General features: G+C 42.9%; 3 protein-coding genes across 3 annotated transcripts; all 3 read right to left on the bottom strand.

The window, feature by feature from the left end:
* Window positions 1–10,237: 10,237 nt before the first annotated feature.
* On the bottom strand, window positions 10,238–30,813 carry sytl3 (synaptotagmin-like 3). Its single transcript, XM_083790109.1, has 16 exons — window positions 30,801–30,813; window positions 26,341–26,589; window positions 25,834–26,049; window positions 24,426–24,493; window positions 22,304–22,355; window positions 22,006–22,069; window positions 21,628–21,703; window positions 19,899–20,026; window positions 19,333–19,446; window positions 17,323–17,495; window positions 16,726–16,828; window positions 15,142–15,312; window positions 12,574–12,682; window positions 12,194–12,299; window positions 11,663–11,877; window positions 10,238–10,504 (listed from the first exon to the last, which is right to left on the bottom strand). Exons 2-16 carry the CDS (start codon window positions 26,436–26,438, stop codon window positions 10,416–10,418), a joined length of 1,782 nt encoding a protein of 593 aa, XP_083646235.1. The 5' UTR covers window positions 26,439–26,589; window positions 30,801–30,813; the 3' UTR covers window positions 10,238–10,415.
* Window positions 30,814–36,219: 5,406 nt separating this feature from the next.
* enpp1 (ectonucleotide pyrophosphatase/phosphodiesterase 1) lies at window positions 36,220–110,645 on the bottom strand. The gene is made up of 25 exons (XM_083789912.1): window positions 110,408–110,645; window positions 103,130–103,202; window positions 102,542–102,667; window positions 92,579–92,704; window positions 90,794–90,857; window positions 83,576–83,673; window positions 82,525–82,604; window positions 80,801–80,920; window positions 75,660–75,769; window positions 75,286–75,351; window positions 73,759–73,831; window positions 72,173–72,281; window positions 63,655–63,786; window positions 63,286–63,317; window positions 63,015–63,142; window positions 60,823–60,892; window positions 53,724–53,811; window positions 52,041–52,222; window positions 50,590–50,626; window positions 49,948–50,108; window positions 42,559–42,694; window positions 42,285–42,359; window positions 39,351–39,483; window positions 38,924–39,068; window positions 36,220–37,078 (listed from the first exon to the last, which is right to left on the bottom strand). The coding sequence occupies exons 1-25, from the start codon at window positions 110,531–110,533 to the stop codon at window positions 36,926–36,928; spliced, it is 2,643 nt and encodes an 880-aa protein (XP_083646038.1). The 5' UTR covers window positions 110,534–110,645; the 3' UTR covers window positions 36,220–36,925.
* An 8,095-nt stretch (window positions 110,646–118,740) lies between these two features.
* LOC310876779 (tetratricopeptide repeat protein 27-like) lies at window positions 118,741–121,293 on the bottom strand (the record flags this gene model as incomplete). Its single annotated transcript, XM_083790433.1, has 1 exon — window positions 118,741–121,293. The coding sequence occupies one exon, from the start codon at window positions 121,291–121,293 to the stop codon at window positions 118,741–118,743; it is 2,553 nt and encodes an 850-aa protein (XP_083646559.1).
* Window positions 121,294–129,478: the final 8,185 nt, after the last annotated feature.

Here is a 129,478-nt window from a genome sequence, read left to right on the forward strand (position 1 = left end):
CATTTCTTGACAGCAAGTAGCTCATAACATGTCTATGGTGGATTTTTATGAAACAAACACTTTGCAGAGAGAAAGGATAATTCAAGCTTTCCGTACAGCTGCAATGCTGGCGAGTTTGATGTTGTTTAATACGATCAGAGGACTTTTCTGGATGTTCTGTCTATGGGAAGTTGCACCTAGGTAGCACCTTGCTGGGAAGATGGCCGCGGTCTGAACAAGGTCAATTGAGACACTTCACCCCTTTTGCAACCAGCTCTTATTTTGATGCTGTTGGGGAGACAAGAAGCACTTTCCTGGGGTTTATGTCTTTAGATATTTTAGTATAGCCAAGTGTCACACACACACTATGGGAATTGTAGTCTGGGAAGGAAGAGAGCCCAGTGTCCATGACATCATGGGCACATTACCCACATAAAACCCCCAGGAAACATCATTCAAATCTGGTTGCAAAAGGGGTGAAGTGTCCCTTTAATTTATTTTTGGGAAATCATATAAACATACTATAATTCAGTCAATGTCTGAATGTGTCTGTCAGAAACACCGCCGTATCTCCTCACCAATCGCTCCCACTTGTCACACAGGCATTGACCATAATAATATGGAGGTCTTAACGAAGCCCTTTTCAATTTAACAGTGTATATAATTAGTCATATCTGACTCATGCAAAAAAAATGTATGAAGCCTAAAAGCCATGCATGTATTCATATGTTCAACGTCAAACACAATCATGTTGTAATGGTGACACAGCCCTAGTTTCTACTATAGCCACATGTAATCCAGGTACGTACCGTGGGGGGCCTTCCGTCGCTCGGTTGAAGATAGCCGGTATTAATAGAGCCGCGTAGGTTGTATGGCACAATACGTCCCGAGCACCGTACGCCTCGTAATCTCAGGGAGCGTTCGTTGACACCGTTATACGTTTCAGCTCAGCCGAGTAGACACTCTATTACCAATACCAGCCATCTCCTGATGACCCCATCCAAGTTCACCACATGACACCACGGTCACATGGTTAACCTGCAAGACACATACATAAAAACATTACTCTTTATCCAGAATTCATAGAATATTAAAGCAATATTTCACTTAAAAATAATCATTTTATCATCTACTCAGGCTTATGTGAACACTGCAGACTTTATTCAGTATTTTCATATACAAACCATTGTAACTTCAAACTCCATTTTAACCATGATAGACTCACCGAAAATACCCAACTTTTTTTCTGATGACTGATGGTGCCCTTCAAATACGTGAGGGGGGTGTGCCTTTCATTTAGGCTACCGTTCTCATTTATGTCTGATGCTTTAGTCTGTTTCGACCTCCTCCTGGAGGAGGTTATTTTCCAAAATGATTTAAAAAAAGAAATAACAGTAAATTGACCACTGACCCTCACGTATTGGAAGGACACAATCAGTCACCAGAAACGGGAAAAGGAAGTTGGGTGTTTGATGAATCTATCATGGTTAAAATGGCGTTAGAAGTTACAATGCGTTTGTATAGGAAAGGGGTGGGGCAGCTAAAATAAATATCAAATATCTAAATACTGAATAGAGCAATTAAAAAACTGTCTGGGGTGTTCACATAAGCCTGAGTAGATGATAAAGTTGGTTTTATGTGAAATATCCCTTTAAAGCGCAAATAACATGCATTTTAAAACCGCTTTTAATATCATATTGTCTGTCCCTCAAACTTATTTCTAATGGTTTGAGCCTCAATCACTACTCTGATATAACCAGTCCTTGTCAATTATTTCTGGACTTTGAAAGCAGTTTTAGCTGCAGTACCACAATGTCCTGAGGTGGTGGGGTACTGATATGCAGATTATTTAATATTTGAGTCATTATAATACTGATGCTAGATAAACCCAGGCTTGTTTCCATTGCATGCGAGCTTGGAAAATCAACAATGGTGGACATTGTAAACAAAATGGAAATGCAAATTTGGAACTGAAGACTGAAGAAGAGGAATTATATAAGTAGGGTGACATTGATGACATCACGATGAGGCCAAAATTAGTTGAGCTGTTCCTGAGAGCAATTTCCATTGGTTATTTGTGGGGATAGAAAACACATATGGGAGCCCCATATATGGGGGAGGGGGGGTACTAGGTACTAGGTATCTACAAAGTAAATAGTTGTTAAGTTTTCAAATAGTAGAGTATATTTTCTACACTATACTTCAGAAAATGTAATGATTTACTTTCCATCATTGTTGTTTGTTTGTGTTAGTTTCCTTCTCTAAGGCTTCGTACACAGACAGAACAACTGTTCTGTGTTCTGCCTGTGTTTGATGGCCGCCTCAATGCTTTTCCAATGGAAGTCACATGGTTTGACCAAACATTTGTTTGATGGCTGTGTTCTGTCCCCCTCCCCTCCATCAAACACAAATGTTGGTCAAACCATGTGACTTGCATTGGAAATGCATTGGGGCGGCCATTAAACAGACAAGACAAATGTTTGTTTAGGTGTGATCGAGGCCTAAGGCCTCATTCACACAAAGAACATGTTCTGTGCTCTGCCTGTGTTTAATGGCCGCCTCAATGCTTTTCCAATGGAAGTCAAACGGTTTAACCAAACATTTGTGTTTGATGGAGGGGAGGGGGACAGAACACAGCCATCAAACACAAGTTTGGTCAAACCATGTGCCTACCATTGGAAAAGCATTGAGGCGGCCAGCAAACACAGGCAGGGCACAGAACATGTTCTTTATGTGTGAATTAGGCAGAAAAGGACAACCAGTCCTGACATTGTTGTCCATTTAGTGTCACAATAAACAGTCCAATAAATTCACTAATGTTTAAACAATCAACAGTCCAATAAATCCACTAATGTTTAAACTCAAACAAACGCTTCTTACCTTGGAACAAACAGCCTGGCTCCCAAACAGCATGCTGTGAAACAGCCTGGCTCCCAAACCAAACAGCATGCTGGTAAACAACATGGCCGCTCCTATTTAAATCCAAAGCCCCGCCCACTGAATCCGGTCACCTGTTCAACTAGTCCGTCCGTCATTGGTCCGTTGCGCAGAGTGATAAGTGATTGGATCATCCACTGCAGCTGTGTGCACCACACACACGCACACGCACACACTCACTCACTTGCGCACGCACGCGCGCACGCACGCACGCACGCACACGCACACACACACACACACACACACACACACACACACACACACACACACACACACACACACACACACACACACACACACACACACACACACACACACACACTAAACACACACACACACACACTAAACACTAAACACTTATATTAATAAACACAGTGTCTGTAACAGCCATATAGGTTTGTTTATTCCGCCATCTTGGATCTCATCCATCAACTCAACTCCCGTCCCAAAGTCTCGCGGGACTATATGATCTGCACAGTGTGGAGTGTAACAGGTGGTCTGTTGTTGCTACAGCGCCATCGTGTGGTGGTTTATATACATGCAGTGTGTTACATCTCCCTTCTTAAAAGGACCCCTGGCTAATGAGAAATGTACAAATGTACAAAAGAAATGTACAAAATGTACAAAAATGTACAAAAAAAATGTACAAATGTAACTGGCCGCCAACCCGCATCTCAAAAATATTTAGTTCCAGTCGACCTCCAGAAGCAACAATATGAGAATGTACAAAATGTACAAAAATGAACAAAAATGTACAAAAATGTACAATATTTTTACAAATGCACAAATTTTTTACAAAATGTACAAAAATGTACAAACTCAAAAATGTACAAAACAATGTACAAATGTACAAAAATGTACAAAAATGTACAAAAATGTACAAATGTACAATTTTGTTTTACAAATGTAACTGACCGCCAACCCGCATCTCAAAAATATTTAGTTCCAGTCGACCTCCAGAAGCAACGATATGAGAATGTACAAAATGTACAAAATGTACAAAAATGTACAAAAATGTACAATATGTTTTTACAAATGCACAAAAGATTTTACAAAATGTACAAAAATGTACAAACTAAAAAATTTACAAATGTACAATAAATGTACAAAATGTACAAAAATTTACAAACATTTAAATTTTTTACAAATGTACAAAAAATTTACAAAAATGTACAAAAATGTACAATTTCTTTTACAAATGTAACTGGCCGCCAACCCGCATCTCAAAAATATTTAGTTCCAGTCGACCTCCAAAAGCAACAATATGAGAATGTACAAAATGTACAAAAATTTACAAAATGGTCCTAAATGATGAAAAACAAAGATAATATTTTTTTTAGAAAAAACGATGGGCTATAACCCATCGTTTTTTTCATTTTTTTCAAATCCTCAAAAATGATGAAAAACGGCGTGCTATAGTATGCCGTACGATATGGGCTAGAGCCCATATCGACTGTGGCTCAAGAGGTAGAGCAAGAGCAGGTCGTCCAATGATCCATGGGTCGGCGGTTCGAATCCCGGCTCCTCCTGTCTACATGTCGAAGTGTCCTTGGGCAAGACACTGAACCCCAAATTGCTCCCGATGTGCTGGTTGGTACCTTGCATGGCTTCTGCCGCAATCGGTGTATGAATGTGTGTGTGAATGGGTGAATGTAATGCACAATCTATGTAAAGCGCTTTGGATAAAGGCGCTATATAAATGCAGCATTTGCATTTACCATGGTAAAAAAAAAAAAAAAACGAGGATAAAAAAATATATAAAAAAAACGATGGGCTATAACCCATCGTTTTTTTCATTTTTTTCAAGTCCTCAAAAATGATGAAAAACGGCGTGCTATAGTATGCCGTACGATAAGGGCTATAGCCCATACTCAAAAATGATGAAAAACGAGGATTAAAAAAAAAAAAATTAAATTAAAAAACGATGGGCTATAACCCATGTTGTTTTAATTTTTGAAATTTTTTCAAATCCTCAAAAATGATGAAAAACTGCGTGCTATAGTTTGCCGTACGATATGGGCTATAGCCCATACTCAAAAATGATGAAAAACGAGGATAAAGAAAAAAGAAAAAAATAGTTTTAGAAATATAGTTCTTTCAAATTTACAATGGGGCTCAATGGCAGACATTGGCACGTCAAAAATTACTTTCACCTAGAAACTCCATTCACACTTTTTATTATTCAGCTTACTATGGAGACACATGCTGGAACGTTTTACTTTGAAATGTTTTGTAGTTTCTGAGTTATTCAACTATGGCAATAGCACAAACTTTGGCATGCTACTAGTCCTACATACTTAAACCTACCAACCCCATTCTAGCCTACTTAGGTTCAACTTACGGTGGACATGTTTGCCTGAAAAGGAATCTTTGAAAGGTGTCATAGTTTTAGAAATATAGTGCTTTCAAATTTGAGACTTTTAACATAGGGCTCAATGGCAGACATTGGCACGTCAAAAATTACTTTCACCTAGAAACTCCATTCACACTTTTTATTATTCAGCTTACTATGGAGACACATGCTGGAACGTTTTACTTTGAAATGTTTTGTAGTTTCTGAGTTATTTAACTTAAATGCCCGATGCATTCTCTATGGCAATAGCACAAACTTTGGCATGCTACTAGTCCTACATACTTATACCTAGCAACCCCATTCTAGCCTAATTAGGTTCATCTTACGGTGGACATGTTTGCCTGAAAAGGAATCTTTGAAATGTTTCATAGTTTTAGAAATATAGTTCTTTCAAATTTGTGGAATTTACAATGGGGCTCAATGGCAGACATTGGCACGTCAAAAAAGCACTTTCACCTAGAAACTCCATTCACACTTTTTATTATTCAGTTTCCTGTGGAGACATAGAGAAATGTTTTGTAGTTCCTGAGTTATTTTCATCTGTTTTCAAATCCTCAAAAATGATGAAAAATGGCATGCTATAAGTATGCTGTCCGAGGTCATGGACTATGGGCTGAACTTAAACCCACAACCTGTGGCACACATAGACAGTAGCTTATCAGAGAGATAAGAAAGCCACCATGCCCTCTGAGCATTTCCTCAGCTTTGCATCTCTTTCCAGTGTTCTTCTGGATGTTATTCTCCAAAATATGCCCCAGAGTGAAAGTAGGAAGAACTCAGCTGGATGTGAACTCACAACCTCTGGCTCACATGGACATCATCTTAACAAGGGTGCCACTGAGCTCTTTGCAATTTTAAGTTTTAAGCTGTTTTTCTTGGTGTCACTTTTCAAATGGGGCCTTGGGATCATGTATAGACAAATCCACAGAGGGTTGCCTGGGTGCGGCCATTACTGAGGTGTACCATTAAAGGGACACTTCACCCTTTTTGCAAAAAAATATATGTTAATGACGTTTAGAAGCTTTAGAACACTTTCCTGGGGGTCTTTATGTATGTAATATGTGGTTTTAGATATTTTAGATTGTAGCAGTGGGCCTGTTGTCTCTGATGTCATGGACAATGGGCTCAATTCCTTCCTGGACTACATGTTGTCTCGGTAAGACAGCTCTCCCCTATCCGCAAGGAGGAGCAGTGCACCAAATAATTATGGGAATTGTAGTCCAGGAAGGTAGTGAGACCAGTGTCCATGACATCAGAGACAACAGGCTCACTGCTACAATCTAAAATAACTAAAACCACATATTACACACATAAATACCCCCAGGAAAGTGATCTAAAGCTGCTAAACGTCATTAACATATATCTTTTTGCAAAAAGGGTGAAGTGTCCCTTTAAGCACAGCAGCACTGATTAGCCACACCTGGCCTACGGAGCACCTGCTCCATGGATTACACCTCAGTAATGGCCGCGCCCAGGGCACCCCTCTGTGGATTTGTCTATAGAGAATTTTAATGGTGTTTACTGTGCACCAAATGTGTCTTCTGTGCATTTAAGTGTTATCATGGATGGTAATCAGATACAGTAATACAGAGGAGAAACCATGACAGAACAGACAGCCTGTAGCTCAATGTGTTAAGTGGCTGTCCACATGATCCTGATGTTGTGGGTTCAAATCCCACTATGTTCTTTACTTTGAAGAAAGAAGAAGATAAAAGTGTGCAGAGGTAGTGCAGTTGGTAAAGAAAAGGACCTTGAAGTAAAAAAAAAACACTTTCACCTATAAACTCCATTCACACATTTTATAATTCAGCTTACTGTGGGCACACATGGTGAAACGTTTTACTTTGAAATGTTTTGTAGAGTTATTTAACTTAAACACACAATGTATTCTCAATGGCAATAGCACAAACTTTGGCATGCTACTATAGTACTTACACCTAGAAACCCCATTCAAACCTATTTAGGTTCATCTTACGGTGGCCTGTATGCCGTCCGACAGTCCAAGGCTGAGCTTGAACCCATGACCTGTGGCTCACATAGACAGCAGCTTATCACAGAGAGCCACAATGCTCTCTAAGAATCTCCTCAGCTTTCCATTGTTCTTCTGGGTGTTATTCTCTGAAATGTGGTCCACAGTGAAGAGTAGAAGGAACTCAGCTAGACTTGAACCCACAACCTGTGGCTCACATAGACAGCAGCTTAACACAGAGTGCCACCATGAGAATCTCCTTGGCTTTCCATCTCTTTCCAGTGATGTCATTCTCCAAAACATGCTGCAGAGTGAAAGGAGGAACTCAGCTGGATTTGAACTCAAAACCTCTGGCTCACATCGATGTCAACTTAACAAGGGTGCCACTGAGCTCTCTGTGATTTTAAGTTTTAAGTTGTTCTTCTTGGTGTCACTTTTCATGGGGCCTTGGGATCATGTACAGAGCATTTTAATTGTTTTTTCTGTGCATCAAAGTTGTCTTTGGTGCTTTTAAGTGTTATCATGGATGGTACTCAGATAAGAAAGACGAGAAACCATGACAGAACAGACAGTCTGGTAGCTCAATGTGTCAAGTGGCTTTCCACATTACATTATCCAGATGTTGTGGGTTCAAATCCCACCCTGGTCTTTACTCTGAAACTTTACTTTGAAGAAAGAAGAAGATAAAAGCTCTCATTTCTGTAGTGTGACGGCCCCTGTACCTTTAAGGAGTCTGCATGCTGTTCTGTGTCAGGCGCTTAACCCAATCCTTTTGCAGTGCCGGATTGGGAGGGCGGAGCTTGCAATCTGCAGAAGGGGAGACACCTGGCCAGTGTCCTCCCCAAACACTATTAAAGCACCTGCTGTGTTCATGTTCTGGTCTCTCCATTCCTCCTCAGGCAGGCTGCAGAGCAGCCACACCAGGGCAACTGCCAACTGTCGTTTTTGGTTACCTTTTGTTAATTGGGCAGTTATTTGTTTACCTTTATTAATTAATTATTGAATAAACACTTTTTTGCTGCTTTAACTCCCCTCTCCCCTCTTTGTTAAGGCCCAAGAGCCAGCCTTAACAGTAGTAAAAAAAATCACTTTCACCTAAACTCCATTCACACTTTTCAGCTTACTGAGGGAACACATGCTGGAACTTTTTAATTTGAAATGTTTTGGAGTAATTTAACTTAAACACCCAATGCATTCTCAATGGCAGTAGCACAAACTTTGGCATGCTAGCGATTTATTTTTGTATAATTTACTATAGTCCTACTAGACCCCAGGACCCCATCTGGCCACAAAAGATCACAGGATCTACTGAATGTGAAGGGGGGGGGGGGGGGGGTACTATAGGGGGATGCCATACTGTGTTGTATGGCTCAACATGTCAGTTTGTCACCCCCTGCACATTCAGTAGAATATGTGATCTTTTATGGCCAGATGTAATAGAGCACCGAAGTATGACGTCACTTGCAGTAGAGGGCGTCAGTCCCCAGGTTCATGTATTTGTTTAGTTGCATTGAAATCCCCATTGAGGCGATTTTAGATCGCCTCATATAACAACTGTGTTTGAAAAATAAACCTGTCACCCCGGCCGCTTCACTCATATGGATATGAAGAATCAACTGACTGAGAGAAAACGCTAATGTTACTGCTGCTGAATTAGTTACATTTTCGCTAGAAGCAGACTATCATATATGAGTGACTGACTGTTGCAAACGATACAGAGACACATCCCTAACAATAACGCCGAGACAGCTTGTTTATTTTTGGACCACAACGCTTATAGTAGACGATATTAAGATCACCCCACCCCATGTTATTCTCCATAGAGAAATTACTTCCGCGAACCAAGGGAATCGTCGGGATGAGCGAGTTACGTCAGGACTTAGGTGCTCTATTTCCTGGGGTCTAGTAGAACTATAGTAAATAATAAAAGAAGAAATCGCCATAAAAATATATATTTAGCCCCATGTTCGAATGCCCCCGCCCCGTTGTAAAAAATGGCTAAAATCGAAAACGAAAGAAAGCAGCAAATGAAAAAAATCATCTTTTACTTTCTCTAATAACAACCTAAAACATGAATCTTGGTTGAAAAAAAAAATAAAGTTGTCCTTTAAAGGACCACTTCACCACTTTTCAACCTATCTTCATATAATAGGTCCTCACTAATAATAATGAAAAGATGGCGCAATTTGTTTTCTACTCTGTGTCTCATAGGAGGGCTGTAGGCAGTTCAGAAACCGTCTTCCAGTGACCTCATCGATGGGGAATACAACCTAATAGAAACTGCAGGATTTCTAGTCCTGAAAAGTTGCAATGCGAAAATGGAAGCTATCGTTCTCACGATAATGAAAATCTAAAAGAAATTGCAAAAAAATCTTGTTTAAAAAAAGATCTGCCTAATGATGATATCACTGGAAGACGGTTTCATTTAAAACAAAAGTTACATAATACAGCTATGTAAAGTAAAAAAAAAAAAACATTAATAAACAAATCACACACTAAACATAATACCGTTTAATAATAGAAAATAAATAAAATAATTACAGAGACAATAATTATCCCAACAGGATACCGGTATGCAAATACATCAGTCTTACCATATAATTGCCCCCCAAATAGTCATAGGCCTACTGTACTGTCTTCAAAATCAAGAAACACTGTGCTGTGCCGTATACAAAACTGTCATTACCTCATCGTAAAACAAAGTTAAACTACTGTAGGCCTACACAAGTATATCATACAAAAATGTCAAAGAAGAGTGTAACTTTTAGGTCTGCAGTAATGCATTCACACACAAATATTATAGTTGTTGACGGATTGGAAAACTATTCTGGGAGTGATTTCCTTGCCTTACTGGCAGCATGCACAAAAAGACTGGCACTCATTCGTCGAGTGGTCAAGCAAGATCAGGTCGAGAATCACGCAATAATACACACACAATAGAAAAATATCGTAATGTACTTAAAATACATACTTGCAAATAAAATAAAGATTACAACTTGATGACATAAATCTGGCAAAACTTAAATTATTTCAATTAGAACTATAAATAGCGAAAAGCTGGGCTGTAGGTTGAGCAATAGCCTGTCAGCCAGTGTAAACAGAGCGTGGTAAAGTGCCGAGTCCTGTGTGTTGTCCAGATCTTATCTGTTCAGGGCAGGCAGGTGCCATCAGAGCAGCCTAGCTGGTGTTGACATTGGAATGGATTGGCAGACTGAGGTCATGCCACTTGTTTGGCAGATGCAGCACTGTATGCCATGGTGAACCAGCTGTGTGGAGTAGAGAAGAGTGTTGATCATCAATCTTTTGAATTTCAAAGAGTAATATGCATTACTCCACGGACCCCCATTTGATACGGATTTGTATCACTGGGACCGGACACCGGAGTGTCAGTGTTATCGAACTCTGAGAGTGTACAAGTGAAACCAAATGGTCCCCCTCGTACACTCTCAGAGTTACAGCCGTATAAGGGTCCATTTGGGCTCCTGGTGAACCACAGCGTGGGAGAGCAGAGGGGTTGACAGATAATGCCAGTTTGACTGACATCACCTCTCCTTTCCTCACAAACATTTTTTTTTTCATAATGGCAGTGAAACCGGAGACTGAGCATGTCTTTCACACGCTACTTAAGACACGCAAGACAAGAGAGGCTTTATTGTGAAAGAGGGGGAATGCACTGAGCGAATGATGAGTGCCCCTAACTTACTGTGATGGGCGTGGCCCAGTGTAATGGGAGCAATCCAGGACTCTTCTTTTGATACACACACACTCACCCCTTCTGGTCATTCATTTTTATATCTTTTATCCCTGCCTCTCGGCTGACTGAATTCAACACGTGTATATCCTTTTTGGGGAATGTAGACTGTAGATGTTTGTTTGTTTGTTTGTAACAATTTAACCCTTTAAATTAAAGGTTTTACATCTACTGTAACTATAAATGCACCAAGTTTCTGTGTGTGTGTGTTTGTGTGTGTGTGTAATCCACTCAAATCCACTCCACTCGAGAACCGTTCGCCCCACCGACTTCATATTCGACACACTCGTTCCACACCACCGCAGGGGTGTATGTGCCAGCTGTCGAGTCGGTCGGACCCACGGTTATCCAGAACCACCAACAAAAAGACCTCTGCCCGGGCTCTAAGGAGAGGACGATTATCGTGGTAACAAAAATCCCATACCGCCCCAGCCCTTAGCATCCAGTCCAGCCCTGGGTCCACACCCAGGGTTCTGTGAAATTCACCCTGTGAATTTCATCAGGGTGTTATGAACCACTCATCTTCTGACCATAATTGGATTTGCCGGCAGGTCTGAGGCAGGCACACTTCCAAGGAACTTACAGACTGTAAGCAAGGAAGTTCTATTCCTAATTCCAAGTGTCAAACGTAAACCATTACATAAGCAGAGGAAAGGGAAGTAGCCGGTCTTACCCGTGGCCATATGGACCCCTCCCAGGCACTGGTGGTCCGAGTGGCCAGAGGAGGAAGAGGCGTGGCCCCACAGGTCCAGAGCTAGAGAACAGTCCAGGAGCTCTGCGCCACAGACGCTGTCAAACACTAGCTGTTGGGACCAGTCAGAAACGGCCTTCCCTTTCAGAGTAGGGGTCTTCTGTACCACCTCTCTGCCCCCTGAGAGAGTCAGACACCTAAACACAAAACAAAAAAACAAGTCAAGTCAAATCAAATGCATTTTATTAGTATCATGGTCAGTGTCATATAAGTATCATGGTCAATATCATGGTCATCATGTCATGGTTAGTATCATGGTCAGTGTCATATAAGTATCATGGTCATCATGTCAGTGTCATGGTCAGTGTCATATCAGTATCATCAGCTTGTACTGTAGGCCGGGTATTTTGGCAAGTATATAAGGTTGAAAGTTGTTAAATACTCACTAGAAATGCATTAACACACACACTAACACACACACACACACACACACACGCACACACGCGCACGTACCCTTTCACGTAGATGCCCTGTCTAGTGTTTGCTTTAAAGGGAAGGTGTTTGGCTCCTTTGATAAGGACCGTCAGTTGACCGCCATCACGAGGCCCAGTGTCAACCCCTGTAAACAGTAAGACAAGGTTATTGTTCTATTTTACACAGACAAAGAGTTCTTATGACTTCTGGTGATGTGATCAAATAACAATGCCAAGTTGACCTACTTTGAACATATTTGTCTGTCTTCTTATAAAATATTGTTTTTGATGCATGCTTTTATCTGATTATATCACTCTAATGTTCTTTGTACAAGGACTAGTGAGATGATGTATTTTTTAAATCAAATGTTGTTATTATTGTTATTATCATCATCAGTGGTAGGCCTACTAAGTTCTAACCATGGCTTCGAGAGACAGAGGAGATCTGTCCCAAGATACTGAACTTGATCCTGAGCAGCATTTCTCCTCTGTTGTGCTCTACAGCTCCATCTTCTGGACATTCAGGCTGCTGACAGACACAGGAACACCAGCAGTATTTACCACACTTACCACATTGAAGTAAAAGTCCTGCATTCAAAATGTTATTCGACTGATTGGAGTACAAGTAAACAACTATTGGCATACAAATATAATTGCAGTACCACTATACAACTACCCAATATGCAGATCTCATAACCTATTGTATTGTAATTAGTGATGCATTAATGTGTTAATCATTAGGGCTGGTAAAGGAGGGGTTGATTTGAATTACTTTATGCTGCTGCCAGGTAACCCATACTGTACATAATGACACATCATCATATAAGAGTTTATGTATACTAATAATCAAAATCTGAAAAGACAAATTGTAAAACTACAACATTTTCTTCTGAGATTAGAAGTAGGCCTAGAAAGAAGGGAAAGATGGAAATAGTAATAGAAGTAATACAGAATACAGAATTATAATGTCACATTTTCCTACATTTTTAGTATGTTATATAGTCGAGCACACCAAACTAGTGCTGCGCCATTCTTGCTCAAATGTGAATCTCAAGTATTTGTGCAGCAATACACCCAACATAATCAGAATCCATTGACAAATCTCGTCTATCAATTATTCTGGGTTTCAACCAAACCTATTGACACTTTTCCCCGCCAACGCACTGGGGACAGAGTCGTGTGTGCGGCCCATCCGGTGGGATGCTACCACGGATGTAGCGTCACACTGTTTACACTTTACACGCTTGCATGGCCATGACTGTCGCCTCCCACTGTCCCACCCACATTCACAATAACAAATAGTAAACAACACTGACATTCATTGCTTGATTGATTTAGGTACATTTCACATGAAACCTAGGGTGGCCAGACACTCAGCGCATAACGATAAGACGTACAGGTCTGACCACCTCTTAAATGCAAAAAGCACTGTTTGATTTTACACTTGAGCGGCTCTGGGAGGCTGCTGGTGTGTTGCCATGTCTGTTCTTTTTCGTTAAAGTTGCTTGTAAATATTGGTAGTTGTACTTATAGTTGTGGTTGCTTTTCTTGTTTCTAAAGTGGTTATTTGGGCTTTTCTCCTAATGTTGTTTAAACCAGTGATCCTCACACAGCACATTGTCAAGGATCCCCAGATGAATGCATTTGCCCAACTAAGGACGGCTAATCCAAAAAATGTATTACATTTTTCCAAGATTACTTTTGAAAATAGCAGATCTACCAGCTCACAATGCATCACATTCATTCATTAAAACTATGACCTCTGACTGCAGGGGGGATATATAATGATCATTATAACAATAATGATTAATTAAAAAGAAGGAAGAACTTTGTGGACAATCAAAATATGTTTTTTTATTTTATTGTGGTGTCATTAAAATGAATCTGGATATGGCAGACTCACTATCTAGAAAATAAAAACATGGCACTTTATTTAAAATAGGTTACAGACCCCTGTTATATGCACTTCTTTTGGGATTAACTTATATACATATTTACTTGTTTCTATGAGACATGGCAACAGCGCTCTTCACGGTTGCTTTCTTAATAAAATGTTGAGATTAGAAACGGCCATAATTCTTTCATTTCTCAACCTTTAAAAAAAAAAAAACATCTCCATAATCCTTGGGAAATTTGCTTTCATACGCTGTATCACACCCGATTCAAGTCTTCTTCAATAAAATGCTACGAGCGAAGACAATATACCATCGGGGCCACAGCATTTGCAGCACGCATTCAACTCATTCCTTCATCATGACTTGAATGAATGAAATAAAATATAATAAACGTTATTTTCCCATGTGCTTGTGCAGAGATAGATTAAAAAAACAAATATGCCGAAAAGAAAGACTTCATTTAATGAGGAATGGATCAATGAACTAGAGTTCATAAAGAAAAGGGATTGACAGTTTCCATGCATTTTGCACTTTGTGTAGAACGGATATTGATCAGCAGCAAAAGTAAAGGCTCCATTGAACGGCATGCACTGACAGATAAACACAAGGCAAATGTGAAGAGTGCAGGAGCATCAAGCCTTTCAGTATTTTACCACTCTGTTGGAACACCGTCCTAATACCTATTGAGAACAGACTAACAGCAGCCGCCGGGAATGTGGGATGGGACGGGAGGGAAGCCTCTCCCCCGTGGGGGCGAGGCTTCCCTCCTCGTCACCTCCCGCGACCCCTCCCCGTGTGCAACCGGAACTGCCGCACACACAATCGCAATGCATTATGGGCTGTATGAAAAGTGTGAATAACCATCTAGTATTGGAGTCAGTTCATGCAGACCACTAGGGGGCGAGCCCAACTAATTTGGGCCATATACCCAAGTAACAACATCATACCAAAAAAATCATACCAAAGTACATTTTGAATTCTGTATTTTTAACTGTAACAGTGTGTTTCTATATTGCAGTATTGATACTTTTTCTCAAGTAAAACATTGAGTACACTGCTCTCTATAGATTAGAGCAGTGTTCACATGGCATACCTCTGGACACAGCGGGTACCACACGGAACCCTGTGGAGCCGCTTCCTCCGACCTCCAGTGCTCCAACGTGATCAGGACTTGTCCCAGAAGCACCTTCCTTTTCAGAGTGCCCGAGTGCCACACGGAGGCCTGCAGGGTCCTCTCATGCAGCAGGGGGCGCTCTATGTGATACTGTTGAAAGCCACATGGGGGGGAATGAAATGGAGAGCTGATGAGTGGTGGTAACTTTCGTTCTTTTCAGTGAACAGATCGGTCGTTCGTTCGTTCACTAAAATGATTAGTTAATTTCGTTAATTTCGGTCCTGTAAACTATAGGATCTCCCGCACGGACCATACTCTATGGCACGGACCATAGGGCACGGACCCACCAGTCACTCGAACGAGTCGTTCAATCATTGGCCGAGCCAGGCCGATCGTCCTTCCAGGCTATGGGATTTTCTCTGGGAGGGATGGGGTCTAATCTCCTCTTGTGCGGCTGAGAGTAGCCATTTTTTCCCCTACAGTCTATGGTAGTAGCAGAGTAGCACTGTCAATTAGCATCGAACATTTGCGCTCGTTATAGCTAAATACGGTATTAAAAAATTATGAATTACTAGTCCTTACCCGTTCTGAATATATGAACAGCAAATCATGTTCAGTGTGCGATGTAATAGATCACATTACTGATAGGGGGGGAATTGTTTACAGATGGTCTTGGGAAGTTGGGTTGGGCACTAAAGTATAGGCTAATTAAATGCTGTAGTACAATCATAAGTACACCATTGATGTGTGATGTAAATATGGTGGTGATATTCTGCCTATAAATGGAAGTTATTGAATATTTTCAAGTTCGGTGTTGGACTTTGTAGACGGTCCCTAACCGCTCACCGTCTGCTGCCCATGGAGATATAATAGTAGTACATTTAAACAGAAGAGAGCTAATTTACTCTTTGATGAATTGAACAAGGTGGTCCACCTTGTTCAATTCATCAAAGAGTGACAATCAATAAAGCAAGCATTAAAAGTCCACAGACTTGGCTGCCATGACGTCACAGGGGAGCATGAATAAAGCAAGCATTAAAAGTCTGGCTGCCGACATGACGTCACAGGGGAGCATGAATAAAGCAAGCATTAAAAGTCCACAGACTTGGCTGCCGACATGACGTCACGGGGGAGCATGAATAAAGCAAGCATTAAAAGTCCACAGACTTGGCTGCCGACATGACGTCACGGGGGAGCATGAATAAAGCAAGCATTAAAAGTCCACAGACTTGGCTGCCACATGACGTCACGGGGGAGCATGAATAAGTCCACCGTGGACCCTCTTGTAAACAAGTAATTCTGCAAACTGTTAATACATATTTCAATCAATCAATCAAAGTTTAATGTTTCTATGTTGATCATCATGACGTTGTTTGTTGCACTTGCAAGTAGTATTTGTATTTGCAACCAGAGGGCTACAAATACAGTAGCCCTCATCACCCTCATATTTGTAGCCCTCATCACTCAGCGATGAAAGACAGACATGAGACATTCCTGCTGTGCGTATCATGTTGTGGCTCAAATCAATATTTGCCGATTGAGTGAAAGCAGTGCTTGCGTTACCTGTAATGTTTCATTATAAACCGGGTCAGTAGTGTTCCTCTTGACGCTGGTCTTCATCTTGCCACTCTGAGCCTTATCTGGCAGCAAGTAAATCTTGACATATCTACACAATGAATCAGAGATTGAGGAAGTTACACTGAATTGAATACACAGAGACCACAATGGAAACAAGCCCTTGAGGTGTTTCCTTTTAGCATTATATTATTGCATTGTACGTTTTTGACAACCTAATGTATGAAATATTTGTTTTTGATGACAATATATTTTGACATTTGATGACATAGTCATACAGTACACTTGTATTGCCTACCAGACTTATTATGTGCAAAAGGTTAGCCGTCCGTCCGTGCGTGTGTGTGGCCAATCTCACAAACTGCTGGACTGATCATTGCCAAACTGTCTGCATGCTGCCAGTAGGCCAACTTTTCTTTTTAATAAATCAGTGCAGCTGAACACTCTTTTGTGTGTGTATTTTACAATGAAAAGTATTAAAAAGCGCTTCCGACTAAACCTCCTATTGGATCGTCAAACTGTCGGTGAAAACCACCTAACTCTAAATGTGGAGGTAATTTGACAAAGTACTACAACACTACTCACGGGTGACACTTCGTCCTCTTGACGTCTCCATGGGAGAGGTTCCTACAGCCGCCCACCGTCACCTCCAGACAGGAGCTGTTGGAGTTGTAGAGCAGCAGTAGCTGCAGGTCTCCTGTCACACGGTGAGTCTCTGTGTGCAGACCACATTCTGTACTGATGCTGCTGGTGCTGCCCTGCAGAGCAACAACACACAGACACCATGCTTCACAGCTCTCGTGTTTTAAAACACAGTGCTTCACATAATCTCCTGGTTTAATATCCGCTAGAACAAAACACACTACGTCTCTATTGTCATGTACTAGAATTGATTATAAAAAACATGATATGACATGATACTGACTGTTATGTTATAATCATGAGTTGCCCATGTCTGTGTAGCCTACTTGAACTTGAGATACAGTGTACTTGATATGTATTGTGTACTGCCTGAACTGTAGCATACTTTATAGATAGGCTACGAGAGACATCTCAGCGGCAGAAAGGTCAGCCTTGCTGGAGTAGGCACGTTATGTCTCATATCTTGTTGTCACGTCATTATGATCCAGCACTATATATGTTCCTGTTTGTGTAATAAACTTTGTGAACCTTTAGCGTGATACTGTCTCGTGTCGCGTTATTGTTCTCGCCGCCGCAGTCGCCGTACCGAAGGAATACTTCAACCGGATCTTCACACACCACCCAGCTTGCACACACTACCCGACCATGATACTGATGATACTAACATGATACTGTGCTACTGAATGATACTGACACTAATGTAAGAATCACAATTCTTATTATCTACGATTCAGAAACGATTCACAATGTTCTCTCCATTTTTATATATAATATAATAAAACTCACTGCTTCTCATCTGCTTCTCATCTATTGTTTTAAATTCAACAAATGGCATATGTACAGTATACTATTTATAGAGAGAGTGGGGATTTTGAACAAATGGTCATCTAGAATACCGCTATGTCTTTGAGCCAGTGGTGTTTGAACAGATGACCTTGATGGAGCTTGAACAGCATGCTGAGCCACTGCATGCTGTTCCATCACAGTGTGAAAGAGGCTGTGTAAACGTCTCTTCCACTACTAATATTTGGTAGAATACACATGTATACAGTATGTGTATGTCATCATCATGGTATATACTATTTTGATGACCACACATGAGCCTTTAATTATTCAAGTGATGAACACACTAGGTATTAAAGTCATGCTATAGTAGGCTGTCCCCAACGTTCCCTGAGAAGTTGGCTTTCTAAATACATTTTAAGTTCAAGTACAGAGGAACTGAAAGCGAGGGAAGCGTTTCAAGCTTCCGTGTGTAGTACTTTAGATTTCTAAATGTACTGTAGTTAATGTCAGAGTAATGAGGCTTGAACTTGCAATCTTAGCATTGGCCAAGTGCTAAACACAGCTGCCAGCTACATCTCTACACCATCGTTCCTCTGGGAACTGGCTCTGATCTCACATTTATCGTGGGAGGGTTTGAACTCACAGCCTGAAAGTCTTGAGCCACTGATCTCTGAAAACAACATCTGCTTGTTCTCTAAGAAGTTTTCACTTTCAAGGAGCAATTAACTGACGCAACAAATGGGGACTGTCTGCAACAGACCAGCATTTTTGAGTGGTCCAACCACTCCTATAGACAGCTATGTGTGTGGCTGTGTCACTGCCCCTGGGTCCCTGGGTCCGAGCACGTGATAGCGTGTTCATGCTATAACGTCACTGGTGTCACTGTTGCACAGCCTAACACACAGACATCCCTATTCTGGGGAGAACATTAGCTGAAAATAGCAGATCTACAAGCTCACAACGCCTCACTCACAACACAGACGCATTGTGAGCTTGTACAGTAGATCGTCTATTTTCAGCCAAGAGGTTTCGTGTACAGGGAAAAATGTGTATGCGTAGATATAGTGTTTTCTATCATCATTGGAATCAATCACAGGATGCTGCTTGTACACAGGTGTTTCCTTTCATGTTTCTGTGTTCATCAGATGAGAGAATGAATGTACTCACTCTCTTCCCTCCGGAGTAAACTTCAACTTCATCTTCCATCCCGGTAGAGGAGCCTGACTGGTCACTGTCCTTGTTTCTCCTGAACAGATTGGGGAGACTGGGGACTTTGGTTAGCTGACGAGAGAGAGAGAGGGAAAGAAGTGAACCCTCAATTAGTAGAAAACTCTAGATTAACCACTTGAACTCCAGCATCCATATTCTGGGGGGGAACATCTCCAAATGATCCAGAAAGCCTTGGTCTTCAACCAGCTCAAAATGTCACATGTCTCCCTCCTTCTCCGCTCCCTCCAGTCAATTGGCTCCCGGTTACTTCCCACACAGTAATAAAGTATAAAACACTGATGTTGGCCTACAAAGCATGTCTTCAAAGTTTGATCCAACACTACACATCCTTGCTTACTGCAACATGCCTAAATTGTAAATGGTACATTGATACATTTGTTAAAGAAGAGGTCATCAAATTATTGGCTTAATGGAAAATGAATCTCCATTAATTGATAGAAAATGTGTCATTCTTTGGGTGAACTACTCCTTTAATATCACGTATCAGGGATGTGTGTGCATACTTTGGTAGATTTGATGATGTCACTGTCTGAGCGGCTCTGACGGCCGGCACGGTTGGATTCTGTCCAGGTGCCGTCCACCGTCAGCAGACCCAGGTCTCCTCTCACGTCGTTCTGGGACTTGGAAACCTCTGCATTTAGAAACGATAAAGAACACTTTATCCCAGAGCTTGGAGATCCGCTAATTTTACTTATTTGTTTTTATTAAAAAACAATTAAATCCTGAAATGTAAAGATTTTGGACATTATATGATGTTTCCACCCGACAGAGACAATTTGTATGCCCTAATAAGATGAGCAATTGAAACAATTATAAGGGGGATGTTTACTGGAGCTTTTAGAACGTACTAGGGATGTGTAAATGTGTCCAAAATGAAAATCGATTTGTATAATTCAATATTAACGATTAATCGATTAATCGTTTTGGGGGGGGGGGATTTTTTTTTTTTAATGAACCCTACAAATAAAAAAAATCTTCCCCCCAAGGGGTACCTAAGTCAAAAAAGTTTGGGAGCCCCTGATGTAGTTGATTAACAATAATTGTAACTCTTGAGAGTTAATAAGGGTCCATTTGGTTACTAACTCCATCTTTTAAATGGGACCACTGGTGGTCCCTGGACCACTGTTGATCCAATTGATCACCATAGCAACCCCAGCCTAGGCCTGATTAGGTAAATTCCCAACACCTGCTAAATCCTCCAAACCTGTATATTGATTGGAATCAATCTCCACTCACACTCCTCTCATGCAGCTACACAGACACATCCCAGGCACACTTTGGTAGGCCTATAGCCCTGTCCTGTTTGGATGACAATATTGCCTTTCCAACAGATTTTCATTAAAAAAAAAAAAAAAAAAAAAAAACGATTATCGATTATTAATTTTCATAATCGATTTCGGGTCCTATCAACGATAATCGATTAATCGATTAATCGGACCCATCCCTAGAACGTACAAGTTCTAAGTACAGTCGGTAACTACTTGTAAAGCACAACATGATGTGTGCTGATGACTCCTCACAGATTGTCATTGATGATCAGTCTGTTAACGTCATTTCCTTTGCGTGTCTGAGAGAGCTTATCGATCATATTATGACTGATAGCATCCAGAGGAAATGCAGCGCTGTGCTTCCACTGTGATGCGTTCACTCCTATCTGTCCATCAGATTAACCTACAACCCTAGCAAGATCCTGAGTGTCCATTTCACCCAGTGGTTTAATTTCAACCCTTTTCATATCACCGTCAATTCATTATTCAGCATTTGAGCTACGGACCACCAGATGACATTTAGCCTCTCAGACCCAAAACTTTGAATATTTCGTTGGATATGATTTTGTCCACAATTGCATGCTATATTGATGTGGTACCATAGGAGAGATAACAGGCAAACATTGAAAATTACAATTCTTCTGCATTCTCTAATTGTGTATGTAGACTTCTTGTCAATTAAACATACTAGCCCTTACCCGTTGTAAGATATTGTAGGCCTATACTACTAAAGAGCAGGAGAGGTAGGGAGACCTCTGTTATTAAGAGTCTATACCAAGGATTACTATCAGAATACAGAGCCTCAACATTTGAACCAAACACCTTTTTTCGTACAAAAACATATGACTTACAGCCCCTTTAACTCATAGTGTTTATATGTAACCAAATGGACCCATGAGGGGCCATTTGGTTACATATTAGAGTTAAATGAGTAAGTACTCAGTCCTTCATCTGTCACACTTACTTTTAATATGACTAGTGATGAATGACACCATCACGTCCTCCATAGACTTGGTAAAAGGTTTTGAGTTTTTTAAGTCCTCCATAGACTTGGTAAAAGGTTTTGAGTTTTTTAAGTCCTGTAAATAAAGACATGGTGTTTAAGGCAACAGCATGCAAGTTGTTGTTGAATAAGGCCCAGTTTACTGTAGCCTAAGTCTTAGGACGGAGTCGCATGCACACAGAAAACAGACAAGGTTGTGGATTGGCTGTTTTAGCTGTGCTACTCCGCCAAGCATAAATCCGGCAAAATGGTAGAATTGATTCCAAGTAAAATATGAATTAATAAAGTTTACTACTAATAAATAAAGTTTACTACTACTACTACTAAGTAAAATATTACCCAAGATCTGCCGAAGGTTGTGCAGTCAAAAGGAGGAGTTGGTGGAACAACAGATATTTTTTGGCTGTAAAATAGGGAAAGAATATGTATTTATAAATGGGTCATTTTATGATTGAATCCACTACAAAATAACCAATGAAAGATATACAGTATATATCATGTATTCATTATTAGTTATATCTTGATTAATTATTGAATACTTAAAAAATGTAAACAGCACAGGTACATTAAACACAAAAATGTCCTGGGGACCACAATCCATGGTGGTCCTAAAAACTAAATTATTCGATGATCTTACCTGGGCTTCGGGTATGACTTTAATATTGTCTCTCCAACTGTCTCGTGTCTGTCTGTAAACAATATAAATATGATGACTCAGCAAACATTGCACTTGTTTTTTTTGTTTTAGGGGATTTTATAACAAGTACATTTAGGTCCAAAACTATGCCAGGCAGCATCCATTTTTGGCAATGGCAACAGCCCCTAATTTTCAATTTCAAAACAATTTGGGGACAGATTCAACAGTTTAAACATATCCACCTAGTTTGATGATATTTTGGCAAAAAGTGGTGGAATAATAATAATCTTTATTGTCCCGAAGGATATTTGTCTTCACAATCTGTTCAACACCCATATCAAAAACAACACAGAGCACATAACACCAAGACAATACAAAAAACTAAAACAAAACATGAGGTCCCCACTGTGTACAGAACCATCCTATCGGCGGGGCAGTTTGTTTAATGCCGCGATGGCTGAGGGGACAAAACTCCTACTAAAACGGACCTTTTTCCATGGCAAGGTTCTGTATCTTTGTCCAGATGGCATGAGGTTAAAGAAGCGATACAGAGGATGGTCAGTGTCATTTGATATCGAGAGTGCTAGTCGTGTGATGGCCTTATTGTTCATATCAGAAAGTGTGGGTGTAGGAAGTCCGATGATTTTGGAAGCAATACGGGTGATACTGAAAAGTTTGTTCCCATTAGGCATGGACAGTATGGTGTAGAAACATGCAGAACAGTACAACAGAACAGGTAGAATATTGCTTTTGTACAATAATAGCAGAAGATGAGGAGCAACAGATAATGGTCTTAATTTACGGATTACATGGAGTCTTTGCTGAAAGCGTGACTGGATAGATGTAATGTGTTGATCAAACGTAAGTCTATTGTCCAGTGTGAGTCCAAGATATGTGAAGCTGTCAACCTGTTCTACTGTTTTACCATTAATGAGGAGTGGGTTAAGTCCAGTGTGGGGGGTTGTTTCAATGACCAGTTCTTTTGTTTTGACCACATTCAACTCTAGATAGTTGTCAGTGCAAGTGAAAGTGAGGAAGGCACTTGCATGGAGGGCCCTGAATGGCATGACCAGTGTATGGAACTCCAATCTCCCCCGACAAATCAAACTCAGCTTCTTCTACGCAACAGTGGAGTCTGTTCTCCTATACGGCAGTGAATGCTGGACCCTGAAGACAACCCTGCAGAAGTCCCTTGACGGGTGCTACACCAGAATGCTGCGTGCAGTACTTAACATCAGCATGACTGTACATGTCACTAACAAGACTCTGTATGAGGGATTACCAAGGGTGAGCCAGAAAATAGCAGCCAGGAGAATGAGACTAGCAGGACACTGCCAAAGGCATCAAGAACTGCCAGCCAGCAAACTGGTGCTCTGGGAACCAACACACGGGCATCGATCACGAGGACGCCCCACGCTAACATACGTGGATGTACTCAAGAGCGATGCAGGAGTGCAAAGTACCAACGAACTGGCCGGATGTATGGAGAATCGGGATGACTGGAAACGACGATGGAGGGCTCGTCTGAGGACGACCTAGAGTGCACCACTGTGTGGAATGAGAAATGGTATTCTGATAGACCGTAATAGAGTTATTGTCATGGAGCAGTCCGAGAATGGCAGTGTCATCAGGGTATTTAAAGTATGTGATGTTAGTGGGTGAGGGGCTAATACAGTCATTTGTGTATAGAGTATAGAGGAAGGGGCTGAGGACACAGCCTTGAGGGGCCCCTGTGTTGGTGATAGCAGTTGATGATGTACCTACTTTAACTGTTTGTGGTCTATTGCTCAGGAAGCTGTGAGTCCAGTGTATGAGAAGTGGGGGGATGTTGAGCTGATGCAATAGGCATTGACCGCATAAATGTAAGGCATTAGGCCTACTTGGTAGCTTGCACTGCCTTCAAGACTTTGCTATCCGCTGGCAATGATGTATAATTCAATTAAAGTAGTGTACACTACATAACCCTATACTGTACATACACTACAATCAAATAGACAAAAGATATATAGGGGAATCATACATTATTCAACAATCTATGTACCGGTAGATGTAATGTTACTCTATCTAGGGAATATGAATAATGACTGGTTTATGCATGCAGCCACAACAGTAAACTACTAACCTGTGCCAGCTGGAAATTTCTTAGCTTGTTCGTCTAGAAACCACTGTCCAGACCTGATCTTAACTTCCCTAGAAGAGACAAGCATGATGTCAACCATGAGGCAGCCAGAAACCAGTGGTTTTGTTAAAACTAAACAAATAGCCTATTAGACAGACACAGAATATGCAGCAATAATAGTGTTTGCATGGCCATGTAATCAGCAGATCTGTAAAGTAATATGTTACTCTAGTTACAGCATTAGAAATGGTTATTTTCTTCCTATAAAAGCAAGTCTCTAGTAGTAGGACAACGCTCCACACGTCCCAAACTCTTCTCCCTTCTGGCTCCAAAACTGTGGAATGCACTTCCCATTGCAGTCAGAACTGCAGCATCACTCCCAATCTTCCGCCGTAGCCTGAAAACCCACCTTTTCAGACTCCATCATGGCCCATAGCACTTACCCTAACCCCTTAGATAGCATTTATGTTGGCTTAGATAGCATTTTATACAGACTTATAGCATGTTATGTAGACAGCACTATAATTGTATTGTATTTAGTCATAGCACGCCATAGTACATATGTATAGCATAGTAGTAAATATGTATAGTTTATATGTATAGTGTATGTATAGTTTCATTATATAGATATTCCACTGTTACTTTCTTAGCTTACGCATGTTTCATGATAAATACTTTTATGTGATGTATTCCCATGCTTTTGTTCTTGCTTAAATGTAAGTCGCTCTGGATTAAGAGCGTCTGCTAAATGCCTAAATTGTAAATTGTAAATTGTAGTCTCCTTCGTGCATGATTTATGAATCCCACCACAGAGATGATTGGCTCCTGGTCAAGTATAGTTTTACTGATGTTATAACCTAACCCTAGGGTTAGGGTTAAGATTAGATTTAGGTATAGTTTTACTGATGTTAGGGTTAGGGTTAAGATAGCTCTGATCCATAGCTCTAATGCGTTTCATTTAGAGCTATGTTACTCTCAACTTCCGCCGCTTGCATGAATGCAGACCAGCCTCTCCTCTTTAGCGTAAATAAAAAGAACGTTTTTGCTACTCACCAAAACAAGGCGAGTTGTGTCATTAGAAAGCCTACTCACCTTAGTGGACGCACTGAGCCCCCCACCACACGTATAAACTGTACTTTTTGGCCAAAAGGGGATTTTGTTTCCACCGGGAAAAAGATACTTTTAGTTACTCCACTGCGCCTTCTACCGATATTGCCCAGAGAATTGCCTCATAGAGAATATTTTTCCTCCGGTGTTAGGGTTAGGGTTAAGATTCGATTTAGGTATAGTTTTTTAGGTATTTACTGAGGTTAGGTTTAGGTGCTCAAGTAAAGTACAAATACCTCAAAGTTGCACTCAAGTACAGTACTTGAGTAAATGTACTTAGTTGCTTTCCAAACATATCTCTTACCTGTAGGCGTGGCAGACGGTGCACTCCCAGTCCACGGTGGACGCGCCCACGCGACACCTGCTGCAGATGCGGTGGCTGCAGCCGCGACACACCGCGCCACAGTTCCACAGCTTCCCCAGCGGCCTCTGGCAGCGAGCGCACGTCCTCTCACTGTACTGTCTGCTGAAGCTCTTGGCTCCTTTCCTCCTGATCTCCATCAGCTCATATCTGAGTCTCCTGGGATGAGGGTGGAAGAGGGAATAGCACTATTACTACGCCTCACTCAGCACGCACGCACTTTCAGTTCACGCATGTTGCATTATCAGTGTGGATAAATTCTTAGATATCGCTGCACATGCGGCACTATACCTATACAGTACAGTACAGTACAGTACAGTACAGTACAGTACAGTACAGTACAGTACAGTACAGTACAGTACAGTACAGTACAGTACAGTACAGTACAGTACAGTACAGTACAGTACACACCACTTCACGCCAGGGTATTGGTCAATAATAATTTCTCACCGTATCCTCTCCTCTTCAGCGGTGCGCAACAGTCGGTCTCTGTGAAGAACTTCCAGCACACTCTCTCTCTCACGAGCCTGGAGGAGACTCAGATCCATCCTTAACGCTCTCTGTCTCTCTCTCTCTCTCTCTGATCTTCCACTAATTGTCGTCCAACCTCTCTCCGTTTCGATGTTCCTCCCTCTTATGCTGACTGACTGACTGGATGATCAAAGGACAGTGCTCAGTCTTTAGATGTGTGGATCCATGCTTTGTAGCCTGAGAACAAAGTGAAACAAAACAACAGAATTGGGTTATCTTTCAGAGGCATAGAGCTATAGTTGTCTGTGAGGCATCCCAGAAGACCGCTGTACTCCCTGCGCTGCTGCTCTCGGACAGTCAGTCAGCATCACCTCTCTAACCCAAACATAAAGGCTGTGGTAAAGGCAGGGCAGTCTGGTCAACACTAACCTATTCTCAATAGCAACTGAAAAGGTTGACTGCTGCAAGAAGTGTCAGAAACGGCAGCCAACCAGACAGATAAACCATGAGCCAGTCAGTGTTGCCCTCACAGTAAACACAGTAGCTATAGACCCATTGCAGCAGATAATCCACTGACCTTTGGAGCAAGCATGCAGCCACATTGCACTGTGGAGAGAGATCACCCAACCAGTTTGATGGACTATTGAGCAGGACTTGCTCTATGGTGAGCAGTCTTATAAGGTTTTCACAAGCCCCCCCCCCCCCCCCCTCCCCACCACACACACACACACACACACACACACACACACACCCTGCACACATCCTCTCCTATGCTACCGACACAGTGCTTTGTTCAGGGTTCTTAGTCATGCTTGGCCTGACCACAGGCAGCCCACATGGGGAGATCACCTCGCGTCGAGGGTCCGCCACATGCAGTTGTGATGATTCAGCAGGCAGGCCTGCTCTATAGTGCAGGCCTTCCATTATTATTCCATTAAAAACGACTGGTGTGTCTTTTTGTATTTTGAGCTAGGACCATTTTTTTATCCATTTGGAAATAAATAAAATCATGACTTGAAGAGCCATTGAAATGGATAATCTGATCTTTAAAATTTGACAACTTGTTTTAAATGCGCGTGCGTGGGGGGGGGGGGGACGGACGACGACTGGTACAGTAGGCTACATATCATGAGAGAGAGATTATAATGGATGGCTGGTTGTCAGCCTGTTAGGAGATAACATACAGTCCCTGCTATTATCCAGAGTTACCAGCCGGCCATTAAATACAATCAGTGTCACTTATGAGAAGGTCTGTGGCTCGCAGCGGGAACTGGGCCTCGTCTCGTTTCTCTTCTTTCCAGCAGACATCATGCCACAAGTCAAACATACAGTACCTATAACCACTTGAACCCCATCTTCCAGATTCTGGGATTCGAACGTTCAGCGAAAATAGCTCACAGCCGATCTACACACTCGCATTGCAATGTTTTGTGAGCTTGCAAATCTGGTATTTTCAGCACAGAGATTTAGTGTAGAGGGGAAAAACTCAGAGGGTATAACAGTATACAACTGACACACACACACACACACACACCCCCCCCCCCCCCCCCATCTGGGAACAATTTACATGCATTATAAGATGCATACTGTAGGTATTAATGCTGTGACTAAGAACTAAACTGATGTCACACACCCCTTTGCGACTCAGGTAGTGTGTGGGTAGTATCATTTTATCATAATGAGCTTATATACAAGAAGTGACACAGCGAGTCACACCAGTGCTATAGCAGTAAAGGATGACGTGCCTGGGTTAACATGTGAAATCAAAAAAATCAGTGTGACCAGCGTGAGAAATGACAATGTGTAATTTCCCACCCAGCAGTTCCAGGAAGAGCGACACTATATAGACCCACAGATATGGTTTGGCAACATGACACAATTTAAGCCAACACTTTAACCATAGCCTAAATTCAAAACCGAAACACCAGTTGTCATGGTGGAAGATTGACTGTAGTTAAAACAAGAATTGATCAATTATCAATTAATTACCAGCTGCCTTATTATAACTGCAGAATTGTGCTATGAAATGTAAATATCTGTGTCTATGTGTATTTGTGTGAGTGGAAACAAATTAAAGCACTACACAAAGCCAAAGGTCCTGCTAAAAGCATATAGTAAACCAGTCCAAAAGCAAATTAATGTAATCTGTCTCATATAGGTCTTTATATTTCCCATCTCCTCACTAGAATCAACATCTTCTATAAACACACAAAACAGTGCATCGCCATTTGGACACACACACACACACACACACACACACACACTGCAACGAGGAGCCATGCTGATCTGCAAACGCAGAACATGTCGCCTGACTCCCCTCCGCAACCCGTTGTGAGCTTGTAGATCGATCGGCTATTTTCAGCACACACGGAAATATTCAGACACACACACACACACACACACACGTGTCTGCTTCGCAGTACTTTACCTGGGTTAGCTTGCGTGTTGTACATGAAAGTTGACATAAGAATCCCTTAGTGAAATACACGCCCCCCCTCATCTAGACTGAGTGGCAAAACATTGAGCAGCATGGAGTGTTGGAAGCGCTCGTTGGAAGTGCATGATTTCTTTCTACGCCTGCCTCTGATTGGCCTACCGACGACACTGCCCGTCTTCCGAGATGCAAGGGTACTCTGTGGTGGGAAATAATACAAGTACAAGAGAGTGGCAACACGCGACAGTAACTTGTAACTTTAAGTTTTGTAGAAGAGCTCCCGACCGGATCATACAGACTTTTGAAACAGATACAAGGCTTTCCTCCGAAGTGGTGGAAAGCCTGGTGAGGCGAGGTTACATGCTGGATAGCCTGCAGCAAGGTTCTTTTTGCAGATAAGTAAGCATGGGATGGGACCGAGGCTACGAGGTTACTCCGTTGTGTGAAATAAATAAATATCTTTTTAGTATTAGTTTACTATAATTAGATTAATACACGATAATCAACACTAACACTTTAATGCGTACCACCCGTTTCTAAATGTCACATAATGCAGGAGGCAGCAAAATGTTGTGTTATTGAAAACAAGCACTTCCAAACTCTATTAAAAACATATATAATCAAATGCAGGACATTTCTTAGCTCATAACGTTTCTATGGTAGATCTTTATGAAACAAAAACTTTGCAGATAGAAAGAGGATAATTCAAGCTTTTCGTACAGCTGCAATGTTGGAGAGTTTAACATTGTTTAATGCAATCAGACAGGACTTTTCTGTTTGGATGAATGGGCTGGCAAGGCCAGAAAGTCATTTTTTTGCCACTCTGTGAGCGTTCCCGCATAACTTCCAGGTACGATGATGTCTCGCGCATACCCTCTAGTCTATAGGCAGAGAGATGGGCTAGACTAGAAGCTAAAAGTGTCTGGTTGCCTAGCCTCGGTACCAGGCTTTCATTTTTGTTGGTGCAAAAATTTAAAGCCTGGAGGAACGCATTGGACGCTCTGATCTAAAAGTGGGAGACAACCCTTCCGGGTGGGCGTCGCTCCAAATGATGTGACGTAGCGCTGCACTAGGGGGGAGAGGAGGGGCCGGGGGTGACGGACAGATCGATGAGATCCAATCAGGGCGTGCGCAAATCTGAGCCGCGACCCGCCCCTCTAGACCAGAAACCTAACACGTTAGCTCAGGCTACTGGTTGCCTAACTTGCTGGCTGCAATACTATCCCATTGGCTGAGAGGTCGCCAATCAGAAAGATAGGAGACTACGGCAGCCAATGAAATGATAAGTTGCCACTACTAAAATAGCCCAGCCTGCTTCCAACAGCTGGTAAAAAAGTGAAATGATCCTGATTCCCTTGTTAATGTCATAGCACCCATACATTTTTGGAATTATATGATGGCTTTATGAAGTTTCAATTTCAAGTCATTTCAATGGATGTTTTTTAAATCCCTCTCAATGCTCAATATTAGCACATGCCTTCAAAAATAATAGAACATTCATAAACACAATTACTACATGGATTCCTGATTCACGGCATAATGAAAGATATGATATAAGCTACAGCCTAATATAATAAATCAGTTCAGTCTATTGTCTGCTCCATGCATGAAATGATAGACTAAAGTCACTAGATTTATAGTAGAGTGACATAAGAATCCAGACAGTATGTGTTTAGTTGTGTCAACTTAGCCTGGCATGACCAGACTAATGTAGGGATTTATTTTTTTCCCTGTGGCAACAATTCTCTGAAGCTACTTGTATGCTCCAAGTCTTAGGACAAAAAACAAACAAGGTGCATCCATTTTCAATTATGAAAATTAACTTTGAGTATAGTGAAAAGAGAGAAAATAAGTAACTAAGAGTATAGTGGCAGACTGGCAGTCCAATAGCAGTGTTACAGAAATAAACAACAAAATCCTGAATGCAATCTGTACATTATGACCTGCATGTCAACAGCTCAGGAAACCAAGTGAAAGTCAAAAAGGTTGCATGCAAAGATCTTACCTCTGCAGGGCTCCTCACAGCTCTGAGTGCATGGTCAACCTGTCTGAGGATGTGGCATATTCTACATACCCTGTATAGTGTATATCTACAGGAAAACACAGAAAACATGTTCCTTCCTGCCACACACCCAAATTTGTGTGTGAGGAGGTGCTTGCAGCTCCGCTGTATGATGGTGACTGTTGGTGAAATAGGTTTATAAGAAATAAGTCACAACTGGCATTTCTAGAACTGTAAAAACATCGATGCACCAGGTTTACTTGACTTGGGAAGGCCTATTTTGTTCCCCTAGTCAGTGGCAGACTAGTTTCTGTTTACACACCTGCTCTTTAATTGGAACCAATCACCTGCAATATAGTCATGCCCTAATGAAGGCTGCTGCTGTGTAGGCCTAGGCTATGCCATATAATACATAACAGCATTTTATTATTTTTAAGTTCCTTGAATCTTTCTTTTTCTTTTACATTTTTATCCCACGATTTTGTAACCCAGTTTTCTTTCCACCCAGTGCCAATTATCTAATGTAATCCTGGGCGCTACACTTCCTCTGCTAACCTGGGGGGGCAGCGGACTGACCTCAAGCCTCCTTCTATGCATGAGGAGTCCAAGCTGCTTCTTTTCACCTGACAGAGGGGAATTTCCCCGGCCGGACGTAGCGCGTGGAAGGAACACGTTATTCCGACCAGTTCCTTTCCCCTCCATCAGGCGCCCCGGCTGGCCAGGGGGAGGTCCTTGAATCTTTCTTTAAACAATCAATTAACCCTATGTATTCAGTGACCAGGGTCTCTACTTGGTCCTTTTTCCGTACATAAAATCTCAAAATCTTCGCCATAGATAGCCGACCTACAAGCTACAAGTTGAAGATAGCTGACCTACAACTCCTTCACAATGCAATGTAAGCTTGTAGATCTGCTATTTTCACTGATGATTGGCCAACACACATCGTGTGTCACATATGACTTCTGAGGGCCGACTTATGTCGCCGTTTCCGCCTCTAGCCTCTAAGGCATGTTTAGAGATTCTGGGGTTCACAGACCATTTTCAAAGAACAACTTCAACATTAACTGGCTGTAAGTCACAGCGCTCACAAGTATGCAGCCTTTATCCACATTTCGGGAAATATATCATATTTGACCTTAACACAGTTGTAGGAGTGTAAACTCACACACACCCTGGAAGATGATGTGTACAATGCACTTGCACACCCACGCACACTGGAAGAAGATGTGTACAATGTCGCAAACCGTTTACCCGAAACACTGGGAAATAAGCAGTCATGTGTGGGGGTTTCAGTTTTACTACATTTGCATGCCATTATAAAAGTCTCTCACACACACACACACACACACACACACACACACACACACACACACACACACACACACACACAGTGTCAAAACTTTATTTTACTTAATTACAGGTATTTACACCAAGACCAGATCAATAAAAAATATAAAACACTAAATTTATGACATTGGTGCACTATAAACAAAATACAAAAAACAATCAAGAAATACATACCCTGCAGAAAATGTGCCATCTCAAAACGGAACTTTTACTTTTTCCATTGGCTAAAACGTTTGATTTTGGGGCCTACTGTAGTTTCAACTAAGTCTATAGATTATTAACATCCATAAATGTACTGCATGGCAAGATTATTATAACATCTGTTTCTACAGTAAGTGTATTGGCAAGGGTCATGCTCATAAAATGACAAACATCTATAGAATGTCTTGAGGTTTCCTCTATTACTTGTTATATGAATAGATTTTCTTTTTTACACGAAGAAAAGGTTTGTCTGAGATGTTTGCGTTTCCTACTGTATATTCCCACAATCCTCTCACCTGAAGCGGAGCTTTGGCTTATGCAGTGCCATTCAACAGGAGCAATGCAAGTCTTTGGTATGGCGCTCTGGGAGCGTGCTAATAACTCTGACTTAAGAACATAATTATTAAAACTGAGTTAAATATTATTAAAACTGAGTTAAATACTCATCAATGGCATTGCATAAGTTGCATTTAATTGCTCTTTTCCACTTAAAATAAAACAATTATTATAAACCATTGGTACTAAAAACCTTTCATTTCAAGGACCTTCATTACTCTGAGAGTGTAACAAATGGAACTAAATGGATCTGTAAGGTTCCATTTGTTACACTCTGAGTTACAGACAAGTAAGGATCCATTTTGAACCCCCTCAAGGAACCCTGAGGGTCCCTATAAACCCCACATTGAGAACCAATGAATTAAGCCAACCGTGTCATGAAACTTTTTTCACAGGTTCTAGGTTTGTTTCCATGTTGCAGAACAACTGGAACTCGAACAAGAGCAACACCGACATTTTTCTTTTAACTCACTTGAGCCCAAACATAAAAACTGATAATGGACAAAACAGTTGTTCTATGACGTACCTCCTCCTTTTGGGGTCTTTGTGGTTATAATTGAAACGTACAAATTAAAAAATTAAACAAATATTACAGTACTTCAAGGGTTCACGGAAGGTTCTGGGCTGGGTTACCCTTCATCCTATTAAAATTGACAAATGGGAGGACCGACCGGCCGGCCGGCCAGCGGACAGCGGCCACATCACTATGACTCAGAGATAACCATAAACAGATACCTCCATATAATGGGCATAAAAGGGACACGGGTAAACAGACAGAGGTACATATGGGCACAAAAGGGACACAGACAGGTACAACAGGCACTCTGACAAGGCTTCCGACACCATTTTCTCGTGTAGCCAGACAACTATTCTACAATCTCCAAATGCAATATAGAGTCTGGAACTACACCTCAGCAAGGAAGCTGGCATTTACGTTAACGAAAAAAAGAAAGTTAATATCCATTTCTGCTAAGAAGCAAGCTGTATATCTCAGCTGTCGGGAACAAACCCCCTCACTCCAAAATGTTCATTTTTCAGGAAATGAAAAATATATTGACCTGTTTCGGCGGGAAGGTACCCGGGCTCCTCCTTGGTAGTAGCTGGTTGTGGTTTTTTAGGCTTGTTTCTAAAGTCTACAGTAGTTGCTTATTTGGGCTTCGTTTAAACCAGTGGTTCCCACATTTCTTCACGTCAAGGAACCCCAGATTAATATCATAATGTAATTGTCCACGTCCACGGACATCCACCTGAAAATGTTGTGCCAAAAATGTGCCATTTTTGCTAAAATGTTTAAAACATATTCAAAATATTTCAATTTATTCTCAATATTTTTTTTAAATAGATCTGCCATTTTCATTTGTGATTGTTTTCATAGACCTGGCCACTTCTCTTGTTTATCTGGCAACACAGCAAGAGGAAGTTATGCACACACAAAAGGCCATAAGACTTATGGGGCATAGGAAACAAGTCAATATATTTTCAGGAAATTAAGAAAACCTTATATTATTAAAAGAAAGCAATACTGCCTCATCAAAGTTGGTATTGTTAGTAACTTTATATATTTTCAATTACTTACATGAGAGAGGGAGAGGTGGTGGAGTTAGTTGGTTTAGCAGACAGTTTGAGGGTCCAATCAAATAGGTTTAATCAAATACACAGGCGTAAAGGGTGTTCATTGTTCAATAGCATTGATTTATGAAAACAAAATCAAAAACCTCAAAAATGGAGTTGGGTGGTTTCTCCTCGACGGCAACGAATTATGTTTAGATTATTTAGATTTATATTAGGATAAATTTCTGCGACTGGAACGACGGGACGGAAGTGGGCAGGAGGCTCCACTTCCCGCTTTATCGCTTGCTCATGCTCAGAGCTTCCGCACTCCAGACTTGCAGGAGGCAACAGTCTGGCCACGCGAGACTACCAACACTATGACCAGCGGTGTGACGTAGGTGGGAGGGGCCGTGTAGCGCCCCGGACCTCTAACAGAAGAAAAGAGCCATTAGACGATTGTTAACTTACATTCAACTGTACATTGAAGAACATTGCAGAGAATCATGCAACCGCTTTTTCATTATTAGAACATTGGTTACAGCAGAACCGGGTCAACCCGTTGTGCTGTCCTACAGAACCAAAGTGCAGTAACTACATTTTTTGGACTTATTTATCCATCTCAAGTCCATATAGGCCTTCGTGATTTTAGACTAGGATAAACAATTACCTCACGAAGAGACACATACAATTAGTGCAATATCACTTATATACTGAATCTGATGACCCGTTTGGCCGCCATCAGGTTGATTCTTTGCGTAGTCACTGTACTAAAATTTTTTTGAATCACAAGATGTCTAGCACTCACTTCAAAATCTTCTGGTTTTGTGCTGTTGCTGGCTTAGTGATACTGAACACAACAAATAGTTCCATGTGACAGAGGGGTCACAATTGAACGGAAGTTAAACTACAGTATTGTAGGTTGAAATACACCACAAATTACGCTAGTTTTGTGGATTCATTTATTTGACCGGAATGACCGGAAACGTAGCTTGCAGAGTAAATTCAGTCAGGTATACTAGAGCGGCTTCATGCTGTGCTCAAGGCCGCATACATATACTCGAGGGGTTAATATGCTCCATTACTACATGTGGGTGTATTCAGTTTCAGTGTATTCAGGTCTTTGCAAGACCCACATGTCATACGCTGATGCGGCAGTCAGCTGAGCAATTGGGCAGGGTATTTAAGCTCTCCTAGACTGCATGCTCTTCCTGCCTTCCTTCTGCATATGGTTCCTGGTTGTTATGTGATGTTGCTCCCGCTCCCACCACCACCACCGCTGGGCTGTTATTTCTGTTCCCCATGGGGGGTTATTATTGTATATTTATCTCCCTGCTCTTAATGTTTAATGATGGTGTCTAATTGTGCCGAGCAGGGAGAAAAATGTAGCAGAGCCGATTGCCAAGATAAAATATTATATACACACGTATTCTCATTCTATAATAAATATTGGTTAAATCCATTTGTGAGTTATCTGACTGAACTACATAATATTCACCAAAACCAGACCAGAACTCCCACTACGGGACTCCGACAATCAATAAATTCCTTTGCAACCACTATATTACTGGCAAAAATCTGTAACTAACCCTTTAACAGTTTGACTGTTTTTTACGATTAACCCGCATTTTAATCAACCCCCCTTCACTGCCGAGATTGTTGTATTACCTTTAGAGCATACGCTGAATTATTTGGGCTTTTAATCCGCGAAAATCCATCAAAAAAAGCTCCCGTGGTTTGTTATGATCTGTGTGTAGCATCCACCATCTTGGTGCACGCGGAAGACGCACACAAGATTGGTTTCAATGAGGCGTTGCACCCAATGCATTTCCATTGGCCTCAATTTCCCAGAAGCCCTAGCAGCCCACAGCATGTGACGATTTCCGGTTTTGTCATCTCAGCGAAGGCATCCAGTCTCATACTCCGCTACGAAGACGGATTTTCTTTTGATTCATTACATTACGGCGGATTAAACACATAAAACAAAAGGCGGGTATGTCCGATACGGCAGCGACATTAACCTGGAGTAATCCATTCAAGGCACGGAAACTGTTAATGAATCCCTCATAATGGTCCGATTCATTAACGGTTCCCTTAACGATTCCTAGTATAGGCTACGCCAGTTTGAAATGGACCCATACAGGTCTGTAACTTCAACCAAATGGGTCCACTTGTACACCGTCAGAGTTATGATGAAGTTGCAATTAAAACGTTTGAGAACCATGTAATTGTAAAGCAGATGTAAAGTGCACATGTATACCAACTCAGACAGTGTGATAAAGCCGCTTCCGGAAACGGTTCCAAGAGTGATGGAACCGATTCTGGTTCTTCAATGTTGGTTCTGATCTGTGCTGCTACTCGTGCCTTGTTGTAATAAATCAGAAGATTTTGAAGTGAGTGCTGGTCATCTTGTGAACTTTTAAAATCATACTTGATTTGAACCGTGCACCCACGGTAAAAATACGTTGCTTTGATGAGTGCTCACGTCTACTTTGCAGTTACTGTACTTTAGCTTCCGTAGGACAGGGTAGCACACACAGACGTGTGTAAGAAGCCTTTTTTACAAAACGACGCTCTCCATGGCAATAGAGTCACTGTGCGTCTACAGCGGACAAAGGTCCTTTGGAACCGGCCAATATGGCTTCTTCTTTCAGAACCGACGACAGCCTCGGCGTGTGTCTAAAAGTTCTGTGAGGTCAAACGGTGTACAGGGACGTCTTGAGCTGCAGCGTCTCCTCCACAGACAGCCTGTCGTGGTAGAAGCTGAGCCCCGTCAGCAGCTCGATGTCTCTGGGCCGTGCCACGTGCAGCTGAGCCCAGTCCTCCACCCACGCCATGTCCGACCCATTCTGCAGGCGCAGGGGTGCAAAGGTTAATCCAACTAATCAATAGAATTAATCGACGATAAAAAATAAAAAAACAATTTGCGTCCTTACGTTTGTCATCAATGTTTGTGTTTACACTGGCCTAATGTTCACACACACTCAAAAATAGTCCTAGGAAACGGTAACGCTACGTGCGCTATAGTGAGACAGGATGTTAAATCTTGATTTTCATTAAATAACTATGTCTCTCTCCGTATCGCACACACACTCAAACGCATACACAGTGTACAAGGTCCACAAATTTGCTCTGCACTGTTGATTCCGATGCGGTTTTATCAACATTATTCAAGTGAAATGTGTTGGTTTTATATACTATTTAACAGCAACAATGCGCTAACCAATATGTACGACACAGGGATTTACCCAAGGAATAAAGGTTATATATTATCATCTGATCATCTATCGATACAGTCTACAGACAGACAGTGTCAGTGAGTGAGCACAGCTGTCCTGTGCTCTCATTGGCTGTAATATGGCCTTCTCGGTGTGCGGTCGCAACACAGTTCATACTGTATGATGTCCATTGGCAAGAGAGCCAAATATCAGAGGTGCACACGCAGATCCGACACACCAAAGGTCCGAAGCGTGGGGACATGCGATGGTCCGACATGCGCTGCTCCCGTGCTTGCGTTTATGGTTAGGTTAGGGATTGAGGTTTCGGATCAATAGTATGTCGGAACTAAAGCCTGTATCCAAATATCAAACCTGCTAGGTACTCAGAAACGGTCGGGAAGGCGTCGGCGAGCGCCATTAATCGGCGCTATATCTTCTCGCAGGGCCTTTCACACACAGCAAGCAAAAGCTCTGCGATCAAAGCCCGATCTGGCGTCAGATCGGGGGTTTTGTCGGCGAGCGCCAAAAATGGTCCCAGACAGCATAATCGGAGCAAATATTGTGCAGTGCACGAGCCATTAGACTCATAGCACAGCTCTCAGTGTGTGAATGCATGATGTGTCAGTGCAGTGGTTCAGTGGTGTTCTACTCACAGCACAGCTCAGTGTGTGAATGCATGGTGTGTCAGTGCAGTGGATCAGTGGTGTTCCACTCACAGCACAGCTCAGTGTGTGAATGCATGGTGTGTCAGTGCAGTGGTTCAGTGGTGTTCCACTCACAGCACAGCTCTCAGTGTGTGAATGCATGGTGTGTCAGTGCAGTGGTTCAGTGGTGTTCTACTCACAGCACAGCTCAGTGTGTGAATGCATGGTGTGTCAGTGCAGTGGTTCAGTGGTGTTCTACTCACAGCACAGCTCAGTGTGTGAATGCATGGTGTGTCAGTGCAGTGGTTCAGTGGTGTTCTACTCACAGCACAGCTCAGTGTGTGAATGCATGGTGTGTCAGTGCAGTGGTTCAGTGGTGTTCTACTCACAGCACAGCTCAGTGTGTGAATGCATGGTGTGTCAGTGCAGTGGTTCAGTGGTGTTCCACTCACAGCACAGCTCAGTGTGTGAATGCATAGTGTGTCAGTGCAGTGGTTCAGTGGTGTTCCACTCACAGCACAGCTCAGTGTGTGAATGCATGGTGTGTCAGTGCAGTGGTTCAGTGGTGTTCTACTCACAGCACAGCTCAGTGTGTGAATGCATGGTGTGTCAGTGCAGTGGTTCAGTGGTGTTCTACTCACAGCACAGCTCTCAGTGTGTGAATGCATGGTGTGTCAGTGCAGTGGTTCAGTGGTGTTCTACTCACAGCACAGCTCAGTGTGTGAATGCATGGTGTGTCAGTGCAGTGGTTCAGTGGTGTTCCACTCACAGCACAGCTCTGTGTGTGAATGCATGGTGTGTCAGTGCAGTGGTTCAGTGGTGTTCTACTCACAGCACAGCTCTCAGTGTGGTCTGCTCTGTGGGGCAGGATGTAGGACTGGACCTGTAGGGGACCCTCACAGTCCATAGGGCTGAAGCTAGAGTTCGCACAGCTGGACAGCATTACGAAGAAATGGGTGGGGATTGGAGCCTCGTTCCTGCAGCAAGAAACACACCGAGTCATAAACCTTGTATCTTCATATTTGTATTTTATTTTATCGTTTTTTTCCCATAAATTAATGAGCTATTTTATACGTTGTGAAATGACAGTGTCGTGCTAAAGTAGGACTGCATCCGACACGGTGTGATGAAACATATTTTTGAGTTTGTAAAGTGTCAATTACAAACAGACTGTAAAGAGATCTGAATATACCGATTGGATGACTAGACTAGACACTAAACATCACATGTGCTTACTGTGATGCTGTTTGTCTACTTACGGTCTGTTTACTTTGGGGGCATCAACCTTTCCATCATAATCTGCATCGAATATGGGCCCACTCATCACGTTGACTCCATTCAGCTGCTGGGACAATTTCGGGATCAGAAAGTCATGGAAATGAGTCCAAGTGTCTGTAGTTTGGCAAGAAAACACAATAAAACATAATAAATAATAAAAATCACATAGTTACAGTTATTAAAATCTTGTTAGGGCCGATTCATACTCCTATTTTAGAGCCGAATAAAAGTCGGTTTGGCGCTGTAGAGCCTACAATGTGACGTCATTTGAGGATCGGGGGGGGGGGGGGGGGGGTACCGTCCTAAAGTCGGCTCTTCGGTGCAACTGAAAATTTCTGACGAGCCATAATCATTTCGGCACTACAGCGCCGAAACAGCGGTAAAATAGGAGTATGAATCGGCCCTAAGTCTCATCAAATATGAACAAAATAACATTGTGACAGTTTAAAGGTGATATTTCCAACACTGAACATCAAATTTCATCAAATTTCTTTAGCCTGTGAGACAGTGTTATGCCACCAGAGGGCAGCATTTGCACAGCAATTAATGTTCTGCTACATTTGCATCCACCTTACAGTGTCATGAGAGCACACTTTTCTTTTTTACCCAGATGACACCAGAGGAAATCACCTCTCACTTTACGTCCCTATTATGGGAAATAAAATAAAATAAAATAAAATAAAGCTTCAAATATCAAAATCTTCAAGATATTAAATAAAAAAAATAAAAAAATGAGATACGAAGGAGATACGAGGTTTCTAACCAACAGCAACAGTATAAGTCAGTGGTTCTCAACCAGTGGTCCTTGAGGGGGTTCCAGGTGGTCCCCAGCTAAATTATGGAGAGTTAACCAAATTGACCCTTATAGATTTTTAACTCTGTAAAATGGACCATTTGGTTAAGTTAATTTACAAGTCTACACAATTAGAGAATGTACAAGAATTATCAACATTTGCTTGTTATTTCTTCTAATGGTACCACATCAATACAGCATGTATACTGTACATATCCTTTAGTTTTGGGTCCGCAAGGCTAAATCTCATCAAATTGTGGTCCGTGGCTCAAATGCAGAATAAATAATGGGCCTCGATATGAAAACCACTACTAGTATAAGTGCTGAAAGAAACCAGATTTTGGCAGCAGTAACACCTCATTTTCCACGGAGAGCACGTGTCACAGGATTAACACTCTCACCACACGCATGCTTTCACACAATTTCAGAAATACCCTTTTGTTGATACACTGTGGGCTGGCTCCTCTCACCGACATTATGTAACTCTGGGATTTTAAACGGAGGATTATACTTCAAGTGACCAGGGACAAATTAGCCATTGGGCCAGTGGGGCTGTGGCCCAGGGGCCCTTGGCTCTCAGGGGCCCTTCTGGGAAATTGGACCGCGCAGCACTAGGTTTGACGCCCTGAAAAGGGCTCCTGGGGCCCTTCATTGGCCATTGATTTAGTTAAATTTAGGTCAAAAACATGATAAAAACACGGAAAAACACAAAATGTTGCGCTATGGGGGCCCTGCAAAAATGACCGGCCCAGGGGCCCTCATGTGGGCTAATCCGTCCCTGCAAGTGACAGGTGGCTCAGATCCATTCCAAATTGTAGGAATTTTGCCAAACATCACACACACTCCTATCCTCCTGGTGGAGACCTGTGCCCAGAAGGGCACTTTTTCTAGTTTATAATTATTTTGGAAAAGAACCTCCTCCAGGAGGAGGCCGGAGACTAAAAATATAATTATATAAATTAGCCATACATTTCGGCCATTTGAAAATAGCTGATCTACAAGCTCACAATGCATCGCGATGCGAAGCTTGTAGATCTGCTATTTTCAAAATATGTTTAAACATTTGAAAACTTGAAATGGGACATTCTGCACAATGAGTACTTTCTACTTTTGGTACTTTAAGTACATTTGGATACCAATACCTTTGTACTTTCACTCAAGTGAACTTTGAATACCGGACTTCTATTTTTTACTTTTACAGAGTAGTTCTACATTGCAGTATTGATACTTTTACTTAAGTAAAACACGCGAGTACTTTTTCCACCACTGCCAATTACACTGATCTAACACTTTGCAAGTTGCATCTAGATAAGAGTTTGTAGTCTGTTAAATGCCTAAATTATGAAAATCTCTCACGTTGGCAAGACATTATTCCACAGCTTGGGAAATGGTACTGTTCATTCCACTAACTAAACACTGGCCTGTATTGTTCAGAGAAAGGTTAGGTCCCTTGAAGTACAGTCCCATGTTAGCAATGTGGTTAGATCCTGCACTCCAATTATACATATTTCAGTCAGTCGGGGCTAAGTGAAGCCCATTTTGGGTTGGGTTTTGGATGCAGCATAATGTTCCGTATGGAGAATATAAGGCTGCTGGCAATTGTCATACATTTTTCTGGAAAACCATCCCCACCCCCGACACAGTTTAGCAAAATACAAGACGACATAATGTCTAGTCATGACATAACCCAGAATCTTCAGTTCAAAGGTTCCGTGAATCACAGCTCTCATTCAGTGAGTTAGGTAGCAGCCACTGGGAAAAATGAATAAGAAAGAAAAATACTGCTGGTATATATAATAATTTCTACCAAGACTATATGCACATGTAAATTTTATTTTGATATATTTACATATATTTATTTATTTTATCACTATTCTAATGTTATTGTCTATCCTGCTGCATTGCCTGAAGGAAGCCAAACCAAAATAGGTTTTACTGTTAGTATGTACCTCTCCTGTACATCCACACAGAGCGACTTTTATCATGGTGGAAACTTGTAATGCAATACCAAACTCACACAGTAAAATAAATGCCAGCCTCATACTCATACCACTAACTTGGGATGGAACTTGAAAAACCATTAACTCCTGTGTCCCTTTGTAAACATGCCGGAACAGCTCACCTTTGAACGCAGAGAACATGGGTGCCATGTTGCTTGTGACGAGTGAATCTGTTTCTGATCCGTTGCCGCTTAAATCTACAAAAAGAAACAAGTCAATGAACAGATTGAAAGAGACAGCACTGCCTGAATACTGTTATATCTCATTATTTACACGTGTGTAACACACACACACACACATACGTACACACACACGCTTACTGCGTTCACACGGGCAGATGCAAAGCTACGTACAGTCTACCATTCATTGTCACAGTCTACACACACACACACTCACTGGGGGGATGCAGGAGACCATAGGACAGATCGGGGTCGTCTCTGTATCTCTGGCACATCTGGCTGGCGTGCGCTGGGACACGCACGTCCGCACGCACGCACACCTCCAGGCTCGCGCTCAGCGGCTGGACGTCGCTCTGAGGGGGAGAGAGAGAGAGAGAGAGAGAGAGAGAGAGAGAGAGAGAGAGAGAGAGGCACACAAAGAGGTCCTGTCAGTGCACTGGACGGGACGGGACGGATGGGGACAGTCTTGGGTTGTGTAACATCACTTGGCGTGGACGCGGCTCTGGCTGTGTATTGGGGTCAGGGAGGACACAGTACTATTTTGGACTGCGGTTCTCTGAATAGAATAATGTTGTTTTGTGTTCAAGGCAGCCTCCAGTCATAGAATAAAGTGATACAGCATCAAGAATAAATAAACAACAGTTTATTTGTCTCCAACTCATACAGCAGCAACAGGCCATGCATGGCTTGCCAGCGACGACATCTGGCCCGGAAAATCTGATATAAATAGTAATGTGTGACAGTCTTACTAGTGCATGCAGTATAAGCTACAGACTATCTATGGACATTAGTGCAAGTGAATTCTACAGATTGAATACAGTTTTTGTTTTTTTGTCCTCGTGGCTCTGACAGCCACAGGGGCCACAAAGCTCTTCCTCTATAAAAAATACGCAATGTACACATCGAAAAGCAACACAGCAGACATATTGTGTTCTGTTGTGTTCATATTGTCTTCTGTTATTTGCCAGAAGCGATTACTTTACAAAAGGTCTCAGTTACTCAGAAATAGTGTTGGTTTCATGAGCTGGTCACATAACTCTCATTGACTCCAGTGCATTCTGCCGAACTTCCGGGTGCAGTTTGGCTCCCATGGGTCTGGAATTGCGTGATAGCGAAAATGACGTTGGTGACTTTACCTCCATTTCATTTCATATACCTTGATCCTCAGGGCTGGACGAGGTGTGAGACACCTTGTCCTCACCACCAGTCCACCTGTCCAGATCAGCACCAACACTCTGTTTGTCCTTCATAACTTAAGCCAGTGTGTGTTATAAACACTGGAACTAATCCACTAATGTTTTTGGCTGATACATTCGAATGTGCCAAGAATGACTATTGGAAACTTTGATGGTGTGTTGTTGTATAGCGTTCACACAGTGCACACACATGGACGCAATAAGGCCCGTTACGTCAGGGTTCATGTGTGACTGAAAGCATAGAGCTTTTAACACGTGCAGACTTGTGTTTGTAATTAAAAAAAAGCTACAGGGCAGCTACAGGGCAATGATTCTGACCCCATTCAATTTCAATGAACCACACTTTTGATACCAGAGATGTGGTCTGCAGGGAAGATGTCCCCCATTCAGCGACTGTAGGAGAGACGTCGCCCATTCAGCCACTGTAGGAGAGACGTCCCCCATTCAGCCACTGTAGGAGAGACGTCCTCCATTCAGCCACTGTAGGGGAGACGTCCCCCATTCAGCCACTGTAGGAGAGACGTCCCCCATTCAGCCACTGTAGGGGAGACGTCCTCCATTCAGCCACTGTAGGGGAGACGTCCTCCATTCAGCCACTGTAGGGGAGACGTCCCCCATTCAGCCACTGTAGGAGACGTCCTCCATTCAGCCACTGTAGGAGAGACGTCCCCCATTCAGCCACTGTAGGAGAGACGTCCCCCATTCAGCCACTGTAGGAGAGACGTCCCCCATTCAGCCACTGTAGGAGACGTCCCCCATTCAGCCACTGTAGGAGAGACGTCCTCCATTCAGCCACTGTAGGAGAGACGTCCTCCATTCAGCCACTGTAGGGGAGACGTCCTCCATTCAGCCACTGTAGGAGACGTCCTCCATTCAGCCACTGTAGGGGAGACGTCCCCCAATCAGCCACTGTAGGAGACGTCCTCCATTCAGCCACTGTAGGAGAGACGTCCCCCATTCAGCCACTGTAGGAGAGACGTCCCCCATTCAGCCACTGTAGGAGAGACGTCCCCCATTCAGCCACTGTAGGAGAGACGTCCCCCATTCAGCCACTGTAGGGGAGACGTCCTCCATTCAGCCACTGTAGGAGAGACGTCCCCCATTCAGCCACTGTAGGGGAGACGTCCTCCATTCAGCCACTGTAGGAGAGACGTCCCCCATTCAGCCACTGTAGGAGAGACGTCCCCCATTCAGCCACTGTAGGGGAGACGTCCCCCATTCAGCCACTGTAGGGGAGACGTCCTCCATTCAGCCACTGTAGGGGAGACGTCCCCCATTCAGCCACTGTAGGAGAGACGTCGCCCATTCAGCCACTGTAGGGGAGACGTCCCCCATTCAGCCACTGTAGGAGACGTCCCCCATTCAGCCACTGTAGGAGAGACGTCCCCCATTCAGCCACTGTAGGGGAGACGTCCCCCATTCAGCCACTGTAGGAGACGTCCCCCATTCAGCCACTGTAGGAGAGACGTCCCCCATTCAGCCACTGTAGGAGACGTCCCCCATTCAGCCACTGTAGGGGAGACGTCCCCCATTCAGCCACTGTAGGGGAGACGTCCCCCATTCAGCCACTGTAGGAGACGTCCCCCATTCAGCCACTGTAGGGGAGACGTCCCCCATTCAGCCACTGTAGGGGAGACGTCCCCATTCAGCCACTGTAGGGGAGACGTCCCCCATTCAGCCACTGTAGGGGAGACGTCCCCCATTCAGCCACTGTAGGAGACGTCCTCCATTCAGCCACTGTAGGAGACGTCCTCCATTCAACCACTGTAGGGGAGACGTCCTCCATTCAGCCACTGTAGGGGAGACGTCCCCCATTCAGCCACTGTAGGGGAGACGTCCCCCATTCAGCCACTGTAGGGGAGACGTCCCCCATTCAACCACTGTAGGAGAGACGTCCCCCATTCAGCCACTGTAGGGGAGACGTCCCCATTCAGCCACTGTAGGAGAGACGTCCCCCATTCAGCCACTGTAGGGGAGACGTCCCCCATTCAACCACTGTAGGGGAGACGTCCCCCATTCAACCACTGTAGGAGACGTCCCCCATTCAGCCACTGTAGGAGACGTCCTCCATTCAGCCACTGTAGGAGACGTCCTCCATTCAGCCACTGTAGGAGACGTCCTCCATTCAGCCACTGTAGGGGAGACGTCCCCCATTCAGCCACTGTAGGAGAGACGTCCCCCATTCAGCCACTGTAGGAGACGCCCTCCATTCAGCGACTGTAGGGGAGACGTCCCCCATTCAGCCACTGTAGGGGAGACGTCCCCCATTCAGCCACTGTAGGGGAGACGTCCCCCATTCAGCCACTGTAGGAGACGTCCCCCATTCAGCCACTGTAGGAGACACGTCCCCCATTCAGCCACTGTAGGAGACACGTCCCCCATTCAGCCACTGTATGAGACACGTCCCCCATTCAGCCACTGTAGGAGACACGTCCCCCAGTCAGCCACTGTAGGAGACGTCCCCCATTCAGCCACTGTAGGAGAGACGTCCCCCATTCAGCCACTGTAGGGGAGACGTCCCCCATTCAGCCACTGTAGGAGAGACGTCCCCCATTCAGCCACTGTAGGAGAGACGTCCCCCATTCAGCCACTGTAGGAGACGTCCCCCATTCAGCCACTGTAGGGGAGACGTCCTCCATTCAGCCACTGTAGGGGAGACGTCCCCCATTCAGCCACTGTAGGAGAGACGTCCCCCATTCAGCCACTGTAGGGGAGACGTCCCCCATTCAGCCACTGTAGGAGAGACGTCCCCCATTCAGCCACTGTAGGGGAGACGTCCCCCATTCAGCCACTGTAGGAGAGACGTCCCCCATTCAGCCACTGTAGGGGAGACGTCCCCCATTCAGCCACTGTAGGGGAGACGTCCCCCATTCAGCCACTGTAGGAGAGACGTCCCCCATTCAGCCACTGTAGGAGAGACGTCCTCCATTCAGCCACTGTAGGAGAGACGTCCCCCATTCAGCCACTGTAGGAGAGACGTCCCCCATTCAGCCACTGTAGGAGAGACGTCCCCCATTCAGCCACTGTAGGAGAGACGTCCCCCATTCAGCCACTGTAGGAGAGACGTCCTCCATTCAGCCACTGTAGGAGAGACGTCCCCCATTCAGCCACTGTAGGAGAGACGTCCCCCATTCAGCCACTGTAGGAGAGACGTCCCCCATTCAGCCACTGTAGGAGAGACGTCCCCCATTCAGCCACTGTAGGAGAGACGTCCTCCATTCAGCCACTGTAGGGGAGACGTCCCCCATTCAGCCACTGTAGGAGAGACGTCCCCCATTCAGCCACTGTAGGGGAGACGTCCCCCATTCAGCCACTGTAGGAGAGACGTCCCCCATTCAGCCACTGTAGGAGACGTCCCCCATTCAGCCACTGTAGGAGAGACGTCCCCCATTCAGCCACTGTAGGAGACGTCCCCCATTCAGCCACTGTAGGGGAGACGTCCCCCATTCAGCCACTGTAGGGGAGACATCCTCCATTCAGCCACTGTAGGGGAGACGTCCCCCATTCAGCCACTGTAGGAGAGACGTCCCCATTCAGCCACTGTAGGAGAGACGTCCCCCATTCAGCCACTGTAGGGGAGACGTCCCCCATTCAGCCACTGTAGGAGAGACGTCCCCCATTCAGCCACTGTAGGGGAGACGTCCCCCATTCAGCCACTGTAGGGGAGACGCCCTCCATTCAGCCACTGTAGGAGAGACGTCCCCCATTCAGCCACTGTAGGAGAGACGTCCCCCATTGTTTTGTGTAACAACATCCTCTACTTCTGAGAAATGAATGCAAACCCCCAATAAGTCTATGACAGACTTTTCTTTTAAAAACTGTATATCAGCTATCTTGGTGAAAGTAAAATCTGGTTTCACTAGAGCTGATTCTTCACCAAATAGAGTAATTTCTGTCTTTGGTTTCAGTGAAATTTCATATTTATCGTGTCCAGTACGAAATTTTAGATTAATTTCTTTAAATAGCCTGTCAGTGATGAAATAACTATTGTTTACTTGAATCAAATTAAAATACTTTACTGATTCTTGATTAAACCCTACTACCTTAATTGTTGCTGTACTGTCTGAAACTTGAAAGAAGAAGTATACTCCGTTAGCATATTTTCATTCTTCACTTTTAGTAATTACTTGTGCTAAACTTGTCCAACTTTCACGATCTGATACTGAACTTAATTCTGAGATGGTAATTACGTTCATAGGGTTCTTCTTAATCCTTTTATTTGTTAGGTATATCTGTAGATAGTTCCATTGTTTTAACTATATTTAGCATGTAACTATTATCTTCTGTTCTATAACTCCACGCTCTTTGATATTTTCTCTACCGGGGACACTGTATGCACTGGGTGATAGTCTAATCCTGGGTAAGATCTTACAGGTCTGACCTGCTTTAGTCTTTATCAGGATGTCTTCTGGTCTCTGACTTTATATTAGGTCAGTGGTTCCTGTCGGTCGCTGCCCTTCTCTAAGGACCTTTAGGTTAGTGGTTCCTGTCAGGCGCTGCCCGTCTCTAAGGACCTTTAGGTTAGTGGTTCCTGTCGGTCGCTGCCCTTCTCTAAGGACCTTTAGGTTAGTGGTTCCTGTCAGGCGCTGCCCGTCTCTAAGGACCTTTAGGTTAGTGGTTCCTGTCGGTCGCTGCCCTTCTCTAAGGACCTTTAGGTTAGTGGTTCCTGTCAGGCGCTGCCCGTCTCTAAGGACCTTTAGGTTAGTGGTTCCTGTCAGGCGCTGCCCGTCTCTAAGGACCTTTAGGTTAGTGGTTCCTGTCAGGCGCTGCCCGTCTCTAAGGACCTTTAGGTTAGTGGTTCCTGTCGGTCGCTGCCCTTCTCTAAGGACCTTTAGGTTAGTGGTTCCTGTCGGTCGCTGCCCGTCTCTAAGGACCTTTAGGTCAGTGGTTCCTGTCAGGCGCTGCCCGTCTCTAAGGACCTTTAGGTTAGTGGTTCCTGTCAGGCGCTGCCCGTCTCTAAGGACCTTTAGGTCAGTGGTTCCTGTCAGTCGCTGCCCGTCTCTAAGGACCTTTAGGTCAGTGGTTCCTGTCAGGCGCTGCCCGTCTCTAAGGACCTTTAGGTTAGTGGTTCCTGTCAGGCGCTGCCCGTCTCTAAGGACCTTTAGGTCAGTGGTTCCTGTCAGGCGCTGCCCGTCTCTAAGGACCTTTAGGTTAGTGGTTCCTGTCAGGCGCTGCCCGTCTCTAAGGACCTTTAGGTTAGTGGTTCCTGTCGGTCGCTGCCCGTCTCTAAGGACCTTTAGGTCAGTGGTTCCTGTCAGGCGCTGCCCGTCTCTAAGGACCTTTAGGTTAGTGGTTCCTGTCAGGCGCTGCCCGTCTCTAAGGACCTTTAGGTCAGTGGTTCCTGTCAGTCGCTGCCCGTCTCTAAGGACCTTTAGGTCAGTGGTTCCTGTCAGGCGCTGCCCGTCTCTAAGGACCTTTAGGTTAGTGGTTCCTGTCAGGCGCTGCCCGTCTCTAAGGACCTTTAGGTCAGTGGTTCCTGTCAGGCGCTGCCCGTCTCTAAGGACCTTTAGGTTAGTGGTTCCTGTCAGGCGCTGCCCGTCTCTAAGGACCTTTAGGTCAGTGGTTCCTGTCAGGCGCTGCCCGTCTCTAAGTACCTTTAGGTCAGTGGTTCCTGTCAGCCCATTCCCAGCCAACCCGCCACTTTTGATGCGTATGAAAATAAAACAGCAAATTGTGCCTGATTTGCTGGGACCAGATTACATACATGACCATATTTCTTACGTCATCTAGTCAATAGCTCTCAATGATGACGTAAGAAATATGGTCATGTATGTAATCTGGTCCCAGCAAATCAGGCACAAATTTGCTGTTTTATTTGCATACGCATCAAAAGTGGCGGGTTGGCTGGGACGGTGCATACGGACCGGGCGAAAATATTACTTGCACGCTCTGCTTGCGCAAGTAATAAGCATGCCAAGAAGTCATTAAGAGGCTTGGCACAGCAGTCAGAAGGATGAGCGACTGCTGCAGGATAATAATGTTCCTATACGTATGAGCGTTAAAGGGACACAGACAGACGGGTACAACGGGTACTCTGACCCCAGCACTATAACTCAGAGACATGTTGGTCGGATAGGTGGAGCAACATACTGTAGTGTAGATGTGAAAGAGAACTAGTGTGTGCTTCCTGGAGCGAGCCCACAACAAGTGTTGCAATGCGTTTGTACAAACAATACGCTTGCACTGTACTTCTCCTCAAGTAAATGTTAGAACGCAGGACTTTTACGTGTAGCAGAGCATTTCTACAGTACATTGTGGAATTGCTGCATGTACTTAAGCAACACATCTCAGTCCCATCTTCCAGCACTGAAGCCAAACCCAGGGAACAAACCACACAGCTGACATGCAGCCATGCAGGAGGAGACTATGTTTAGAAACTTCTGAAGATAAAAGAGCCTGGTTGAGCTCACCAGAGGCTGGACAGTGTATGCCACCCACAGCGCCATGAGCAGGTCCTTGCTGTAGCCATTGAGGTAGTCGGACTGGTGGAGCAGGCAGTGGTCACTGTTCTCCTTCAGAACCTTAGGCGTTCCGTATGGAAGGTGGAGGCGACGGAGCTCCGCTTTAGAACCTATAGTGGAAAAGCAGGGCTACATTTGTTAAACAATATCAGACACTTTATACTTCCCAAAAGGAAATGTGTGTATTTAATCCAGTGTGACCAGAAGCAGAGATAAAAGATATATAGGAAATATATATTTCCTAATAATGATGACTGAACAAGGATGCACTTCCCCATTGAGGCAAATCCTTCACTGACCACCAGTGGTCCATGGACCACCAGTTGAAAACCCCTGCATTCGATGACAGAGACCTCCATTTGATAACATACGTTATCTCTGCTGGGACCCCAGAGAACTGGACATGCAAGTGTCCATTTGGTTCCATTTGTGCACACTCAGGAACCAACTACTACAGGATCTGTAACTAATAACTATCAATCATACATTTTAGCTTGGGACTCCCTGGAACCTTTGCTCTGGAAAAGTTATCCGACGTTTATAGACATCAAATCCATGACATGATGCAGTATGGCGTTGGCGTGTACTCACTAGAATTAGTTTGGAGTTGTCCGTTCATCGTTCTCTCCTGAAAAGAAAGGGATTTGTTTCTTTGTTAGTGAATTTATATATTAATGATACATAATGCACATAATCATCAAGTACACTATAGCGCATGTTGCTCTGTCCTGGTGCTCAATAAGAAATTAACTATTACTAGTATCCATGCACTAATATGTTTCACTATGTCACTATGTCATTCAGTCGATACATCTAATCCATACATGGGCAACTGGCAGCCTGGGGCCACACCTTCACTTAATGTGGCCCGCAGGTTTCAAAAACAATTCAGGATGCCAATTCAAATATAACAAAAAAAGCCAATCTACAAGCGAAAAACACCCCTTGAGCATGTAGATCAGCTACTTTGCTACTTTTGTGTGACATAATAGAATAACAAATTAATTTACGAAAAGAGTTGAAATACGGAGATAAGAGGTTTCTGCCCGATAGTATATGCAATGTGGATTGAGTGTGGAAATACTGTATAGTGGGCCTCTCCATCATCAAAGTTCTACACCCCTAATCTAAACCAGAGGTGGACAACAATGTGTATTTGATCCACCTGTAGATCAAATCACTCGCATAACTGTAGTCCCGCACGTTTCCAGAAGGTGGGGGAACTGTTTGCTCTTATACAGTTCATTTCAACTTACAGTAGATTCATTTGATTGGCTCGGCAGCAGATTTGAACTGGAAACTTCATGTGTTTCTGGCTCAAATATGCTGCCAAGACAATCAAAAGCTAAAGGGATCCAGGGAAATGTACAGGAACAGGAAATGGGTGCGTCAACCTTCTGGAAACCTGGGAATTATGCGTAGCTTGAAATATTGACAAAATACTAATTTGTTTTTGGGAGAAAAAATAATAATAATAAAACGTTTTAGTTTTTTCAATTTCCAGGCAGAAGCCTCGTATAAGTCAGTAAGCCTTGCCGAGCCATGAGGCTCATAAGGCCGGAGCCTATCTCCTGTTTCTGTAGCATGAGGCAACACTAGTATGTCGCAGGGACTTACCCCAATCCAACCCTTGACGCTAGTATGTCGCAGGGACTTACCCCAATCCAACCCTTGACGCTAGTATGTCGCAGGGACTTACCCCAATCCAACCCTTGACGCTAGTATGTCGCAGGGACTTACCCCAATCCAACCCTTGATGGTGTGTACCGAGCAGGGAGGCACTGGGTCCCATGTTTCAGAGTCTTTAGTGTGACCCGGCCGCGGATCAAACCCCGACCTCCCAGTCTCAGCACGGACACCGAGTTGAAGACCTCGTGTGCATCTCCATATTTAAACTTGCATGTTTTTTCGTAAATTAATGCCGTACTTCTACATAAGTGCATATATGTGTTGCACAAAGGTAGCAAAAATAGCAGATCTACTGAGAGCTTGACTTGAGATGCTATAAGGAACGAGCTTGGCTGAAGCTGGCTCAGACGTACGTCTGCCTCGGTGACGGAGCTACAGGTGCAGCCCAGGTCGTCAGTGGGCAGGGCGGCGGTGGCGCAGGGCGTGTCGAGGGACAGCGGGGCTGGGTGTACCGGACGGTGGGCCGGACGCTTCAGCAGGTGGTTCAGACTGCCATGGGTCCCATTGTTTGGAGCAGGAGCAATGTGGAGGAGATCTGAGAGGAGACAGAGAGACAGATAATTATTTTGTACTGTACAGATAACAGGACAACACTATTTGTCCAGGCCTATCCGCCGCCACTTCTAGGGAACCCCATAAGGGTCATAAGTGTCAACATTTTGAGGAAATACAGTACAAGCTCTAATAATATCATTGCATTGTTGAGCTTGTAGCGACGGTATTGTTTGTCATCAGACAGATTGACAGGGGTGAAAGCATAAATAACTAGAAATGCACAAATGCCAACTTGCGCCTTGCACACAAGTAGGCCATGTATGTATTGTACTACTGTATTTTCACATAAGTAATATATCTGAGTACTTCTTCCATCACTGCAACAGCAGTACAGTACATGCAACACATTTAGAACTAGAGCTCTTCCTCTGGCAATGTTCAAATGACTAGTTCCAAATGCTTTCATGGATATTGTGGTCCGTGTTGAACTACTTCTTATAGCACCATTAAATGCTTGTTTTGTTTCCTTTGTTGCTATAATGTCTAAAGGATTTTCTGTCATGTACCAGTATATTTTTGTCGATGTCTGGTGTCCAAAACCGTTTTCAGAAATGGTGAAAATAGCTGATCTAACTAATTTACTAGCCTGTAGATCAGCTTTTTTTCACTACTTTTCCTTGGCACTCTTGTATGATTAGAGGTATAGGGCCTTAACTCTTTTTTTTGCCTGCTAGGTGGGCATAATCTCCTTCTGGCCAATCACATAAGCGTAGCTAAGCTGCGCCAGCTATAGGCTCCCATTGTACAAGCCTCCGTTTCATTTCTGGATTAGCAGGGAGGAGGGTGGTGTTGTTGTGATGATTCATCATGAGCATTAGCGCACACCCTTTACCTCTCGCCAGAAACCGTTATGTCGGGAGCGATGCGAGACAAAGTCACAACTGACATCCGAACATCGGATGCGCCAGGTTCACCATGGACAGCACTCGAAGCTTTAGAGATATGGGGCTTTGAAAATCCTGCTTTAATGGAGTCTAAATGGAGCTGGATGTAAAGAACACATAGCTGGTGGGGACGGAGGCGTTGCATAGCAAACGGTAAAGTGACGGTCCCCGCTGTAATATATGGAATACAACTACAAACATGTACGTAGTTGGCTGATGCCGTACCCTAGCCTAGGGGTACGATTATGTTCGGAGATGACAAAACAAAAAAAGTTGAAAATGGAGATACAAGGTTTCTGCCTGAAAGTGACAATATGAGATGTAACAAATACAACCATGAGTCCTGATGAATCTAGAATTGTCTAAATTCAAGGATCTTCCTTTTTGATTCATACAATGAATCAATAAAACATTCACTCTGATGTGACAATAACTATGTTGGCCTGATGGATGGATGGATGGATGGAGAGATGGCTTTATGAAGAGCATCTAACATACTGATCTACTGTGATATATCTAATGATCTAATAAATGCTGTATACAGTCCTTATTTGACCTGCAGTCAGGCTCCAGTACAGTAAAAATAAAATTGCTTACCACACATGAGGTTGTAAACTTCAATATTCTCAAAAGGGGCAACAACAGTCCTGTGTTTAAGTCCAGGGCCATAGCCAATGAAAATAGTCTGGAAAAAGTAGATAAACACAGTTAAATTCATATAGTGCATATGGAGACATACTAAACGAGAGACACAAATAGCCTATTAGCCTAATAGACCACAGATAACCAGACTCTCTCTCGGTCTTAACAATCGGATTCGGTACCATAAAAAGGATGTGTAAATATTTAAAAATGTTTACTTTTAAAGTGGACTCTTAATATGTGAATGTTCTGCAAAAAACAGGCATAAATAGCATGCTCTACAAGCTCATAATGCATCGCAACGAGACGTGTTGTGAATTTTGACGTAAAATAAACTACATGGTTTGAGTACCGGTAGTTAAAGCGAGCTTGTGTGACCTCTTGGTCGATTATGGAAAACAGTAAAACACATACAGTGAAAGTTGCTAAATGTATGTGGAATGTGGAATTGTGTACAGGTGACCTTGACTATTTAAAGTTTTGTGGTTTGTCTGTTGGGTCGGTCAGCCGCACGCACACACGCTTGCGCGCATACAGACATTTGTACGAAAGACATTCTTTTTGCTCGGACACCTGTTATTGGAGAGAAGAACGTTTGTTGGCTATATATACCGAGTCAAATTCCAGTGCAAAACCACGACCAGGAACTGACGCAGACGTATCATATAAAGAGCGACACGAAGGTGGCAGACGGAAACCTTGTAAACATGGCCTCGGAAAGAAACAAAATTAACCCAAAGCAAAACATGTGTGGGTGGCGAACAACTACAACCGCTCTAGTTTGCGTACGCACACATGCATTTTCTGTGTGGATTTATGGTGGATTAATTCTATACAGGCCTTACATGTTTACCATATGGTCGCTGTCGGGCAGAAACCTCTTATCTAAATATTCTAATTGTTTTGTTTTGTATTTACATTAACGCCCCACTTATCATACTACAGCATCACACAAAAGTATCAAAAATAGCATCTGCATGCTTGAAACATGGCGTGAAATTATGCGCTTTGAGCTTGTAGATGTGTCGTTTTGCCCTTTTTAAATCCTGAGAAGTAACGGTTTTGCACATATGAGGTTTCCACCCGACAGACATAATATTAAGAGTGGATTTAAAGCACACTTTACTGACAGTAGGTGTGGTAATGTATGTGAGGCCCCACTATGTGGAATTGAACAGAGGTCTCTGTCTGGTTGTTTGTTTGCCTTGACTCAGACTGAGGTTTTATAGACACCTCATTGTGTGTTATTTTTAGACTAATGCCGCTTTATTCTTAGTTGCGCGCCACTGTCGCACACTGAAAGCTCACAGCACCAGACTGGTTATTTTTGGTGCACAACATCATAAATCAGGTACAATAGTTACAGAAATGAGCTTGTGAAATGAAGGTCACCGGTTCGATTTCCTGCCTGAGATGCTGTACAGTACTGTAACGACTTACAGTAAACGCATACGTCAAATGCATCTAGACAATCTATGATCATAGGTAAAACTAGAACTGCACTCTGTCGAGTGCATACTTGCTTGTTGCACACTAGTAGGCCATAAATGGCCAACTAGTGCGCAAGCAGAGCGCGCATGTAATGTTTTCGCCCGCTGTAAACTGCCAAATCTCAGTATCTCTGTGAAGGAATGTTTGAAATGATTAATGTTTAGATGTAATTATTTGCTACCTACTATACATGTAAACATTTAGTATTAAGTATCTATTTCATGTTAGACTATAGTGATATTAATACTAAATCATGGTCAGAGTAATATGTGTCTCTAACTTCAATTTCTATAATAATACTTTCACATTTGTTAAAATATACATGATCTAAAATATTTCCGTAATCTGTAGTTGGATTTGTATTTAATTGTTTAAAGCCTAATTTTGACATGTAGGTCTTTATACTTCTTTCTATCTTAGTATTATGGTCTTCATTGAAATCTCCTATTATCAAAATTGCAGAAGTCGGAGATGATATATACTGTACCATGTATTCGAGAAATGTGTTTAATTTTGAAAGCTCTGTTTTAGGTGATCTGTACATAAGAATGATATATAGATTTTTATCTTTTACATGTATACATATATGTTCTACTTTCTCTAATATCCTGCTTTCAGTTGGAATTTCTTCAATGGAAATATCTTCTTTTATAGCAAACATAACTCCCCCACCTATATCTTTTTCTCTATATCTCTTCCTCATCCGCAGAAAAACATCAAATCTGTGCCCGTATTGCTGGATCAATGATGACGAAATGACCATATTTCTTACGTCATCATTTAGAGCTAGTCATACACGTATTTCTTACGTCATCATTTAGAGCTAGTCATACATCAAATCTGTACCCATATTGCTGGACCAATGATGACGAAATGACCATATTTCTTACATACACACCACGTACTCTAGTCCCAGCAGATCAGGCACAATTTGGTAAATTATTTTTTTATTGATTATGTATATAGTATACGTATGACTAGCTCTAAATGATGACGTAAGAAATATATATAGTATATATATAGTATACTGTATAAAGTGTGTAGTTGTAAGTTGATTAGCGGTATTCTGTGGTCACTTTGGTCCAAAAACCGTGACAGCCGTTCCGCCATTTCAGGACCCCCCCAGAAAAACATCAAATCTGTGCCCGTATTGCTGGACCAATGATGACGAAATGACCATATTTCTTACGTCATCATTTAGAGCTAGTCATACACGTATGTGTATGACTAGCTCTAAATGATGACGTAAGAAATACGTGTATGACTAGCTCTAAATGATGACGTAAGAAATATGGTCATTTCGTCATCATTGGTCCAGCAATACGGGCACAGATTTGATGTTTTTCTGGGGGGGTCCTGAAATGGCGGAACGGCTGTCACGACAAATGGACCAGGCCGATCACATTACTTGCGCGCTCTGCTTGCGCAAGTAATAAGTACGTGGCAAAATAGTATAATATAAAAAGAATCACACCCGTGTGAAGTGAGGGGCTCCGTTATCATCATACATAAATCATCTCATTCTGGCCAATCACAATTTGCGCCCTCACTTTTGTCTTCAATGTTTGCGTTTACACACTTTTGTCTTCAATGTTTGCATTTACACACTTTTGTCTTTAATGTTTGTGTTTACACAAACACTCAAAGCTGGGCATAGGAGGGGCTAGCGTCCCTCAAACATATACTCACTTCACACTCCTGTGAAGTATTAAAAGTCCATAGGCTAGCGCCCCTCAAACATAATCTGTATATTGAAACTATAGGATGCCAGGTCAACGGTATCTAAATTACATTTTAACCTTTACATAAGACTGCATGGTCATCAAGGCTAGGGCAAGTGCTACGGGCTAATGTGGAGATTGAGAGATTGATTGAGAGAGAGTCTGCAGTTCTAACTACATGGTGGTGTTTGTTCCAGAGTTTGGGAGCCAGAAGATTCAGGGATGTGTGGAGTGTTGTCCCAGATGTTCAGGGACGTGTGGAGCGGTTTCCCAGAGGTTTAGAGACGTGTGGAGCGGTGTCACAGATATTTAGGGACGTGTGGAACGGTGTCCCGGATGTTATCAAGGAAGCTCTGAGAAGGAAGGGAAGTGGTCACGTGACTGGGCAGCGCCATGACACTTTCATGGACACTTTCATGGGAGCCAAACTCACACAGGAAGTGCAATGAATACATGGCAGTGAATGGAGCCGGCTGGACCAGCTCATAACAAACATTATTCATGAACAATTGAGACCTTTTGTAAAGTCTCGCGATACTTGGTGCGTTCAGAAATGTACTTTGTACTTTATGGTATCTCTATTTTTATAGAGATACCATACCTCTATAAAAATTACACAGTGTACACATTGAAAAACAACACAGCAGACAATAATGTGTTATATGTCTGTTATTTTCCAGAAGTGATTACTTTACAAAAGGTCTCAATTGTTCATAAATAATGTTTGTTCATGAGCTGGTCACTGAGCTCTCATTGACTCCAATGCATTCTGCCAAAATTCCGGGTAGTTTGGCTCCCATGAAAGTGTCATGGCGCAGCCCAGTCACGTGACCACTTCACTTCCTTCTCAGAGCTTCCTTGGATGTTATAGGGAAGGTTCAGACAGCTTCCATGTGTTACATTTCCCCATAGCTTCACTTGATTGGCTCTGCAGGAGATTTGAACTGGAGACACATGTGAAGGTTCAAATATGCTGCCGAGCCAATCAAACAAAGCTGTGGGGAAAATAAGCAGAGACAAGAAATGGGGATGCCACCTTCTGGAAACACAGCGTACGTGTCTAAAGATACCACCAAGCTAAAGATGAGCATGCCTGCAAAAAAAATAAAAATCTAAACCAATAGCAGTGATTATACAAAGACCATGTGGTACATTTAGCCACAATTCTGGTTCCCTGTGTGAAAAGTCTCTCAAGCCAAACAACATTTCCACAGTCATCGAATGCTACAGGGAGTATGTCCGTTTATATTTATGGAGTGTGTAGGATGTGTCTGTTCCTGGAGAAAATACTGTGGTCAGAAGCTCTGCCAAGTTCGTGAAATTTAAGATTTAAGATAACTTGTTCTATCTCAGATTTACGACCAGGGCCTGCATGCATGTTGACTGTCTCTGTCAACAACTTGAAAATGCTGTTTCAAAATGGGAAATATGCATTTTGAAATAGCCAAAAAGTCGCTAACATAAACTGTGATTTAACTAGTGGGCAGTTGCAAGTGCAAATGCTATGAAAGCAAACAATATTTAGATACAATTTCAGACACCTCTGGTCTCTCTAGTCTTGAATGAACCCTACATGACCGGGGTCCCCCAGGGCTCTACACTAGGTCCATTAGTATTTCCCTTTGCACTGAATCTCTTGGCAGAAAATAGAAAAATGCGTGTAGCATAGCTACCGTCCCTAGCTACCGTCCTATTGCCTGAAGGGATTCGACGATCTGATTGGTTCAGAAACTTCCGAGCCAGCGTTTCAAGCTGAAACTTCAAAATAAAAAGCCCACTGTTTCCCTTTCACTACACCTTTAAGTAAAAACTAACTTTACATTTTTCTACATTTAATTTGTGTACTCATTCAGTCGTCATTCAGTTGATTGATTGAATACTTTTATTAACAGGCTTTGGGTCAAGCCCCTAGGCTTGTTTCCATTGTGGTCCTGGTCCTGTATAATATCGGAATCGGTCAGAATCGGTATCGGCAGATATGACCCTGCAAATATCGGCGATTGAATATCGGTCATAATTTCATAATCGTGCACCCCTAGCATGCAGGACCGTTGAGTGACTTCCAACGAGCGCTTCCAAACTCCGACTAGATGACTCTCACACACACACACACACACACACATGCTTCAGCCCATACCTTTTCGGTCAGAACTAGTCACTGTGTTGACTAATTAATGTAATATAAATTAAGCAATGTAAATTGCTTAAACCTATTTTTGTTTATCTGTTTTTGTAAAAATGACCGAAATAAAGATTCAAACTCAACAAACACACACACACACACACACACACACACACACACACACACACACACACACACACACACACACACACACACACACACACACACACACACACACACACACACACACACACACACACACACACACACACACACACACACACACACACACACACACACACACACACACACACACACACACACACACACACACACACACACACACACACACACACACACACACACACACACACACACACACCAACTTTGGGATGGAAACCAACTGTGGGATGGATTTTTAGCAAAGTAGCTCAGCATGAAGCCCCCCATAAAATCCTAATGTCTCCACTGGCCGAGGGGGAATTCGTAGAAAGCCCTTTTTCTACAATTACTCAAAGGAGGTAAACTATTTAAGGCATGGACAAACCAAAGTTTTGGTGTCTGTGCTTGATTGATAATGGTTCATATTTTGTGCAGTGTGCCCCGCACCATCTATGGTAGAGAGAGAGAGAGAGAGAGAGAGAGAGAGAGAGAGAGAGAGTCTTGCACACGGCAGGCACTTCACGTACCGTAAGGCTTTGACTAATTTGAGTTCCATAGGAGTTATTTTATACTACCGCAAAGATGAAAGGTGAGGCGGACATCCACTTGTTCTGCTGTTAGGCGTAAGCTTTTGAAACTAGTGTGAGCCAACAGTCTGTCTCCAGAGACTACTGAGAGAATGAACGTCTGTTAGTGAGAGATTTGTGGATTAGGGTGCACCACCACCGTGAAATTTGGGAGAATTGCCCCTTCAATTGTTTTACAACTAAAGCTCTTCATGAAGCCGTTATATTTATGGAGTGTGTGGGATGTGTCTGTTCCTGGAGAAAATACTGTGGTCAGAAGCTCTGCCAAGTTCGTGGAATTTAAGATTGCTGGACAACTTGTTCTTTAGATTTATGACCAGGGCCTGCATGCATGTTGACAGTCTCTGTCAACAACGTACCGTAAGCAATCAGTTCATGGAACACTAATTTCTAGCAATCTTAAACATCACGATTATTAAGATGACAGGCGCACTGTTATTTATAATGGTTGATATAATCCCTGCTGTGAGTTTTGTGCCCATATATGATCTGGATAAAACGTGACACACCAGAAACAAACTCAGAAACGTAAACTGTCTATGGCAGTGGGAAAGAGTCTGTCATACAGAGCGGACCACCGGCATGTGAACGCTACAAGCTCGCATTGCTTAGTGTTGTATACAATATAACAATAATAACATTATATATGTGCATATAATGTTGATACAGTACAGTATTCACCCATCAACTGTAATCTGGGCTATTTGTTTGGAGACATCGCCCCACAGTCAGTCAGGACTAGAATGAACCCCATAGCATCTCTATTTGGGGGACGAACATTCCGCGAAAATAGCCCATCTACAAGCTAACACGTTGTGAGCTTGTAGATTGGATATTTTCAGCGTATAGATGTGGTGTGGAGGGGAAAAGGGGGGGGGGGGGTAATATAGCTCAGCTAGAGTTTAAGTTTTAACCAAAGAAAAACAGCTTACAATAGGCTAACGTACTGATGATACGTCCTCAACTCTGACCTGCATGTTTTTGAAGAGGTTATCTGATCCGTGGAATCCTCCGGTGCAGTACTTGATTTCCTTTGGCTGGCTGAGGACGACACAGAACAGAATAAACACACTGTGAATGGAAAGAGAGAGAGAGAGAGAGAGAGAGAGCATGTGTATGTGTGTGTGTACACGTGCGTGCATGTCTAACACTGGACTTCTGTCCCTCCCGTTCCTAAAGAATCCTGGCCAAGCGTTCTAGTCTATTCACCATCATTTCCTTTCCTCTTCTCTGCACCTCACCCCCTAGCACTCACCTCTCAACCTCACCCCCTAGCACTGTTCTCTGCACCTCACCCCCTAGCACTCACCTCTCAACCTCACCCCCTAGCACTGTTCTCTGCACCTCACCCCCTAGCACTCACCTCTCAACCCCACCCCCTAGCACTGTTCTCTGCACCTCACCCCCTAGCACTCACCTCTCAACCCCACCCCCTAGCACTGTTCTCTGCACCTCACCCCCTAGCACTCACCTCTCAACCCCACCCCCTAGCACTGTTCTCTGCACCTCACCCCCTAGCACTCACCTCTCAACCCCACCCCCTAGCACTGTTATCTGCACCTCACCCCCTAGCACTCACCTCTCAACCCCACCCCCTAGCACTGTTCTCTGCACCTCACCCCCTAGCACTCACCTCTCAACCTCACCCCCTAGCACTGTTCTCTGCACCTCACCCCCTAGCACTCACCTCTCAACCTCACCCCCTAGCACTGTTCTCTGCACCTCACCCCCTAGCACTCACCTCTCAACCCCACCCCCTAGCACTGTTCTCTGCACCTCACCCCCTAGCACTCACCTCTCAACCTCACCCCCTAGCACTGTTCTCTGCACCTCACCCCCTAGCACTCACCTCTCAACCTCACCCCCTAGCACTGTTCTCTGCACCTCACCCCCTAGCACTCACCTCTCAACCCCACCCCCTAGCACTGTTCTCTGCACCCCACCCCCTAGCACTCACCTCTCAACCTCACCCCCTAGCACTGTTCTCTGCACCTCACCCCCTAGCACTCACCTCTCAACCCCACCCCCTAGCACTGTTCTCTGCACCTCAGCCCCTAGCACTCTTCTCTCCACCTCACCCTCTCCACCTCCACCTCACCACCTAGCACTCTTCTCTCCGCCTCACCACCTAGCACTCGTCTCTTATCTCTCCACCTCACCCCCTAGCACTCATCTCTTCTCTCCCCACCTCACGCCCTATACTAGCACTCACCTCTTCTCAGTGGTGGAAAATGTACTTAAAGGACCCCTTCACCACTTTTCAACCCATCTTTATATTTTCAACCCATCTTCATATAATTGGTCCGATAAAATACCACCTGTCCACCAGTGACATCATCGATGGGGAATCCAAGCTAATAGAAACTGCAGGCTTTCTATTCCTAAAAAGGTGCAATGTGATAATAGATGCCATCGTTCTCACGATAATAAAATCACACTCGTGTGAAGTGAGTGGTGCAACTCTGTGTGGGGGTTAGGGGGTGGGGCGAAAGTTCCAGACCCACAGGAACGCACCCAGGGTGCCGGCTCGATTCCGGCGAGCCACCCCGCGTCCGAAATGTTTGAGAAATGACAGAGTTACCGTGTGGGGGTCCCTCTACTGTACTGTACTGTCACTGTACTGTACTGGCACACCCGAAAATCATATATACAGTTAATATGTATGTGTGTGTGTGTGTGTGTTAGGTTGCGCACAGGTGGTGAAAAACAGCCATGCTGTTTTCGTGCTCATACCCACCCACCCACCCACCCAGCCAGCTACCCAGCCACCCATACACTCCTTAGCTCCGTAAGGGAGTGGTTGCACCACTCATCTAACTATATTAAAAAGAAAATCTTATTAAAAAAGAAACTGTCACTAGAAGATGGGTTTCTGAACTGCCCACAGCATGTTGATCTATGACACAGTAAAAATAATTGTGCAATTTTATCATGAACATTAGTGAGGACAATTACTGTACAGTATCAATACTGCAGTATAGAAATACTCTACAAGTGAAAGTCCGGAATTCAAAATGTTCTCGAGTAAAAGCACAAAAGTATTGGCATCAAAATGTACTTAAAATACCAAAAGTACTAATTATACAGAATGTCCCGTTTCAAGTTTTCAAATCTTTGAAAAACAAAGCAGATCCACAAGCCCACAATGCATCACATCACTTACAGAGCGGCCTGCCAGCCCGGCTTCATGTACAGGTGGCCCCTCTCGATGCGCACGTTGTTGGCGAAGTGCATGCGCTTGGGGAGGTTCTCTTTGAGGTAAGGCCTCATTGGCTGGTCGGGGATCCTGCACTTCAGAACACAGGGCAGACAGGAGGGGAGAATCAACACGCCGCACACGGAGGGAATGTGTCGTTTGATGGAGAGGTCAAGCAGGCAGATAATTTGTCATTCCTCTTAACAATGCAAACGTCAACAAGGGTTATGTGACATACCGACAGATTCTTCACCAGGCCCTCATAGTCGACTGCATGGAGGAAGAGGAACACACACACACACACACACACACACACACACACACACACACACACACACACACACACACACACACACACACACACACACACACACACACACACACACACACACACACACACACACACACACACACACACACACACACACACACACACACACACACACACACACACACACACACACACACACACACACACACACACACACACACAATGAGAAGATAAGGAAAAGCATTGTTTTAGTTACAGCCACGCTGATAATAATGAATAATGTCACCTTGTGAATTACACGGGAAGTGCAGTAGGACATTATCAAGGGGAACTCACAGGAGAAGAAGTTTTCGGGAAGGCGCTTGGGTCTGATTCGAGCGGCGGGGCCTTGGATGACCACAAAGTCATCAATGTTGTCCTGATAGGTCGACACGTACGCTGCTTTTTTACACGAGGCCTCCTCCATGCCTGCAATACCATAACCACAATATTAACACTGGTTCCCAAACACTGGGTTGCAGACACATTTTTATGGGTCCCTTTATTTTTGGTTTCCTTTAAATTATTATTATTTTAAAACATATAAAAAAAATGGTTTTTCGTGAATTAATAACAAATTCAATTATGTTTTCAGTAATTTCATGAATAAATAAATAAAAAATCTAAGGAATTAGGAAACAAATGTAAGGAAGTAGAAATAGTCAATCTTTACAATCTCATAATGTGGTGTGTTGTGAGCTTGTAGATCAGCTATTTTCACTAGTTTGGGTTCCAGAATCCAGGCAAACATCCAATTTCTCTTTTGGGTCTTGAGCTAAAAAGTTTGGGAACCACTGAACTAGAATAATCACACTCGGTAGAATGCATACTGTACCTCCAGAGAGACAGGTTTCTTGTTTAGAAACACTACTGGGTAGATATTTTAAGACCCCGTATCAGGAAAAATACAAAGGGGATGATAGGCCGTGCTGGAGGCAGTGTGGGGCAAAGAAAGCCAACCACTTCCACATTTTCTGGGGGTGCCCCAAGTTGGGGGTGTTTTGGAACAATATTCACAAATCACTGTGTTCAGTATTTAATACTCCAATACCTTTTAACTTCACAACCTTGTACCTGGGCCACATTGAATGTCTTAACCAGTCGAGATACACAAAGCTACTGCAGGTGCTCTTGGCAGCCAGCAAAAAGTCAATAACAAGAAGATCCCCAATCACACCCACAATGGACGATTGGCATGGAATAGTCCTGGATATTTTCAAAATGGAAAAATTAACATACATGTTAAGAACTAGATTAGACAATTTCTACCAAATTTGGAACAACTGGATAGTGCACATTGCCCCTCTGAGAGCGGACTTTGTGTGATCTCACTGGTCCTTTGCCTGCTTTACGATTGTAGAAAATGTTTAAGACACCTCTCCTTCTCTCATGGCCGAAGACCAAAGCTGTATTGTTTTTGTCCCCCTCAGCAATAGTGTATATACTTTCGTTTTTTTTTGTTGGTTGTTGTTGTTTTTTTGTCTGTCTTTTTCTGCCCACTCTTTTCTTTTTGTCCTCCTGAAATGTTACAATCCGAAGTGATATTGCCCTGTTTGTCCCTGTTTAAGTGTGGACTTGATGTCATATGAAAAAGGATTACGGTATACAGAGACATTGGAGTTGGAGCCACATGGAGGGGGGGAAAAAAAAGAAAAAAATCTTGGGAATTGCTCGTGTGTCATATGTGAAAATGCTATCTGTAATGTACTGCTCTTTCCAAATAAAACAAATTATATAAAAAAAAAAGAAACACTACTGGGTGTGCGGCGCGCATTCCGAGGTTAGAATTGCTTTATGGAACACACACAGTTGATTAGACTATAAATCAAATCAGCTGTTGGGTGATTACAGTCAGCTAGAGCACTGGCTGTCAAACCATGTCAAATTGATATTTATTTGACCACAGGCCCCCCGCTTGAAAATATTTTACATGTCCTTTCCCAGGAAAGGACATGTATCTACAATAATCAAGATTCGTCGACTTTTTTCGTTTCCTTCTGAAAATAGTCCATCTACAAGCATGCAACAGTGAGTGGCATGATCATGTGACCTCAAGTACAAGTCTGTCTCACACAGGCGGTAAAAATTCGCTAGCTAGCGAAGCCAATAATACGGAGGTCATTAAAACGCTGATTCCCCTACTCTGGCTGCAAAATAATAATTATAATATATATATATATATATATATATATATAATATAATTATGCATAATAATAATAATTGGAGGCAATGGTGTCTTGATCGTGACTTACAAGTTTTATTAGTTTCAAGTCTTCTTCCCATAATAGTGGGTGGCAAAAGCAATACTTTTCAGGACCGGAAATTCCAAAATGGTAGTTTTTAATTTGCTGATGTAGTGGCTTCAAATGGTCTAGGGTCTCACACTAGAAGGTCAGTGTTCATTTTGTCAACTAAAACTATGTCTACTAACTATTTTCCCTGACGAAAAGTAAATAAAAACTAAACTATGGTGACTAAAACTAAAAACAAAATATATTGACAATTTTGTCAAGAAATCTAAACTAGACTAAGGTAGGGACTAGTGGAGGAGAGATCCAGTAGAACTATAAGACATGTCATTTTATGTTTGGTTGTGCTCTGAAAATAGCATATCGACAAGCCTACAATGCTTCACTGCGACATGTTGTGAGCTTGTAGATCGGCAAAGTGTAAAATCAGCCAAGGCCTGCCAAAATAAGTTTTTGTCGACAAAAGATATCGACTGTAGATTTAGTCTAGACTTTTCAGATGACTAAAACTAAATGTCATGTTATTCAAAAGACTGAATTAACACTGGGAGGAGTGCTTCTTCAGTATAGTAGCACAGGAATCCATCTATTAGCGGGGATGGGCATGTGTAGACTTGGAAGAGTGTTTGCGGTTAGCCGCAGTTAATCATGGCGTGACATCATATTTATACAAATTAGATTGCACATCATCATAAGTCGACCAAAAAAACCATGTAATTACGGAAAGAGCCTGCAAGGTGAACAACGTTTAAATAAAGTTTAAATAACAGTCATCTGTATTGGAAATGTGTTCCACTGTGTCTTGAGCAAAAACGTTCCTCTGTTTTAAAAGCCTATCCATTGAAAACTATTTTTTAACTAAACTGTGGGTTTGTAGTTTTCAAAAGCAGTCTTTAGCCCTTTTGCGTGTGGCTCGCTTTGAAGTGCATATTTATAGATTTCTTGGCTAGCTTGGATATTTCATACGTTGATCCAACTGGATGAAGTTAATTCGGCACTGTGGTTCTGGGCTGAGTAGGGTGAAGGGTAGTTCAGCTGTTACTACTAATAGTGAGTCATCATGCCACTGTGCTGAGAAAAAGCAGCATGTGTCCCATAGAATAAAGCATACTGCTGACTGTTGCTTTCAAAAACAGAATGATACATATGGCCCAATCACGTATACACGTTATAACACAATGAATGACACCTGAATTCCCCTCAGGATCAATAAAGGTCTGTCTCTGTCGCTCTCTATGTCTATCTGGAACAATTACGGATGGTATATAGCTCTTGAAAAGTCAGTTTTTCAATCCTGAAAAGTAATCATTTTGTACATAAGGCTTCTACCCGACAGAGAGACAATTATATTATGTCATTCTTCATGTCGATCAGTCCTAAACTGTTGGTGGTATATTTTCATAATAGACGGGTAACATGTAGTCATGTACCCGTCCAATCCCTAATCTCTGGAAACACTATGCAACTGTCAAGAATCTCAAGATATATTATGCCGGTTCCACTTTACCAATGACAAACGATTATCTAACAGCTTCAAAGTTTCATGGTGATCCGTCCATTTAAGTTATGCTGCAAACAAACCTATTCTGTGGTCGGAGGCAATAAACTTTATTTATAAGGTACATTAAAGAACCAGTGAAAACATGTGGTTATACTTGTAGTGGGGGAAAATAGCCTTGGTCACATAACAGAATGATCATCAAGTGAAACGCGTGACATGGCACCTATAATTCATGCCATACATCAGAGAGCAATCAGAGACCATGGGAACTTGGGAAATTCCAGTGTACTATCATTTCAGCAAACGTAACTCAAAACAAGAGCACCACATCTGTGGTTACACTGAGCTTGACCTCGAGTGCAGAGTGCTGATATGAAAACCTTTTCAAGCTGCCTTGGTACTGAACCCCTGGAGTTTCAACCAAACCAGATCCCAGCCAAAGGCTAATGTCATATAGGACCTGTCAGAGATGGACAAGTAAACAATTGCAAATTATGTGACAACCAGAGATGTGTAGAGAGAGAGTGCCGCCAATGAGGGGGAAGAAAACGTGATCCATGCAGTGCTGGAGAATGACAAGCTCGAGTTTTAAATACTACATTGTTTTCAATGAGGGCAGCGCAAATATCAGTAAGTTTAGGTATGTGTGCAACATGACAAATGTTTTAAAGTATTGTACAGTGACAACTAAAGTCTCTGTAATGTTTGTTATACCATTACAGAAAAACGATCTAAAATAAAGTGATTTAAGATCATTAAAGCTGGGCTGTTGCCGCACCCAGCTGCAGGATTGCAGAAACTCTTAATGTGCTCTTTCGAGACGTCAATATATACTGCAAACATAACCTGTGATATGACTTCTTTCATTTGGCAAATCAATAATTTTGATAATTTAAAGGTCACAGTCAGTCACAGTCAGACTGGCCCCATGGAGTGAACGGAGTTGTCTCAACTCTCAACTGAATAGCTCTGAGCCCAAGACTGAAGAATCCAGCTGTTTGGGGATTTTGGAACCATAGCCATTTAGCAAAAAAGGCAGATATATGGTACAATATCACAATGCATTACAACACATCACGTTTTGGAGCTTGAAGATCGTTCACTTTTAAATTAAGTGATTTGGTGTGTAGAGGGGAAAAATGAGGGGAACAGGTACAGACCCCTGAAGTATAAAGCAATTTAAACTCTCTATACCAATTTAGTAGTCAAGTACATTTTTCAGGAATGACAAACTTCTACAACCTGTCTAACGGTACACTCATAACAGAGCGTAGAGTAATGGGGTGCGTTTGGAAATATGCTCTGAGAATGTTCTCTGATTTCAGAGCGCTCTGGTATCGATATCCTGGATAGTATACCGTATTTATATTTTAAAAAGTATATCTGAAATGTGTCCTCAACGGTAAAACCAACTGTGGAAAAACCTGTGTGTTGTCCTTGACCACAGCCTCATCTTTGGAAAGCACATTAGCAATGACACTAAAATACCGTTTTATCACCCGAGAAACGTTGCAAGAGTCAGACCTTCCTCTCTCCCTAGAGGATGCCAAGAAACTGACTCATGCCTTTTTATTATCAATCAGGTTACTGTAACACCTTACACAGGCTTGCCTAAGAAAGCCACTGAGCGGCTGCAACTCATTCAGAATGCAGCATTCAGAATCCTAACCAACACCAGGAATAGGGACCACATTATCCCTGTTCTTGCATCCTTGCACTGGATCCCTGTGAAGTTCAGGATAGATTTTAAAGGTTTTTTTACTTGTATTTAAAGTGTTGAATGGTTTAGCACCTTCCTATTTGTCGGATTCCCTGCAATAGTATGTCCCAGGCCGCCCGATAGGTCACTCGGTGATGGACGGCTAACTGAGATATCGACAAATGGCAAGACACGGTGAAGCTGCCAAACTAGTGGAGGGAAGATCTACAGACGCACAACGTAGCATGTAGATAGGCTATTTTCACTACTTCATAGTTTTTTTTATTAATGGAATTTCTGAGATGCTTTTGTTTGTTTTAAAATGTTGTTTTTAATCTTTTGAAATATGTATATATTCTTTAAATGTAGGAAAAGTAAATGGGATTTTTACCCGAGTCGTGACCCATACAAATTGGTCCGCGACCTACAAATGGGTCCCAGTTCTAGAGCAGAGGTTCCCAACCACCCGTACGTGGACCGGTGCCAGTCCGTGGTACGCAAGAAGGGAATCCCAAGTTTTCCCGACCGTGAAAAATGGTAAATGGCAAATGGTGCATTTATATAGCGCCTTTATCCAAGGCGCTTTACATAGATTGTGCATCAATTGACCCAATTCACCCATTCACACACATAGTAGTCATAAACCGATGGCGGCGGAAACCATGCAAGGCACCAACCAGCACATCAGGAGCAATTTGGAGTCTTGCTCAAGGACACTTTGACACTAACGCTGGGAGAGTCCGGGTTCGAACTGGCAACGTTGCGGTTACCATCCAGCCACTCTACCCCTGAGCCACCACCACCGAGGTATATGAAAAACCTTGTGTCACCAGGATTTTCCAAACATCGGCGAAAAGTGACAGAGAATGTCCATCTTACTGTGTTTGCTACATAGCACTCACTGAGGTTAAGTTGACATCAGTTGACTCTTCTGGGAAACCGAGAAGTCAGGGTCCAATACACAGATAACGATGCATTATCACTGACTCCCACTCAACTCTCTCACCGTTGTCTGCCTGTTTCTCCCTTTCCTCAGTAACTCTCTCCCCCCCACCCCCCCCCCCACCCCCCCCCCCCCCCCCCCCTGCATCCTAAACACTCATGTATCAAAAGATGATGTAACCCAGGTAAAGTAATGCGTCACTCTGCATCCTGTTTGCCGGAACGTCGGTTCAATAAAAACATCTTGCATCGTGAGTCGACTACGAGTTGCGCGGCCTCTTTCCCTTTTTTTCAAGTTTTATCTCCCGTGGTCAGCACCTCCCCCACTACTGGTGTGCACTCCTACCTCTTTGTTTTGTTCTGTCACTCTGCATGTTTAACTAAAGTTTTACACATGTCCAAAATCATTTCTAAAAGACATTTTTCTTTAATTATACTATCCTTGTTGATATAACGCCTATAGGTCAATGATATAACACTAAGTTGATATAATATTACTGTATATCAGCGAGTAGGCTACTTGAAGCCAGTCGCTGTGTTTTGGTATGATGATCCGTGACCCCCATCACCACCCCCATGCCGGTCTGCAAACATTTTATGAACTGTCAGCCGGTCTGTGGTAATAGAAAGGTTGGGAACCCCTGCTCTAGAGTGCCAAACAAGCTGCAACCTTCCTCCATTGTTCAGACGCTCTTGACAGCGTGTGCTCCGAGTGCTCCCAGAACACTTTTCTCTGAACTTTCTAACAGCGACACTTCGACCTCAGATTTTCCGAGCGAACCACAAGATCACCCGTGAGCGCTCTCTGGCGCTGTTAGAGCATATTTCCAAAAGCAAAGAAGAATCAAGCGTTGTTTTTTGGCGATCTGGTGGCCACTGTTCCCACATGCAGGACTCCCTTCTGGTTTCACAGCCCCATGAATTATTTGGGAGCGCATGTTGACGGGGTCTGAACTCCCCTAGATGTACAGTGCAGCGCGTAGAGCCAGGGCCGGCTGCTACAGTGACTTTAAATTAATAACCAGTCTTCCAAATTACAACGCCGATGGAGGTCGTAAATTACAAGGATAGACGAACATCGCCCTGAGCCACATTTACTGTATCTCAAGTTCTCAACTCATCGATGCATATGCCTAATTACAGGACCAGACATATGGCCTGCAGATGTCCTGGTATCTCCCTCTCTGCCCCATCCAGCACAGCAAAGCCAGATTTATACTTTATACAGGACAATAGCTGATCTACAAGCCATTTTACATCTGCGGAAAATATGTACAGTACATCTGCAGAGTTTGGAGATTGGCTATTTTCCGCACGAGCTCGACACCCGCACGCAACTACAGTAAGTATAACTCAGCCTTAACGCTTCTACCCCACTGAGCTGGCTCATACCACATAAGCCTCACTAAGGCCCTCACTAGACCTGCCGTCTCAGTCTGGTATGCGCGTCCCCCTGTCCCCCGGGAAGTTCGGGAACAGGTGTATGTCAAATAGTGGAAGCTGACACTTGTGACACTTAACTGAGTAAACGGTGGGACAGTCCCTCTAAGGCACCGGGGTGAAAAATGATCCAAAAGCTCTTGGCGACCGAACAGGGAAGCCTTGGCTCACCTAGAACCAACCAGGGTTTTTTTTACAATGGGAAGAAAAAAAAACGCCAGTGACATTAAACAGCTCGATTTCAGGAAAGCCCAGCGAGTGGGGCAAGTGAGGACACCCATTTTTTCTTTGCTCTTTTCCTTCCCTGCAAACTAAATGAGGTCATTTCCTATTCATACTGTTCTCATTAAGGCCTTTTGTGGTCGGTGTTAATTTTTTAGGGAAAACATATCCAAACTTTGATTTTCTTTTTTGTTTTTAAATCAGTTCCGTCTGGGCGTGTTCGTGCATCATTTTACAAAGTAAATTCTGTGTTTATTTTCCAAATAAAAGCTGCTGCCTGTAAACATATCACTGCTCCCCGTCACAACCTATAACCTTGATGTTAGCAGCTAGTGCGCAGAGTTTGAAGCTGCAACCATGGGACTTAGTACAAGTAAGACGCGCAAACGCGTGAAGCGAACGCAGCTCGTGTGTGTGTGGTTGTGTGTGTGTGTGCTACAGCTGCGCCCTGTGTGTGTGTGTGTGTGTGTGTGTGTGCGTGCGTGCGTGCCACAGCTGCGCCCTCTGGTGGCGGGCCGGTGGTGTAACAGCGTGACACCACACAGCGTGACACACACACACACAGACACTCAGCCCCTGCTGTCATAGTAAGTGGCTCACTGCGTTCGCAATAATATTTGCCTCTGAGATGTAGTGGAGTAAGAAGTAAAAGTTAAAATTGGAAAATACTCAAGTAAAGTAAAAATACCTCAATACTTAAGTAAATGTATACTTCCACCACTGCGTACAGCCTGTATGTATGTTTTTAAAGGTGACTCTCACCGTGGTCGGAGAGCACCAGCATGTTGACACAGCGGTGCAGGTCCCTCTGTTTGAGTCCGTCCATCAACATCCCCAACAACCTGTCCACGTTCAGCAAGGCCTCGATCACCTGCAAACACCAACAACATATCAGCAACACCACCTCAGTCCAGGATATCTTCATATGTCATCTTTTCATGCTTTTTTGTGAACGAATATTTCTTATGAATATTATTTAACCATTTAAAACTAGTCCTTACCCGTTCGAATATATGAACACCAAATGATGTTGTGGGTAATGTGATTTAATAGATCATATTGTTGATGTATATATTCTGACGTGTAATCAGTCTGGTCTCAGAGGCACAGACAACGGAAATATATCCTTCCTGGACTACATGTTGTCTCAGTAAGACAACCCTCCCCCTATCCACAAGGATCAGTGCACCAAAGCATTATGGGAATTGTTGGAAGTGAGCCCAGTGTCCATGTCCATTTGAAATACTAAAACACCCACATAAAACCCCCCAGGAAAGTGTTTCTTGTCTCCCAAACATCATTCAAATAAGATCTGGTTGCAAAAGGGGTGAAGTATCCTTTTAAATATCTTGTGAGTTGCAGCTTAAAAATCACTCGTAGAATTATTTTTTGCTTGTCCTCATTCAGACACTGTAAACTGGACAGACACTTTGTGGGGTTTATTCATTAACCCTGTCATTAACAAACAGAATCTGGTTTGACCAAATTAACCTTGGGCCGAGGGACAAAATCAAATCAAATCAAATTTTATTTATAGAGCACATTTTCAAAGACCAGGAGGCCAACCAAAGTGCTGTACAGGAAACATGACACAAGTAACATAGTAAAACAAAATCACAGCAACACAAAAAGTACACAGGTTAATTAGGTCAAACATTGAAAGCCAGGGAGAAGAAATATGAGTAAAGACTTAAAGGCCTCTAAGGAGGGAGCAGACTTAATATGAAGGGGCAGACAGTTCCAGACAACACATACAAAACACTGTTGACTTGCTGTAGACTTCCCCTAAAATACACAGAACCTTCCAATATTACATTCCTGTCGCTGTCAGGTACAGTACAGTAGGAAACCTTGTGTGCAGTTTCTCTTCAGGAAATAGTATATGTTCACCTGCCGTTCACCTGCCGTCGGCATGGAACAAGCTCCCACTGTACCTTCGTCAGGCAGCCTCTGTAGACATTTTTAAAGCTCAGCTCAAGACCCACTTCTACAACATTGCCTTTAATTGATCTTGTATTTTTTATTTTTCATGTCCTCACTGTACTGCATTACTGCTTGTTTTTTTTTTTATGTCGTTGCCTTGCTTTTCTTTTATTCTCCATTGTTCTGTAAAGCACTTTGAGCTGCATTTCATGTCATGAAAGGTGCTATACAAATAAAGTTTTATTATTATTATTATTATTATAATGATTTGCCCAAAACAGGGATGCCAGGTTGAAAGTGATTACGAGTCCATGCAATGCATGTTAGCCATTCACACTTCCCTCAAATCTCATGGTTAATATATGACACACTCAACATGTTCCCCTGTGCTTGTGTTAAATTCTGTTACGTAACGTTGGTCTAACCTGGCTGCTCGTCGGCCCGTAGCGATGGCCTGCGGCATCTGGCTCCTCGAGGTACAGAGTGTAGAAGTCGGGCCTGAAGTTACAAAAGAAACAAATTGGTTAGAGTCGTTAGACGATGCATCCCTATGGACTGGAAACGCGTTATCATTACATAATGTTTACTTTTACACACACTACACCAGCTCAGTGGCCTTCTGCTTAGAGCAGTGGTTCTCAAACATCTTTGGTTCGGGTCAACCTTGTAAATAATCCACGATTTGGACTTTGGGGTTCAATCCCTGGCCAAGCCATACCAAAGACTATAGAAATAGTACAAACATGGAGTAATCCTGGTCTCTATACTGCCTCCCTCTGGTCAGCTGGGGCACTTGATGGAGGGGAAAGGAACTGGTTGGAATAACGTGTTCCTTCCACGTCCTGCTCCCGGGGAAACTCCCCTGTCAAGTGGCCTGCTCACTCCTCCTCAAGCATGAGCTCAGTTCGGGACTCTCCCCAGGTTGGGAGAGTAGCGCCCAGGATTACAATTTAGGCATTGGCACGAGGCGGAAAACATTAATGGGTTACAAAATTGTGGGATAAAAATGTAAGTAAAACTAAATGAATAAATAAAAATACAAAGTACACATACTAGTATCATGTTCAAGGGTGCAAATACATCATGTGACATACTAGCATCATGTTCAGGGGTGTAACTATATCATAACATACTAGTGCCATGTCCTGGAGGTGCAATCTCACGCTAAACTACTTACTAATATTTAACCACTTACAACATAATACTGTTCTTAGTTGAGCGGGGTCCCCTCCGGCTCTATTGGTCCCTTTCCTTTTTTCCCCTCTACACCACATTTCTTTGCTAAAACTAATCTATACGCAAGCTCAAAACGCACTGTCTGCAACACATTCTGAGCTTGCAGATAGCGCTAGGCTATTTGTCTTCGCCAGAATAGATATGATTAACAGTTTCCGTGCCTTGAATGGATTACTCCAGGTTAATGTCGCTGCCGTATCGGACATACCCGCCTTTTGTTTTATGTGTTTAATCCGCCGTAATGTAATGAATCAAAAGAAAATCCGTCTTCGTAGCGGAGTATGAGACTGGATGCCTTCGCTGAGATGACAAAACCGGAAATCGTCACATGCTGTGGGCTGCTAGGGCTTCTGGGAAATTGAGGCCAATGGAAATGCATTGGGTGCAACGCCTCATTGAAACCAATCTTGTGTGCGTCTTCCGCGTGCACCAAGATGGTGGATGCTACACACAGATCATAACAAACCACGGGAGCTTTTTTTGATGGATTTTCGCGGATTAAAAGCCCAAATAATTCAGCGTATGCTCTAAAGGTAATACAACAATCTCGGCAGTGAAGGGGGGTTGATTAAAATGCGGGTTAATCGTAAAAAACAGTCAAACTGTTAAATTGCAACTATTGCCTAAAGAATAGTTTTTGTGCTACTATTTGAGTAAGGCTGATGGCTATAGAACAAGAATGCTAATACATGATAATAATGAAAAGTAAGCAATACCTTTCTCCCTCAGGTAGACTGAGCCATTCCAACAACGTTGCAATTCTCTTCTCAAATGGAACACTCCTGTGAAAACAGAATGAAATCATGTTATGAATACACGTCATGTTATGCGTCATGTTATGCGCCATGTTATGAACACAGAATCAATTGTTTTATGGTCACGGATTACTTGATTCTATAGGCTTAGAAATAATCAATATAAATATTTTTGGAAATCTCTATGGGAAAAATGAATGGGGTCTGGAACGATGGCACCAGAAAACGGCCGCCAGTGCTATGCTCCATTAGGCTAAAAGGATAACACATAAAAGACCTGGAGACTTGCATTCCATTGTGGTCCTACAGTATATATATATACACATGTCTCTCACCTGTCATATTTCTTGTAGTAAGTAGGGAACCTGCCATTGACAGCTACATCTGAACCTGGCCAGAAGAATGTGGCCGTCTTCAGGTTGTTGTCCATGGCTGTAAGCCAGACCTGAGAGGAGAGGAGAGGTAGCTTTAAATAATGTAATGGTAAAATCAGACACATTGTGCTACTACAGTACAGCGAATGCTACGGTATGCCATTCCTCACAGTGACACTGTTTAACCACTTAACCCTGATATACTTTGTTGACTGGAGTCCCCTAGGGCTCTATACTTGGCCCCCTGTGTTTCCCCCCCAATTCTACTGAATGTTTGCCCCATTATAGGCACACTATGGTCCATATGGTTAATCCATTACAGTTTAAGTCACAGCCTCACATGCAGTCAAGTCTGCGTACAAGTATGTTTTATTCCGGAGTGTATCAGCATGTGATGGAAGGTGTCGTGTATTTCTCCCTTCTGAAGAACAATAACGGCGTACAGCAAAACAGAAAAACCGAGGCAGGTCCAGATGAAATGGGTTTAAAGTAGACTTCTTTATTTGCAGCAAAAGACGGTCCACGGTCGAGACAAACACAAAGGAATCACAAAACACGGACCCTTGGGACCTCTGGATGAGAACACACAGCACTCGTTTAGCCAAAAGTGAGCACCGGACCAGAAGAGACCCTTTCTCCTCCAACTCTGACCTTAAATATCATGACTGGGTCTCTCCTCTCCACCGGACATACAGCGGGCGTTTCCTGACTTTTGACCAATGATATCTGAGATCTAGCTCTTTCCGGTTAGAGAGAGGCGGGACCCGGTCATGTGAGCAGGGGGAACAAAGGCCTGTCCTATTTTAACCCTTGGACTACCAATCCCAATTTTTTTGTTTGGGTAACAAATTGGCATATTTTTAATTCATCATTTTCACATTAATAGAAAGATCTGGTGGTTTGAACAGATGTTTTTTTTTTTTTTTTTTTCATTGCTAGTGTATTCTCTCGAATTGCCACCAGATGGCGGGAACGCACCATTATGCTGATTTTGGCCAAAATAGACGAATCTTCCTAAGTCACTTCCGGTTCAACGATCGACAACATCCGGTAGTATTTTGACCCTAGTCACTAGCTTGGCTGGTCCGGATTGCTAAGCTAATGCTATATTTTTCATAACTAAGTCAAATTAACCTCAAATCAACCCCAAAACATCGCAAAATATCAATTTTTTTACAGCGACGCACATAGAGACGGCGCGCGTGCAAGATAGCGCACGATCACGTGGATTTCGGCCGTTTTTTGGTAAATTACATCCAACATTAGGGATATTAGCGAAAAAATACTAATTTTTGCTCCGTTGAACCCTAGATAACTGACATTTATTGACATTCCGTTAATTCCGTGAACGGGAGGTTTGTATTTTTTAGCAATAATCCGTTTTTTCCGTTAATTGTAGCCCAGGGGTTAACTGGAGTTTCTAACTTTTAGAATAAAACAGATGAATGATGAATTGCAGATCTAATGAATACATAGTTAAAACATAACAGAAACTAGATGAAAACTGAACAGACTCTTATGAACATAGTTTGCACAACTAAAAATGGAACTGAACAGACTATATTTAAGAAATGAATTAAAACCGTTCAACCCAGTACCGAACACTATCTTATAGCACATTTTAAATCAGTACAAATTGCACTCACTATTAATAGTTATAGCGTCTCTCATTATTCTATACTGACAGATTGTTAAAGGTCATTCTTTAAAATGTGGAACAGTTACTCAGTGAAAGTCAGTGACAAAGAGTGACCAACTGGTCACCTGGAAGATTCCGGAGCCCCACCCCAGGGGTTTTAATTAGAACAATAGATGTGAAGTGTAAACATTCCTGTCTCTGAGAATTGAGGAGTCTTCAGACAATGATGAGACATTCTACTAACTTAGCCTAGTAATTATGGTTTCATTTATACGGAATTATACGACAAAGGGTAGTTCCAAAATGGTGTTTTCTTGGTCTGAATAACCACTAAAGCCCTACACTGTATATACTGTACTGTACACTAGCACATTGTCGTATGACAAATGGGAACAACAGCAGATCTACAAGCTCACAAACATTGTGACAGAAAGGTTTTGCCCTAAAATAGGGACGCTGGGTTAATATGGTTAACATTTATATAATTTGTATTAAATACCGGTAGTTAAATTGTGATATAATCAAACATGAATATCAGACATTCTATACATTTTCCAAAGGGAAATGCATGTATTTTTACATTTCAGTCTGATCATAAGAAGGGATAAAACATAAAAATGAACGACCAGACCAGAGGGGAGGGATATCAAAAGTCTCCTGAGAAAGCGGTATGTCAGTCAGTGAGGAACGTGGGGCTCGGGGGGCTGTCACAGAGTTGAAGAATGAGATTTAAGAGGCCTCTCTCTGACTCAAATGTAAAAACCACAGAGTGTCTAAACAAGCACAAAGCCGCAGCCTTCGCAGGCTGTCATCTTGCACAAGCCCCAATCCGTAATTACACTGAGAGGCCCTGCTCTGTTTGCAGGGATAGTCATGGACGAGGAGGCATCGCTGTCAACGAGACAAGTGTCTCCCGCCATTCATAGAGAGCAAATTACAGCGTGCAGGACTACATGATCAGAGCACAATAACTACTGTTTCCCCCCGCCGACAGTATAATTCATCATTTATCTCTCAAACTTGTGACTTGTCCCGTGTGTCAAGCCGCGGGTTCTCTCCGTGGCCTTTGGCGTGTTGCGAACGTTGCAGAGAGTTTGTTTCACACCACGAAGACGGGGGGAATAAAAAGAACAAATAGGATACCGTCGATGTTGGGTGGAGACCTAGTATGTCCAAATCCATTACTTGAGAGAAAATAACCTGTGTTCTAATGGAGTTATTATTTATTCACAAATCGTTAATACTTTTTAGTGGTTAAATATTTATAAAAACCCACAGACACATTTAACCACTTTCACACGTTTGTGTGATAAAATAGGGCTTTCATTTAAACATACAGCATTATGGATGAAATAAGAAGTGATACAAGGTTTTCTGGCCGACAATAATATTATGCATCGTCACTTTCTAAGACTTGTTCAAAGCTGTAAAATAATGATAATAAGCAAATGGTGCATTTTATATAGCACTTCTATCCAAAGCGCCTTACTGTACCTTACTGTACATAGATTACATTCTCTCATACTCATATACACACACACACACACACACACACACACACTCATAAACTGATGGCAGAGGAAACCATGCAAGGCACCAACCTGCACATCGGGAGCAATTAGGGGTTCAGCGTCTTTGCTCAAGGATACTTCGGCACCAACTCTGGGGAAGCCCGGGATCGAACTGGTAACCTCACAGTTCCCATCTGGCTGCTCTACCGGCCACTAGTACTGCCGCCCCACAAACAATGTCTCACTGCTGCATTAAGAGGTCAAGCACAATACTAACATTTTACTGAACAGCTGTTTGCACCACTTATTTCCCCCCTCCCCAATTTAGTCATTATGTCAATTCATCCTTCACCCTTCAAATCCCTCCCTAGAACAGCAAACTATACTGTAGGTGCTTTCAGCACCAGAGAAAATACAAGAAGCGTATGGAACCTACTGTACAAGTCTAAATGCTGATAACAAGCCAAAAACACAAGAGGAGAGATGTCGGACAAGGATTAATCGGTGTGGAAGGCCTCACTCACATCTCAATCCATCAACGTTCAACAACAACTCCCTCTCTTTTTCTCTCTCCTTCCTCACACCTAAGGAAAAGGACGCCTGCGAGCGCAGCAGTCCCACGAGCCCTGGCACACACAGCGTTCTCCGATTACCTCACTCTGTTTTTGTCAGATTGGCACTGAAATCTTCACAGTCTACAGGAGTTACATAGGGCTACTGTATGTATCCAATAAGAAAATACACCTCTAAACTTTCCACGTTCCATATGCACACCACTTCGATGTAGGGGGACAAAGCTGCAAGCATGTGCTCTTGCGCGCACACACACGCACGCACGCTACAACGTGTTGAGAGCTTGTAGATCAGCTATTACGCAAACACTCACTCACACTAACACTCACTCACTCTCAAACACACCCGGTGACGTCCGTGACTCGCAGATTTCCCGTGGAATTAAATCTTCATCTGCTTATCTGGAGTCGGGTGGCAGGGTTAACAGTTCCAGCAGAGAGTTCCAGACTTCCCTTTCCTGTGCCAAATTAGCCCTTCCATACTTGGGAATCCTGAGGTATTCCAAGGCCATCATGGAGATATGATGGCCCCCACTCTTCCCAGTGGGACGTGCCCCAAGGACCTCACTATGGGCATATGCCCAGGAAGCATCCGTACTAGATGCAACCTTAACTGACTCCTTTACACATAAAGGAGCAGTGGCTCTACTCAGAGTCTGAAAACTTGAAACCTACTGTATATGCATCGTTTATTTGAAGAACCGTGGACAGATACCACTGGTTTAAACAACATTAGGAAGCAAGCCCATAAGCAACTACACTTTAGAAACAAGCCCCCCCCCCCAGAAAACACAACCTGCAACTAGCAACTTTACAGAAAAACAAGCCCAAAGTCGCTTAATAAGCAGACATGACTACTACACTGATAGCACGGAATAGCATGTTACACTTTAATGTGCTATCCCTCCCAGTTCTGCTCCCTGCTGAACACACACACCCTGTTTTTGGTGCGCCCGGATAAGCTGGAGGTGCTGGGCAGGAACTTTACCCCTGCGTCACCTGTTCACCCCTGTTTTGCACAACTTTAACAGTTTACACCTGTCAATCGCCAGGCTTTCAACATGGTGGCAGAGCACTAAGCCCTGGTTGTCACCATGACAGATAATCCTGTTATTTTAGGACTGCTGCTAAGTGGTGTCTCTCATTTACACAAGAAACTGATATCCGGCCTAATATTTCTTTTTTTAGCATGCACAATATATTTGAAATTGTCGGTGCCCGTTATCCGACTTTGCCTGTGCTCATTTCTCTTTTCTCGCGACTATATTTTCTAATTGCAAATCAGTCTAGCATTCACACTTTTACACCTGTGTGACGTGACACTGAACCTGAAGCAGAAGTTTAAGCAACAGTGCGGTCATGATGAGTGTGTGATCTTACAGGCTCCCCCTGGTACCACTTTGGGTTGAACTTCTCTTCGTTTTTCAGGCTGAACCAGGCGTCCCGAGTCACGTCGTACATCTTGTTGTCCACGATCCCATGAGACTCTGGATATAAACCCTGCACAGCACGCACACACGCACACACACACACACAAAGTGAAGGTGTTGTATACACACCGACAACGGCAGCTAGACAGTGTCAATTGACTAACAAAGGCTTATTATTAAACCTTTTATCTTCTCAGTGTGTTATGTGGCAGCCACAGGATTACCCAGCTTTTGTTGAAAGAAACCTGCGGTAGCTAATTGCTTTAATTAAAGGCACATGTTCAAGCAGCAGATAGAGGTACTGTACAATCATCTGGGCTACTCAGGAACACATGTCAGCCATTAGGCCACAACAGCAGCCTCTATGTTATAATCAAGCGACAAAGACTGCAATAAGACGTCTTGGCAAACACCTGAGGGCCTAGTGTTTATGGAATGGAAAATATGGGCACGGCAGAACTGAAGAACCGCACTGGCAACTTCAGATAAACAACTGCACAGACTCCCGTGCGTAACCAATACACCGTTTGACCTAGACTGACCTGACTGATGGCTGACTGAATGCTGAACAAGCGCTGAGCCCTGTCGTCATGTTGTAATGCCAACACTGTCTGCCACTCGGGTATATGAACCAGTATACAGCATACAGGACCATGTCTGCATTCTCTGCTGCAGCACTGGTAGTATGTACGTATTATACTTACACGTTACAATTGAATTAACGCAGGAGAGATGGTGTAACGCTCAATAATGCTACATTTTGTCTTTGACTGTGTTACTTAAACCAGTGGTTCTCAACCTTTTCTGACCACTTTGTGTTAAGTGGTCAGATGGGTGGGCCTCGTGCATTTATTTATTTATCTGAATGATCAATCAATCGAATGTGTTCCGGCTTGGATCAATTATGGAACTAATGTTGTATGCTTAAGATTCCTATTTATCTGTATCAGAATGAGGACATTTTAACATTATTTTTCCATATTCTAATTTCATTTTTAAAATCCATATGTATAGACCTGTTGCTATGTGTAAGATGTGTGTTATTGTGTTTTCCACCTGCACAAGAAGCACTTCTGCTTTCCATAATGCCATCTGTCCATTGCTATTTTTAAAACATCTCATGTACGTAGTATATTTGACAATGTATTTGTTTAATCTGATTGCACCATCCCGTTACTTGACTTGTTCCGTTCTTCTATATTCTCTCGTCCTTATTCTAACTCTGCCTACTGTAACTGTATAACTGAAATTATTTTTGTGTGTTCTCAACATTGCAGACACTGAAAAGTAAGGGTGAAAATAAAGTTGATTCTGACTGGGAAGCAGTGTTGATTTTGAGAGCAAATTATGATTTAGTTTAGTCATATTTTAGTCACCTGAAATGTTGTAGTGTTAGTCTAATTTTATTGATTTTGTTGACAAAAATGCATGTTGGCGGGCCTTGATGGCGTCGTAATGGCAGATTTTACACTTGGTTGCATGCTCAAAATCTACCCGCTCATTTTAGTCTAGTTTTTATATGTTGATGAAATTTGCCAGTATATTTAGTCATAGTTTTAGTCAACATTGCTTAGTTCTTTAGTTCTTGTCAGTTAAAAAAGGTAGTCAACAAACATGTTTCGTCATAGTTTAGTCGACGAAATCAACACTGCTGGAAAGTGATGTCAGACGTACCGTCACGAGGGTGTAATGATTAGGGAAGGTCTTTGTGGGGTAAGCAGGCCTCATGTAAGGGGCTGTCGTACCACAGTTCCCTGAAATACACAGTGGTAGGAAACAAAAGTACTCACATTATTTACTTAGCAAACGTATCAATACTGCAATATAGAAATACTCTGTTAAAAGTAAAAGTCCGGAATTCAAAATGTACTTGAGTGAAAGCATTGGCATCAAAATGTACTTAAATTACAAAAAGTTAAAAGTAGTCATTCTGCAGAATGTCTCATTTCAAGTTCTCAAAATGTATTAAAAATCTTTTGAAAATAGCGGATTTACAAGCTAACAATCAGATTGCTTACGATTGCAAGCTCACATCGATTGCATTTACAATAACGTAATTTTTCAGAAAGGAAGCCATTGAGGGTTAAAATGGGTCTTCCAACTAGAGTAGAATTATTAATGTTCTGTACAAGTGTCCATGACAAAGAAAATATATGATGCGGAGACAATAAAGACTATTATTGTTATTGAAGGTGGTAACAGTCCATTTGCTTAGTACAATATTTCGGAGGGAATATTTAGAATGTCTGCAGGGTTGAGTACGTTGAATCTAGTTTGCATTAATACGATCTCTACTGGAGGATTTAGTTTACCCAATGAAATAAAATGGTGATAGTATCCAGTGTGGGGCAGATGGCCTGTCACAGCCAGATTTGGGAGACCAGTAGCTTTGTTGTTGCAAGGAAAGCGGTAAAATGAGACTCTACTCTAGTGGTTGTTTTAGTCTCAGATTTAGTCCAACGGAGGGACACAGTATAACTCTATGGGGACACAAAAGCGACACAAACAGTAGGACCCGGAAGTAGCTCTGGAGGGGGCGCTTAAATACTCAAATTGGAAATGTATACAACAAATTGTAAAGTAAAAACGAATACCCCTGAATTGAATTGAAGTACAGTACAAGTAAATGTACTTTGTTACCACTGGAAATGCATTCCTTAATGGACAATGCTTGGACAATTAGGATGTGTCGTACATTAGGATGGCATTCCTCTCTGATACTTACGTAACTTGCTGATGACTGGCAGGAGGGAGCCGTAGGCTTTCAGATATCCTGCCCTGAAGCCGTCCATGGATACCAAGATCAGAGGAGACTTGGAAAACCTTGGGGGTGAAAAGATAACAATAACAATAATATGAGTCTTAGACTGATGTTTAGACTGCCTTCTAAATCCTTTAAATGTTTATTCAACAATTAAAAATGATGAACACCAGGGGGCGCTGAACGTATTAATATATCGTCTCTGTCGGAGGGAAACCTCATGTCCAAAACCGATTCAAATTCAAGAACAGCACAAATAGCAGATATACGAGCTTGTGGAACTGCTACTTTTAATGTGCTTTAGTATGGATCAAGTAGTGTTACAGTAATTTAATTAAAAAAAAAACACACTTGTGAGGGGCGCTCTTATCATCATACATATTCATACATCTCATTCCGTGCTCAGCCAATGAAATTGGCCTTTGCAGGCCCACATGGCCTAAAAAAGTGTATATGGAATAAAAAGTTCTGTAAAATGTCTGCCACATTGGCTGCCACATCATGTCACGGGGGGCACACACAATTCCACACGTTGGACCGGCCAGTGACGCTCAAAATAGTAGTTGACCAAGTATATAGTCAAGAACAAATTGCAGATTGAAAACGCCCTCAGCTCTGAGATCACAAATTTAGCTCTGTAGTCTGTACTGTCATTACACCTGGGAAAAAACTGAATCCATTCACTTTGGGTCCACAGACAAGTCCTCAGACTTCATGGGCAGAGTTCGTGACAAATTTGACAATGTAATCACAAGCAAAGTAGAGGTTACCCATTTGGGTTGCATTTTGGATAACAAAAGTGGCAAAAAATGTCAACAAAAGTTATGGTGAATGTCAACCAAAGCAATGTTAATGTTGTTGACTAAGACTGAAGACTAAGTCGACTAAGGTTTTTCAGAAGACTAAATAGAACTAAGACTAAATTATGCGTTATTCAAAAGACTAAATAATTTCTGGCAAAATTAACATTGCATCAAGACTAAGACTAAGGACTAAGTCGACTAAGGTTTTTCAAAAGACTTAATAGGACTAAGACTAAATGGTGTGTTAGTCAAAAGACTAAGACTAAATCGAAATAGTGGAAAAAAGATTACACTGGACCAAAGAACACAGGGCAGAAGCTCCTCTCTTATCAACAACAGTGCATGGAGGACTTTAAGCTGGAGCCCTCATTCAATGTCATTTTGACTACAGACCTCTCAAAATAAACTAATAAGACTGCTACTAAAAGTCACCCCAATCAAAACTCACTTTAGTGTCTGTGTTGGCTCAAGACAGACACTAAAGACTCAGGCCCCTTTTCCACCAAAATAACTTTGGTTCTAGAACTGGTTCCATAGGTTAACTAGATTAATTGGAACCTTGGTGCTTTGACAGAACCGGCAGCCATTTTTGGGTTACAGTTCCAAAACAACTTTTAGGGTTCTGAACCATTTTCAGTGGAAACACTCTAAACTGGTTCAATATTAGGTGGGGAAAAAAAGAACTGAACCGGTTCAAGAGAGGCCAGAGTGCAGCATCTTTGCGTCTGGTCTTTAAGATACTCAGGGGAACAGTGCCCAGTTACCAAGTAGTCAAACTACTTCTCCAGAGAGAGTGATGCCCATGGTCATGACACAAGTAGAGATTATCTGACCTCATTCCCCCGAAATACAATGCTGCCAGCCTGCCACCAAAATGTGGAACGCCTCACCAAAAGCCATTAAAGATGTCGACTCCCTACCCAAACTCAAAACTAACCTAAAAGAATGGATGGCCTAAAATGCAATAGGGCTTAATAGAACACCGTGGTATAGTAGCATCCTCTGCCCCCTAACGTCACTACCCCTCCCTTTTCTGTAAATATACCGTTTGCCGCTATATGCTATGCTGAGCTTTTAATGATATTGTATTGCATGTATTGTATTGAGTACTTAGTATAACATAGTACATAGTATAATGGACGTTAATATAAATAAAAGCACAATTTCAATATAAAAGTATTCAATCTATCAATCAAAGTGCTCGAGGACCCCGGTCATTTAAGGACATATAGAGGGCTAAAGTGGTCAATGTGCACAAGCTGAGGGAAAGAGAGATCAAATAGCTCATCTCTCGACACTACACAAGTCTATCTTTGGCTGACGTTCAGACGGTATAACGTGACAGCGTGCTACAGTAGTCGGTGTTGTGTAGCGGACACAAAGCGTCTCTTTGACCGGAGGAAAGCCAAGACACGTCACACCACCCACGCGCAGACATGGACCCGGAGAGGAAGGGAACCACGGCGGAGATGAATCAAAGGTCTCACACGGTTCAAACAGATCTCTCCGTTTCCCCCGAATATAGACGCATTTTCCCAAAATGCAGCAAAAACGCTTTGCACATTATGTCGCCGCCCACCCACTTGCCGCAGTTAAAGGTTACAGATGCTATTCCGGCTGTATCTGTGGTTTTAGTCATAAGGTTATCAAAATGCCATGGTTTTCATAGACATTGGATACATATTACAGTCATGTTTCTACTCTCATAACGTTACATTAAGTTGTACTGCTCGATTTGTAAGTAAATGCGAAAAGATGTTTAATAAGAGACTGTCCCACAAGACTTGCTTTTCAGTCTGTAAAAGCGAGGCGTGCATAAAAAGAAATAGGAAGATTTAACTGAAGTTACTGCCAATGAAGCACTGCCAATAAAACACAGACACACACTGAATAAGTGACGTCAGTCATTAACATAATACAGTGAAATTAAACAAAGCACAGACAACATTCATTAGTTCAAAGATGTGTGAAGAGCTAAGGCCCAAAATAGCTTCAAGAGAAACCATACATTTGCTTTTCCAGACTGAGTCTGGGGATACACCCTTCCCCTTAAAGGACACACACACACACACACACACACACACACACACACACACACACACACACACACACACACACACACACACACACACACACACACACACACACACACACACACACACACACACACACACACACACACACACACACACACACACACACACAATTTGGAGACTGAGTTGTATCTTCACACACGCCTATGTACAAACTCAAATCGCTCCCCAAATCTTTTTTAGGATAAAAACAGAGGACCAAGACAATTGTCTATTTCTCAAATTCCACTACACTTGCGGGCTGCAGTGGGCACATTTGGCCCTCACATGTATAGTAACTCAAGTACCCGCACACACGCACATAGTATACGCCACTCCCCTTCACGTGCACATTACACTTAACTCAGCACCATTAACTTTGCACGGAGACCGTGTCTTCCAGCTAAGCTAAACACAATGATGAAAACCCCAGACTAATGTATGTGGGCTGTTTCTGTTTTTCTTTCACATTTAAAGAGCTAACGCGACACAAATACAGCCAAGGCCATCAGACCGAAGAAGACACAATATGCCACTCTGTTTTTGTCCCGAGCTTACAGCAGGGGTTAGGCACCAGTGTGAGCCATGACGAGATCTACAGTAAATGTGGTTGCACACTGGTGTGTGTTTTTTCGGATTTTGCGTTTTGCGGATCCGAAAGTACAGATGTGCCGTTTGAAATCTTCACATGTCCCGCCATTGGCAGTTCAGTAGATTAGATTGTCAGTGCATTGTCATTGTTTTCCAGGCCCGGAAGACTTTTACCAATTTCAAAATATTTCACATATTGCATATCACAATATTGCACACATAAGTGCAGGGAGAACAATGTAGTGCCTCAAAGACAATAGGACACCAGGTAAACCTAGTATCAATATGCTATCTAAAACAACATGTTAAACATTAAGTGAATCAATATATCAATCAAATCAAACTAAAAGCATGTGAACAACAAGCAACCAACGTGAATCTGCGCAGCATAGTGAAACCATCGCTTCTACGCCTAATTATAGGCAGCTATAATAAGTCAACGGTTAAGATAGGCAAGCAACATTCTGAGAAAAGTGTTAAGCACACCAGGCAATGGTGCAAGAACACTTTATGAGAGTTTTGACCACTTTGAACCGCGAGTCCCTATTTTGGGCATGTTGTTACAGATGGAGATTCCAAACAACAACAAATAAAAAGTAAAAATAGCAGATTACATTGCATGATCATGATGCTACGTGTTGTGACTTGTGAGCTTGTAGATCAGCCATCTTCGCCATACAGCAAAGTAGATAAGGCTAAAGTGCTTAAAACACTGATGACAGCACTTGATCTAGTTTCATATAAATAAATATACAGATGCTTGAGATTTCAGTTCCTTCTTTCTATATTTCAGTCCACTGTCACTGTTAAAGTGTTCTTAAAGGATCTGTGGTTTGTCTGAAAATGTCGCTCGTCTAAGTTCCCTTTTTGTGTTTATTTAATGTCTCATCTGCAGCTGTTGCAGAATATATTTTCCATCTGACGTGATGGAAAAACATAATTATCTTTCCATTCTAGGTGGAGACATCATGGGCCGCATTAAGGTGGTGGGAAAAACAGGTGGTATTGTTGAATTTGCTCAAACCTCGTTAAGCGCCCTTTCATATTAAGCAAGACTTGCTGAACGCACACACATATGGCATACAACTTTCCTGCATATTTTAGCATTGGGGGAGTGTCCATATGTTAATTATATTCGCTTTGCGCTATCTGCTATTAAGCCCCTTGACCTAAAAAGAGTCAGCGCATACCGATTAAACCTGGGTCTGTGACCACCTCTTAAATGCAAAAAGCAATGATTGATTTGACACAAGAGCGATCTGTGCGCTGCTCAGCAGTGTTGCCTGTTGCTTGTAAATATTGGTAGTTGTGGTTGCTTTTCTTGTTTCTAAAGTGCTTATTTGGGCTTTTCTCCTAATGTTTAAACCAGTGATCCTCACACAGTGACATTGCCATGTCAAGGAACCCCAGATGAATGCATTTTCCCAACTAAGGACCCTACATCCAAAAATATTTTGGGCCAGTGACCCCCATGACAGATTTGTGTTTTTAAATGTTTCAATAAAATGTTCAACCTTTTTTTTAAATAAAAACATCTCCATAATTCTTGGGAAGTTTGCTTTCATAGATAGATAGATAGATAGAGATACTTTATTGATCCCCAAGGGGAAATTCAGGTTATCCCAAAGCTCGTACAGGCATGTTAGTTAAAAAAACACATCACAAAAGCAGGGGGACACATGTTAAAGACTAAGCGGGAATAAACATAAAAGGCATTAAAAAGCATTTAAAAGGTGACAGTGGGGATGATTACAAATCTTTGTTATTGCACTCAGGCCCATAAATAACTAAAATCTAAAAAAACCTCAGTCCAGTTCATAGACCTAGCGGCTGGCCTTCGAATTGAAGAGCCTAATAGCTGTTGGTACAAAAGTTCTCTTGAACCGGTTTGTGTTGCACGGCGCTGAACGGAACAGATCCCTGCGGTTGCTTTTCCGGCCCACAAGGATACTGTGGAGCGGATGGCTCACATTGTCCATTATGGCCTGCATCTTGGTGTTGGTGCACCGCTCAACAACAGACTCCAGTGAGTCCGGCCTCTCCCCCAGTACTGAGCCGGCTTTCTTCACCAGCTTGTTCAGCCTCTTAGCGTCCTTGTCCATCACGCTGCCTCCCCAGCACACTGCAGCATAAAAAAAGGACACTTGCCACTGCCGACTGGTAGAACATGCGCAGAATTCTGCTGCACACGTCGAATGACCCGAGCCTCCTCAAAAAGAAGAGCCTACTCTGTCTTCTTATACACAGCCTCAGTGTTCAGAGCCCAGTCCAGTTTCTCATCCAGATGGACTCCCAGGTATTTGTAGGACTGCACCTGATCAATGGCTGTCCCTTGGACCATGACGGGCTGAAGAGGAGCAGGCTTTTCCCTGCGGTAGTCCACCACCATCTCCCTGGTCTTGGAGGTGTTCAGCAGGAGGCAGTTCTTTTTGCTCCACTCTCCAAACGCCCTTGTCACCTCCCTGTCACCTCCCTCATTCGCTGTATCACACCCGATTCTATTGTTATTCAGTGAAACGCTATCAAGCGAAAACCATAACATTGGGGCAGCAGCATTACGCATGCCGCACGGTATGACTCGAATGAAATAAAATAAAATAAACGTTATTTTACAGCTTTTACATTGGCCACGCCTTCATCACTGATTACCGTTTCGGACACGGGGCGGCTCGCCGGAACCGGGCCGGCACCGTGGGTGCGTTCATGTGGCTCTGGAACTTCCGGGGACCCCCCCCCCCCCCCCACACGGAGTTGCACCACTCACTTCACACAGGTGTGATTTTTTAACCTGCCATCATGCCATCTGGACAAAGATACAGAACCTTGCCTTGGAAAAAGGTCAGTTTTAGTAGGAGTTTTGTTCCCTCAGCCATTGTGGGATTAAACAAACTGCCCCGCCGATAGGATGGTTCTGTATACTGTGGGGACCTCATGTTTTTGTATTGTCTTGGTGTTGTGCTCTATGTTGTTTTTGATGTGGGTGTTTGAACAGACTGTGAAGACGAATATCCTCCGGGACAATAAAGATTAGTATTATTTATCATTCAGTTTGGTTTTAGCCGACCAATACTTTTAAGAATTAGTATTTATATGCTTTTTTCCCACGTCAATTGAATTATTTCATGAAATATGAATGAGCACGACACATCTGTTGTACTCTAGATAAATCTCTTAATTCTACCAGTCTATAACTTTCAATAGCCAGTAGTCATTGTCAAATCATCTTCAGTAATGTTCAGTTCTCAACCTCACCAACCAACCAACCAACCAAAATAAAAAGGCTGTTCTCTGTATGATTGCATGATGGAACAACAAACTATTTTACACATGTGTTGATTAAATTGACAAATGGATTAGAAGGTGGCAGGCACTGGCAGCCTGTTTTCCTCCCGAACTCCTGTCTATTTTACCAGTTTCCCTCAGCAAGACACTTAACACCTTACAAAGGTCTCTTCCTTTACTTTCTCCTGGTTACACGGATATGCTGCCAGGCAGTGCAAGCAAACATCCGTGTTTATTTGAATAATGGTTTTCAAATTGTTCCGTGATCGACCGAGAAGCCCCTGATCATCATATTTTATAGTCCGTAATGCTTCAGTGTCACTTGGCAAAAAATAACGCTGTCACGCTTACAATACTAAAGTACAAGAGGTGTTAATGTAATTAATTAGTAATGTAAAAGTCCCAATAGAAATAGAAATGAAACATTAGATTACCCAGGTGGACATTGTGGCTGTTCAATGTCTTCACACGGCTCCTCTAACCAGCTTTTCCCTCCAACTGAAAGAGAGAAGTTGAATGAAAGCAGGTCAGGAGTACAGTAGCATTATGCAAGTTTATCATTTTCCTGTGTGCTGTGTTATGTTTCTCATTGATAAATGGCTACAATACACATAATACCTATATGAACAAAGTTTGTCTTGTTATTATCATCGTGGCATCAAGTAAGGTGGGTTGGAACTGTTGAAGTCCCACTAATTACTTAGCAGCTAGGAGATAAAAAAAAACATGTATGATGTCAAAATCTAAATACAGTTAATACCGCACTCCGTTGTATGTCTTGATGGACCCCCCCCCCCCCCTCGTGCCATTCTTTAGCTCATCTAGCTCATTTTTACAAGTACTATGTAAACTACGAATTTCGGGCTTTCATTTGGTATATACTGTAGCTCGTGCGTGTAGGCCGTCTCTACGAAACGGTATCAAGCGAAAAGGAAAGGTCGGTCAATTGGATTAAACCCCATTTGCTGCGCTATGGGATGATGAAACTGAATGAACAAATGCGTGGAATCGCGCACGCCGCACAATGCCTGGCACAATGCCTGGCACAAGCCAAATAACGTCTTTGACTATACAATTATAAACACAATGGACACAAGGAAGTGGCAGGCACTCACTTCTGCTGATTATAGGAAAATTACAAAAAGATGGGTATAGGAGAATAAGGAGAGATGACACAGCCTTACTCCAAGGACATCTCCATGCAAGTGTGCAGCGCACGCCGCTCTACCAAACTAATTTGGCACGGCTTACGGGTATAAGTTACGGGTGGTTTTAAACTCCACTATCCGCCTTCCTAAATGTGTGTGACCAAAATAGCAATTTAGGGGAAAGCGTGCCAACACGCCCATGACCACACCTCTAGGCGCAAATACCGAAGTCAGCAAAAAAAGATACCACGTGACGCTTGACCAAAATACTATTAAGTTCCTATATTCGTAATTTTCGGGCAGCGGCTGAATAGCGGGCCGCGTCTCGGGTAATGGCGGCAACGAAATTGGAGCCTTAAATGTCTCAATGGAAGAGTAGGGACACCACCTCCAACCACTGCATATTGAATTAACATAAACTACAGTTGCAGCTTTTAAATCAGATTCACAGCATGTGGACTCTCATGTATAGACAAAGAATATATCATATAAAATCATCTTCACTAGTTTCTACGACTGTCAGTAAACACGTGATGTTGGAAAAGTGGATCATCTGACGGGTTGCATCACAAAGGTCATCGTACAGGAATTCAGGAAGCGTGTAGTCCAGGAAGCAGACCAGACAGAGACATTTACATCATCTCTGTATTGTTGCTGTGGTAACAACATAAAAACACACACCGTCGTCACAACCACCTCACATTGTTCGGTGAGCAACACCATCGTAGTGTCTGCATGTCCAGACACACGGAGAGTCGGAGACACATCTTTACAAATCAGATATTGAATTTGAGAATTTCAAACCACGTAGAAATGTGATTCATATTTGATTCACACAAGAAATATGTTACGATGTGTTTTCTTTTTTTCTACTTTTCTTTGCTGTTCAGACTTCTTTGCTGTTCAAAAGAAAAGGGAGATTATTCAAAAAATATGTAATATTTTTCAGGAATGTTTAAAAATAGCCACAGTAAAAACATTTAGCTGGGAGTTAACTGGGGACGTGGTGGAACCCAGTGGCCGGTGTGTGTGTGCGTGCGTGTATGTGTGTGTGTGTTACAGCTTGCTTACCTTTGCACACACTGTTGTAGTTAACGCAGCAGTCGCCTGATTTCACACAGTCATCAGAACAGGAGCAGAGGCTACTGGACAACCTCTCCTCTCCACAGCGGAATTTGGAACAGCTCCAGCGCTGACCTGCATGGGCAGGCAAGACGGAGGAGAGAGACACAACAAACTGGACTTTATGGAGTGGAAAGGAAGAGAGGGACGGAGGAATACATAATGAGCACTTAACAGAGTTGGGGTCCGTTACTCATGAAAGTAATACTACATATTACATATTACTTTATTACTCCCTGGAGAAAGTAACTAGTTACATTACTCGTTACATTACTTTTGCGTTACTCTATAAAATCGCCTGAGATGCATTGTCAAATAATAAATCTTATCCTACGACAACAACATAATATTTAGTTTGGTGTCTGTGAGGCCAAATCTCATCAAATGGTGGTCCATGGCTAAAATGCAGAATACATACTGGACCTTGATATGAAAATGGTTGAAAACCACTGTACCACGTGGTGGTTCTAGGCAAATATTAACTTTCCCAATATATATTCAAATAAAAATAATTAGACTGAGATAAATCAGTAGCCTATATGTTCACAGTGCTTTAGGATCCCTTTCTTTATGATGTGGAGTCCACTGCTCCATTGCTCATTAAATGTAGTTTTTCATTTTGGCATATTTGGTTTATTTATCTCTGCATTAACTATGACTGTGATTGTGAGAACACACTTCTACAACAAACAAACAGACCCTCCCACTGGCAGTGTTGCCAGGTTTTAGAAGAGAAACAAGCAGCCATGTCTATGAAAACAAGCCCAAAAGAAGCCTGACTGGTCTATTATAAAACAAGCCCAAAGTCGCTTATAATAAGCGGACATGGCAACACCCCAACGACTGCTCTGTCTCTGTGACAGTGGGAAACTGGGAGCTTGCTGTGCAGCGGAAAAGTGCTGCGGAGATTTTAATACCGAGACAACGTAAATGACAGTGATGACACAAGCACTGTAGGCTATTTCACAAAAAAACGGACAATGATTTGTCCGGCCAGAGGTTGATTTGGGAGGACAGGTGGGTCTAAAACCGGACGTCTGGCCACCCTACGAGTCCACGACAGTAATGAAAAATGCTGTGCTGCTGATGATCTAACACCGGTTTGACATGTTCTAGTCCGTACTGCGTTGCCAGCGCACCATTAGTGTTCATGTTCAACTCATCTCCGTTGTGTGCATTATTCTCCAAAGCAACACTGCTGAAAGCAGCCACATGACGCAAGTAACGAGGCGCTGCAGCGACCAGTAACTGTAGTGTGATTATCAAATTTGGAGGAGTAGTGTCGTTATATTACTCGTTACCGACCAAAGTAGTGTCGTTACAGTAACGAGATTTTCCGTTACTCGTTACACCCAACTCTGGCACTTAAAGCCCGATTTATACTGCGTTGCACACTGGTGTTGGATGCTGTAAATAGCAGATCTACAAGCTCATGACGAGTCACATTTATGACGCGTTGTGAGCTTGTAGACCTGCTATTTACTGAGCACAACACCGGCATGCAACGAAGTGTAACTGAGGCTTGAAGCCCTATTAGAACGACCGCGTCGCCCGCCTAAAACAACTGATCTCCGAGATGTTAGCATTAACCACTTGGGGAGTTATGCTAGGAACTCTCCTTTTTCCCTTCACATCAAATATCTTCGGATAACATTTTAAATAGCCAAATTGTCAACCCCAGAATAGAGACGCTAGTGTGATTAAGGTCAGTTTGAGATTGTGACACAATGTGACCTTGGAGACCTGCTTTACTTACTTTCTCTACATTGTTTCCCCAGAATAGGGACACGTTCAAATGCGTTTAACTTTAAATGGTTATTTTTGTCCAACTGTGAATATAAATTATATTCTAACGTCTGAATTATTCTTGAGGAAAAACAGTTAAGCCAGTGCAGTGTGGAAACAGGCAGTGAGTCATGCAGTACTGTACATTCCACTGTACTTGGCAAGACAATGCTCTAGGCAGAGAGAGCGCTACATAAACAGCTATCTACAGTATACTTCATTGTTCATCTTTCCTTAGAACAGTGATTCTCAAAGTGGGATCCGGAAACCCCCAGGGGTCCTTAGGTGGGGTCCCAGGGGTCCCCAGCACAAAGATTGATAGTTAAGAGTTACAGGTGGTCTGTGACTCTTGAGTGTACAAATGGAACCAAATGGACCTTACAGGTCCGTAACTCAGAGTGTATACAAATAGAACCAACTGGACCCTTACGGGTCTGTAACTCAGAGTGTACAAATGGACCTTACAGGTCCGAAACTCAGAGAGTGTACAAGGAGAACGAAATGGACCCTTACAGGCCTGTAACTCTGAGTGTACATTTGTGCACGTGCACACGGTTTGTCAACAGTGTGAAAATTGAGGGCGAGGGCGGCATCCTGTTCTATAACATGTGCCAAGCAAAATAGGTCACACCAGGGCATCAATAAGCACTGATTCATTGCTGACTTCCTTCTGGGGGAACTAAGGTATCTCTCCGAGTTGTCCTTCAAACGTCAATGCAGCACAAATGGAAATCGCCCTTGACACCCTGGGAATAACAACGCTGTTTGTGCTCAATACAGTCTCTGTTGGCTGAGCCAACTTGGCTCACGCAATATTCAAAACAAATGCTTACACCTAACATTCTGTGCATGGAAAGCACCCAAAAATCTATAGAAAATAAAGCTGATGTTCCGCGTTGCCTCCCCCTGCAACTCGTTTTACCTTTGCATCATGGAAATGAGTCCTACTGGATACTAAATGAGTCAAATCCTACGTAGCTTGCTGCTCAGCAGAAATGGTAATTCCCAAAAAATTATGGATGCGAAAAACATTATGATTTAATACCTCATGGGTCTGTAACTCTGAAAGAGTACAAATGGAACGCTGAGAAACAGCATTTTAATGTAATGTATTTTTGTGAATGGAAATGACAGATGACAGCTTTCCTGTGTGGAACTTGTGTGGAAGTACAGACTCTCTGTAGTGTTGGTCTGGCCTGAGAGACTACTTAAATCAAGCACACCTTGGGGTTGACATCATGTAGACTGGAGATAACATTGCCTTGCTCAAGGGCATTTCCATGGTAACCATTGGACGGACGGACAGACGGGCGTGCATACACACACACAATTACAATTTAGGCATTTAGCAGACGCTCTTAATCCAGAGCGATTTACAGTAAGCAAGAACAAAAGACATGGTAATACATCAAATACATAAAAATAGTCATCATGAATCATACGAAAGAACCTAACAGTGGAATATCTATATAATAAACTAGGCATATATATGCCTATAGTATATATCCACTATGTAGTATATATACTACATAGTGCTACAGTATGTCTACATAAAATGCTATCCAAGTTACATAAATTGAGCCTTTGCATACACCTGTAAGGTCGTCAGGGCAATGGCAAGTGCTATGGCAAGTGCTATGGGCTAAGATGAAGTCTGAAGAGGTTGGGTTTTCAGACTACGGTGGAAGATTGGGAGTGAGTCTACAGTTCTGATTGCAATGGGAAGTGCATTCCATAGTTTTGGAGCGAGAAGGGAAAAGAGTTTGGGACGCGTGGAGCGTTGTCCTGGTGTTTTTAGTGAAGGTACCTCTAGAGTCTCTGTGTTGGCTGATCTGAGCGTGTGGGAGGGCTTGTAGTGTTCGATCAGACTAGCAAGATATGGGGATTCCCTTATCCTTATCCCTTAACCTTTGGTTAATTTGAATGCCAGCATCAGAGTTTTGCCATTCCACTCACAAGATAGCTTCTCTAACCTTTAACAACTTAAGCCCTATTTCGCACATCGTTGTCGGGCAGAAACCCCTTATTTTAACTTGTTTTTTGTAAATGAATACCTTACATGCCCTACTTGATCACACATAAAAATAAACATTACATACAATTTGCAAAAGTAGTCGAAATGCGAAGAAGAGAGACACATTTTTAGCGACAAATTTTGAATTTGAATGCTGTAAAGTAATAGTTTTGGACATATGAGGTTTCCACCTGACAGAGACGATAGGACGGTGTTGTGCGGCAACAATAACAGATCTACTGTACAAGATAGTAGAACGGCTATATTCTCAAAATATTTGAAAATGTTTGAACATTTTAATTTATAATGACAACCAAAATAGGGAAGCCAGGTTGAAAAGTGTTTAATTTATAGCAGTCTAGATACTGTAACGCCATATATCATCTCTGTCGGGCAGAAACCTCATGTCCAAAACTTTTCAGATTAAAATTCAAAAAGCAGTATACAAGCTCAAAACACACCACTTTGCCCCACATTTCGAGCTTGTAGATGTACTACTTTTGAGGCTTTTGTGAGACACCGTAGTTATTTAGTATGATCAAGTCGGGCATTCATTTTACGAAAAATCACTGAAAGTTCAAATATGGAGATAGGAGGTTTCTGCCCGACAGCGCTGTTATATGATAAATCATGAATTGAGCGCTTTTCCAAGTGCTCAAAGCGCTTAACAATGGTTCATTCATACATTGGGTGAAGCGGCGAACAGTCGACGCCAGCATCCTCACTTCCCACATTCATTCGCACACCATTGGCCTCAAAAATCATTGGCTCACAAATGAACGGCCTAGACCAGATCTTTAAGAAACAGGTACTTAACAAAGCCCTGTGTATCCGATCTGATGCTGCTCACCCACTATACGGAGAGTACATCCTTCTCCCATCCGGCCTTCGCTTGCGAGCCCCCTGTGCCACAAAAAACAGGCACAAACATTCCTTTGTCCCGGTCTCTATTCACACACTGAATCGAGGATATAACCTTATGATGAGCACTTTTACTTTTTACTTTATTATCTTGTGCCTATGTCTATGCACACGCACTTTTATGACCTATCGCATAGCACTTTAAACGCCTGCACTTTAATGGTTGTGTACACCTTTTACTCTGGTATCCGCTATGTGAACTGTTTGTTGTCTGTACTGTTTCATTCATTGTTTAATGTACTGTCTATGCTGCAACCCAATTTGCCCTTCGGGGACACTAAATAAACCAATCAGCAAGCTAGCATCGACTCATTGGAGGCAATGTGGGGTTCAGTGTATTGCCCAAGGACACTTCGACATGTAGACAGGAGGAGCCGGGATTCGAACCGCCAACCCACGGATCATTGGAGGACGTGCTCTACCTCCTGAGCCACAGCTGCCCACTTTACTATATAAACTAAAGTATAGTACTCATACCACCGCTGCTGAGGTTAGCACTTAAGAAAGCACCTTACAGTATATTGTATGATGATGCACTATTTTCTGGGCAGTCTGCCATGCTGCCCAGAAAGTAGTGGATTCCGGCCCAGGCCGTAGCGTAACGGTCTGGGCACCGGACTGGTGATCCAGTCGCGGTGTGCCGCGGGTTCGACTCCCGGACCCGACACGGCCTTTACCGCATGTCATCCCCCCATCTCTCTCCCGTTTCCTGTCAGCCTACTTTCTATCCCTTAAAAAATCAATAAAGGCGTAAGCCACAAAAAAATATCTTTAAGAAAGAAAGTAGTGGATTCCAGCATACAGAGTTGCACTTGTGACGGTTTTCCCGGCAACAAAGGATCTTCCCGTGTAATTAAAACAATCAGGAAAGGAAGTGTTTTGGGGCACTGTTGGCGGTAACAACCCGTCCCTGTGTTATAATCACTCACACCTGCCCCTGAGAGCTGACGCAGCACTGACCAGAGCCATTCTTCATCACGTCAGGGACAGACATCACCCCGGCCACAGCCCGTTCTGACCACTACTGCGCCCTCCACCCGGCAAGCGATGCCAGAGTATCACAAGCAGGAGACTGTGGCAGAGCTTTGATCTAGAGGCCGTCGCCTGTGCTTAACTGATTTGCACTATACTGATGTACATTTAATGGGTTTAGGACTTCCATTCGGACTTCTAAGCAACTAAACACGATAGTGACCCGCATTATATATTGATTGCACTAATTGTGATTTAGGACCTCTTTAAATGGCAAGATAGTGAACATGCTTGTTCAGGCTTTTGTTCTCCAATGTTCTCCATTATTTGCCATTTTCTTTTGCTCCTCGAGCCACAAACGCAAAAGCCTGCATGTAACCAAGAGTTTCACCTCATCGTTACCCGTCAGTAAGTAAATATCCAGTTACAAAAAATTAAAATAAAAGTATAATAATAAATGTATTGTTTTTTTAATATTTTATCAAAATGTAATTTGTCCACAAATTCAAATAAAGTAAATGTATTAAATATGTTAAATATGGTAGCTTAATAGCTTATATATTGTTATCTTATGTCTGGGGAAGACACCAAAATGTCTTGTTTTGGTCTCAGGAAGCCCTGCTTTAGCATTTCAGTGTTAGTTACAGTATAGGCCCTATACTGTATAACTAACACTGAAATGCATTTCTATAGGGTAACAATCTCTCTGTATCACTCACTGCCTCAGCACAGCAGATGTGAGCGCTGACACAGCACACTGACAGAAGGGGATTCTTTAACATGTTAGTGAGAGATAACCCCCCCCACTCCATCCAGTCAGTCCAGTCAGTCAGTCAGTCAGTCGTGTAATTTGGACCCGGGTCAAATGGGCAGTCAGACAGGGTGGGGTGGAGTGGGGGGGGGCTCTGTCTCAGGAGACAAGTTGCTGTGGTCAGTAATCCAACGGGTAAACACACTCATCATCAGCCTTCTATACCAGTGCTAGCAGCGTGACTAAATATAGCGCCAAAATCTGTTTAACCACTATATTATATCGTGCTATAGTATAGTATACTAAATCGGCGACATCGCAAGCTCAGATGAATGGGTTCTACTGAATAATTTTGAAACATTTCAACAACACTACAAATCTTGCATGGGGGGCCCTGGCACAAAATGTTATCCAGGTAGGTGTGCATGGCAACCCTTTCTCTGCTCCTGCAGCAGATTGTTGTTGTTGAGGCACAATGGACAAGGAGAGACCGATCGTTGAAACAGAGACAAAAAGCACAAAAAGCACTATCATTATTAAAAACAAATAACGTTCCCAAAAATGAGAATGCCGTCTGAAGATTGACTATTCAGGTGAGGAGTCAAGTTGCCTTCAATGCTCTGGCACAGGTTGTGTGTGTGCACAGTGCACACTGGCCCAATTCCGATGTCCTCCTAAAGACTGTCAGATGCTGCAAGGGCCATGGTATAAAATGAATGGGACAGCACTTTGAAGAGGAGTCACTTGTAAAACTCTCACTGTCCTTATTTACAGGTTGTGCTTTATAAAGTCTGAGTGTTTATTATTATTCTTCCATTTAGGTTATTCTGTTCATTTAAATTTGTGTTTAGTTTAATGAGTGACATTTGGAGGATACCCTGGTATCCTCATATTTTATGTTACAACACTATGACTTATGACGCTATGAATTGTGGTGCTATATTACATATTCCTTTTAGGCAAAGTCTGCAGACTTAGAGAAAGGGTGCCTAAATGACTACCTTTATTTAATACTAGAATTTCGCTCATCCCAGAGTTACTTTGCCGCGCACTATGGGAAGAAGGAAATTGCGGGAGTTGACTCCACATGTAGTAACGGATGGGTTATTAGTTATTATTATGTGTCCTTATTAGTGTAGTGTAGTGTAGTCAACACGTTATGGCTCATACACACTGCCCGGTATTTGCTCCAATTATGCTGTCGGGGAGCATTTTTGGCGCTGGCCGAGATCGTGATCTACCTTTTGGGCACCGCTTAACTCAACCTTTTTTGTCCCAGGGCACACTTTTCATAGCCTAAAAATCTGGGGGCACACCTAGATATACGGTTTGTGTACACTGTATATATACACCGGTGTGTATAGTAAATATATATAGTACATATATATATATATAATATTAGTGGTCCATGACATGAAAATGTTTGAGAACCACTGCTCTAAAACAACATTGGACAATGATGTTTGACAGTTTCTGACTTGATCTGGTTAACATTTTCATAGACCTGGTTGCTTGTTTCCCTCTCAGTCAATGTGGCAACCCTGGTCAATGCCGTGTTGACTGTTGATCCTGTATGATGTGATTTAGCTTAGCACACAACAGCTAGGAGGATGCAGCAGGCTGATGCCGTCATGTTTAACAGTATTCTGCGCAATTTATGTCCCCGAATTTATGGATATGGACTTATGGCTCCATCGCTGCCTCTTTCTTTAGTAGAAGTAGAAATTTAACGTGTTGCTGACTGTTTACCTCCCTCTCTCACGCGCGCGCGTACACACACACACACACACAGCTGACGTCCTCTCCCACCGACGTCAGCTGTTCATTTATCTCCTTATTCATACACGCTTTGAGCTGAGAGAAGCTATAAAGCGCCTTTTAAATATGACAATGCTGTATGGTTTGACAGCTTAAATCCGCGCGGCAGTGTTGTGTGTGTGTGGGACACGGGGTAGTGTGTGTGTGTGTGTGTGTGTGTGTGTGTGTGTGTGTGCGTGCAATCAGAAGTACTGGCAGTAGCGAAATAACAAACGCGATCTGTCTAATCGTAGTAGTTAGGCTCAAACCAAGTAGTTTCTAAGCACAATGTTGATGTAACTAAGACATTCGCTGAGCGACCTATATTTTAAATACAGAGATTTAGAAGGAATAAGCGAAATGGTGAGGCGACCTTCCGTGAGGTAAGGTTTCTCTGCGGAGACGGAGGGAGATCCATAGGGGAGATCACATTACAGCAGCCAAAGAGGGGGGGGGGGGGGGGTTGCGAACTGTTTTCATGCGAACATCTTTTCATTGGCTAGTGCGCACATCTTTTGCGCCACGTGACAACTTTACAACTATTAAATTAGATAAAGTCTCAATAAACACGCTATGCTCATCTGGCCCATGTTGACTGGGGCAGTAAATACCAGCTATGGCAGTGGGTGGGGAGAGGTCCCGGTGTAGAATGCATGCGTGCCACACCCCACCCCAGCTGCTGGGGCACTGCTTAGTTAGCCCACAGTGACCACCATCATGTCCCCTGAAATGGAAGAGGGGGGGGGGGGGGGACGTTTGGGCACCGACCAAGGAACAACGACCACGTTCCCACCAGATGGAAACCATAGTCAGCCTCCTCCGGGAGCGCAAACATTCCCCTCCCTCTGGAAAAGCTCTTTAAACAGTGCTACGCGTTTGAATGATGTGTTGTTTTGAGAGCGGGGAAATACCCACATTAAACCACCGAGACGGAAACCTATCTTGTAAAAGGGAAAAAAAGCGTGTACACATGAGTGATCTAACAAACTCTTCCTCTCTGTGTCGCTCTCTCTTCCTCTAGTAGCTTTCACTCAGTAAAGTCTTCGGTGGTAATACAAGTCATGTTCAATGGAAGCCAGTGGCATGGAGCTAGAAATACACTTGTTATTGCATTCCGGGCTGACAAAAGTTGTGCTTGCTTCAACTTTGTTTTGGCACTCCAATGACGCGATGCAGTGTTACTCAATCATTATTGTTTTTATTCTGTAGAAAGAAAAAAAAAAAATGTGTTGCTGTTAACCACTTCCCTGTGCTACCCTTTTTATTCAGGAAGTTTGGCTTGGGCAACATTTCAGGTTCAAAGGTGACTTTGCAGCAATGTAGCTCTCCATGCTTTTGGCATTGCTAGTGTGACGTTGCAGCTTTATTGTTAAAGTAACAAAATTGTACTGTAGAATCTTTACTACTACAGAATCTCAATGTTGGGTCTGGAGGGGTCTTTGAGGACGTTCCAGGCGTTCCCAGTTAAATGATTGATAGGAGAAAAAACATTCTGGAACAGAGTTAAATTAACCCTGATGATTTGGCCGTGTAATGTTGATCCCCTCCTAATTACTTTTATTTTTTATTTATTTTTGCTTTTGCTCAAAGCGCTACACAATGGTTCATTCATTCATTCATACATCCTGGACTGTAAATAGAATGCCTCTTGGTTATCAGGTGAGTGACTTACCGGGTTCAACGCAGACCTCGTCATAGTCCAGACAGCAGGTCCCCTCCGCCTCGCAGGACGCGTCACAGTGGCAGGAGGCGGCCTTGTCCCTGGTCCCAGTTATACACCTGTTCCTGCAGCTGGTCACTGTGCAGGGACGGTCACAGAGAAGACGCACGGCTTAGGATTTAAGGCTAATTAGACCGGCACCGGCCTACTCAAGAACATTGCGAGTCTGAAGGCAGTCGGTCCCATATTATGGGCATGCCCATATATGGGCGATTGGAGGTTCTATCCGACAGTCTCAATACCAGGCACCGCCCTTCCTCTGGTCCTCGGCAACGCGTGTACCAAGTTTGGGAGTCTGCATGTCAATCGGTTCAATCTGTCATGCTCTATGTGGAAGGAAATTAATAACAAATATCACATTAGCTTCTCACATCTCCCTCACGCTGTTATGCGGGAGTTGCTAATGCATGCGTCTACTACCAAGACTCTCGCCTAATCAAATCAGAATATTTACCCATATGAAACTGTGTGAAAGGCCAACACTGCACTATGTCCCCGGACACTTTCCCCATTTCATATGTGAAAGAGGCTATACTGTACCTTTAACATCACAGCGTTGCTTCATAAAGAACACCACAGCAAGGATGACCACCAGTAAACACAGCAATAGCACCTGCAGGGCAAGAGAGGGCAAGAGTCAACGTTTGGGAAAGGTTGTTTGGGAACTTACAGTATGGGCCCATTATTTTACACTCTCTGGGTTTAATGAAGACTCAGGATTTGACTGTGTATAAATAATGGTTAGCAAGGAAGGAAGTGAGCCAAATAAAACAAGGGCCCCCTGTTGGATGATGAATGATAGTCAAAGTACGACTTAATATAAACCCAGCCGAAGGAATTCAAACATTACATCACTGTAGGCAGTGGTTCCCAAACAATGGGTCATTTCAGAATTGTGGGTCTTGAGCTGAAAAGGTTTGGCAATCCCTGATTTAGTTGGTCTGTGATATACTGTAGGAATTGATAGTGGCCTCGTTCTATTTTTAGAAACTCTACTACAGCCAAGTGTTTTTAAAAGCACTTGTTTTTCGTTTTTTTTTTTTTGGGTTGTGGCTGCAAAGGAATTTAATAGCTTTCATATGGGCCCAATTAAATTGAGCCAGACAACGATGGTAAATGGTGCTTTTAGAAGCAGCTCAATTCATTATACTGATAAAAGGATTTTGCCATAATAAAACTTTTACTTCCATTATCCATTACAGTGCTGTACATTACCTTTGAATTAGGCCTACTACTAGATCCAAAAACAACCACGATTTTATACAATGCCATTGCCATGTGCAATTACCTTATTGTGTTGTGTACAATGATGTTGCTAAAAGAATGCACTGGAAAGTTTATCCGACTACAGGAATGGAAATATTACTTATTATTTCAAGAGTTAAGGCACAATGTACCGGTAAATCCCTGCAATGTACTTATGTATTTATATGTTTCTGTGACTTAACAGTGAAACCTTTTGGGTGCCCGCTGGCCAAGTGGTCCAGGCGCATGCCACATATAGGCTTTGGCCTGACAGCGTGTCGTGTGTTCGAGTCCCGTTCATGACGACCTTTGCTGCATGTCTCTCCCCTTCTCTCTCTCCCTCTTTCCTGCCTATCTTCACTTGATACTATCAATAAAGGCAGTGAAACCTTTTGTGATTTGGAAGAGCGATTTATTTAAGCAATAAGCCACGAGAGGTCTCAGGTTACGGGTATTTTACAATGGCTGGGGGCGTAGGCAGACCAAACGCGTAGCGGAGGGTCTTCTACCCTCCCAGCCATCGTAAAATACCCGGTAAGCTGGGGCTTATTGCTTTTCTAAAACGGTTACAAACAAATAGCAATATTAACCTAATAAAACTATTACATTCACAAAAGTAGCTATACGCTTTGCACCACCAGAGCGAGCCACATCACTTCCTTGTTTTGCTCGGCAAGTAGGCTATGTGACGGGAGAATAGCGCATGATGTCTTTACGGGGCTGCCTGGAGCCACACATTCACAGTCATATGAGCCGGGCGGTGCTTAGACGCCCGCACGGCATGGGTTTGTAAGGCAATCAAGCGCTCCCCTTCCCCAGTAAAGCTACAGAGATGCGGAATCAGCTGCAAATGATATAAAGTGATTGAAGGTGTGTGGGTTATCGGTGAAATTTACAACGGTCACGTGACTGTAACCAGCCAATCAGAATCAAGTATTGGGACTAAACGTTTTAGAAACAGAAAATAATTGATTTGCAGCCCAGGGTGTCTAACTGGAAGTACAGGAAGGAAGGAGAGGGTCAAACAAGTTCTGTACTTAGACACCAGTAGTTTTATTGTCCTATAGTGAGCCAATGACGGAGATAAAAGGAGGCACAAAGGTTAAACAAACTGTAGCAGCACACTACAGTACAATGTACATGAATCTACATGAATTTTAAGGACCCCAGAACTACAAATGATACCCCCATCTGGGAGCTTCACAGTAAAATCACAGTCGTCTAACTGTCTACCTTTGAACAGTTTTTCTGAAGCAGTTGCTGGGTTAAGAAGAACCTCCTTAACTGTACTATGTCCTACACTACAGTACCTGAGATTGGAAGCCGACTCTCCTGCATGACAGCCCAAATAGGCTCCGTGCATTACTGTATGCCACCCTCTGGAAACATAGAACTACACCTACAGTACTGTGAATAGTGTCTGTCTGTCTACTACTCAGCCAAGAGGCAATCCCCGCTTGGCCTGGGGCGTTTATGAGTTTATAATAATAATAACTTTATTTGTATAGCACTTTTTTTAAACAAGTTTACAAAGTGCTTCACATACAAATACAATACACAAACAGGCAATTAAAATCAACAATGGGAATTAATCAAATACAAAAAATAATAAAAGACAAGATAAAAAGCAGAAACTGGAACTGTTCATTCAAACTCATTAAAAGCCTTTAAATAATAGTGGGTTTTAAGAGTTTTTTAAAAGTGGACACTGAAGTGGTCTGTCTGAGTTCCAGAGGTAGTTGGCCCTAGCAGCAAAGGCTCTGCCGCCTTGCGTCACCAGCTTTGTGTTGGGGGGGGGGGGTTGAGTAAAACTTTGTCTGCTGATCTGAGGTTACGGGAAGGTATGTGCGGGGACAAGAGGTCGGAAATGTATGTAGGTGCTAGTCCATTTAGTGATTTAAAAAAGTTAATTTAAAATCAATTCTGTACATGACTGGTAACCAATGCAGTGAGGCGAGAACAGGAGTAATATGGCATATCTCTTGGTTTTTGTAAGAACTCTGGCTTGAGTTTGAGTCATTTGTTATACTGTTGTGAAGACCACCTCCAATCACTGCACATGTAGTCATATTCTATTAGCCCTCTGGTGTGTGGCATTTTGTACAAAATTACTATCCTCTAGATTTCCTTTCCCCACCCAAATATTTTTTAAAGTTGTTCAATACAAATTGAAGACTTGACCAAGAAGTGTGTTAAATGTCTCTCCACATGGGATACATGTGGGTCTTGGCTCTCTGTAATTGTGGGGCTGGTGTAGTACAGTACACTTGACTACAGTACAGTACAGTGCTGGCTGTGGGTTGCTTTCTCTGCCCAGAAAGGGCTGTACTGCTCACGTGTGCCCAGGGGGTCTCTTACTCTTTGTAATTAGCTGGGGCGGCTCCCTGCAAATGCAGTCCAGTTAAACAGGAGCTATTCAACAGTCTTATCATTTCAGCCAGTTCAGTGGCCTTGTGGTTAGAGCGTCCTCCCTTAGATTGGGAGGTCGAGGTTCGATCCCAGCCATACCAAAGACTATAAAAATGGGACCCAGCCAGCAGTGCCTCCTTGCTTGGCACTCTGCATCAAGGGTAGGATTGGGGTTAAGTCCCTGCGTCATGTCCAGGGGGTTTACTTGTGAATCATGTCTGGGGGATGCCTCACGCTACAGAAACAGTAGATAGACTCCTGTTCTAAGGGCCACGTGGCTCAGCAAGGCTTACTTAACGTACTTCCTCATTTCAGCTCATAGGAAGCCCCCGTTGCACTGAAATGAAGCACACGTGCAATTATCCTGGCTGGTTATTGGCAGTGGAGGTGTGGAACTGAGGGTTAAACCTTGTATTAAAGTGTTGATGCCACCCAGGTCCTGCCTGTGTCCTTCAATCCACTGCTCTTTTAAAGGATGCACAGTGGGTTTATAGCATTACAGTCATTATCAGAGGCATGTCCGGCAGAAACCAGATTTGATACAATAACAGTCAAAAGGATTCAAATTTTCTCAAAAGAGCAGAAAATTCTACTGCTGAGCTGAGACCAAAATCCCGCAAATACACCTCCTGTCAACCAGTAGTGGCCCTTACCTGACCACAGGATCCACAGAACCTCATCTGAAAATATGTTGTGTAAAATGTTTAAAAAACATTCCAGATTTGTAAAAATAAATAAATAGCCGATGTATATAGGATTAAATTGGTTAAACTGAGGCAAGCCCAAATAAGCAAAGTTCTACACTTTAGAAACAAGCTCCAAAAAACACCAACCGACAATTACCAATATTACAAGTGACTTCACAGGAAAACAACCCCAAAGTTGCTTAATATAAGCAGACTTGGCAACACTGCTCAGGATCCTCATAGATCCAGCAGTATGTACGTGCGTACGCACACACACACACACACACATACACACCCACCACACCTACTGTATGAGTGTCTTCAAAGACGCTAAACTAGTAGTTAGGTACCATGTACTGTAGACAGTGGTGTACAGTACTTGGCATATTACTCATTATTTTTTTAAAGCCCACAGGATTGTGCAAAAACCACCAGAGAAACCCATTTGCAGTGGTTCATTCAAGACATTGAATTCCTAGACAGGTATGAAAATATGCAGTCAGTGTGTGAGTGTGCATGGAGGTGTCTGGGTATGTGCACTTATTTACTCTCTAACCTGTTCTAACCTTTCCTTTTGGCGTGTGGTTTAGTTCTATGTGTTTGTGTGTGTGAGTTAGAGAAGGGGGGGGGGGGGGGGGGGGGGTAGTAGAGAGAAAGACTGAAAGAGAGGCAGGAAGCCAGAAAGGATAGACAAGAGAAGATGGAGAAAGAGACAGACGGACACGGACAGAAAGAGAGAGAGGGGGGTAGAAAGAAAGAGAGAATGACAGAGAGGCACAACGCAGAAAAGATAGAGACAAGAGAAGAGGGAGACAGAGACCGACACACAGAGAGAGAGAGACACTAGCCGTCATCCTCCATGGTTGTGGGTTTTAAGAGTAAACAGTGACTGGTGGAAACATGCGTCTAGTCTGATGGTGAACACAATATTGCATTACACTCATCAGTGTCTACACGACACACCATTAGTAGTTCTAAAACAAGGGCCTCCATAACTCTGAGAGCGGACAAATTCAACCAGATGGACCCTCACGGGCCTCTTTGGTTCCATTTGTACACCCTCAGAGTTACAGTCCTGCATGGGTCCATTTGGAACCCACTCATTCAAGGAACCCAGAGGGTACCTGGATCCCACTTTGAGATCCACTGGATTACACCGTTCAATCTCGCCAGCAAATCATCATCAATCATCATAAGATGAAATGAATGCACCTCCGTAGTAATGTTGTCTATTAATCAAACTGATTATACAATATTGAGCACGTTAGAGCTGATTAAATTAATGAGCAAGAGATGGCACATTAAATCTACCACCAAATCATCAGATTTGACTAAAACGCTAATAATAATGATAACTTTATTTATATTGATTTACTTGCGTTATGTTTAATCAGAAATGAGGAACCAAAAGTACAACCAGATGTCCCTCAGATATGGGAGGCTGATTCAGAATGCCTTTAAGTTTATGCTCCGTCATACGGTGGTGTTGCAATTAGCCGACCTGCAAGCTCACAGCCTCACGCCGCGTCATGGAGCTTGAAGATCGGCTATTTCAGTTTGCGACAACATTGTATGACACATAAATCAGGGTTAAAACCCCTCACCACATGTATATATGAACTGTGCCAAATAGACAGCACACAACCTATTACATCACAGGGTTCCCACGCGTTTTATCACTGGTTCCAGTGGTTTTAGCCAGGCTGTGGTAGTAATCAGATAAACAGGTCATAATCCATGGTTTCCTCAGTGGCTCGTAGATTGACAGTATACCACCGAGGGGAGGGGGGTATATTGTGGTTCTACAAACCTATTTCAGTGGAAATCAGGGCAGGTATACAAAGTACAGTAGATGGAAGTGGATAACTATGTTTATGCCAGTGTCGACTTCCCTCAACTAAACTACTTATCACAACAGTAAAGAGAAGCTAAAATGAACATCATTAGACAGTGTTGTGGGTGGTTTTATGCATGTGACTTGCATACATCCCAGGGGTGGGAGGGTGTTGAAGGGCTTAGTCAATCATTATAGCCAATGGCAGCCGCAGTCTGGTGTCCACGGGACCCTGGCCGGCCTGAGACCACTTAGGGGCCCCCCCTTTCTCCCTCTAAACTTTGGAGGCTGTATTTTAGAGACTTGTATTTGTGTGTTTCAGAATCTAAAACGCACAAATACAACTGCATGCTGGTGCCACAGCCATAACTCACTTTTACACATACCATTGAATGTACACCACACAGCCGCCTGTCTGCATTCATAGGAAACCCAAACACCATAGCATAATTATAGTGGTCGAGCAGAAATTAACACCTCTTACAGACTTACAGGATTGACAAAACACAGATCATTTGGAATTGGAAAAGACTGGAAATATGCAATACACACACTTCACATTCAATCAAAATCACACACGCTCATTATATTATGCTCGTTAGTTCCGGGTCAGTGGTTTGCGATCCATAGCTAACTTTTCTCATTTAGAACAATAATAATGACGGTCAGAGAGTGACCGGTTTATGACCTCAGCAATGCACGTCTATTTTAAAAGTTGTTTTCATTCATCAGCAGCACGCCTGACAAACCCGTTCACCCCCAAAAACATCATGTGTATAAATGCCCAAACTCTCACACAGAACATGAAATTAACCATCGCCCCCTCCTTCTCTGGAGAAAAAGAAAAATCTTAAAGCCCAACCATTTTAAATGCATAACATGTCACCAGACACCAGATAATTTTCATTAAACCCATCAAAACCAGGAAAGCATCTGTGTAATTTTAGATTTGAGCTTTGGCTATTAAAAAAAGAAAAGAACTGGGGGGAAAAAAAGTCTACAAGCTCACAGGTCTGTCCTCTCATCATGCCAGCCAGTCATCCTCATCATCCTCCACCAGTTTGAAAATGTAGTCCTAAACCTGCCATGTTGAGGACCAATCAGGTGTCGCAAACAAATTAATTTGTTCTACGCCAATCAGACTGTTCCTCCTGAAGTGGCACTTGCCCCAAGTGCCATAATAATTTCTCAACTAAACTGACTGACAGGCTGTCTGCTCTCTACAGTATGTGACAGACAGCCGTGGTTTTCTCATACGGTTTGTAAACACTGGGATAAATGGGCTCATGGTTTGAGTGGGAAGTGAAAGATTGCATGGAAATGCCAAGTTTGGCTACAGTTTGGAATGCCACTGTCGTGTGCCAAACGTAAACTGTGCGCTCTGTAGCAGGGTATTTGCGGTCTAAAAGCGTATGTTTCACGGTCACCTAAGCCGGGAGCCTGAACCGTCATGTCTGTCAAGTCATGTTAACGCAAATGAATAATATTACTCGTTTAAATAAAGTAAGTTCCAGTGACAGACATATCGCAGTCAGTGGGATTGAAGTTGGTTAATGTTAACCAGCTTATTCCCATCATGTGCATAGCATAGGAAATTGGAATTAGGCTAGTGATGGACTTGTAGACAAGACATGCCAAACTTACCCCAATAATGATTTTACAGTAGTTGGAGCTCCTCTTTCTGTCCTGCCCACTGTTATCCAGCCTGGCCGAGCCGAACAGCGCGGCAGCGTGTTCAGCAGAACGCTCGTCTCCTTTGGAGATCTCCATTCTCTCATGCGTGATGCGTCCCGATCAGACTAGGCTGCAGGTAGTTTATAATGGGGCTGGATTGTTTGGAAACACGTACAGCTCCTTGTTGCAGTCAACTCTCTGCTGTCTGTGTGTGTACTGTGTATGTATAGCTGCAAATGACCTTCCCCTGCCTCCGTTTAGCACCGCCTTGCTCTTGACGTCTGCCATTAAGCCAAGTTCATAGTAGTGGTCTGCTCTCTGACAGCACATGTGCCACCCATTCCCATTGATTGAAAAAGTCTGCGAGGGAGTAGCCTACAGTAGGAGTTGTTTTATGCTGCCGAGTCTGTCAGTCTGGCAACAAAAATAGATCCCAAATTTGACCGACGCCAGGCTTTTAGCGTTAAACAAATCTCCTGCATGGCTATCAGCAGAGCCTTAGATATAGACAGCAAGCACTATATGATTATCAATATAATTATAAAACAACTAGTCAACTATACCCACCCAGTATGGCAAATTCATTGCCGACTGCCGAGGGTAAATCCACACACCGCACCCTATACCTAACATGTTATTCTGTCAACGTGCATTGCATAGTTATGAACAGAAAAGGGCAACATCAACTAATCTGTACAATATTCTGGTTCAAAATGATTTGATACTGCATGGTCCTTATTATCCTCGCTCGCGTCACCAGACTTTCCACCTCGGGAGGAAATAGGTCCTCAGTTCGAAAATAACATTACCGGTAGTTTGTGTGTGAGATGAAAGCGCATCGAACTGTCGCCATCTCTCGGTAGCCTAAAATTAGAACATGCATGTTATGCGACGCATACACCACACAGTTGTGGAAAAAGTACTCAAATGTTTTACTCAAGTAAAAGTATATCAATACTGCAATTTAGAAATACTAGTTACAAGTAAAAGTCTGGAATTAAAAATGTACTTGAGTAAAGTACCAAAGTATTGGCATCGAAATGTACTTAAAGTAACAAAAGTAAAAGTACTCATTATGTTAAAAAAAAACAAATCTATTTTCAAAATCTTTTGAAAATAGCAGATCTACAAGCTCACAATGCGTCATGATACAAAGCATTGTGATCTTGTAGATCAGCTATTTTCAAATGGCCAAAATGTATCTAGGTGTGTTTATTTATTTTTATATTTTTTATCCCACGATTTTGTAACACATTTTTCACTCCTGTGTCAATTATCTAATGTGATCCTGGGCTCTACTCGCCCTCTTGAACTCATGCTTTCTTCATGCATGAGTGTCCAAGTCGCTCGACCTTTGCACCTGACAGGGGGGAGTTTCCCTGGTTGGACGTGGCGCATGGAAGGAGGAGGATTATTGCATGTTTTTTGTGGGGGTGCCTACCCTGGGGGACACGGGGGGAATATGCAAGCTCCTCACGGAGGGGCCCTTTCGCCAGCCCTGCCTCGGGTATGGGCACTGATGACGCGGAGGGGAGGACACGCTGCCAGCGCCCACAGTGTCCAGAGCGGGAATCGAACCCAGGACCTTCTAGCTGTGAGGTGACAGTGATGTGACTGTGATGTGTCCGAGCACGGAAATAGCGTTATAGCCTTTGTTCACCACCAAGTCACACAGACACACAGGCCAGGGAGGAGGGCTTGTACAGTACAGTACAGTACAGTACAGTACCACTCACTTCAGACGGGTCTGATTTTTAAAGTACGTTTTCAAATTAAAGTAGTGTAGTAAAAGTACAATGTCCATACACCATATTGTACGACGAAGTATAAAATAGGGCAAGCATAGAGTTTGAGGCCTAATGTGGTGAGGTAGAGAACTCGTGTGAATTACGGAAGCAACCACAAGATGGCGATGCTGCAATTCTATAGAATATAAAAAGGAAGGCTGCAGTGTTTATAGCAGAAATCCCAGGTTTTTAGGTGACCCTAAACTACACTTGTGTGTGTGTGTGTGTGTGTGTGTGTGTGTGTGTGTGTGTGTGTGTGTGTGTGTGTGTGTGTGTGTGTGTGTGTGTGTGTGTGTGTGTGTGTGTGTGTGTGTATGTGTGTGTGTGTGTGTGTGTGTGTGTGTGTGTGTGTGTGTGTGTGTGTGTGTGTGTGCTCTCTCTCTCTCTCTCGAATGCAGTGTGTGTGTGTGTGTGTGTGTGTGTGTGTGTGTGTGTGTGTGTGTGTGTGTGTGTGTGTGTGTGTGTGTGTGTGTGTGTGTGTGTGTGTGTGTGTGTGTGTGTGTGTGTGTGTGTGTAAATGATATCCTATGTAGAGTGTGTGTTTTTGCATGCGAGCACATGGTATGCACAAATAGGCCCTACCATGGTATCGAATGGGGCGTCAGTGGCCTAAATGCATATCAAACCAGGGGTCCTTGAAGTGCATGTGCACTGCTGTAGATTGCATCTCCGCAGTACAGCAGAGTACATACAGCTGTCCCTATTACGCAGAAGGAGAAGCAGAATGATGACCTTTTGAACCTACACACTCAGCACTTGTTCCTATCACACGTTCCTCCTCCACTGTCCAATCTTAATCAGGTACATGAACCACTGACACCCTTTGATTCATTTTCATTCATGCATGTATGTATGTACAGTAGTCACACTGCATGTATACCGTACAGACAGCCGAGGACAAGGAGAGTGGCTTTAGCCATGCAGGCCCGCAGCCCACAATGAGCTCTCCATAATGTATTGGAAGGAGCTGCCGTGTGCATGCGCTTTAAGAATACATCAGCTGACAGTTATAAGCACATCTGCCCCTCGAGAGCCACTACTGCAGCCACTTGTGAGTTGAATAATTCATTCAACTTGGGACCGTAGGCCTACTCACCACAAACGTATTGATGTGATGGTCGGTCGTATGTGTCTGCTCTACACGCCAGTAGATTCAGTGTCACTAGTAGACTGCATGCCAGTAGTTTTAAAAACATGGCAACATGTCATTTGAAACATTGGAGATTCAAATAGACGTTTCCTGAATAATAATATTAATTATCTAAAAATTATCTAAAAAAACAGGTTTTGTGATGTCAAGAGTGGAAGCAGTCCACTCTGATGAACTCACCCACTCACCCAACTTACGCTCTGTGTAAACAAATACTATGACGATAATGATATCATCAAATATCCTTTAGACCTGAGGCGGATTCCACAAATGCCTTCTAAATCATCAACACTTTTTTCAAAAATGTTCAGAAATATCAGATGTACAAGCTCGCAGCACGTCACAAATGACACAGATGCGTTACCGGTATTAACAGATTAATATCATATTTTACAGTCGAGAGGCTTCTGTAGTTTTTAATGGCATCCCCCTAGTATCCCCATTCACATTCAGTAGATCCCGTGATCCTTTGTGGCCAGATGTAATTTCCTGGGGTCTATAGGACTATAGTAAATAATAATAAAGAAATCGCTGTAAAATGTAAAAAAATAAATAACAATGTTCGAATGCCCCCGCCCCCGTCAAAAATAGCTAATATTACTAAAACGAAAGAAAGCAGCAAATGAAAATAATAATAATAATAACACTCTTTTACTTTCTCTAATAACAACCTAAAACATGAAACTTGGTTGAAAAAATAAACCCAAAGTTGTCCTTTAAGCATTTTATATACAGTATATCTATTGTAAAGAACATACAGTATTGTGGGTTTGTATATTGGCAAATTTCGCTATATCTGAAAAATGATTGAAGGCATATTTAAATTTGAGCCTGTAATGACTGAGTAATCGCACGTAAAAAAGCTTTTACTAATGCATTCTTTCCTTTCAGTCAGAAATGTTTTGCTTGGGGTTTTGACCCGGTGACACAGTATGTCTTCTAAACAGGAGTTTTACGTGTGTTTCCAAGCATTAAACGTTGTTTACATTTGAGTTAGATAAATATTTGAATAAAACAGGTCTTTAATATGAGTTATGATGGGCCAAGGAAGTTACTGCAATGCTTATTTTCCATCTACACGTCAAGCATGTGAATCCAACACAACCTTAAGACCAGTGGTGGAAAGTAAAGTGCATTTACAGTACTCAACTACTGTACTTTAATTGAGTCTAATTTCCACTGCTTTATACTTTATACACAAACTCAAAGGGAAATACTTTTACTACACTTATTATTTCACAGCTTAGTTACTTACTGTAGTTATTACTTTCCAGATTTATTACAAGACACACATTGACCAATTAAGCTCTATTGTGCTATTTTCCATACAGTATAACAGATTATTATTATTAAATACTACATTTTACTTTGATACCAATACTTCTGTGCTTTTACTCAAGTACGGTATACGTTTTGATTACAGGACTTTTACTTGTATAATAATAATAATATTCTTTTTGTTTTGTGGTATTTCTACTTTTATTGACTGGAACTTTAAACTTTTGGAGCACCACTGACCACTCTCGTGGTGGAGATCAGTAAAGGTCTACCTAAACGACAGACATCCAGACTTTACTTGTGGAAGTGTTGTGGAAACTAAAGCAGTCATTACACGGTCCACGTTTTGGCGTCTGAAAAGCTGAAGGATAAATGTCCCTACACAATACGATACTCCTGACAAATAACTCATCGCGTGCAACTTGACCTGCAACGTGACCTGCCTGGACACACCTGGTGTGTGTGTGTGTGTGTGTGTGTGTGTGTGTGTGTGTGTGTGTGTGTGTGTGTGTGTGTGTGTGTGTGTGTGTGTGTGTGTGCGTGCGTGCATGTGTGTGTGTGTGTGTGTGTGTGTGTGTGTGTGTACGTGTGCGTGTCCGGTCAGTTGACCACCCCAAAGAGATGATTACGCTTTGGGTCAAAATGTCAAAGGTCAAGGTCACAAATAGAGAGATGTAATACAAGAGGTGTGGGAGTGAGCAGGCTTTGCAGCCCCCACAAATTTGTTTAAAGGACAACTTTAGTTTTTTTCATGTTCAAGGTTCATGTTTTAGGTTGTTATTAGAGAAACTAAAAGGTGAGTGTTAATTTTCTTTCATTTGCTGCTTACTTTCGTTTTGGGGATTTTAGCAGTTTTTGACAAGGGGGCGGGGGCATTCGAGCATGGGGCTAAATATGTATTTTTTTACAAAATATTATGGCGATTTATTTATTTATTATTTACTATAGTCCTAATAAACCCCAGGAAATTACATCTGGACACAAAAGATCACAGGATCTATTGAATGTGACAAACTGAGCCTATACACACAGTATAAGCCTTCCCCCAGTAGGCTATACCTTCACATTCAGTAGATCCTGTGATCTTCTGTGGCCAGATGTAATTTCCTGGGGTTTATTAGGACTATAGTAAATAATAAATAAATAAATCACCATCAAATTTGGTAAAAAAATACATATTTAGCCCCATGCTCGAATGCCCCCGCCCCCCTGTCAAAAAGAGCTAAAATCCCTAAAACGAAAGAAAGCAGCAAATGAAAGAAAATTAACACTCACCTTTTAGTTTCTCTAATAACAACCTAAAACATGAACCTTGGTTGAAAAAAACTAAAGTTGTCCTTTAATTTATCTTTAAGTGCCTTGTGCTTTGTGAAAAGTACCTTGGACTGAAATGGGTTGGACAAATCAACAAATCGTCTTAACTTCGGGATCGTTCGATATTAACAATGAGGAGTCATTGGAGGATCTTAAAGTGCTCTGATATAAAACAGTGTGAGCCTCCCATGGCCATACTGTATATTGTATTGTTGTACAAGTTGAATTGAAACTAGAATGATGCAATTAGCAATTGCAAGTATGTGTTGAAACCCCATAGACCCCATGGACCCATTAACCCCATAGACACCATACTGTATATGTACAGATTCCAAAAATAGTTTTTTATATATTTAAATTAAATATTCTTTAGGAACATGTCCTGTGATCTACCTGCACAGCCTTTGTGATCTACTGGTAGATCGCAATCTACCTTTTGGGCACCCCTGCCCTACGTCATAGAGTACTGTGTCACCCTCTACGACATAGTAAATGTATTTTGCCATTGACTTGGCCTGCTACATTATGTCATGGGGGGGAACACACAAAGCCACATGTTGGAGCATCTAGCGCCGCACAAAATTCAATTAACTTAACGCTTTGTGCCTGTGTCAATGGAGGCCAGCTGATTCACACATTATTTTTCAAAATGTCGAGTCATGTCACTGAGGGTGAAACTGCACAGTCAAATTTGCTGTGTTATTTATGGGTTGTTGTCAGAGGCCTGCAGAGCTGGATGAGGGTCAAGGACATCCCTGTTGAAACACTGTCGCCCCGCGTTACACCCTCTGTTTATAGTGGGATTCAATGGATTGGATATTTTTGCCTTTTCCACTTTCCCAGACAGTGTGAAAGCTGGCAACCATCTGGCGAGGAGGGCTGAGAAATAGAGGCAGGCAGGCAGGCAGGCAGGAAAACAGCCAGACAGGCAGACAGGCAGGAAGGCAAACAGACAGTCAGTCTCATGTCCAGTCAGCAGATTAATTTCCCAGCAGGAACGCTAAGGATGTGTGAACAGCCTCATTATGGCGTGTCAGCCATGTCACACAGGGGGATCCAGCCCTGTCTGTCATTAAGCTTACTGTACTTCCCAGAATAGTCGACGTATCACAGATGCAACGTGTTTTGAGCTTGTAGATCAGCTATTTTCAGGCCACAAAGCTGTTGTACCATGGAGCATAAATTAGGCTCATATCCGAGGGGACTCAACTCAAATAGCCTTGCTCTTATTTATATTCAGATTATTCACCCTTATTCATTTTCTCTGATGAGCTATGTTACTTTGTATTTATTGATAATCTGACATGAACGAAACTTCAAGGGGTATACCACTCATTTTCAACAACACATTTCAACAACTATGTCATTAATATACTTTAGAGTTGTGTGGAAATACTTGGTCATGACGCCATTTATACTTAAATTCAAAACCAATAATGTAATTTAATTTAATAAAGCCTCACTATACAGTATGTAACCTTAATACATTTTAATTTTGTACAATCTGTAGCTAATTTCAATTGAATTGTATGGTAGATATGTTAATACAATATAGTAAGCCTTGCCGAGCCATAAGGCCCATAGGGTAGGAGCCTATCTCCTGTTTCTGGACATGACGCTAGTATGTCGCAGGGACCCCCAATCCAACCCTTGATACTTAGTGCCAAGCAGGGAGGCACTGGGTCCCATGTTTCAGAGTCTTTGGTATGACTCGGCCTGGGATCGATCCCCGAACCCCCAGTCCCGGGGCGGACACTCTAACCACAAGGCCACTGAGCTGGTAATACAATATAACTCATATACAATTGATGTTGTATTTTGTCCCCCCGCTCTTCTATTGAGACATTTTGATCATTTTGGTCATGTCTCACCTAGACACAGGATCTGACACGAATTTTGAACTGATGGTCAATATTAAATTTATCCCAGAGAAAGCAGGCAGACTCTATTAGCTAAAAACTGCCAGAACGTAAGCAACTAAACCTGGTTCAAATCCTGGATACAAAGAGGAAGTTATAGTTGCTTTAACCTCTTCAAACCCAGACAAACATTGTGGGTGGACAACATCATGACATGTCATGACAGAAATGACAAAGCAACTATTGATTGACGATTCTGATTAAGTGACAGGGTTCGGTGTGTAAAAAACACAGAAACACATGCATTGTCAGCCCTACTATATATGCTGTATGTAATAGCTGATCTACAAACTCACAACATGTCATATTGCAGCACATTGTGAGCTTGTATACATCTGCTATTTTTTTCTTTTTTACAAAAGCAAATGTTTTACAAAAAGTGTATTTTTAGACCCTAACCTGGCAGACTGCCAGTAGGGTTAGGATAGGGTTTACACTCGTGAGATTAGCTCTGGACAAACACACAGACAAACAGATAAAGAAGGCTAGCCTCGTACAGACAGAGCCATGGCGCGGAAAACACTGAACCTGAACACTGTGCGTTTGTGTGTACAGTTAGCGGGAGAATATTTTGGATGATCAACGGAGCAACTATTGAAGATATGTGGCCAATATTAGGAGTTATGTTACTATGATACCAGGTTATCAGAGCACACCGTGAGACAGAGACTGTATCGCTGGAAAAGATGAGAATTGTGAATGGAGTAAGAAAGCAGCTGTCCTGGAGAAATGGAAAAATATAAGCCAGCCACTAACCATTGTATTCTAACAGTACTTTCAGTTTAGTTACAATAGTTTTACCTCTAATTGGTTGAATTGTGTTTTCTGCATAGAAATTAATGGAGAAAGTGCATGTCATTCTGATTGGCTACGCAGGGCGCCATTCAGGCTCTGCAGCTCTGCGATGAGCTGCTCCAGCTCTGTGACCCTGTCCCTCAGGTTGTCACTGAGCTGTCCTGTGGTCACTTCAGTGTACGTTTGCTTGGCTTTGGTGGCCAGACACCTCAGACTGAGGCGTGTGGAGGAGAGCATCTGGAGAGCTTCCTGGGAGTCAGCCATTTTCTTGCTGCACCCGATGGCGACGTGTCCCATGTGGACGGCTCTCTTTATAATGTCCTTGAAGGTGGCAGTGTCCTTCTCCCAGCCGCTGACCTGGACTTGGCAACGGTGAGCTTTTGACAGGAACTGCAGTGACTTTTCATTATCATCTGGGTCAGTGCTGTGGCCATCGCCATACAGCTGCGCATACATCCGCCACGTTTGGGCGTCGGAGCTGTGGCAGGACGTGACACGGCCCATGAGCTCTCTGAGTTTGGGGCGGAGAGACGCCATCTGCTCGCCGCGGTTATCCTTCAGGTTCTCCACGACCGCCCGCACTAGAATCTCCAGAATCTGGTTATCTTTGTATTTCTCCCTGAGGTCCATGAGACGGTGGTAGGCCGTGACAGCTTCTCTGAACTCCCCGATGTCAATGCACACGCCGATGAAGTTCTCCCAGATCTGCCAGTGTTCAAAGTTACACTTCAGGGCTTCCTGCAGGGTATGGAAGGCTTTGTCCTTCTTCTGAAGGCGAATGTAAGCTGCAGAGAGGTTGCTCCAACCCTCTGCGTTATCTGGCTCCAGTCTCACGCACCACTGAAAGGCCTTGGCAGCACCCTCACAACGCTCCAGGGCAAAGTAGGCACAGCCTAGGGAGAACCACACCCCGAGCTGTAAGGCGTTGATGCGGACAGACTGCTCAAAGCAGTCGACGCACTGCTGGAACTCTTTGTTGCGCATGTGCAGCAGGGCCTTGGAGCGCATGGCGCGGGCACTGCGCCCACCCGAGAGCTCCCACGCCCGGTCGTAATACTGCTGTTCCCTCTTGACATCCCCCAACAGACAGTACAGACTGGGAGTCTCCTTCTTCTCCAACTCCCTCCGCAGGATCTCCTCTGCCTTGCCATGTTGACCTATCCTCTCGTAGCAGATAACTGCATCTTCCCACAGTTCCAGTTTCTCATAGATGAGCAGAGCCGAGCTCGTACAGCCCAGGTCTGTCAACAGGTTGGCCAGCTGTTTCTGGACGTCCCACCTGGGCGGAGCCTGACAGCAGTAGAAAACCTTGAGGCGTTCAATCACGGGGCAGCTCTTGTCTTCAAAGTGATCCACTATGGTCTGGATTTGCTTCATGGCTCTTTCTACCCGCCGGGAGCTGCCTTTCTCCAGCTTGCTTCTGAGACAAAGGGCTGTTACCTCTATGGCCCAGAACTTTGGCTGAGACAGTATGCTAGTTGTGAAGGCCAGGAGTTCCTCCTCAGTTAGTCTATGGACTGGGTTGTTCTTCTGGGAGTCAGTGCAGACACCCAGGATGAGAACCTGCTCCTCGGCACCGAGGTCAGGTAACTTGTACCGATCTGGCTCTGCTAGGTTGATCTGGTTCAGCACTGTGTCATCGTGCAGGTCATTGTCCTTTGGCAGGTTGGCAACTGGGGTAGGGGTCAGGGTCAGTTCGTCAGAATCTGCCAGAATGGGTGAGTCATCCTTCCGCTTGACTGCCAGTAGGAGCTGTGCCAAGAAGTTCTGCTGGAACCGGGACCGCTTCCCGAGTGCACCAGTCATTCCCATCTCCAGACCAGACAGCTCCTGGGCCTTCTGGATGTGTTCCTTGGCATGTTCGTTTTCATAGTAGGCTAGGTGGGTGTAAAAACACTCCAGGTGGAACTGGATGGCCAGGTTCCTGTGGCGTCTGTCCGAGAACAAAATCTCACACTTCGTCACTTTCTCCATGCTGCTTTGGGCCAGGGTGAGAAGCTGTTTGGAGCAGGCCTCCAAGACCTGCTGGTGAAGCTTAACATAGCGCAAGGTCCACCAGGGCAGTAACTGGAGGCTGTCCATCTTAGAGGAGCAGTTGTGCAGGAGGACTCGGGCCAAGAGGAGGAGGAAAGGATTCGCCACCAGGCTGTACACCGACTCTCCGTCCAGAAGCAGGCTATTGTGAAGTGCATCAGTCAGGTCCTGGGGCCGGGGGAAGGAAGACAGCAGAGCTGGAGGCAGCAGGTCAGGAACATGGATGGAGACAGGAGGACCGGTCCAGTTACTCTGGGCAAACAGGTGTAGGCAGGCCACAGCCAGAACCATCACAGTTAGCTGCCTGTTGGCCTTGTCGCACTCTGTACCTTTAGCCAAGAAGGCCAGGACCCGTCTCTCCATGTAGGCTTCCATGTCCTTTATGTCACCGCAGCTGTCATCTCCTCCACCCATCAGTTCCAGCATCTGGGGGTTCAGCAGCACCGCCTCAAAGTCCCCCTCTATTAGTGACTGTAGCAGCGGGCCCACAACGCCATCGCTGAAACGCTCCTTCTTCCATCCTGTTGTCTTGCTGGGTGTTAAAAAGCCCCGGAGAACTGCGATTTCTACGTCTTGCATCGGCACCGAACCACTGTGTGTTTCTATAGGGAACTTATGTGACATTAGGATTCTCCAGTCAACATGGTTGGGTTTCAAAGTTAACAATTAGAGACTTGATTTGATATGCCAATAGTGTGTAGATATTAGTATTGACTGACTGTAATCAGGAACTGATCTGCTCTTGTGACGCATGGATGATTGTGTAAAGAGTTTTGGGGAGCCTTTAAGGTGGTCTGCATTGTACATACATGTTAGCCTTGCCCAAATATGAAATTCAGGGTTAGACATGCCCAAATATAGGGTCCATCCACAATAAGGTCACAAAGAGTCAGCCATGCCCAAATATGGTTGTGGTAAACTCCACAATAAGGTCACAAAGAGTCAGCCAGCCCAAATAAGGTTGTGGTAAACTCCACAATAAGTTCACAAAGAGTCAGCCATGCCCAAATATGGTAAACATTGTAAAGATTGTCTATTTCACATTTTCCCTCCTATGTCCAGCTTTTCATGTATGTGCACAAACTTTGTCCTACACAAACATTAAATTCCCTTTGACAATGAATGGACAATTTTACGTCATAGTGTCTATTTTACGTCATGATGATGTATGATAATAAGAGCGACCCTCACTTCACACAGGTGTGATTTTTTGCATTTTTTTTTTAGGAAGTTATTAAATTGGGAACCACTGATCTAAAGCAAAACCAAAAGACTTAACAGAGTCAGACTAAAGGACAAGCCCAAGCATGTCAATGAACTGAAATCAAGCTGTGAAGTGATCCTATGGGGTTACCTATATAGACATAGAGCATCAATAATGCATGGACTTTGACCGGACGGAGTTGAAGCTGGCTGGGCTGAAACCGAGTCCACAGTACGTGAACTGTTCACCACAAAACATATGCTGCACACCTCTGTGGAAAGTGACAAAGCTCCAACAGGAATGGAAAGTGTCAGAGGTGAGACAGTGAAAGGCTGATATCGACGGGAGTCAAGCTGTTGACTAGGCTGCCCCAGCCTGTGTGGTTTCTGGTGTAGAGGGGCGGGTGCCGGCGAAAACAGGTGGTGGATCCTATTGGTTCACCGATCTTAGACTGTTATTGGTTAGTGAAATAAAAGTTGACTCTCAGTTCCAGATTTTTCCCAGGCTTTTCTTTTCTACCCGAATGCGAACGGAAATAAAAGCCTGGCTATCTGTTGACAAACAGCTAATGTACTACTGGACAGGGCTAGATTAAAGCTGATCGAACACCTCTGTCTGCATCAGTGACGATCTAATCGTTGAACACTGCCATTTGCGTTAGAGCCAAGACGATCGGTTTGGCCGATATATTGGCCATTTACTTGCCTTTCTTTTTATGCCAGCCGCCCGGGCCGGCTGATATGAATGTAAAGGAATTAATTAAGTAATTCCTTTACATTCATATCAGTCGGCCCGGGAAGGGTAATACTTCACTCCCCCTGATTGTCATCTGTCATTCCGTCTCTGTGAATAAAGGCGAAAACGAAGAGAATACTTGATGAATGGAATAAATTTGAGGTCCAAGATTAACAACAGCAAAACTATGTATATTGAACAGTGCATGTTGTTCAAGTTACTAGTTACTAGTCTGAAAAAGTAACTAATTACTCTACTAGTTACTAAATTATGAAAGTAACTAGGAAAGGAACTGATTGGAATAACATGTTCAAATCCTTCCATGCGCTACGTCCTAGTGGGGAAACTCCCCCTGTCGGGTGATAAGAAGCGGTGCATTGAAGGAAGCATGCATGAGCTCAGTTCGGGGTTCTCCCCACAGGTTGTTGGCAGAGGGAGTATAGCGGCCATTAGGCAATTGGCACTGGGTGAAAAAATGGGTTACAAAATCATATATATATATATAGCCTACATAATTTATGAGAAGGTAGAGGGATATAATGAATCAGAAGATGCTCCTCTTTTCTTACCCCAGACTTTAAATCAACTACAAATGATTCCCGAGCACGGCACGGCTGGGGCTCTCCGCTCCAAGAGATGGGTCAAATGTGGAGAACAAATCTTACATGTATGTGACAAATAGTAGGACTTTAACTTTTTAGAGTGCTAGTGACACAGGCCCTTTTATATCTAATTGGGTGTAGCCAGAAAATCTGTCTAAACTACTGTAGCTCAAAATAATCCCAATTTAGTGGTGTCACATGCTGAAAATAGCTGATATACAACCTCACAATACGTCGCACCCGCGACACTTTGTGAGATTGTATATCGGCTATTTTTTGTGTCTCATGGGCATGGCTACAGGAGAGGTTGCTATTCGATTTAATTGTCTGTGCTCACAAATAAATTATGTGAGAGATCAACAAAGTGACACTATACCAGTATCATGCAGGTTATCAGGGGTCATCTAATTACCAAAACCATAAAGTATGCAGTCTGCAGATCTGTAATGGATAGGGCGAATAAATTATCATCTACTGTATGATTATCCAGCAAGGCAAGTTTAAAACACCAACAACAACAACGACGACGACGACAACAACAACACTACCACATTAACCTACTGTTAAATAACCATAACAAACCTAATCAACCACAATTAAATGCAATTATGCAATTCGACCTGTTGTGATGCTTTGTTTTTTTATTTACTTTACTTTTAATTCTTCTGAACGTGTTTTTATTAAGACTTGTTACAGGGTAGTGTACATGTGTTATGTGACTTGCTAATTAGTTTTTGTTGTTGTGTGGATCCCCAGAAGACTAGTTTCTACCTGGCAGCTAACATGGATCAAAATAAAGAATACTAATAAGTATTTCTTACTAATAATCGTGAATTAAATTGTTCTGTGGAATTGTCATTATTTATATAGGCTAGAACTAAGTATCTATATACTGTATCTTTCTGTCTTTGTGAGATACAGTAATGTATTCACAATTTCACAGTATGTGACTTTCCCCCATACCCAGAACATTTTTGACTTTTTTTTAATTAATAATCTAAATCTGCAAAGTACAGTAACTAAACATTCCAAAAATTGTTATAAAAAGTACTACAGTAGTAATTATGAATTATAAAGTATCAAGAAGTGAGAAATACTTCAAAATTGTGTGCAGTACGTGAGTAAACGTGATTAGTTAATGTCCACGAGTGATGCACATCTTATACTTTAGCCTTAATGACAATGGTTGTGTCATTGTGGAATGGAATAGGACAAAACGGGCAGCCTTGGTCACGACCAACACACATCACTGTCTACGTCAGACAGATATTACATAATATTAGAACATACAGTACTGTACATAGGCAATGACATATGTGACAGTGTGCATTAGAGGTGATGGCTGAATAATTGAAGCCCGTTGTCGGTATATGTCCTTGGCATGGTGGTGGACCAAGTGAGTACTCAACCCTCTGTACTTGAGTCAAAGTATACTCCTGGTCACCACTCACCAGTGAAACTTGTTCTGTCAAATTTGTCATTGGGTTACCGTAAAAGTCTGTGCATATAGATAATATGTGCATTCAAAAGCACAAAGTACATTTTCTTTTTATTATCAATGCATTGCTATATTTTTCTCCTGATCCTCCTGAAAGTTTTCAGAATTTCCCCCCAGAATCTCAAAAATACAATATTTGTCTTTGAAATGGCTAAGCATGTAATAAATACATACACAATCACATACTCAAGTAAATTATGTACCTAAGTGTATACAGTAATCAAGTAAATATACTTTGTTACAGACAGTCCACCACAGGTCCCTGGCAATACGAGAGAGCAGCGCAGACAGCAGCATAGTCGCTGAGGTAATTTGAATCCATATAAATTAACCTTAATACCTTGATGTCTTCAATTACTGAAGTAAACTTAAGCAATTAAGCCTCAAGCTTGGTTAGAGCGGTTAGAGCATATGCCTTTCATGTGTCAGGTGGTGGGTTTGAATCCTGCCTGGGCAACGGGTTCAATCATGGGTTCAGATATGAGTCTCCTGAGGAGGTGGATCGTATCATATCCAACAACCAGTAGTACATGGCTGCAGCTGGGTGGGCTCGTTCGCCTTGCTACAGAAGTCCCTTTGGGACAAGACACTGCGCAACGACTCTGTTCATTAAGAAAGGCAAATGTGTAGATTTTTTATTTTTTTGCTTTAAGTTATTTAGCCTAAGACCCAGCGTGCACAGTTGCAGCTGCGCTGTGCTCTGGATGTTATGTAATTTTTCACCTGTACACTCATTATATAACAACAGATAAATGTAAGAAAAGGCTCCTTTAATGCAATTTTGTTCCAATGCATTCATAAGGGCTGTGGTTTATCATAATATGCCAGTCAATTAATTAACAGCCAAATTAATCACATGTCTTAAAGCGCCACTTCACCCCTTTTGTAACCAGATCTTATTTGAATTATGTTTTGGACACAATAAATACTTTCTTGCGGTTTGTATGTGTGTAATATATACTTCATATATAATAATAATTATTTGTTTTTAGATATTTTAGTCATGACGCCATGTTCATGACCAAAATGTGGTTTCACTTCCTTCCTGGACTACAAGTCACAGTGCACCAAAGCATTATGGTTATTGTAGGAATTCAGCAGTCCAGTCAAACCCTAGTCAAACACTAGTCATTATTTTTCTGGCACATTTCAAATTATGCTACTAGCGGTGAAATGTCCCTTTAAACCTGTATGCTTCATTGACTCGGGTCTCCCAGGGGTTTATTTCTCTCTCCTGTTCCCCTCCACACTGAATCTCTTCACCAAAAATAGCTAATCTAAAAACTCACAACGTGACAAATAATTGTGGGTGTGTTTCAACTGAATGTTCGCCTATTATGACATGCCCAGAATAGGGACGCTATAGTATAGAGGGTTCATGTGGGTAATTAATTAACACAATTAATCAAGACAATTAACACTGCCTCCTCTCGAAGGAGATGTAATGAATTCTGAAATGAACACATTCCGTGCAGAATCCTTTAGAACCAAGATTCACGTGATCGAGTGACGTCTCCCAACCTAACCTATGACTAAGGGAGCAGAAATAGCCACCTAGCGTGTCACTGCCTCCGTACATGCCATCCTGATAGGGACAGGTACGGTGGCACCACAGCTAATGACGAGAACAGTGATTCTCTTTTCAAAATATTTTTATTAAATTTTCAATATTTGACCCTAGCAGGGGGCAAATACAACCGCTCCTTGAAAAGGCAAACAAAAAGGATTAAACAGCACAGCAGAATAAATACCAATAAAAACTGGCATCAGAAACACAATCTAAACTTAAAGACAATAATGAAATAGCTTAGCTGTGTCGACTGTACAGGTTAGAGTTATTCTCAACCTTTTTTCATTCAAGGACGCCCAGTTTGATATGCATTAGGCCACTGACTCCCATTTGATACCATTGTTTTATCTCTGTGAGTCGAAGAGATTTACAGAATGGTTTTAAAGATTGGGTTCACAGACTGTAGCCCCAATCTACACTGTAAAATCATCAGTGTTTATTTAACTCTGAGAGCGTACACCCATCTCAGAGTTACAGTATACCATTTGGACATCTGGTGGTCCCCAAACCTGACATTGAGAACCAGTGAAATGGAACAACCCATCTCCCCCTTCCACCCAACCCGATTGGAGAGTTGTTGTTTTAGAATAATTAGAATATCCAATGACAGCAGGCGAGGCAGTGCAAATGACGGACAAATGAAAGGCTTTAATTGGATGTCAGTGGGAAGCATGGAGGCAGCTATAGCTGAAGGGCACTCAGACAGGGCACCCGTCCCAGACAGTAGCGCCAAGAAGCGGAAAGATGCTGCTTAGAGCAGGCGTCTTTTCCGGGTTTTTAAACAGCTGGGTGGATGGAAATGACGCGTGTGCACGACTGCAACTTCACACGTAGGCAAAAAACGGAAACACTTTGCCGACGCGTCAAGTTGCAGCCACCAGCTGTTTTAAAACCCGGAAAAGACGCCTGCTCTTGGCGGCATCTTGACGCCTCTTGACGCTACTGTTTGGGTACAATGATACTCAGTCGTGACAGTTTTCTGCCCCATGAAGGGAGGGACTTTGAGGCCATCTCTGGTCTGGCCCCATCATAATATTTCCGACCTATATACACAAGCCATATGTACCAAAGCGCAATTTGAGATTTGAAGCTCTTCCTAAAAAACAAAAACAAAAGTTGATTCGCATTCAGAGCTCCGACTCCCTGGAATGCTCCCTCTCTAGAGATCAGGCTCACAGAGTCTGTGCCCCCGGTTCAAACTCACCTCTACAAACCTGTGTTTTAACCTATTGTGTCCTACTGCATTGCTGTGTAATGTTTTCTCTATTTTTAATGTTATTTGTATTTTATTCTCTATTTTTGTTGTGTTTTTGATTCTCTGTGAAGCACTTTGCAACTCTGTTTTGAAAGGTGATAGTAATAATAAGTTAATAACGCATTATTTACTCTCACTAGGTGTGCTGAAAACAATTTACTCTGCAGCAAAGATCACGTTTGCTCAGTTTCTGCTGAGAGGCAACATCAGAGTCACACGTGGCACTGGCCTAAGAGAAATGAATGTAACGGTCGTTTCGCCAGGTGGCTGAATTGTCTCTGCGGGTCAGAGGACACAACACTTTTCAAACAGAATGGCCCAAACAGAAGACCCGCTCAAGTGAAAGAGCATGAATCACACATGGCTACATCACAGTTTAACTGCACACACGCTGAGACACCCTGCTGGGTTCCCCCTGTATTCAGTTAACCAGCTGACAAACAGTGACACGAAGAGCACTTCCTATTGTGGGGTTTCTTTAGATTGCATCCAGCATAGAAATAGTGAAACAAGGAGCACAAGTTTTTGTTTTCCAGATGTATTTGTTCCAATGTTAAATGACAAAACCAACAGCTCTAATGGGCAAATTGGGCATTCTGTTTCCTCATGGTATGAGTGTAGTGGTATGATAGCATCGATTGTGCAAGTGCTTGTGAAGACATTATGAGGACTGTTGGGTCTACAGTTGGTAACAGGAAATGAAGACAGCTGATGACATAATCTTGTTAACTTCCTCCTCATACAGGCCAACGGTTCCATTGCAAGTACGACATAGTTGTGTAGTTCTGCCTATACACACTGATGAAGATTTGACCCCCACACGGACCCCCCGGGACACAACACGGCTCGCTGGAACTGGGCCGGCACCCTGGCCGTGTTCCTGGGGGTCTACAGTACATTACAGTACAGTATACAGAGCACAGTACAGTAACTATAAATCACACAGGGGTGATTTTATGAAACTAACACTTTGCAGATAGAAAGAGGATAATTCAAGCTTTTCGAACAGCTGCAATGTTGATGAGTTGGATGTTGTTTAATACAATCAGATAGGACATTTCTGTTTGGATGAATGAGCTGTCAATGGGAAGTTGCACCTCGTTAGCACCTTGATGGCAAGATGGCAGCTTAAGCATAAGATCAATTGATGAATTGACTCTGAAAAAAGAATCACAGAAGAAAGGAGCTTCTTTCTATGGCTTTACTTGGATTATGTGCAGTCTACAAAACACATCTCTTAGAATCATCATACTCAAACCAATTATCAAATTATTCTTACATAAAGAAACATACTGTTCAAACCTATATACAGTAGGTACAGAACAGCCAACAGACCACCATAAAGTAGCCTATAATCACAGATTAGCACAACATAGACAATATAACTGCATAACGATAAAATATAAAATCAAAACGCCATTTTCTACAACAAACAATTAGACTTTTACCGTTTACTGTCATATACACAGTCAGAGAGGAAAAAATAAAACATTGCTCCTCATGTCAAACAAAGTAAAAACTGAGCATGCATGCTGAACCTAATAATTCATTAGTTGTTGTGTCAACGAGGACCTTCTTACTGTAAACTCGAACCACTTAAACCCTGTTCCTGTTCTTTGTAATGTTGTGCAAAGAATAGCAAAACTATCCAACCTACAAGCTCTGGGTTGAACCTGACAAACACGTTGATATACACTGTATCTCATGTACAATGCATTGGACTCTGTTTCACACCGGAATGTCTAATCTCATGGTAATATCTGCTGCTATGTTAACCTACCTATACCAAAGTGCTACCAGCTTTACGTCTAACCTTATTATGTACCTTTTGTCTAACCTGTACATAATATACAGTACCAGCTGGATATACAAGATATATCTTAGACTTTTGCATATCCTT

Source organism: Protomyctophum parallelum (assembly GCF_964188405.1).
Source record: "Protomyctophum parallelum genome assembly, chromosome: 19".
NCBI classification, from domain to species: domain Eukaryota; kingdom Metazoa; phylum Chordata; class Actinopteri; order Myctophiformes; family Myctophidae; genus Protomyctophum; species Protomyctophum parallelum.

Coding starts and splice junctions, on each gene's coding strand:
- enpp1 (XM_083789912.1), bottom strand. CDS start 110,533: ATGGAGATCTCCAAAGGAGACGAGCGTTCTGCTGAACACGCTGCCGCG. Junction 90,858..92,578: donor CTACAACAGTGTGTGCAAAG/GTAAGCAAGCTG, acceptor TCTCTCTTTCAG/TTGGAGGGAAAAGCTGGTTA. Junction 50,109..50,589: donor ACAACTCCAAACTAATTCTA/GTGAGTACACGC, acceptor TTTCCACTATAG/GTTCTAAAGCGGAGCTCCGT.
- sytl3 (XM_083790109.1), bottom strand. CDS start 26,438: ATGGATCTGAGTCTCCTCCAGGCTCGTGAGAGAGAGAGTGTGCTGGAA. Junction 26,050..26,340: donor GCTGAAGAGGAGAGGATACG/GTGAGAAATTAT, acceptor CCCTCATCCCAG/GAGACTCAGATATGAGCTGA. Junction 19,447..19,898: donor ACATCATCAAATCTACCAAA/GTATGCACACAC, acceptor CTCTCTCGTCAG/CTAACCAAAGTCCCCAGTCT.